A 144,179-nucleotide genomic window follows, 5' to 3' on the forward strand; every position below is an offset into this window, starting at 1 on the left:
GGCCTCCCATTTTTTACCTATGTTTGGTTGGTTTTAGGACTCTGGGCACCTTACCACTTCTAATTAGTGCTAAGGTGCACATGGTCTCCATATAAATTGTGTTTATGGATGTTATGTGATTCCATAATTGGCTTATTTCATTTACTACTAAGACCCTAGTACAGTGCACCTGTGTTCCCAGAGCCTGTAAATCAACTGCTACTACTGGGCCTGCAGCACAGATTGTGCCACCCACACAAGTAGCTTTTCGAAGGTGTCTCAGACCTGCCAATGCAGTGTCTGGGCACAGTTCTCAACTACCATGTCGCCCTGGGAAGCGCACCCACTTGCCAAGCCCTAGGCTTCCCTTTTCCTTAATGTAAGACACCACTCAGGTAGGCCGAAGGTACACCTGTGGACAGGTTGCAGTGTATGTGAATGGTAAGACATGTACTGGTGTGTGTTACTTGTCTTGATAGTGAAATACTGTGCAGTTTGTTTTTCACCATTGAAATTCTTTCTGTCCCATAGGCTAACATGCCTTATAACATCTTACAAGCCTAACGTCTCATTGGGACAGATAAATGGAGTCTAGGCTTCCTGAACTCAGAATTTAAAGATACGTCTTTTAGTAAAGATGATTTTTCTATTTTGTGTTTGAAAATGTCACTTTTAGAAAGTGGCATTTTCTTGCTTAGCCATCCAGTTTGCCTCTACCTTTTGTGTATTCCCTGTATGGGTTTAGAGTGATAGGAAAACTTGAAAGCAGGAGATGTGCATTCATACTAGGCAGACATAGGGGGGGGTGAGGTGTGTCCTGTTCGGTGATTCATATCCAGGCTGAATAGATCTAGCTGCATTTAGAGTAGTGGGAAGAGGTTTTACTTGGACCTGAATGCACTGTGGCTGCTTCTCAGAAAGCTATATCCACCTCCTGTGGTGAACCATGCCTGAGCCAGGCTTAAATGGTTTATGTATGCCACAAGAACTTTGTTTGTACCAACCTTAAAGGAGAATGAGGAAGAAGAGGTGCCAGGAGGAGTCCTGCCCCTTTGCTGTTGTTGCTTTGTTGGGTTGGCCTGCAGTTGCTGGTTCTGTCTTGGGCAGGGAAAGGATTGGACTGTTCTTTCTGCATACTAAGTATCTCTGGGGGCTTGATGTAGAGCTTGCCTCCTGTTGGAAATTTCAGGGAAATCAAAGACTTCAACATCTTCTGGGTATCCACTTCTGGAACGGAATGTTTCAGCTGCCACAGAGGAAAAAGGTAACCTGATGTTGTTAATGATGCCGCTGCATGTAGGCACCGCATAGGGCACCACTGCATTTTATACTGCAACCCTGGTCTCACCAACGACACCGTCTACTGCCACCACTGTGCTGCTGCTTGCACCGTGACCAGTGGGTACTGCACTCTGCACCGCCTTGCTTTACACTGCCACCCTGGTATCCCCGGCGATGATGCAACACCATCAACAATGCCCTTGCCTGCACTGTGACCTGTGGGCACCGCTCATGGAGAACACAGAGTACCATCCCGCTTTGCACCACAGCCCTGGTCTCACCATTGATGTCGCTCTAATCTGACTGATGCTGGTCAACGCCGCTCCTCCGGTGCTCATCGCAAGGTCTGATGCCCTGCATCTCCAAAGGAAGTATTACAGCTCTCCCCAACACAGTAGATGCTGATGCCACAGTCGACCAGAACTGTTGGATTTGTTTGCTCACCATACCATGATAGCCCTGGATGGAGCTATTGACTTCAAGGAACTGAATATAAAGCCTATTTTTGGATTCATTTGTATTTTCATCACTGTATGTTGGATTTTTATTGCTCTGGTCTGGTTTTACACATATAAATATTGGTTATTTTTCTAAAACTGGTGTGGTGTCCTTTTGTAGTGTTTTCATTGTATTACTGTTTGTTATGTACAAATACTTTAAACATTGCCTCTGAGATAAGCCTAACTGCTCGTACCAAGCTACCAAGGAGGTAAGAAGGGGTTATTTTAGACATGTAATCCCCTTATCGTGACTAGATTGGTAGATTTTGCCTGGCTTGGGTGCATACCCTAGACAACCAGAGTACCCATTTCTAACAAAGTCCAAACCCAGCTTTCTTTTCTCTAGATGTCCAATGCTGAGATTGAAGGTTTACATTCCAACACCTGCTGTTTTCTAATTGGAAAATAATTTTGGAGGTTTTTTGCTTTGAATTTAAAAATAAAATGTCATCTGGTGGCAGTGGAAATCAGAAACCACACCCTATGGAAGATAATTCATTAGAGGAGGTACCCCTGCCGAAGCGAAGTGACAATCCAGTGATCCATTGTGCGTGAATTTTTCACCAGCCCTGCTGGAGAAAATAAAATGGGGGCAAAGCATGTGAAGTGCTCTCTCTGTGAGAAGACCCTCTCCAAAGGTGCGTCAAGAAATATTTGTGTGGCTCAACAAATATTCTGACACATCTAAAGACGTACCACTCCAAGCACCTGGCCAGAGCACAGAGGGAGCGCTGTGCAGAAGATGCATCCACATCAATTGTGACACCAATTGCACCAGGGAACTCTATATCAACAGAGGTACAGCAACATGTCCCTGAGAGGTCACCAGAGCTCAGTAGAATTGGGACATTTTGTTTGGTCTGCAATAAAGTCCTCACTGTAGGGGAGAATCTGTTACTGCAGTTCAGGAGGCAGCAGAAGTTCACTTTTGTTTATTCTTCTATCTCCAGTTTTGATTTTTGTGAGTTAAATCATTATCTAGTAGCCATTTTATTTGTAAAGAAAAGCCAAAAAATACAAAATGTTTCAAATTTTTAAAAAAGTTCCAAAAATTCACACAAAAAACAAAGGTTCTTATTAGAATGACCTTTCTTGGTTTGAAAAAAGATAAACTGTATGTACCTTTAAGTATAAGAAAGAGTTTGGGTAAATGAGTTTCTGTGTGAGTGAGTGAATGGGTGTATGAGTCGGTGAGTGGATGTGTAAATGGTTGAGTATGCGGGCATGTGAGTGAGTGAGTGGATACATGATTGGCTGTATTGTGAGAGTGGGTTTGTGAGTGGGTGTATGAGTGTCTGAATAGGTATGTCAGTGGCTTTCAGGGTTCGTGAATAGGTGTGTTATTGTTTGTATGGGTAAGTGAGTGTGTGTGGCTGTAAATGGTGAATGAGATAGTGCATGAGTAGTTGTATGGGTGAGTGAGTGTGTTCATGAGTAGTTATATCAGTGTGTGTCTGGATGTCTCAATGGCTATAAGAGAATCTCCCTTGGTGTACAGCTTCACTATGTAAGTTTCTTGACCACACAGAAAGAAGTATTTTGGAAATGACTTTACTGCACTAGTTGGTGTCATTCATCTTTTTAAAATGATAGTTCCTACAATGCCCAAGTTCATACTATGAACAAAACAGTAGACTTTTTTAAGCTGTAAAAATGTTTCACATTATGGTAAAGCAATTCCTTTTCCCTTTTTTTTACTGTTCTTAGCTTTTGTACTTGTACACCATAAATATTGTGCTGTATAAAAATGTATATTTGAACGGTGGTGAACAAATACAAAGGCCGCAGAAAAACCCAGTTCACATTTCAGCACCTGCTCCTATCTTCTTCTAAATTCATTTTGGTGTTTTTAATTTCCACATAAAATGGTATCTGGTTGCAGTGAGGATTAGCAGCCACACCCTGTTGAACCCAGTTCTTCAGAAGAGGAATCCCTGGCAAAGCAGCAAACAATTGCATGGGAGTTTTCCATCATCCCCTCAAGAGATAAAAAAGTTGTGACAAACCATGTCAAGTGCTCTCTATGTGACAAGACACGCTCCAGGGGTATGTCTAAGAAATACTCATCCCACAGATCCACAAGACCACAGCTGGAAGAAGATCCTTCTCCTACCTCGCCGAGAAGACCTGGAATACCCTGTCTCTGCAGCTTAGGCAATCACTATCGCTGCTGCAATTCAGGAAGAACCTCAAGACCTGGCTCTTCGACTGAACTTCGACTCACCCCCCACCCCCACTCAGCACCTTGAGACCCTCACAAATTTGTAGTTGAGCTTTATAAGAAACCTGATTGATTGATTGATTGATTGACTCTTGAGTGCCTTCACATCATGTATCTCACAAACTCTCATGGAAGGTGTACCACCATCCACTGCCTTGGTTCCACTTGGCTGTGCCTGACATCATGAAGTGCATACCACCACCTGGAGGGCGGTGTCTCAGCCCAGCTACAGTATAAATGAAAACATCGTACTGTGAGCGGGAAATTCATCGGTAGTCTGTATTTCATCATGGATCAGCCTCTACTTCTTATTCATCCCAATGGCTCATAGCTCTGGTGATTAAAGTAAAAATAGCAGCATGGCAACCTTTGGTGAACACTCAACCCCAAATATAAATGAATAGTTTTAGAAGGAGGTTGATTTTATTTGCATTATCTAGGTAATTTTTCAGACAAATTAAATGTTTTGCTTGGAAACATGTCATTCATTATCATCATTTGGCACTATTACATGAGCGTGCCTTTTGCAAATATTGAATTTTAAGCCAGCTACATGTTGCATTCTGTGACTTGTAGCTTAGATTGTAAGACTGCACATTTGTACTATAGAAATAAAAAGGACCCTTGGTTAATGAATCAGAACCAGCTGAAAATTGCAGACATGGCATGGAACCGGACCACTTATCAAACATTGAAGGAAATTGAAAGTAGAAGAGGTAGCATTACCATATTCTGAAAGGTAGTATAAGATAGCAAAATACCCCATACCATACATGAGCAGGAGATTGCATGTTATCCTTCTTTTTTTTAAGTTCAAGTTTATTGAAACCAAGCATAACAAAAAATATGAGAAAACAATGCAGCAAAACAGAATGAGATGATCATAAGCCAGAGAACAGTAAAATAAAAGGCTCATACAAATGGAATCAATAAACACTTATAGCTAAATCTTAAAGGGAAAAAGAGGGGAGGAATAAAACAAGGGTACATTGTAAAAAGGCATAATAAGAGTTATAATAAGAGTTGTAATAAAAGTAAAACATTGTATGCAACAAAAGAGTAACAAAAAGAGAGAATGATAAAATAGAAAATACATTTCAATAACCACATGTGGAAAAATGAAGTAAAAAGACAACTAAGAGTTACTTATGGAGGCTTTCGAACATCATCCGAGGGATTGGCATGAGCAGCAATCGTGGTGGAAGGAGGGGAGGAGAGTGTGGAAAGGTAGGTAGTAAGTGGAATCCATAATAAGTCTCTTTTTATAGCAAGGGAAACAGGGGTGAGGTAATTGGTATCAAGTCTATGATGAAAACAAATACCGTTCCACCAAGCAGAGTAAGTGACCTTTGTGAGGTCCTTCCAGTTAGAGGTGATCAAATAAAAGGCGACTGCAAGAAAGAGGTCAAGAAGTTTAAAAGAGAAGGGGATTGATGTAAGTCTGGGGATAAGGAACCTAAGAGGACATTTGAGGGGGAAAAGGGAAGAGACATGTTAAAAATAATATTAATACGGGACCAGACTAAACCCCAAAAAGCAACAATAGAAGGGCAATGAAATAACATGTGGGAAAGGTCTGCACTCAAACATGGACAGGACCAACATTTGGGAGAAAGGTCAGGGGAGAACGAGGCCAATTTTGCTGGGGTAAACAACAAACGCTGGTAAAGGAAATAAAGAGTTTGGGTAGTATTGGCAGCTCTGGACGTTTTATGGATTTTTTACCATAATTTGTCCCATCAGAGGATCGGCCAGGATGTTGACAGATTACGTTCCCAAGCCAACTCAGTTTTCGATTTAAGACGTTCAGAAGAGGATATAAGACATCGGTAAATACAAGAAGCCGGAGGAGAAGTATGTAGGAGAGGAAAGAGAGTAGAACAGGACGGAGGTAAATCAGAAGAAGCGGGAAGAGATTGCAAATATTGAAGAAGAGAAGGAATGAGAAGATCATATTGTGTCCGAAAAGAAGTGGGAAGATGAAATTGAGTTTGAAGATCCTGAAAGGAGAGAGGAACGTTATCGGACAGAAGCTGAGAAATCCAAATTAAACCTTTGGATTTCCATGATTTCCAGAAGAAAGAACGATTGTTGATGTGAAGTGCTTTATTATGCCAGATAGGTAGTTGAGATAAAGATAAGAGGGAAGGATAGGAGGAGGGTAGAAGTGGAGATAAAAGATGATACGAGTGAGTGATAACAGGGAAGTGTAAGAAAGAGACCTTAGCAGAAAAAGTGAGAGCTTCAGGAAAGTCGAAAGGCAAAATAAGGGATTTTTCCAAAGATAACCAGACTGGAGGGTAAGTGGGAGTGTCCAAAGAAAGCCAACGAGAGGCCTGTTTAAGGATAAAAGAAGAGTGATAAGACTTAAAGTCAGGAAATTTAGGACCACCGACCGACTTATCCTTTTTTAAAGAGGACAATGTGATGCGTGGGGGTTTATTCTTCCAGAGAAATTTCTGTAGAAGAGAATCTAAGCGTTTAAAATAATAAATAGGTATGCGAACTGGTATCATAGAAAGTGAATAAAGAATGACAGGGGCAAGCATCATTTTAATCGAGTCTAGTCTTCCCCACCATGAAAGATAAAGGGGATGCCATCTGGTGACAGAATCAGTGAGTTTTTTAGTGATATATTCAAAATTAGCCTTCAAGGTGTTGGAAAGAGTAGGGGAAAACCATAATCCTAAATACTTAATTTTGAGAGGTTGCCAGGAAAAACCAGTTTGGTGGAAAAAATGAGGGAGACATAGGATATTGAGAGGTAAAACTTTGCATTTATCGCGATTGAGGAGATAACCAGAAACTGAGGAGAAGGCGTCAACCTGACGAAGAAAAGCAGGTAAAGAGGAGTCCGGGTTAGAGCAGTATAAAAGGATATCGTCTGCATATACAGACAGTTTAATTTGATTGGGACCTGGGTTATAGCCAGTGATCTGGGCATCCTGTCGCAGCTTTGTCAGGAACGGCTCCAGGGCTATAATAAACAAAAGAGGGGATAGGGGGCAACCTTGCCGGACACCTCTAGAGAGGGAAAAGTAATCAGAGATCTTCCCGTTAGCGAAAATGGAAGCTCTAGGGCCTGAATATAAAAGGGAGATAAGATAAATCAATTTAGGGGGGAAGCCAATCCAAGTGAGGGCATGGAACATAAAATCCCAACCGATCCTGTCAAAGGCCTTTTCAGCGTCTAAAGTAATGGCTGCAAGCGGATACTGTAACGAAGAGGCTTTACTCAATACATTAAAGAAAACTCTAGAGTTGTCGGAAGCTACACGACCTTTGATAAAGCCGGATTGTTCGGGACCAATGAGTTCAGGGAGGATGGGATCAATACGCAAGGCAAGCAATTTGGCAAATATCTTATAGTCCGTATTTACAAGGGAGAAAGGGCATAGTTCTTACAAAAAGAGGGATCTTTGTTATCCTTAGGGATAAAGCAAATCATGGCTTCTTGAAAGGTACCAAGGGAAGAGCCATTCGCAATAAAAGAATTGAATAGGAGGAGCATGCGTGGAAGAAGGGGTTTGGAAAAATGGGAATAGAATTCAATAGAAAAACCATCGGGCCAGGCGCTTTGCCACGTCTTAAAACAGAGACTGCGTGGGAAAGCTCCGACAGAGTGATATCGGTTTCAAGAGGAGCCAAATCAATGTGGGGAGAAGGAGGAGAGGCAAGAGAGTGAAAGTAGAAGGATAAGTCAGAGGGAAGGGGTTGAGATTCAGGTGTATACAGTTGTTTATAGAAAGTGACGAACTCCCGTAAAATAGCTTCATCTTTAAAATGGGAAGTGCCGCCAGAATCTGTGATGGAGGTAATGCGGGTGCGCTCCTGACGAGTTTTCAGATAAGAGGCTAGCAGCTTCCCCATTTTGTTCTGGCCTCCGTAATAGCGAGCACTACTTTTCAAAAGATAGAAGGCCGCAGCATCAGTGGACATTTTATTGAAAGCAATTTTGGCAGTGATAAGTTCTTTTAAAGAAGGGACTGTAGGGAAGCGGTAATAGGAATATTCTAATTGTTTAATTTTAGAAAGGAGTTGGGAAGATTGTACCTCAAAGTTCTTCTTTTTATGAGAAACATAATTCATTATAAATCCTCTAGCGGTCCCTTTAAAGGAATCCCAAATGATAGATGGTGAGGAGTCAGAAGTAGTGTTGGTACTGAAAAAATCTTCAATAAAAGAACTGAATTGGCCTGAAAACTTAGGATCCGCAAGGAGAGAATTATTAAAACGCCATCTGCCTGAGGAAGGGGAGAAAGGGATGAGGTCAAGGTTAACACTGACTGGAGCATGATCAGATATGAGGATAGAACCTATGTCTGAGGAAAGGGTACATTGGGCAAGGGATTTACTAAGAAAAAGATAATCAATGCGAGATTGAGATTTGTGGGGAGGGGAGAAGAAACTAAATTCTTGGAGGGCAGGGTGGCATAATCTCCAAACGTCAGTAAGAGATTTGCGTCGAATAGCAGTGGTGAATTGATTATGCATTCTAGACTGGACAAATTTGACGGGAGAGTTTCTATCAAGGATAGGGTCAAGGACTTGATTGCAATCGCCACCAAAAATAATATACTCATCATCAAGTGAAACCAATTTGTCAGAAATAAGTGGCCAAAAAGTATTATCAACTGAAACAGGGGCATAAATATTGAAAATAACCAGGGGTATGTTGTCAATTAGCATTTTGATAAGCACCCAACGTCCATGAGAATCAAAATCTTGATGAGTAACAGAAACAGTAAACTTTTTATGGACTAAAATAACAACCCCATTCTTCTTACCCAGGGCCGGGGAAGAAAAAGCATTTCCGACCCAAAGTCTTTTTAGTTTAGAGGATTCAATGTCCGAAAGATGGGTCTCTTGCAACATGGCAATGTCTGTTTTCAATCGAGCCAAATGGGATGAAACACGTTGCCTTTTAATGGGATTATTTAATCCTTTAACATTCCATGAGGTAACTTTGAATGTAACAAATTAAGAGTGTTCATGTGAATAGAACCAGCATACAATGCAATACATAACTGTAAAATTATAATCTGATATAAAGAAAAAAGAATAGATTTGGAAACGTAGAAAAAAGAAGAAGAAGAGTAGAAAAGAGGAGATACAGTTGGAGAGAAGGTGACAGTAAGAGAAGAAGAAAGGAAAAAGTACCATGTGGCGGAGAAAGATTGATGAAAGGAAAGGGGACACCTTTGAACAAAATTGAAATTGGGAAAGAAGCAAGAGAAGGGAGAAAAAGGAGAGAGTAAACATTAAAGGGAGGAAGGAAAACATACTTACGAGGGTTGGAACCAGGGGAGGGCAATCAAGAAGGAGAACAAACGAGAAGAAACTGGGGGGTAGAACCAACTAGAGAAGGCAAGACATCCAGTGCGAGCGGACCGTCAAGCCGGGGGAGACATCGCGCAACGGAATGTAGATTCTGTAAAAACGTGAGGAAAGAGAAACATCAAGAGACGAAACATCAAAAATATAATATCAAACAATGGGGAAAAACGCATGAACTGATTATATAAATAGGAAGGAACAGTAAACAGGGGAATCTGTAGAAAGGAGAAAAAACTAGGATGACAAGCATGACCAAATCAACAGCAACTGAGTAATCCAAGTAAAGAACAAGAGCCACTTAGGAAAGTCATGGAGGAAAAGCGGAGGACGAACTGGAGGAATCCATTTCAGTTGCTTGGCAAGAGTTCAGAAATCTCCGAAGGCGGACAGGATCCTCATAAGTGGTTGTCTTGTTGTTGTGAGTGACTCTGAAAAGGCAAGGATGGAGGAGACCATATCTGGCGCCAATGGAACGAAGTTCTGGTCTCATATCCAAAAAAGCTTTGCGACAATTGGCTGTGGCTCTAGCGTAATCTTGCGCGAAGAACAGGGTGGATCCTGACCATGTGAGGCGAGGAGAAGCTCTGGCTGCTGAGAGGACTTTAAGAAGATCAGTATATTCCAGGAAGACATGATGACGCCCCTTGGTCTGGGGGAGGCAGAAGCAGGTGAAGAGGCACGACCAAGCCTATGTGCCCGTTGGATAGTAAGCACGGTACTTTCTGGTAAGTGAAGGAGTTTGGGAAGGAAGGATTTGAAGAAGGCAATAGGGTCACTCCCCTCACAATTCTCCGCCAGGCCGTAAATGCGCAGGTTGTTGCGCCGATTACGATTTTCAAGCTCCTCAACCTGCTTCTGGAGAGAAGAAATCTGCGACTGCATATGCGTGACCTTGGAGGATGACTCCTGGAGAGAAGAAACACTATGCTCTACTGTCGAGACTCTTGTATCCAACTGCGACCAATTATCAGTTGGGACCTGTAACTTGGTATTAGTTTCTTCCATAAAGGGGCGAAGGGCTCGTATCTCCTCCAGCAACAACTCCATGGATACAGCTGAAGAGGAGCCCGAAGGTGATGGAGGATCTTTTTTGAGTCTTTTCGTTGTGGCCTTCCCCGAGGGTTGTACAGGACGTTCCGCACTGGACTGCGACATTTGGTCAGCAGATGCCTGAGAGGCTTCTAAATGAGCCAACGCAGAAAACACTTTGGAATTTTTAATGAAGATGTGTCTTGGGGCCTGAGGAAGACGACCAGCTACACACCTATCCATAGGATGAATAACACTTTCCAAGAAAAGAGGCTAGCGCCTGGTACACTCCGTCCGTGTAAACACCAACAGCTAGGTGAGGGAACAGCGGATTCTGCAGGAGCACACAGGAATAATGCTAAAGTATTCAGAGGAAAGGCAGCTTAAAATGGCATATGAATATCAAAAACCCGTATAAAGGCGCAGGAAAATGCCAGACTGATCGAGCCAAAAAGCCCTCATATAAGGACAGAGCACAAAATGGCCGCTGATATGAGGAATATTGGATTAACAACAGCAGAGGGAAATATATCCATTGAAGAAAAGAAACAATAGAACAGTCATTGCAGGCATCCTAAAAGAAATATGTGGCCAACCTTGCAGGAGTGAGAAGAGAACATGCCCAACTGTTCGTTATGATGAGGAGAGAAGCGCCATTCGGTAAATGCGTTTGAAGTCATTCAAAATGGCGGCCGCGGCCGTTGTAATGCCTCGAGTGAAGAAATATGCTGCAAAAACATAGGAAAACAGTCACCTAAGCAAGGAAACGTTGCCCCAAGGCATTCCTGGGTCTGTCCGATGACCGATGTCGGTGTTTCCAGAGAGAGAGAAGTCCGCTGACCGCTAGTCCGCCCCGGCGTTGCGGAGCGCTCACATGGAAGCCTCCATCTCCGCCGGGCGCTAAGCCACGCCCCCCTGCATGTTATCCTTCTAATGTGAGGGTGAGGACAATTTATCCTATATGTCCAAGGGCACGCAGAAAAAATAACCACTCATTCATTGTCTACTTTTTACGAGTAGAATTTAGATGTAATCCTTGTATGATTATTAATGTAGCTGAATGTTTATAAATTCTTGTCCTTTTTCTTTTGGCAGTGTTGCTTTTGATCTACTAAATTCATGGAGAAATATGTGCAATTAATTGTAAAATTAAAATGGCGTGGAAGGGGGAATTGCTTTTTCTTCAGGGAATTAGACTTAAAAGGGTCAGATAGAAGATTTTTCCATATTCTCACTCATGCCCATGCACGCTTCATAAAATGTACACCAACTGATGAAAGTGTACCATCGGAACTAATTATAAACGAGGGGATGTCAACAACTTGGTGATTAGATATAAAAATGACAGAAATGTGCTGCATGTGTGCGAATACAGGTGGGCACTGCGATGTTTGCACAGGCACGTGTTGATCATGATGCAACCCTAGGTGATGGAGAGAACTGTTGAAGTCTGCCTCCACACTTTGTGAATTCCTGAACAGTTCTGCTGCTGCAAACAGCGCCCTTTCAGCTTTAACAGCAAATCCTAAACGGCTTGACATCAATTCTTGCACATTCCCGACATTCCAAATGACAGACACCTCCTTTGCTGGACCTCATTTTCACAGGGTCGACTTGACCTTTCAGAAAGGATTTGCATCAGTCTTAAAATATGCACCACGCCTTTCCTCGAAAAATCGAAACAAATTGGAAAATGTGGCAGGTGTGTGTCCCAGAGTAATACACCTCCCATTCTCTGCTCAGATTAAAGTAGAGGGCCCAGGCTATTTATCATTAAAAAAAAAGAAGAAAAAAAAGCTCTTGCTTTCCAGCAGCAACAGATCAAGTGATTTTCAGTCACTTTCTTGAAAGATACTGTATAGTTAATCCCTCGAGGAAATAAAGGGAAAGCCAGCAGGTGACCTTTATTCACAAGCCTGTCCACTAAGATTAGATTTCTTGAGCAAAAGTCTTAATTTTCCTTTCTCGCCAGCCACTAAGAATAGGCTCTTTATGACACTTGGTTCTAACACATGCAGCCATTACCAGGGTGCAATCTAGCCAACGGAACAGCTGAAATCACAGGCTGAATGCTAAAGCAGCTGGAGGCCGCGCGCCAGGAATGTGTGCTCCCAGCCAAGAAAAATGCGTTCGTACATAAACGCAAGGTGTGTGTGGCAATACTGCATTTATTGTCATCGTTTTCACGCCTCGTTTGGAGGTGGAGGAACCAATAAATTACATTCAGTGGAGCCCGAGCAGACCATGGGGCTTTCCAATGCCTATTGTACCTACCACGAGAATTAAAGAAGGCCAGTGTAAGAAAAATAATCAGTTGCCCTCAAGCAGAAATTTGCTCCACTTTTTGGGGATTTATTTGTTGCACAGACAGAATATCGAATTTTAAATGTCGACATACACAAATATCGGTGCATATTCTCAAGGATTTATTGCTGAGTTAACGGCCCCTTACCGCAGACAAAGTGGCGATAAAACTATTGCTCCATTCACAAGCTGGTGATAACAGTCCATATCACCCGTTTACCTGCAATAGGAGCCCCAAAAAACATCGCCACAGATGACCCCAACAACTATCGCTAATAAGATGCAGAGTAGGCGTTCCCGTGCCAAAAGCTGCAACAACACCAATCCAGCAACATTCTCAATGACCAGCCAGATCGACGATGAGAACCCAAAACAGGCGATAAGGCACGTTAGCAGCAGGAAACTAACGCCTGCTCTGACCTGGTGTAAAGTCGGATGACAGCCTACACCAGAAAAGGGACCCCAGCCCAGAGCCACACCCGAAGAACAACAGATGCATGGAGCCACTAATCATGCACCTTGGAGTCCTAACAGGGCCACAACACCCACTGCCACCACATTGCGGATCCCCTCAGGAAAATCTGTAGGTTACAGCATGCAAGACAAAAATCCAGAAAAGAAGGTATGTCATGCGCACATCAAAGGACAGGGAGAGAGCGAAGGAGAGAGAGAGAGAAAGAGAGGGAGAGAGAGAGAAAGATGGAAAGAGGGGGAGAGAGAGAAAAACGGAAAGAGAGGGGGAGAGAGAAAAAGACGGAAAGAGACAGAGGGAGAGAGGAAGACGGAAAGCGAGAGAGGTAGAGAGGAAGTAGGGAAGAGAGGGAGAGAAAGAAGGAAAGAGAGAGGGAGAGAGACATAGAGAAAAGAGAGGGACAGGGAAAGAGAGTGCCGACACTGCCTACCCAGGCCTCACTGCTCACCTGCTGACACTGGTGTGTCTCCAACCCTGTGCCGATATGTAGTGCAGTGCACCAGGTCCCACATCTGAAATAGATCCCTCATCTGAAACAGAGTCCAGATACATGAATGGCAAAATACATACAGTTGCATACACCATCATCGCCTGTCCGCCCCTGCGCACCCAGGCAGCTGCACCACAGCCACTCCCGCCGCCCAGGAGTGCATGCTCACCCCTGCACGCCCAGGCAGCTGCACCCAATCCCCTCCCACTGCCCAGTGTTGCCTGTCCGCACCTACGCACCCAGGCCTCGCTGCTCACCTTCAGCCACCGGCATGTTGCAAAGAGGGCCCACCACGTGCCAGTGCAAGCCCGGGGCCCACAAACAATTCACCCTCCACATCATGCAGCCCCTCTCCGTGGGCCACCAGGTCTCACCTTTGATTCTTGGTCTTGATTTCTCTATGGCAGAGGACATACCAGTGTACAGGGCATCATTGCAGGCTGCACACCCGCTCAGCCCTTGAGATGCCATTAACTCTGTGACCCGCGAGGCCATGCCACGTGGTGGTGGGCACGCACTGGCTCAGTCCTACACTGCTGTCTAGCAGGGCTCGCATCGATCGTCACCAGTCCATACCGCCAGGACGGGGCATCATCGCAGGCTGCACACCCGCTCAGCACTTAAGGTCCCCCTACCTCAGTGCGCCGAAAGTCACTGTCCCATGGTGGTGTGCCTTTGCCGGCTGCAGTTTAACCAGTGCCACCAAGTCTGTGCCCCAAAAGTCATGGACCCTCTATGATTGAGAATAGTGGTGCGGACGACAAAATGTCACCTCTGGTCATGGGAAATGTGATGTTGCAGGGCCCTAGGCCCTTATATCTACATTGACACCAGACGGATGCACCCAGATAGAGAGCGGAAATGGTCCAGTACGTGTGCCCGGCCCTTTTTTTTGGCAGGGTCGCAGAGTTTTATATAGCGCGAACTAGAACCGAACCGAATCAGTTATCAGAGCACTTTACATAGCACCAGTTACGTTACATGAGGACACACTTTCATTTTTTTAGGCACGGGGATATTAAGTGATTTGCCCAGAATCACAGGGGGTTTTTGGCGTCGTTACCGAGACTCGAACCCAGATCCCCAGGTCCAAGGTCGAGCGCCTTAGCCGTTAGGCCAACCCCTCTCCTGTCTTGTGACACGTGTGCTGGATGGGTGCGGTGTGGGTGTAAACGAGTCTTGAGGGAGTGGCAGTGGCATGCTGACAACTAGACCTGTGATCTGCAGATCACTACCGGGAAGACCGTGGACATGTAGGGTTGTCATCCCCCCGTGAGCGTCAGCGGAGTGGGCTTGCCTGGCGTATGCCAGTCCAGCATAAGGGTGTGAACAATGACCCCGGAGCTCTGGGCAAGGTTCCGTACTGGGCTGTACAAGGCAGTAACTAATGTGTGTGTCCCTGTTATTGTGTTGGCGCCACCCGGACCACATTCAGCAATGTGTCACCCTGTGACCCAAGTCCCTCAACATGAGCAACACGGACGTAAGGGGGAATCACTGAGCCTACATTCATCCATAATTCGACCCTTGGAAGATCAGAGACATGACTCATCTGTGTGATTATGTATGTTTAATGCACATTCATTGGGGTGTTGCAGCTGGAGCAGTACAGGGCCATGCAATTCCCACTTTACAATGTTGGCCCATGGAGGGCCAGCCCGCGTCCTTCAGGCAATGATAAGTCCAAAGCAAGAGGAAGAGTTCAGTCCGCAGTCTGATTGCTGTGTCATTGTCGATCAAACAGAATATGGCAGTCCATGTCTATACCTAAACCCCCTACCTGCAAGACACATCAGCACACCCAAATCTAACCATCCCTGTACCCTAAAACCCCCCCACTTCCCTTAAACATTTGCCTTCTATGACCCATAAGAATGCCTCATCACCCTAAACTACTCATCTCTGATCCATAAAACTCAATTTCTACATCTAAACTCCACCCATTCAGAAATCCTTAAAATCCCTTACCACCCTAAAATCCACCCCATTCTGAACCCTAAAATCTTTTCACCACACAGGCTGCTGCCCATAATTGAACCTTAAAAACCCTCATCAGCCCTAAACTCTTCCCATCCATGAACTTTAAAACCCCTCAACACCCTTATTCTCCACGCATCCCTGAAATCTAAAAACACCTCTCATGCCTAAATACCACTCATGCGTAAACCCTAAATAACCTTCACCACCCCTACACTCCATCCATCTCAAATCCCTAAAAACCCCTTTGTATGTCCAAATTGCAGTTATTCCTGACCCCTAAAAACTTCTCAACACCCCAAACATTACTCATTCCTGACCCGCAAAAAACCAACAGTAATCCTAAACGTCCCCCAAGATTAATATAATTTTGGATTGTTCCTTAAAAATATCTTTCCTTTATTTTGTTTCCTTTAATTTCTGAAATTTTTGTATTTCCCAAAAATTGTCCTTGCTGAAAATTGGTTTCCTGTAATGTGTTTTTTTTGGCGTAGGGCAGTGCAGTAAGTCACCTTGCTGCTCTGCCCTATGCCACAGTGAAAAGACAGGAATGCACCATATTTTTTCCAATACTGTACATGCCTGCCCTTTCTGCCTGTGGTGGCGCCGTTTCAGCAGCCTAGTGATAATGAAGGCACCCTGGCAACATAGTGCAAGGGTGCCCCCTTTGCATGCAGGATTGTTTTTGTGTAGAAAGGGGCACCATCCTGCACAGAAACAATCTTGAGAGATGAAAAAGCAAGGAGAAACTCACCTCAGGAGTCATGAGGATGTGGCGGTTCCCCGTGTTTACATGATTTAACAAATCTGGGGCATGGTCAAAATCCATGGGTGTTGGGTGGAAACTCCCAAACAATGCCCATAGAAGACCTCCCAAGCGCAGAGTAAGACAACGCAGTGATTTGTGCAGGTTGCTGTACTCAAGATTCACGAGGCCACTCAAAGCCATGTAGGATGGCTCAGTGTGGCTTTATAATCAGATTTAGAGTTTGGCATCCTGAATGTACCACTTTACGTGGTGCAAAAGTGAAGCAGGGCTCTCATAAATAAGCCCCTCAGAATTCCTTTTCTATTCTTTTTCCATTATTTCCCACACATCACTCTGAAATGAGGTACATTGCCACTGCCTCTCCGCTGTATAGATTGTGCTTATGAATATGAATCACAGTTGCCTTGCTGTGTTGCATGGTCATTGTTAGAAATGGGCGTCTATAGTTGGTAGAGGTATGCACCTTTGTCCAAGTAGGGACCCTTGCTTCCTGTCAGGGTAAGGGGGGGACACACTTTAGATAACCCCTGCTCATCCCCTTGGTAGCTTGTCATGAGCAGACAGGCTTATCCCAAAGGCAATGTGTAAATTATTTGTACGCAAACACACAGTAACACAGTGAAAACACCACAAATGGACACTGCACCAGTTTAGAAAAAATAAAGTATCTTTATCTAAACCAAACAAGACCAAAATGACAAAAATCCAACAAACATATATCAAATAGCACCTTAGAAACAGGTATTGCAAAAATAGACTTGTTGAAACAAAATAGCTCCACCTGGGGCTATTATGACATCGTGACACGCATAAATCTAAAGTATGACGTTGACCGCGATGTGCATGGCGTCGGGCACAGAGTCACAGGGACCCTCAAACAACAGTACATTGAGAAAACAAGGTCTATGGAAGATGCACGGTGTCATAGATATGAAACGTCAGTGCCGAGGATGGTTCTCTGATTGCCACTGGGTCGGCGAGGGGGCATGTCCATGAGGAGGCAATGCGTGGCATCCAGGACAGGGGAAGTTGTTAGCATCTGCGGTGAAGCGTCCGTTCCATTGAGGTGATGCGAAGTCAAAGAGTTTGTGAAGTCACCCTCGTCATTTATTGGCTCCGGGATAATGTGATGCAGGCACTGGTGGTGACAGCATTGGTGTGAGCACTGGCATCAGGAAGGATGATAACTATAGGCATTGGAGCTGTGGTGCAGGCGTGCCAGTGTGTCATGTACTTCACGAGCAGTGCTTGGTGTACTTCACGAGCAGTGCCCCTGGCCTCGGTGCAGGTCAGAGAGTCACTGGTGGCATCGCTGATGATGTCGGAGCTGTTTTTCCCTGCTTTGCAGCACCAACCACACAATTCTCAGGGCGAGGCACCGTTTTCAATGCAGGAGTCCACACAGGAGTCAAGGTGCTGATCAGTGGTTTGCAGATGAAGTCATTGTGTCCCTGAGACTTCAGAACAGGAGGCCAGCACACACAAGCGCTTGGAAATTCTTCTGCAAGCAGGTTCACAGCAAAGTTCCACTTTTTTCCTTCACTTGGCAGAAGTAGCAACTACAGGCCAACCCAGCAAAAACCACAGTAAAGGGACAGTACTCCTCCTCACAGTTCTCCAGCTCTTCTCCTTGGGGCTTGGGGTTGAATGCAGACATTCACCCCCCATTCACAAGGAACTGAGTTTAATCCATCATTATTTTGCTCACCACTCCACCCAGTAGGACCCATCCATATGTAAATCAGTCTTGACCCTGTGCCTCAGGGGAACAGTCCAGTCCGAACTGCCAAGCCAGGTCAATCCTGGACTGGAAAAAAGCATCCTGGAACCAGTTTCGGGCCATCACTCTCATCAGCCAGGCTAACTTGAATCCAGTGGCACTGGGGGTACAGGACCCACGTTTGGGCATATCCTTCCCACTTAGGGGGACAAAACTAAAAAGGAACAAATGATGGAAGGTACGCTGAACAATGCAAACCTTCACCCCCAGTCACAAAGGTCTGGGTTTAATCCACCTTTCCTTTGCTCACCATGCAACCCCAGTTTGGATCCTGCCATACGTTAATCAGACTTGACCCTGTGCCTCATAGGAGCAGTCCAGCACCACCTGCCAAGCCAGGTCCTCCTTGTACCGGAAACAAGCATCCTGGGACTGGTTTCGGGGCATCACCCCTCATTAGCCAGGCTGGGTTGAATCCAGTGGCAAGGTGAGCACAGGACCCACGCTAGGGCATTCACTTACCACTTAGGGAGACAAGAGCTACAGGAACAAATGATGGATAGAATGCTGAAAAATGTAAGAATTCAAACCCCAGTCACAAGAATGTTGGTTTAATCCATTGTTTGTTTGCTCACCACGGCACCCCAGTTTGGACGCAGTCATATGTAAATCAGTCTTGACCCTGTGCCTCATGGGAACAGTCCAGCTTGAACGGCCAAACCAGGTCCTCCCTGGAGCGGAAACAAGCATCTTGGGGCCGGTTTCGGGTCATCACCCCTCATCCGCCAGGCTCTCTTGAATCCAGTGGCACAGGGAGCCCAGGACCCACGTCTGGGCAAACCCTTCGCACTTAGGGTGATAAAAACAAAAGGAACAAATTATGGATGGAATGCTGAACAATGCAAACATTCACCCCAGTCACAAGGATCTGGGTTTGATCTATCGTTCTTTTGCTCAACACGCCACCCCAATTTGGATCCAACCATATGCAAACCAGTCTTGACCCTGTGCCTCATGGGAACAGTCCAGCCCAAACTGCCAAGCCAGGTCCTCCGTCGACCAGAAACAAGCCCAAAACCGGTCCAGTCCAGGGATGTGCATGACATGACATTGTTCAGCATTCTGCCCATCAATTGTTCTTTTTGCTTTCTAAAAGTGGTGTTTTCAAACACACAATTTAAAAATCATCATCCTTGAAAGGCGTGTTATTAAATTCTGAGTTCAGTGAGACTAAACTCAATTTCTCAATCTGATTCCAATGAAAAGTTATACTTGTAAGATTTCACAAACTAACTCACATGTTAGCCTGTGGCAGAGATAGCCTTTCAAGAGTGAAAAATTAAATTGGCAGTATTTCACTATTAGGACATGTAAAACACACCAGCACAGGTCCTACCTTTTAAGTACACTGCGCCCTGCCCATGGGGTACCTTGGGCCTACCTGAAGGGTGCCTTACATGTAAGAAAAGAGAAGGATAGGGCCTGGCAAGTGGGTGCACTTGCCAGGTCGACATGGCAGTTTAAAACTGCACAGACACTGCAGTGGCAACTTGAGATACCTTTGCAGCGCTACTCGTGTGGGTGGCACAAACAGTGCTGCAGGTACACTAGTAACATTTGATTTACAGGCCCTGGCATACTCAGTGCACTTTACTATGGTCTTACTAGTAAATTAAATGTGCCAATCATAGATGATTAATCATAATACAAATTTCACTAGGGAGAACTTTCACTTTGACACCAATCAGCAATGGCACAATGCCCATAGCATCTAAGCCAGCAAAAACAAAATCCAGCATAGAATAAAAAATACAAGAGGTGCTGTCTAAAAGTCAGGGGAAACTGCACCAAGGATGCCAAGTCTAACAGTCATGTTTTTCAGGATAACCTGAAGAAGTAATCATTAGCGGGAACTACACTAACTGAAGCATCACTTTCAGATTCTGGTCTCTGATCCTCTCTCTCATATGCAGGTCTGAGACACTGTTATAAATCCCAATTTGTGAGTCGCAAATTGCTAGTCGCAAGTGCAACACAATTTGCGAGTCGCAAATTGGTAGGTCGTATATCTGGCCCCAAAACAGTTATTTCAGGTTTCTTTTTAAGTCTCATAATTTTCTGGTGTATAAATCTAATTTATTATCTCAATTTTGGTACACATTATTTAGGCTGGAGCTTCTTGTATTGTAAATTGGTCTATTGTCTTGTTTACTAAGCCCCAGTTAATAAGTGAACATATTTTCACCAAATTGACAGGATTTCGCTTGCCCACAGGAGGGGGTTGATTCAGTTTGGAAATCATTGTGGGAGCTTGCTTGGTCTTCCAATCAATGTGCTCTTCTCATAGCCATTGTGACAATTTAAGTCTTTTCCCATTCAGAGTCTCTGGAAACTGTAATAAAACGATGCTGACATCAAGTAACTTCAAGAAGTGCTTTATTTACACCCATCAGACAGTCCACACCAGCAGCGGATGCTCCAGCTGACACTCAACATCTGAGGTCCTACAGGCTCCTGCTGATGTACCCAACATTCTCAAAAAGGAACTAACATTAAAGGGCAAGTTACAACAAACTGTAAATCACTAATTGCGTTCCGCAAGGGCCTGAAAACCTCGTTCTTTTACTCTGATGCACTTAGACTCCCCTCCTTTCTTGCTCTGCGCTAGGAAATACTTCTCGGTAGCTGTGTGCATTATAAATTCTTAAATACATTTTTAATTCGGACATTCCTTCAATTGCGCCAAGTGAGTTATAGGTGGAGATGGCTTTTCGCACCAACTAAATTGGTTACTAGAGACAAAGGGTACACTTTCCTGTAGGCCTTGGTGAAATTTAAATATCTCCTGCATAATAGATTTAATTTTTTTTATTCTTTATTACGCTTGGTACGTCATTAGGCCTTTTCAGGTAATTACGTGGCATTTGATGTAAAAATGTGCAGCGAATGGACAATGTGCCATAAAACATTTATGATGAACGCATAGGACAACAGACCAGGAGTTGATATTGCTCCGAGTGCTTTTGTTTAAATGACTCCTTGCACCAAAAATTCATGCAAGGATGAATTTCGTACTATCAAATAGTGTGAAATGAAGGTTTTGCATTTCACTGAAATGTACTTTAATTTGGCCAAAGCAAATTACCCAAATTGCTCACACCCTTAATTTCCATATGCCCCACTATACTGAAACAATTGAAAATTAAAAGAGTGACATTAGGGGCCTTTACGATGAGACCCAGAAAGCCTCTGACCGCAGGTGGGAGAGTTTCCGTGTCCCATTGCAGGTTTTAGTTTTGGACGCCGCATTGCGATGCAGGGGTTGAAAGTGAAACCAGACAGCCATTCCAGCTGGATTCAAATGGGCTCAAGGAGCCCATTGGCCAGTCAGAGGCCTGCCCGTAATATCTACGGACAATGTTTCCGCTGTGGGTATTACGATGTCAGTTTCCAACAGGCTTTCCATATTGAGCTTTCCTACCTGGAAAGAGACATTGGGTGCCCCTAGCAGGGCCCCCTTCACCCTGAGGCTTCCGGCTGAGGGCAGAGGGGCCACCTATGGTGCCTCCCTCTGCATCTCTGCACCGCGTGGCAGGCACACTGAGGTGCCTGCCTCGCTGTGCAGGGATGAAAAGATCCTCCCATAAACAAATGGGAGTATGCAACTGCACCATGTGTGGTCACATTGTTATGCTGCAGCCCAAGATCGTAATAACAGCCTAAGTGTACTCTCAAGAAGGCACCCATCTTTCCAGTGGCATTTGTGTCTTTTGTTGGTATAGCTGGGATTTTTCTCCAATTTAAATTTATTAATGTTAGGGTGAAAAGTTGTGGACAAAAGTGGGTACTGGTCTTTTTTAATTTCCTTAACCTTGGAGATAATGTCTGGAATTCCTCATGTGTGATTGAGTTCTGTCGTTAGTCTCATTTCTAATGAGGGCCTTGCCAGTACTTTGTTAAAATCCAATCAAATCCCAATTAGGTAATGTGTTTGTTCTTAGGGTTTCATCAACTTGATAAGTGAAACATTTCAAAAGCTTTGTCTGGGTTATCATCCTTTGTAACCTATAAAGGGGAACACATTACTTCAGATTACATTTAGATTTTGTCCCGGGCTCTTGAGTTGAGTGTCTTCGACTTGAATATAGACCCAATCAGTATTATTCTGCATTGCCATGCACTCTAATCTAGTTAAGATAAAGATTGTTAGCTGCCTGAGAGCTAGCCCTGCTATGAAACTTTTATTGCAGATCTTTCCCTGTAAATGCCTCTAAGAACTAGAGAGTGTTCAAACTAATATTTCATCTCCTACATTGTTTGAATCCAATTCATTACTTGTGTACCAGTGTACAATGTTGAACTTGACGCTGATTTAAACACTTGGGGGCAGATTTACAATAACTGGCGCATCCCTGCAGATCAGCAGGGATGCACCAGTTATGTTGTGTGACGTTAGGATGCCCTTGTGCCACCATGGATGCGCCGCATTTACAATGCGGTGCACCGTGGTGCAAGGAGAGACAGATGCGTGATGCATCTGTCAGCATATAGGTGACGCAGTGCTGGAGCAGTGTCGCAAATGCAACCCAACTCCAGCACTGACCAGGGCCAGACTATTTTTGCTGTGCTGTGTCATCTCTTACGCCTGCTACAAGCGGGCATACAGTTTTGACGCAGCGGGGACGTAAAAGTGACTCAGTAAAATCTTTTAGATTTCACTGCGTCACTTTTATGGGGCTTCCTTGCGACAGAACGCCCACTCGGCATACATTATACCTGACGCAGGTATAATATAGCGCAGGGCTTTACAACGTGGCGCATCTCACTAGATGTGTCACGCTTTAAATCTGTCACATAGTGGCACATGGATTACAACGACGCTGCATCACAGAAGTGACTCAACAGTGTAGTAAAAATGTCACAAGGGGCTTATAAATCTGCCACAAGGAATCCAATGATAACAAAGACTCAGAGAGAAAGGTGATAACATCTTTCAGCTTGAATAGCTGTCTTCCAAAGACAGCTTTCATTTTGAAGGTCCAGCACATGCTGGCACCTCAAAGAGGTGTGATACTCTCCAAAGGCGATTCAGCCGCTGATTAGGCTTCAGAATCTGCTGTGCAGGTTCAGGTATGCAAAATAGCATATGTGACTCGGCCTCAAAGTAAGACTGACACAGATATACGTTCAGAAGTTCAGTCATCACACAACAAAATGCTGCCTCCTTACTTCCCAGAGAAGTACAACTGCTTCATTGAAAAGATGAGCTCCCACCAGTCAGTACTCCTAAGGTTGGAGATTGAGGCATAACAAATGAGAATAATCAATGGAACCTAATTACAGCCACACAAGAGGGGGCACACACTGGGCATGCTTGAGGATCTGCTAAGTTACACAGTTTACAAGAGCAATATTATGGCCTTTAATGTCTACACAAATGAAACTGTACATTTTGCTGTGCAATAATGGTCAACAAATAAAGCATTCTACAATTGGAAGACCCCCACAGACAGGGCCGTACTGGGAACAGCAACCAGCCCTGGCAGGTTGCAGTTCGACCGGCCCTGGGAGCAAGGGAGAGAGGCAGGGTACTAGCAAAAAGCAGCACTACCGCTTATCTTACAGGGGGTCGTAATTACAGCACTGTTGCAAAACTGGCCCCCAGTAAGAAAAGTGCCACCGCAGGCACAAAACCGTTCCCCATCCCTCCAGCCTGCTGGGGAAATGCCCGGTGCCGCTATGGCCAGTCCGCCCCTGACCACAGAAAAAAGAGTATATTCCTTCCAAATCGAATACCAGGACCATGTTAAACCATTTTACCCAAAATATCTGATAACCTGAAGAGCAATAGGTGGAGTACACGCTTTTTATTCGGTCCTGGGACCAGGTCTTACTTGTAGGAATATTAGCAGAGGTGCTTTCCTAAATGAGACCAAGGGCCATATGTAATACACATTTTACCATGGCCACAAAATGAGTAAAACCCTTTGAAACATATGACCCTAAGCTACCATCTCTACCACTCCTTTCCATTCATATGAGGTGGTCAAGAGGGTCACATGTATTTTTAAACAAGGTTGTGAGTGTTGTTGATAATGGAATACCGTGGCTGAACCTACATAGTGCAAAGCGAACCTTGAAAACTATGCCAACATGTTTTTTGATGAACCTTCCTACTTATAAAGTGCTGTCTTGAGCTGTAACATGACTTACAGCTCACCAGGGACAGCATAGAGAAATATGTAAGGCCACCTTGGACTTATGTCTGGTTAGGGTTGACACTGATTTCATTCCTGACGTGCCTCATCATAGTGGTATTCCTTGTGAGGATGTTGTTTGGAGAAAACATTCCAAATGTTGAGGATCCATATATAGCAACCTGATTGCTGGACAAACATAAAAAAGCACACAGAGTCACCTTGAGCTTTTTTCAAGGACCTATAGTAGTCACCCAGTTGCAAGATGGTGCCTAGTGGGATTACTTAGAACAACGAATTGTAGAGCCAGCAGACACGTACATGACATCCTGCCTCCAGTTCCTTTTGCCAATGATTGGGATACAATTGCAATGGCATATTTACTTGCAGATCTACAGTAACATGCTCCATATATGATGCTGATCCTCATCTCGCAGTGCAGAATTGCAAAGGATGGTACTGTTATAACAGATATACAGATTTTCATTTGCACATATCGAAGCAACATGGACAAGGACATTCTAGAATTCTGATATTAACTATGGGAACACTGCCGAGTTCTGGCAAAAGGGAGTAAGCCGCAATTTGTAACACAGCTCCTTTAGTTCAAGACCACATAGAAAAGTCAAAATAATCCAGAAACATATTTTACAATCATAATGCAACAAACCTCATTTGTTAATGCAATAATACAAATTAATTTGAATTACGTCTATACATTCCTTTTAATATTAATAAATAGACATTAGCATATTTTTTCTTTAGGTAGATATTTGTTTAAATTGAATCTTCAAAAAAGTATTTTTAACTTCATGTAACATATTTCCATTAATTAATGCAAAATTAATTTAATAGTTCTGTAGTTTTTTTTATTTTGTTCTACATGTTAAGTAAATACACAAAATTAATTTACTATAATATTTAACATAAAACATATTTAATATTTATTTTTAAGATACCTGTTTTTTTTTCAAGTTTCCCTATACTTTATCATAGGGAGACTTGGGAGCCTCAATTGACTTTAAAATTGTGAAATCAATCACAGATGAAAGATATAAACACGAAGAAGAGTAATATAACGCTGTATTTGCATTGCAAGCTTTTTTGCAGGTATGGAAGTAGCACAGCGTTGATTGTTGATGTTGCAATCTTTTACCTTACAACTTTAGTGATCATCAGAGAATGTTCTTTAAAAGATACCACACCTATAGTTTAATGTCAGCATAGGGATTTTAATTGTCTCATGTTACCACTTATACTTATAGTATCACGTAGATTAATCACGATTTTATTCAAATACCAATAAACGATTTACAAGTTGAAGGTTGCCTCTATGGAAATACATGGTATACTGAGGCATGAAGATATTCCAAAAAACAAAAGACTTTTCCAGCTCTTTTGAAACATCACTCATATGGAAACTGATACTTTTATATTATGAATGCAGCACAACAAATGATATTTGCAAACTATGGGTTTCATCAAGATGAGAAATTACTGAAATATTTACGACAGTTAAAAGGGTCTACATATAATTGGATTTGACAAGAAATTACTGTTGCTTAAGGGGAGGTGGCATTTATCTAGTGCCAGTGAGTGAGCTGACTGAGTGTTATTGTTATACATTTTAGCCAGTTATACATGAAGTAGTTCCTTCACTTTTCTTGTTGAAAATTCGAATACATTTTTAAAATTGCGGGTATGATTTAATAATTATTAGGATGAGATTGAGTGTTAGCATCGGCAAGTGATTGTTATGCAAGACAAATTGCACATAATGTAAGTATCAAAGCAGGGAAACAGCCATTACATCGCATGCGATTACAACGTGGTCGTTACAATGAATGCGTTGTTACATCGCAGTACAATACAGCACAAATCGTTACATCGACTTGCCATAGGGGGCGCGCTAACCTAAGGAATAGTAGGATTTACTATTCTAACACCTTCCCTACTGTTGCGCACATTGGAGTTAGAGTAATGAATTATACTATTCCTAAGTCCAGCGCACCCCCTACAGCAAGTCGATGTAACAAATTGTGTTGTAATGTACTGAGAAGTAACAACGCGGTTGTTATAACGACCGCATTGTAATCGCATGCGTTGTAAACACATGCTAAGTAAGGTGCTAAATTCACCAAAGCACAGTTGATAAAAAGCATCTACTTCTTTTATTGAAGGATTAGAAACTATGTTCCATTTTTCTAACAGAACAGAAATAGTAACAAGCGTATAAGCAACAGGAAAGGAAATGTCGAGCTATTTTTTCACAGGATTGACTCCTAATTTAATAATCAATGTGATGGCACTAATCATAATGGCGATACTGAAGAAGTTAATTAACCATAGACCGAGGAAGGAGTTCCAAGTGTGGATCAGTAAGTGCAATCAGCTGACATGCATCTGAGCATTTCTGTGCTGAAAGTAGTTGTCCTATGGAAGATTGGAAGGATATGACTCCGCAGATCGACTGAAGAGTAACACTATAAAGAATTAAGACTCGAAATAGAGAGAATCAATTTAAACCCATTAAGCTTCTCTTTTTAGCTTGTTGAGCATATCAGTTTCATTATATTAGGTTGCAATGCACACGAGTAGGTATGCGTTTAATAGATTGCATTAAAGAAACTACGTACAATTGTTACATGGTATACAAGATGGGGGCAAATAATTCTCAATCTGGTGACAGTCACACAAAAAGGGGGGTTTATATGTGGAAAGGTTTAACTAGACATACTTATAATACATGCAAGTCAGGATTGATTTTATGACAACATAAATTTATTAATTTCTTAGAGCATGCATTTAACAGTCTTACAGCGTATAAAGCTAACTGTGAATAGTAAAAAAAAACAAATGATGAAAGGAATGTGCGCTCAATCTCCAACGTTCGTCCAGAACTACATTTAAACATTATCCGTGAAAACAAATATGAGAAACGGGAAACTGTCCACTCTTTGAAGGCTGCAGAGCCATGTGTAGTGATCACAGAAACACGACCATCCAGGCTTCTATGGATGTGACTTAGCTACATTCCCTTGCCTTCCATGAACAACTGCAAAAGGGACATTATCAGCCTCTCGAAGCAGTAACATTAGTGCTGCTAAACAGTGGCCCCCCCACTCTTCATAGGGAATCACTGGTGAGGAAGATATGAAGGATTCTAGAGTAAGGGAGGTGGGACACACACATGCCAGTTGATGAAAGGGCATGCTGAGCAATGGATTTCTGAATGCAGGCTCAGCCGCACCATAAAGTATGGTAGGATACTGCCGTGATCTAACATAATAGGGCATAGCTAGAAAACTGTTGTTAGAAATTGGGTTGATGGTTGAATGGTGTACACGCCCGGGTTTTGCATAACCACTCCTAGTCCGGGTAACTCACAAACACACTCTAAATTAACCTGTGCTCACTCTATGGTGGCTTGGAACAGAGCAGTCAGGCTTAACTTAAAAGGTACTGTGTGAAGTATTTGTACAACACTTCAAATGGTAAAACAGTGAACACACCACACAAAAAGATTCCGTACGTTACAAAAATAGTTCTTATTGTAAGAAGTAAAATAGGGGGAGGGCCTAGCCACCGACTGTGCTGTCCGCGTAGGCTTGGAGCTCCCCCAGTGACTCCCTTTGTAAAGCACGCTATGGCGGCGTCAATGGCGATCTGGAACTCTGAGACACAGTATGCTGTGTAGGAGATACTGGTGCAGCTCAGGCTAGGGGCCGGATGGCGGATCCCAGCACGGATCGGTGCTGACCTGATGGTGCGGGACGCAGTGAGGCCTAACACCTTGAGGGAAGCCGAGGCCTCGCGTTGCGAGCCGGCCAAAGCAGAGCCATGGGCAGTGATCAGACGGCGGGCTTGACATGGTGAGCGGTTGCAGTGGGGGTTGGAAACTTTTCCCGTCAGTAGCAGGGCACAGGCATTCCCTTGAAGCCCTGCAGCGACAGGGGCTACAGGCAGGCGTGGGGATCGGCCACCCGGCCATGTGCTGTGCCACCTGCTGATGCCCCCCGCGGCACCGATACCTTCTGCCTGGCTCCTGTTCTGCTCCCTCACTGTTATAGCGGGCCCCCGCCCTCTTGCTCATATCAGCACACCATTGAGGGTTGTATGGAGAGGCCTGGGCCCATGTGGTGGCATATTGTGTATGGGGGCCCTTTGTATATGCTGACCGCACCCCAATCTACACCAGTGGTGCCGTCCCAAGCGCCGGACTGCAAATTTGAATTTCCCCAACTGTGGCGATCGTCAAGTTGTGGGTTGTTGATTCGTCCAGGCTCCACTCGACTAGCATGCTGTCTTTCTGACCCTCTGGCCTGCAATTCATGTGGGGCAACTGCTGGGCACCTCCCTATTGTGGATGCACTGGCTGCTGGGACATAACCAATTTATATCTTTGGCGGCCTCACTTACTGGAGTGCATGGGTCGTGGCCCTGTATAGCGCTAGACAGCGGCACAGCTTTCTACCTGTAGGGGATCACCCCTTATTGATCTCTGGGTTATCCACCAAGGGGTCCTGGCATGCCCGAGACCGCAGCAAATCAACAACATGGAGAATGGGGCGTAAGGACCCCCGGCAAAGCACCCTGTCCTCCAAAACACCTGGCGCTAGCATTGCTTCGCAGCACCCAACATGGTGGAGGGAGGTGACACACTTGCAACTGGGGTAGCTGGGCCCCACAGTTTACTTATGGAGCTAAGGGCAGGATTTAAAGCCTTGGGCACCTGATTTGATGCACTCAATAGAAGATTGGACTCAATGGGGGCCACGGTTGGATCTACAGGAAGGGCTTCTGACGGTAGCGGCGGGTAGAATCTCTGACTTGGAGGATGGTGCGGCCCAGACAGCTAAGAAGTGTGAGAGAATGGAGAAGCTCCTTAAGTGTGTCACCTTTAAGAATGAAGACTTAGAAGCTCAGGCGCAGGAACAACATTCACATAATGGGGGTGCCCGAATCCACCAACACGGGGTGCCTGGACCATTTAGTGGAAACTCTTCTGAATTATATGCTTGGCAGTGAGTTATTTACTACCACCTTTGTCGTTGAGCGTGCACACCGCATTTTGGGACCACGACCCAACCCAGGGTGCCCACCAAGACCGATTATAGCCTGTCTCCTGAATTTTAGGGATAGGGACACCGCCCTACGGCTGGCACATGAGAAGGGCCAGCTTGAATGGCAGGGTTTGAACATATCCCTGTACCCGGGCTTCACTGCCATGGTCCAGGACTCCAGTAGAAAATACGCAGGAGTGAAAGCAGACCTGAGGAAGATGGGATTACGATATGGGATGTTGTACCCAGCACGACTGAAGGTTGACGTTGATGGTCGGTCCCAAGTGTTCGACTCCCCTCATGATGCCCAAGAGTTCTGTCAGAAGTATTCTAATGCTGCGAAGAAGAAATGCACGGCATTGCTGCAGCATACACAGAACATACCGGACTCTGCACTTCTAAACCATGCCACACTTGTTTCCAACGTTGCAGGACTGAGATATTGTGTTCGCTGTGTTTGAGCTCACTACTGAGGACTCGTGTCAGTGGCACATTACTACGCTGCCATGGACGCATAATATGCAAGAATACAGGCACCTGGTGCCAATAGTAGGGAAAGTGGCGGGTGTTTCCACCCCCCAGTGCAATTGCACATGTCTCAAGTTAGGCAGGACCATAGTATAGCACTTTTTTCGTTTGTATAATTCTTTAATCATGGTTATAAGGGTTGGGGACTTCCCCCCAGTGTTTGGTGTGGGGGATGGGTGGTGGGAGGAGGGGACACAGGTTTGCAGGCCAATGTTCATCATTTGTTATTATTGCGATTATCATTTACAGTGTTGTGTACGTCGCCCAGATACCAGTGGTGTCAGAAACACAGGATATAGATTATGGTTAATAAAGTTGTAGCAAAGGCCAGTGTGGTACTGATGTCCTGGAATGTTAGGGGTTTAAATAACGCCCGTCAGTGTAAGCAGGTGACCAATTATATCCAACGATGTCAAGTGGACATTGTATTTTTACAAAAGACTCACATTGCAGGAAATGTTAGGACATCAGTGGCATCGGGTTGGGGAGCACATAAATATTTTGCATGATATATTCCCTACGCCAGAGGGGTCGCAGTGTTAATACATAAATGGGTGCTGTTTCAGGAAGAGGAGGTCTATCTGGATCAGGGGGTCGCTATTTATTGTTTAAGGGATCCATGCTTGAACACTCTGTGCTATTTGTCAATATATATGCCCAAATGTTGTTGACCCTGAGTTCTTTGAAGCTATCCACAACCACATAGTTCAAATGTGGGCAGACTGCATCTACATGGGTGGGGATTTCAACCTGTTGTTGGACCCGGGATGTGACAGCACCGAGCACAGCGCACACAATTGCCACGAAACCGAGGGTGAGGCGGGTGGTGCTCGACGCCATTGAACAGCTTGGGTTGGTGGATGCGTGGAGATATCACTGCACGGACAGTGAGGGATATACTCATTTTTCTGCACCCCATAAAACTTGGACACGGTTGAACGACTGGTGCTGGGGTAGTGGTATGGGTCGATGCGTACGCTCATCTACCACGTACACTATCTGACCTCTCTCCTGTGATGGTCAATTGTATATCCCTAGAGCGGGGGGTGGAGCGACCTTGGCGACTCCCAGATATGGCTTTGCGGGACGCTGTCCTTGCTGCAGAGTTTGGGAAAGCGATAACTGAATACTTTACGATCAACGTTGGGTCGTCGTGCTCTAAGGCTACCCGGTGGGAGGCCTGTAAGGCAATTGCTAGGGGGGGTGTATTTCAAAGAGCGCTGGAGTACTTAGGGCCCTGCAGCGCATGCTTGCGCATATCGAGACACAGCTCATGGAGCTTGATCGTGGTGCAGTTAGGAGTGATCCCCCCAACTTGCAGGGGCGTGCGGCACTCCTGGCAGAATTCCGCGAAGCCGCAGATCGGGAGGCATATTATTTCAGCAATGACGCTGTCGTCCGGTGGTAACAAGAGGGTAAAAGACCTGGCAGAACGCTGGCCAGATTGATGCAACAAACCCGCAGGCCCACCTACATAGCAGAATTAAGTGGGGAAGAAGGGGAGAGGATCATGGGTAATATAGGGGTATTGAGAGAGGTACTTAAGTATTACATAACGTTATATACCTCCAAAACAGCGGACCTCCCTTCGGACTATAGTGACTACCTCGATGAGTTCTCACTTGTCTGGATGGACAAGGCGCACCAGGAATTCCTGGCAGAGCCCTTTTCGGAAGAAGGAGGTAACAGAAGCCATCGATGTGTTGGATGGATCTAAAGCGCCTGGGCTGGACGGATTCACAGGTTGTCTCTACAAAAAGTATAAGAGCCTTCTAGTTTCCCATCTTATTGATATGTATCAGGAGGCCATTGAAATCGGAGTGCTACCACCTACTTTGAGAGAAGCGGTTATAATTTTGCTGCCAAAATCCGGACAGGTCGTGCTGAAATGTAGTTCATATTATCCCCTGTCTCTCTTGAACTTTGATAATAACATTTTAGCCAAAATGCTGGCAACCAGACTTGCAATGATTTTGGAGAAACTGATTTCGCCAGCACAATCGGGGTTTATTCCCCACAAATCCATGGCACTGAATACTCGTACGCTGTTCGCCATGCTAAATAGGATCTCGCCGACGGTTCCAGCGGCTGCCTTCCTCCTCTACGCTGAGAAAGCGTTTGATTCTCTTGAGAGGCCTTTTTTATATGCAACTATGGGGAGGCTGGGGGTGCCGGAGCGGTTTTTGGCGGTGGTACAGCTGTTGTACACATTGCCCACGGTGCATGTCCGTCTGAATGGCACATTGACCGAAGCGTTTCCACTCACACGGGAAACGAGACAGGGATGCCACCTATCCCCCCTCCTATTTGTCATTGTGCTCTACCCATTGGTACACCAGTGGTTAGAAAGACATAGTCATAGAGTGTTGCAATTTAAAACAGGGCCCTTGTTACTCACGCTTTACGCTGATGACATTATTCTTTATGTATGGCACCCGGATGATAACTTAACACTGTTGCTCCGGGAGGTGACAAGATATGGCACTAAATCGGGTCTTCATATATTTGGGAGAAGTCGGAGGTGCTCCAACTGACTGAGGCAGCCTGTACTAGATCGGTGGATTATCCACTGACCTGGTGTGACGACTTTGTGAAGTACCTGGGAGTCCACATTCATAGGGATATGGATCGTATCCTACAGTGGAACTGTGGCCCTGTGGTCGAGAACCCGGAACGCAACATAGACCGCTGCTTGCAACTGCCCCTATCAATGGCCAAAAGGATAGCCATAATTAAGATGGTGGTACTGCCACAATCTTTGTATCTCTTTCTAAATATCCCCATACACCTTTATAATAGCGTTTCTGCCAACCTACGCACGTTGTTACCGCAACTGGTGTGGGATGGTAAACACGTGCGCATTGGCTGGGACACTTTAATACTCGCATATGAGAGGGGAGCATTTGGGGTACTGAATCTGCAGATCTATTATTTGGTGGAACAGGCTTTGCATGAAACTGGTATTGGGCGGATAGTCGTATCCCGTACTATAGGCCTGAGGCCGTTTTGGTACTTCCATCTCCGCTCAACACCCTGTTGCCACGGGGGTTCCAGCGGGACCCGCAGGACATCCAGACAGTGTCCACAGCCTGCTGGGCATGGCATAAACTGCAGCGTGTGACAGGCGCTTGTGTATTATATTCCCCCACGCTACCACTTGCAGGCAATGGTTGGATTCCCATCCTACAGGAGAGAGACCCTAGTGAGGCATACCTTGTCCAAAATGCACAACTGTTCATACACAGGTGACCCCCGTCTTAAAACCACGACTATGTTGGACCATTTTGTACTGCTGAGAGTGCAGAGGGCGTTGCGTGCAAGCATGGATAGTTACCGTTTGGAGCCCCCTGATTTCACAATTTTTACTGAGGTTATCAAGGGTGGGAATGGGAGCCATTTAGTGGCCTGGATGTATAAGGAATCACTGGCACTGCTACCGAGTCATGATGCCGGTGTGCGGGCGTTGTAGGGGCGGGATCTTGGTTACCCACTGATGGATGTGCAATGAGGTCAGTGTGGTACCCAAACGTGTTGAGTGTCTCCCAACCACCGGCATAAACCACTGCATTTTTAATTTTTGTGGAGGGCGTACATGACCCCTAGTAAAATGGAATGTATGGACCCCTATTAGAATAGAGGACTCTTGGAAGTCTATTTTTGGGGAACTATCTAAGATGGTAGAGATTGAGATCGTGCCATCGCCTCTGCTGGCGCTGCTTGGATACGTTTTTGATCTTCACAAATCCAAGCACTGCTTTGTTGCCATAGCGCTCCTTCTCGCTAAGTTTGAAATAGCTCTCAAGTGGGTCTGCATACAGGCTCCTTCACTTAACGCATGGCTTCATAGTATGACCTATTGTAATACCACAAGTGGCACATACGGCAGCTGCAGCCACCGGCTCTTCGCCCTGTAGACATTTGGCAACCTTTTCCAACCTACCTATTGGCACTACAGGATAGTAATGGCACCCCCACTCAGGAACAGCCGGTACCCACAGGACCTGTGATTACGTAAAGCTGAAATGTGTGTACTCTTTTTTAAAATCAATGTATAAACTTACTGGTTATTCTGCGGGTAATATTGGTATGCAGATCTATACCTGGTGTTGTATGGGATTAACTCTGTCAACAATTGGATACGCTGTCATGTACGATGTTGTACTATATTTACCCACGTAATGCTAGACTGTACCTTTCTGCTCTTTATAATTTCTTACTTGTTCCTGTAATTTAAATTTTTTTTTAAAAGAAAGTAAAATAGGACCACAATGACAAACATCCATTAAGTAGATTTTGAGGCAAGGGGACTTTATCCTCCAACCAAGACTGCGCCAGGAGGTGTGTTTGCAGAGTGATGGACAAAGGGGGCTTGGCGTGCGTCCACCTATCAGTAATCCCACTACCTCGGGCATACTGGAGGTATCAGGTAGGCTAGTTGGCCCCTAAGGACCCCCAGCAGCGAAGGGGACTTTAATCCCCATCCAAGAGCGTGCCAGGGAGTGAGTTTGCAGAGTAGTGGGGAAAGGGGGCATGGCCTGCTATGACAATTTAGAAATCCCGCTATGTGGAGGGGTAGTTGGCCCCTAGGGTTGTCCCTGGGGGCCAACTACCTCTCCAATTACCTCTACTAATCTCCACAACGTGGGATTGCTAAGAGTTCTTCAGAAGCCACGCCCTCCTTTCTCCACCACACTGCAAGCGCACCTCCTGGCACAGTACTGGTTGGGGATGAAGTCCACTTTACTCCTGAGGGAGTTTGGGGGCCAAGAAGCCCTCCTGGTACCTCCTGTAAGTCCTACGCAGTGGAATTCCTGAGTGCTAGTCAAAGGGCTGCTGGCCTCTAAACTGCCATGCCCTATTATATGCTAGGGACTTAGAGTTAGTTTTAATCGCCCTGCTCTTTTGTGTATTAGGGCCTTATAGGGGAGGTCATCCCAACCCATAGTGCACTCTAGTGTATATAGGTGTTTTCACTGTATTCTAAGTGTCTTTCAGCATAACACTGGCTCCGGGCCTGGTAGTTAGGGTCAGTTACCTGTACCAGTCAGCAAAAAGTTGGGGACACAGGATGACTTTGCAACAAGGCCTCTTTCTGCACCTCTGTTGGTTCTTTCTGCTTATATCTTGCTTCATTTTGCACCTTTCTTCGTCTTCCTGGACTTCTGTTGCCTCTTTCTGCATTTTTCTTGCTTCTTTATTTGCCTTTCTTCCTGTTTCTGCACATGTCCTACCTCTGTAGGCATAGTTACAAATTTTCATTTGGAAAACCTTTGAAATTCACTGAAAAAACATAGGTTTCAGGGACGTTACAGATAGAAATTAGAATTAAAAAAACCTTTGAAATTCACTGAAAAAAACACAGGTTTCAGGGATGTTATAGTTAGTTGGATATTTCACTCATACAAAATCCAGAGAAATTTGGCCTTTATAGTTAGTTGAGCTAACTATAACTCGTGCCCCAGCAATGCACTACTGATGACAGCACATACTATATAATTCATGACATGTTCAGTGACATCACTGATGACATTTCAAATGACATCATCCACGTGATAATGTGAAGCACCTTCTCATACCCTAATATAACCTTTGATACACCCACTCTAGAATACAGACTACCATTTTCAAAACTATTGACCCACCAATACCAGTCACTTCATGCCCACTCACTGATTCCTAGGTCTAAGAAACACATCCACTCATTCATCCATAGTCACTCATCAATACAGAACTATCATATGCTCTCATACACCTATACAGACACTCACACACCGCCACTCATCCATAGAGTTACTCAAACACCTAATCAGTCATGCAGAGAATCAATCGCAATCCCATTTACTCACCTATACAGTTAGACACACACCACCTCACTTATTCATACAGAACATAACACATATTTACTCTCTTGTACAATCACTGATACAAGCACACACTCATCCATAAAGCCACTCTCACAACCACTCACTCTCACATACAGTCATTTATATACTCCAACACTTACATATATTGCCTTTTCCATATGTAATTACTCACACATGTACCACTGAGACATCCATTCACTAACCAACACACCCATACACACACTCACTCACCCACCCATACAGCCCTTCACAGATGCAATCTTGAACCCATACACCCAGTGAATGTATAAGTGAGTGATTGAACGTCTCTTACTGAATGCATGGGTTAGTCACTAACCTGTGTGAAAGTCTTTATTAGTCTCTCAGTTGGTGTGTAGGCAACTGCATGGGTTGCTGAATAGCTACATGACTGTCTATATGGCTTATTGATTTGTTGTCTGAGTATCTGTATGGGTCCCTGAGTGTCTGTGTGATTGTATGAATCTGTGCATAGATGTCTGAGTGGGTGATTCACTGGTTGTATGGATTAAAACGTGCACCTGGGAAGGGCTGTATGGGTGAGTTAGTGTGTGCATGGGTATATTGGTGAGGGAATGAATGTCTCAGTGGTATATCTGTAACTAACTACATATGTTTAAAGCACTATATATGAGTGTTGGAGTATATAAATGAGTATTCCTGAAACTAACTTATTTGAAGAGTGGGGGTATAAATAAGTGTCTACTTCTATCAGTGATTGTATAAGACAGTAAATATGCGTTAGTGTCTGTATAAATAAGTGATGTGGTATGTCTATAAATAACGGAGTTGGTGTTTATAACTGTATAGTAAATAGGTATGTGATTGATTCTTTGCATTACTGACTAGGTGTGTGAGTAACTCTATGGATGAGTAGCAGAGTATGACTGCATGTATAGATGTATGAGTGCATATTATAGTCCTGTATTGGTCAGTAACTACATGCATAAGTGACTGGATGTGTGTGTAGACTTAGGAAATAGTGAGTGGTATGTAGTACATGGCTTTCTTGTGTGTATGGTTTCAAAAATAGTCTGCATTTTAGAATGGGGGTATCAAAGTTTATATTAGGGCATCAGTATGAGCTTCAGATTATCACGTGGATGATGTCATAAGTGATATCATCAGTGATGTCCTTTAATATGTCATCAGTGATGTCATCAGTGATGTCACTAACCATGTCATGAGTGATGTAATATGTGACATCATCAGCAGTGCATTGCGGGCGCATGAGTTATAGTTAGCTCAACTAACTATAACAGGCGATTTTCTCTGGTTTTATATAAGTCAAATGTCCAACTAACTATAACGTCCCTGAAACCTATGTTTTTTAGTGAATTTCAAAGGTTTTTTAAATGCTAATTCCTAACTATAACGTCTGTAAAACCTCTCTGAAGAGCCCTAATTAGAGCGAAACACTGTGTCAGGAGTTGCTTTTACTCATTTCAGGTAGGCTTGGTTGGTATTTTACCAATTCAAGGATGTAATACTGTGCCTGGAGTGGTAAATGGCTTTTGTCATTTTACAGCTCAGCATGGACAGCACTTGATAGTCCTATCCTTAAAGACTTTGCTGTAGAAATGGCAAAAGACTTTGTCCTTTTCTATCTCTGCGTGGATAGCACTGTGCTAATCCTATGCTTCAATACTTTGATCGAAAAACAGACACTTGTGGTGAGCAGATCTAGAGTGTCGCTGGTGTTGAGAGTGCTCTTACAGGAGCTGCTTTCCACCTAAACTTGAGAACTACCCAGAGTTCTCTGCTTCTTTTTTATATGTATATATATATTCACTGAAAAAACCATAGGTTTCAGGCCTTATATAGTTAGGAATTAGCATTTAAAAAAACCTTTGAAATTCACTGAAAAAACCATAGGTTTCAGGAGTTATATAGTTAGGAATTAGCTTTTACAAAACCTTTGAAATTCTCTCAAAAAACTATACGTTTTAGTGGTGTTATAGTTAGCTGGACATTTTACTCATACAAAACCATTGAAATTGCTCCTATATAGTTAGTTGTACTAAGTATATATCGCGCACCCGCAATCCACTGCTGATGATGTCACATATTAGATCATTCATGACATGGTCAGTGACATCACTGATGACATCTCAAATGACATCACTGATGACATCACTGATGACATCATCCAGTGAATGTGGTTTGCTTCATTATTTAAATATGCATTATACATATAGCAATTTGCATTGAAGAATGAGTGGATATATAAATAAATATTTGGATGGAGGATTTAGTAGCATTGTAATTGACTGTTTACTTGACCAATTTATAATGTCTCACTAAATATAGTGGATAGTAACTAAACTGTGTGAATATCTGTATCACTTTGTCAGTTGTTTTGTAAACTGATTCTACAGTTGGTTACTAGCTATGTGAAAGTCTATATTAGTTATTGATTAGTTAACTGAGTATTTGTATGGGAGTGTGAAAGTGTGTGTGGTTCGGTGGAGGGTGTGTGACTGTCCAAAGATGTGTGAATAGTTTATTCAGTAGATATATGAAGTTAAAACTACATGTTCTAACAGTTTGGGTGAGGGAATCTCTTTATGGGTGTGGTGATGAGCAAATATATTTCTCAAAGGTACAGGTCCAACAAACTAGAAAAATAAAAGGCAGTGTATGTGTCAGTTGTTGTATATAAATAAGTATACATAAGACACAATGATTGTGTGAGTGACTGTATGGATAACTGTATACTTGTAATAATGATTTTATAATTCACTAAGTATGACTTACTATCTAAATGAATAGAAGAAGTGGTGTTTGTATAAGTGTTTTGCTAAGTAAATATGTAAGTATGATCCATTGTTTGCATAAGTGAGTAGGATGACTTCATATGTGAATAGAATGAGTGCTGTTGTTTAATGTCGATATAGATGTATAAGTATTTTTGATAGTGTTCTATTGTTCATTGACAGCATGTATGAGTGAATCCACAGGTAAGGGATTAGATGTGTGTATACATGTATGAATCACTGAGTGGATTTTTAGATACTTGTATTGCTGTGACAATGGATTTAAATATGATACTCTGTATTTTACAAAGAGTGATGAAAAATTGTAATAGTGTATGAAAAGGTGTATGTGATTGTCACGTGGATGATGTCATCAGTGATGTCATCAGTGCTGTCATTTGAGATGTCATCAGTGATGTCACTGACCATGTCATGAATGATCTAATATGTGACATCATCAGCAGTGGATTGCGGGTGCGCGATATATACTTAGTACAACTAACTATATAGGAGCAATTTCAATGGTTTTGTATGAGTAAAATGTCCAGCTAACTATAACACCACTAAAACTTATAGTTTTTTGAGTGAATTTCAAAGGTTTTGTAAAAGCTAATTCCTAACTATATAACTCCTGAAACCTATGGTTTTTTCAGTGAATTTGAAAGGTTTTTTTAAATGCTAATTCCTAACTATATAAGGCCTGAAACCTATGGTTTTTTCAGTGAATTTCAAAGGTTTTTTTAAATGCTAATTCCTAACTATATAAGGTCTGAAACCTATGTTTTTTTCAGTGAATTTCAAAGTTTTTTAAAATGCTAATTCCTAACTATATAAGGCCTGAAACCTATGGTTTTTTCAGTGAATTTCAAAGGTTTTTTAAATGCTAATTCTATTAGCGGATAACGTTTAAATATATTAATATCCTAGTGGGACCACCTGAGCAGCCCTAGGTGGTCAGGGTGTTTCTACCCTGCCCACTTTTTGTGTTCTACACGTTTGTTTTTCTGCTTTCTTGTGCCTAATTCCTAACTATATAAGGCCTGAAACCTAGGTTTTTTTCAGTGAATTTGCAAGGTTTTTTAAATGCTAATTCCTAACTATATAAGGCCTGAAACCTATGGTTTTTTCATTGAATTTGCAAGGTTTTTTAAATGCTAATTCCTAACTATATAAGGCCTGAAACCTATTGTTTTTTCAGTGAATTTGCAAGGTTTTTTAAAATGCTAATTCCTAACTATATAAGGCCTGAAACCTATGTTTTTTTCAGTGAATTTCAAAGGTTTTTTAAATGCTAATTCCTAACTATATAAGGCCTGAAACCTATGTTTTTTTCAGTGAATTTCAAAGTTTTTTTTAATGCTAATTCCTAACTATATAAGACCTGAAAGCCCACCAGGAATCTCTAGTATGCACCAGGGGACTGCATTGCAGAGAGGTGTAATTAAGCCACGGCCCTTTTTACACCTCTCTACAACGCAGCCCCCGTGCATGTTTGAAGAGGGGGAACTCATTCCTCCTGCATACTGGGGGCCAACTAGCCCACCTGGAACCTCCATTATGCGCCAGGGGGCTGCATTGCAGAGGTGTAATGAGGCTATGCCCCTTGTTACACCTCTCTGCAACGCAGCCGCCTGGCGCGTTTGCAGAGGGGGAACTAATTCCCCTTGCATAATGGGGGTCCCTGGGGGCCAACTAGCCCACCAGGAGCCTCCAGTATGCGCCAGATGGCTGCATTGCATAGAGGTGTAATGAGGCCACACCCTTTTTTACACCTCTCTGCAACGCAGCCCCCGTGCATGTTTGAAGAGGGGGAACTAATTCCCCTTGCATACTGGGTGTCCCTGGCAGCCATCTTGTGCCTTGTTCGAACCAAGGCACAAGAAAGCACTGAAACAAAGGTGTGAAACTCGCAAAGGGGCCAGAGTAGAAACACCCTGACCCCCTAGGCCTGCTCAGGGGGTCCCACAAGGACCCCCAAGGCAAAAAAAATATATATATTTTTTTTTTAAAGTCGCGGGGTACAAAAAAACAATAAAAAAAATATAAAACAACAATAAGAATAAAAAAACAGTTCTTTTCAGAACTACATCCAATATATATAAAAATGCTACATTTTTTTAAAACTCTGTGTTTCTTTTTTTCTCCAGGGTACGCGTACCGGTACGTGTACCGATACGTGTACCGGGGCGCGCACCCCCTCAAAAAAAAAAAAATATCATGAGTGTGTGTGTGCGTGGTGTGTGTGTGTGGGGGGGTGTGTGTGGGGTGTGTGTGTGGGAGGGTATGTGAGTGGGGTGTGTGTGTGTAGGATGTGTGGGTGTGTGTGTGGGGTGTGTGTGGGTGTGTGTGGGGGTGTGTGTGGGTGTGTGTGGGGGTGAGGAATGTGTGTGTGGGTGTGAGTGTGTGTGTGAGGTGTTTGTGTGGGGTGTGTGTGTGTGTGTGGGGGGGGGTGTCAGAGCTGTGTGTGTGTGGGAGGGGGTGAGGTGTGTGTGGGGGATGTGTGGGGTGTGTCTGTGAGGTGTGTGCGTGTGTGTGTGTGGGATTGAGGTGTGTGTGGGTGGGGGTGTGTGGGGTGTGTGGGTGTAGGTGGGGGTGTGGGGGTGTATGGTGTGTGTGTGGGTGTGTGGGGTGTTTGGGTGTGGTTGGAGGTGTGGGTATGTGAGGTATGTGTGGGGGGTGTGTGTGGGAGGGGTGGGTGTGGGGGGGTGTATGTGGGGGTATGTGTGTGGGGTGTGTGTTTGTATGAGCAAAATGTTCAGCTAACTATAACTGGTGTCAAACCTATGGTTTTCTCAGTGTATTTAATAGGTTTTTTAAATGCTAATTCCTACCTATAACTGGTGTGAAACCTATGGTTTTTTCAGAGAATTTCATAGGTGTTTTAAATGCTAATTCCTAACTATAACTGGTGTGAAACCTATGGTTTTTTCAGTGAATTTTAAAGGTTTTTTAAATGCTAATTCCTAACTATATAAGGCCTGAAACCTTTGTTTTTTTCAGTGAACTCGCAAGGTTTTATAAATGCTAATTCTATTAGCGGATAACATTTATATATGTTAATATCCGTATGGGACCACACCACCTGAACAGCCCTAGGGGGGTCAGAGTGTTTCTACAAGGCCCCCAAATCTTTTTTTTTTCTTGTAAAAAAATGAGGTACGCGTACCGGTACGCTTACCATAAGCGTACCCCGCGATTTTCCGAATTTTTAAAAAAAAAATTGGGGCCTTGGGGGTCCTTGTGGGACCCCCTGACCAGGCCTAGGGGGTCAGGATGCTTCTACCCTGCCCCCTTTTTGAGTTCTACACATTTGTTTTTCTGCTTTCCTGTGCCTCAGTCTACCGAGGCACAAGATGGCTGCCAAAAGTTTCTGTTTTGGAGTGTTGACAGACATTGGCAGCCAATCAGAATGCAGCTCGCGCACTAGAGGTACGCTTACGGTACGCGCACGTACGCGTACCGTAAGCTAATGTTAATTTCCATAGGGCGGTTGGACTCACTTTTAGCCTGAACGGCTGAATGGATTTCCACCAAACTTGGCAAAATTGTAGGGACTTGTAGCCTGATGTGCCTTTGCTATGTCTCAAGATATGTGCTCCAGTGGATTTTGAGTAAATTAGGTTAAAAAAATATATATATCTATAAGCGCGTCCTGGTACGCGCACCGGTGCGCGTACCAGCACGCTACGTGAGTACGCGAGCGGAAAGCTGATTGGCTCTCGGGTGTCTGTCAACATTCCAAACAGTCCGGAGCGGCCGCCATCTTGTGTCTCGGTAGGATCGAGATACAAGAGGTAGCAAAAACAAAGGGGGAAATGACTAAAAGGGGGTAGGGTAGACCCCCCTGACTCCCAGGTTTGATGTGGGGGCCATAAAAGGGCAGGGGGGAGCGCCCGGTACGCGCACCGGGAGCGTATCATGGGGAAAACCCAGTGAAACAGTAAAATAATAATTTAAAGTGTTTAGAGGTAGGGTAGCTCTGAATAGAGTTGTTGTGTTGTGTGGGTGATTTAAGTACCAACATGTAGGTACCAATGCAGAGTCTTAAATTCAAGGTACACCGTCTTTTCTGTAGATAACTTGTATGTTGTTACAGAAGTTATTGTGGTATATGGAATCCATACCATAGTCTGTCAGGAAAGCAGAAACAGATCCTTTAAGCACTCCCTGAGAAGGCCTAGGGGATCATGGGTAGTTTACCATGCTCCCTTATGATGTTTTAAAACTGCACAGTACACTGTAAGTCTCACTTTAAATTATAATCATTTTGGTACTACTTCATGAATTACATATAAAAATGAATAATGTCTCAAACAAGTTTTTAATTATTAAATACAAATTTATTGTTTAGAATTTTCATAGTTTAATAAAACTTCCAGCATCAGATGATCTGGAATCTCCTCAAAATTGCATGATTCAATATTTTGTAAACAGTCAATAAATTGTTGGTCCAGAGACTCATCCATAAAATCCTCGTCAATAAAATCTACTTGAAGAATCTCTTCATCGGTAATTTCGGAAGAAATATTGATGTTTTCTTGTTTACCTTCCATTTTCTTGCTGTAAATTGCATAGAAAATAAATATATCAGTAGAGTTAGGGCACTCTTGGGTTTAAGTTCAGACAGGTACTTCTGAGTTTTTAACAGTGAAGTTATCTTTGGGCAGTGTATGGTATCAGGCAGGAAGTAGAAATATAAAAAAGTGTTTGTGAAGAAGCCTAAGTAAATTCATAATTATACCAGAGAAGCCTAACTCAATCTATAACTATAACAGAGAAGCCTATCTCAATCTATAAGTATAACAGAGGGACAGTAAATAACTATCAGAAAACTTTTTCACAAATTAACTTAAAGTGCCCCTTACAAATTAACAACTTACCTTATAGAAAGGTGATGAAGATAAATGACAAAATCCTTTAAAGATGTACCTCAGGTAGTTGTAGTCAAAATGGCCGTGCTTCCCTCTAATTTTTCATTTATATTCATGTACATAACCAATCAAATGTCAGGAAATAAAAGTAGAAAATGAAAGTAACATTTTAATTGGTTGTAAATTCTAACACTTCATATGTGTTTTTGTCATGTAATTTACCGAAGGATATTTAGACAGGGCTGCAGCCCAAATGGCTCAATGGAATTCCACCAAATTTTGGAAAATGGTAGGGACTGGTATGTAGTAGGGCCTATTCTATATTTGGTGAAAGTCTCTCCAGCGGTTTTTATGTAAATGAACTTTAAAAAAATTTTGGGAGCGCTTGCTGGTGCGCGCCCCGGTACGCGTACCGGCAGCGCTACGGGAGTCCTCCATTTTGTGTTTCGGTAGATGTGAGAGACAAGATGGAGGACAAACAACGTTGAGAATGGGTAAAAGGGGGCACGGTAGACACCCCTTGACTCCCTAGGTTTTCTGAGGGGGGCTTAGGAGGCCCATATAGGCCCCCCAAAAAAAATGTGTTTATTTTTCGCGGGGGGAGCGCCCGGTACGCGTACCGGAGAGCGTACTTTGGTGAAAAACAGTGAAACAAGTTAGAGTAAAGTAATCTTTTTTGAGTGATCAGATGTAGGGTAGCCCTGAAAAGAGCTTTTGGGTTCTGTGGCTGATTTAGGTACCTACAAGTAGGTTCCAATGCACAGTTTTAAATTCAGGAGGAATATTCTATTGCCCTCATCTGAGAAGTGCACACCATCTCCTCTGTTGATATCTTGCATGTTGTAATGCAAGTTATTGTTGTATACTGAACCCATTCCATAGTCTCTCATGTAAGCAGAAACAAATTTATTCACATGTTTCCGTGCTTTCTCAAATTGTGGACAAAATTGGTTGGACCACTTCCATTTCTGTCTTTGGCATATATTGGAATATACCAAGGTAGTTTGTGGAAAAAGTGTCATCAATTGCCCAAAGGTGTCCTTTAAAAGCATCTCCAGACCTACCCCAGTCAAAGTGCCTAGGTCATTTCCACCACAGTGCAAGATTATGAGGTCAGGGCATGGCAGATGATAAAAGGTTTTCACCAATGGTATCAATTGATGACATCTCAATCCTCTTTGGCCAATCCACTTGATGTGCACATTTGGTAAATCAAGGTTGTGAAAATTTCTGATAGCTGCATACCTTTGAGCCTTGTGGGTGTAGCTATGTCCAATAATCCAGACAGAGTACATGGTGAGAGGAGGTTCTGGTGCAGTCAGATGAAGTGTAGGAATGAAAGGGCAGTTGGAACAGTAGGAGTTTGCAAAAAAAAACTGTGGAGTTTCAGTACTCTTGAATCACAAGCAATGAATGGTGGATTCAGATAGTTGAAAACTGAAAGTTAGGGTGCATGGTTCTGTTCTGTGAAAGAAGTCATTTGAATGGTTAAGAAAAAGTCATTTAAAGAAACATTGCACCGGATAATCTGGTGTATTTTTGAGGTCAAAAATCCTTGCTGAGTTCATTTGCAACATTGTAGAATAAACTTTTAAACCTGAGAGGTCAGTGAGGAGGGAGTTGCTATGGTAACAGGTAGAAAGGGCTGATGGGGGGAAGGGTGTTGGTTTGAAAATAGAGAGGGAAGAGTTTTAATTGGTTACCATGAGGGATATGTGTGTAGAATTAGAGGTTTTCTGTGCCATTCATGGTTGCAGTGCCTGGAGTACATACCTTTTGCTCTGCTAAAGAAATATTGGTCTGTATGTCTGACACTGTTCTCAATCTCCCAAAGAATTTGTAAAGGTGAGTAATGATTCATTTAATATAGATAGAGACTTGTATACTCTTTGGAGAAGATTTGGAAGCAAATTGTGGTTTTTTAATGTTGCTTTGTGCCATGTTTTTTGAAAATGCTTGATAAAAAGTTGTTGCTGGAAAGAGGAATTGTATTTTGTAAAATTGTGAAGTTTCAGTAGTGACCTGGAATTCTTGTACATAGGACTTGTGCTCTGTTTCTTAAATGTGATGTGAAAAACGATTTTGGGGAAAATGAATGGCTTTTACATTTTTGAGAAGGAATAAATAGTGTCTGCATGATTAAAAAAAAATATTTGAACCTTTCACAATGATGTCACCTGTGTTACCGCAGATTAGGAAGCACATTGAGCTTCTTTCTTGTTGGTTTGTGTCATGTTTTTTGATAATGCTTGGTATCAACATTTGCAAGATAGAGGATTTGTATTTTGTGAAATAGTGAGGTTTCAGTAGTGAAATTGAATGCTTGTACATAGGACCTGTGCTCTGTTTCTAAAATGTTATTAAAAAAATGATTTGGGGGTAAATCAATGGCTTTTATATTTTTGAGAAGGAATAAATAGTGTCTGCATGATTAAATAAATATATTTGAACCTTTCACAATCATGTCATCTGTGTTACCTCAGATTAGGAAGCAGATTGAGCTTCTTTGTTGTTGGTTTGTGTCATGTTTTTTGATAATGCTTGGTATCAACATTTGCAAGATAGAGAAATTTACTTTTTGTAAAACAGACTCTTTGCACGGAGACTCACTTGAGGAATAATTCACAGAACTACACGGACCATCAGGCCACGGGATGGCCATGCCCACATGGGCGGGGACATTGGATTGATTAAGTAGGCTGTGTTCTTTGTCGTGCATCGTACTGCTTCCGAAACCTGCTATCCATGAATAAGTGCGCTGGCACGAAACGCGTCGGATGGAGGTGATTACTTTCAGCGAAGCCCTTTGTCTGTCAGTGAAGCAGTTTCTGCATTAAATGAGTTGGCAAAAAACAAACTTACCGGTGTGGGCTCCTCATTACAGGCGAACTGTGTGATGGTTTATGTAGCGGTACTGCCTAGCCGCGAGGTAAGCTCAGCTGCACCTGTTGGTACAGTCCTGCTGCCCCGTCAAGCGGCGGAGCGGTGTGAGGCCCAGCAAGCCCGATGCAGAAACGATGATGGGTCTTTGAAGACGGGCGAAGTGTGTAGTTCGCAACCCACGGTGGAAATACTTTTTGTAAAACAGACTCTTTGCACGGAGACTCACTTGAGGAATAATTCACAGAACTACACGGACCATCAGGCCACGGGATGGCCACGCCCACATGGGCGGGGACATTTGATTGATTAAGTAGGCTGTGTTCTCTGCCGTGCTTCGTACTGCTTCCGAAACCTGCTATCCATGAATAAGTGTGCTGGCACGAAACGCGTCGGATGGAGGTGATTACTTTCAGCGAAGCCCTTTGTCTGTCAGTGAAGCAGTTTCTGCATTAAATGAGTTGGTGAAAAACAAACTTACCGGTGTGGGCTCCTCATTACAGGCGAACTGTGTGATGGTTTATGTAGCGGTACTGCCTAGCCGCGAGGTAAGCTCAGCTGCACCTGTTGGTACAGTCCTGCTGCCCCGTCAAGCGGCGGAGCGGTGTGAGGCCCAGCAAGCCCGATGCAGAAACGATGATGGGTCTTTGAAGACGGGCGAAGTGTGTAGTTCGCAACCCACGGTGGAAATACTTTTTGCAAAACAGACTCTTTGCACGGAGACTCACTTGAGGAATAATTCACAGAACTACACGGACCATCAGGCCACGGGATGGCCACGCCCACATGGGCGGGGACATTGGATTGATTAAGTAGGCTGTGTTCTCTGCCGTTCATCGTACTGCTTCAGAAACCTGCTATCCATGAATAAGTGCGCTGGCACGAAACGCGTCGGATGGAGGTGATTACTTTCAGCGAAGCCCTTTGTCTGTCAGTGAAGCAGTTTCTGCATTAAATGAGTTGGCGAAAAACAAACTTACCGGTGTGGGCTCCTCATTACAGGCGAACTGTGTGATGGTTTATGTAGCGGTACTGCCTAGCCGCGAGGTAAGCTCAGCTGCACCTGTTGGTACAGTCGTGTTGCCCCGTCAAGCGGCGGAGCGGTGTGAGGCCCAGCAAGCCCGATGCAGAAACGATGATGGGTCTTTGAAGACGGGCGAAGTGAGTAGTTTGCAACCCACGGTGGAAATACTTTTTGTAAAACAGACTCTTTGCACGGAGACTAACTTGAGGAATAATTCACAGAACTTCACGGACCATCAGGCCACGGGATGTCCACGCCCACATGGGCGGGGACATTGGATTGATTAAGTAGGCTGTGTTCTCTGCCGTGCATCGTACTGCTTCAGAAACCTGCTATCCATGAATAAGTACGCTGGCACGAAACGCGTCGGATGGAGGTGATTACTTTCAGCGAAGCCCTTTGTCTGTCAGTGAAGCAGTTTCTGCATTAAATGAGTTGGCGAAAAACAAACTTACCTGTGTGGGCTCCTCATTACAGGTGAACTGTGTGATGGTTTATGTAGCGGCACTGCCTAGCCGCGAGGTAAGCTCAGCTGCACCTGTTGGTACAGTCCTGCTGCTCCATCAAGCGGCGGAGCGGTGTGAGGCCCAGCAAGCTCGATGCAGAAACGATGATGGGTCTTTGACGACGGGCGAAGTGTGTAGTTTGCAACCCACGGTGGAAATACTTTTTGTAAAACAGACTCTTTGCACGGAGACTCACTTGAGGATTAATTCACAGAACTACACCGACCATCAGGCCACGGGATGGACACGCCCACATGGGCGGGGACATTGGATTGATTAAGTAGGCTGTGTTCTCTGCCGTGCATCGTACTGCTTCAGAAACCTGCTATCCATGAATAAGTGCGCTGGCACGAAACGCGTCGGATGGAGGTGATTACTTTCAGCGAAGCCCTTTGTCTGTCAGTGAAGCAGTTTCTGCATTAAATGAGTTGGCAAAAAACAAACTTACCGGTGTGGGCTCCTCATTACAGGCGAACTGTGTGATGGTTTATGTAGCGGCACTGCCTAGCCGCGAGTAAGCTCAGCTGCACCTGTTGGTACAGTCCTGCTGCCCCGTCAAGCGGCGGAGCGGTGTGAGGCCCGATGCAGAAACGATGATGGGTCTTTGAAGACGGGCGAAGTGTGTAGTTCGCAACCCACGGTTGAAATACTTTTTGTAAAACAGACTCTTTGCACGGAGACTCACTTGAGGAATAAATCACAGAACTACACGGACCATCAGGCCACAGGATGTCCACGCCCACATGGGCGGGGACATTGGATAGATTAGGTAGGTTGTGTTCTCTGCCATGCTTCGTACTGCTTCAGAAACCTGCTATCCATGAATAAGTGCGCTGGCACGAAACGCGTCAGATGGAAGTGATTACTTTCAGCGAAGCCCTTTGTCTGTCAGTGAAGCAGTTTCTGCATTAAATGAGTTGGCAAAAAACAAACTTACCGGTGTGGGCTCCTCATTACAGGCAAACTGTGTGATGGTTTATGTAGCGGCACTGCCTAGCCGCGAGGTAAGCTCAGCTGCACCTATTGGTACAGTCCTGCTGCCCCGTCAAGCGGCGGAGCGGTGTGAGGCCCAGCAAGCCCGATGCAGAAACGATGATGGGTCTTTGAAGACGGGCGAAGTGTGTAGTTCGCAACCCACGGTGGAAATACTTTTTGTAAAACAGACTCTTTGCACGGAGACTCACTTGAGGAATAATTCACAGAACTACACGGACCATCAGGCCACGGGATGGCCACGCCCACATGGGCGGGGACATTGGATTGATTAAGTAGGCTGTGTTCTCTGCCGTTCATCGTACTGCTTCAGAAACCTGCTATCCATGAATAAGTGCGCTGGCACGAAACGCGTCGGATGGAGGTGATTACTTTCAGCGAAGCCCTTTGTCTGTCAGTGAAGCAGTTTCTGCATTAAATGAGTTGGCGAAAAACAAACTTACCGGTGTGGGCTCCTCATTACAGGCAAACTGTGTGATGGTTTATGTAGCGGTACTGCCTAGCCGCGAGGTAAGCTCAGCTGCACCTGTTGGTACAGTCGTGCTGCCCCGTCAAGCGGCGGAGCGGTGTGAGGCCCAGCAAGCCCGATGCAGAAACGATGATGGGTCTTTGAAGACGGGCGAAGTGAGTAGTTTGCAACCCACGGTGGAAATACTTTTTGTAAAACAGACTCTTTGCACGGAGACACACTTGAGTAATAATTCACAGAACTTCACGGACCATCAGGCCACGGGATGTCCACGCCCACATGGGCAGGGACATTGGATTGATTAAGTAGGCTGTGTTCTCTGCCGTGCATCGTACTGCTTCAGAAACCTGCTATCCATGAATAAGTACGCTGGCACGAAACGCGTCGGATGGAGGTGATTACTTTCAGCGAAGCCCTTTGTCTGTCAGTGAAGCAGTTTCTGCATTAAATGAGTTGGCGAAAAACAAACTTACCTGTGTGGGCTCCTCATTACAGGTGAACTATGTGATGGTTTATGTAGCGGCACTGCCTAGCCGCGAGGTAAGCTCAGCTGCACCTGTAGGTACAGTCCTGCTGCTCCATCAAGCGGCGGAGCGGTGTGAGGCCCAGCAAGCTCGATGCAGAAACGATGATGGGTCTTTGACGACGGGCTAAGTGTGTAGTTTGCAACCCACGGTGGAAATACTTTTTGTAAAACAGACTCTTTGCACGGAGACTCACTTGAGGATTAATTCACAGAACTACACCGACCATCAGGCCACGGGATGGACACGCCCACATGGGCGGGGACATTGGATTGATTAAGTAGGCTGTGTTCTCTGCCGTGCATCGTACTGCTTCAGAAACCTGCTATCCATGAATAAGTGCGCTGGCACGAAACGCGTCGGATGGAGGTGATTACTTTCAGCGAAACCCTTTGTCTGTCAGTGAAGCAGTTTCTGCATTAAATGAGTTGGCAAAAAACAAACTTACCGGTGTGGGCTCCTCATTACAGGCGAACTGTGTGATGGTTTATGTAGCGGCACTGCCTAGCCGCGAGTAAGCTCAGCTGCACCTGTTGGTACAGTCCTGCTGCCCCGTCAAGCTGCGGAGCGGTGTGAGGCCCGGCAAGCCCGATGCAGAAACGATGATGGGTCTTTGAAGACGGGCGAAGTGTGTAGTTCGCAACCCACGGTGGAAATACTTTTTGTAAAACAGACTCTTTGCACGGAGACTCACTTGAGGAATAATTCACAGAACTTCACGGACCATCGGGCCACGGGATGTCCACGCCCACATGGGCGGGGACATTGGATTGATTAAGTAGGCTGTGTTCTCTGCCGTGCATCGTACTGCTTCAGAAACCTGCTATCCATGAATAAGTACGCTGGCATGAAACGCGTCGGATGGAGGTGATTACTTTCAGCGAAGCCCTTTGTCTGTCAGTGAAGCAGTTTCTGCATTAAATGAGTTGGCGAAAAACAAACTTACCTGTGTGGGCTCCTCATTACAGGTGAACTGTTTGATGGTTTATGTAGCGGCACTGCCTAGCCGCGAGGTAAGCTCAGCTGCACCTGTTGGTACAGTCCTGCTGCTCCATCAAGCGGCGGAGCGGTGTGAGGCCCAGCAAGCTCGATGCAGAAACGATGATGGGTCTTTGACGACGGGCGAAGTGTGTAGTTTGCAACCCACGGTGGAAATACTTTTTGTAAAACAGACTCTTTGCACGGAGACTCACTTGAGGATTAATTCACAGAACTACACCGACCATCAGGCCACGGGATGGACACGCCCACATGGGCGGGGACATTGGATTGATTAAGTAGGCTGTGTTCTCTGCCGTGCATCGTACTGCTTCAGAAACCTGCTATCCATGAATAAGTGCGCTGGCACGAAACGCGTCGGATGGAGGTGATTACTTTCAGCGAAGCCCTTTGTCTGTCAGTGAAGCAGTTTCTGCATTAAATGAGTTGGCAAAAAACAAACTTACCGGTGTGGGCTCCTCATTACAGGCGAACTGTGTGATGGTTTATGTAGCGGCACTGCCTAGCCGCGAGTAAGCTCAGCTGCACCTGTTGGTACAGTCCTGCTGCCCCGTCAAGCGGCGGAGCGGTGTGAGGCCCGATGCAGAAACGATGATGGGTCTTTGAAGACGGGCGAAGTGTGTAGTTCGCAACCCACGGTGGAAATACTTTTTGTAAAACAGACTCTTTGCACGGAGACTCACTTGAGGAATAAATCACAGAACTACACGGACCATCAGGCCACAGGATGTCCACGCCCACATGGGCGGGGACATTGGATAGATTAGGTAGGTTGTGTTCTCTGCCATGCTTCGTACTGCTTCAGAAACCTGCTATCCATGAATAAGTGCGCTGGCACGAAACGCGTCAGATGGAGGTGATTACTTTCAGCGAAGCCCTTTGTCTGTCAGTGAAGCAGTTTCTGCATTAAATGAGTTGGCAAAAAACAAACTTACCGGTGTGGGCTCCTCATTACAGGCAAACTGTGTGATGGTTTATGTAGCGGCACTGCCTAGCCGCGAGGTAAGCTCAGCTGCACCTATTGGTACAGTCCTGCTGCCCCGTCAAGCGGCGGAGCGGTGTGAGGCCCAGCAAGCCCGATGCAGAAACGATGATGGGTCTTTGAAGACGGGCGAAGTGTGTAGTTCGCAACCCACGGTGGAAATACTTTTTGTAAAACAGACTCTTTGCACGGAGACTCACTTGAGGAATAATTCACAGAACTACACGGACCATCAGGCCACGGGATGGCCACGCCCACATGGGCGGGGACATTGGATTGATTAAGTAGGCTGTGTTCTCTGCCGTTCATCGTACTGCTTCAGAAACCTGCTATCCATGAATAAGTGCACTGGCACGAAACGCGTCGGATGGAGGTGATTACTTTCAGCGAAGCCCTTTGTCTGTCAGTGAAGCAGTTTCTGCATTAAATGAGTTGGCGAAAAACAAACTTACCGGTGTGGGCTCCTCATTACAGGCGAACTGTGTGATGGTTTATGTAGCGGTACTCCCTAGCCGCGAGGTAAGCTCAGCTGCACCTGTTGGTACAGTCGTGCTGCCCCGTCAAGCGGCGGAGCGGTGTGAGGCCCAGCAAGCCCGATGCAGAAACGATGATGGGTCTTTGAAGACGGGCGAAGTGAGTAGTTTGCAACCCACGGTGGAAATACTTTTTGTAAAACAGACTCTTTGCACGGAGACTCACTTGAGTAATAATTCACAGAACTTCACGGACCATCAGGCCATGGGATGTCCACGCCCACATGGGCGGGGACATTGGATTGATTAAGTAGGCTGTGTTCTCTGCCGTGCATCGTACTGCTTCAGAAACCTGCTATCCATGAATAAGTACGCTGGCACGAAACGCGTCGGATGGAGGTGATTACTTTCAGCGAAGCCCTTTGTCTGTCAGTGAAGCAGTTTCTGCATTAAATGAGTTGGCGAAAAACAAACTTACCTGTGTGGGCTCCTCATTACAGGTGAACTATGTGATGGTTTATGTAGCGGCACTGCCTAGCCGCGAGGTAAGCTCAGCTGCACCTGTAGGTACAGTCCTGCTGCTCCATCAAGCGGCGGAGCGGTGTGAGGCCCAGCAAGCTCGATGCAGTAACGATGATGGGTCTTTGACGACGGGCGAAGTGTGTAGTTTGCAACCCACGGTGGAAATACTTTTTGTAAAACAGACTCTTTGCACGGAGACTCACTTGAGGATTAATTCACAGAACTACACCGACCATCAGGCCACGGGATGGACACGCCCACATGGGCGGGGACATTGGATTGATTAAGTAGGCTGTGTTCTCTGCCGTGCATCGTACTGCTTCAGAAACCTGCTATCCATGAATAAGTGCGCTGGCACGAAACGCGTCGGATGGAGGTGATTACTTTCAGCGAAACCCTTTGTCTGTCAATGAAGCAGTTTCTGCATTAAATGAGTTGGCAAAAAACAAACTTACCGGTGTGGGCTCCTCATTACAGGCGAACTGTGTGATGGTTTATGTAGCGGCACTGCCTAGCCGCGAGTAAGCTCAGCTGCACCTGTTGGTACAGTCCTGCTGCCCCGTCAAGCGGCGGAGCGGTGTGAGGCCCGGCAAGCCCGATGCAGAAACGATGATGGGTCTTTGAAGACGGGCGAAGTGTGTAGTTCGCAACCCACGGTGGAAATACTTTTTGTAAAACAGACTCTTTGCACGGAGACTCACTTGAGGAATAAATCACAGAACTACACGGACCATCAGGCCACAGGATGTCCACGCCCACATGGGCGGGGACATTGGATAGATTAAGTAGGTTGTGTTCTCTGCCATGCTTCGTACTGCTTCAGAAACCTGCTATCCATGAATAAGTGCGCTGGCACGAAACGCGTCAGATGGAGGTGATTACTTTCAGCGAAGCCCTTTGTCTGTCAGTGAAGCAGTTTCTGCATTAAATGAGCTGGCGAAAAACAAACTTACCGGTGTGGGCTCCTCATTACAGGCAAACTGTGTGATGGTTTATGTAGCGGCACTGCCTAGCCGCGAGGTAAGCTCAGCTGCACCTATTGGTACAGTCCTGCTGCCCCGTCAAGCGGCGGAGCGGTGTGAGGCCCAGCAAGCCCGATGCAGAAACGATGATGGGTCTTTGAAGACGGGCGAAGTGAGTAGTTTGCAACCCACGGTGGAAATACTTTTTGTAAAACAGACTCTTTGCACGGAGACTCACTTGAGGAATAATTCACAGAACTACACGGACCATCAGGCCACAGTATGGCCACGCCCACATGGGCGGGGACTTTGGATTGATTAAGTAGGCTGTGTTCTCTGCCGTGCATCGTACTACTTCAGAAACCTGCTATCCATGAATAAGTGCGCTGGCACGAAACGCGTCGGATGGAGGCGATTACTTTCAGCGAAGCCCTTTGTCTGTCAGTGAAGCAGTTTCTGCATTAAATGAGTTGGCGAAAAACAAACTTACCTGTGTGGGCTCCTCATTACAGGTGAACTGTGTGATGGTTTATGTAGCGGCACTGCCTAGCCGCGAGGTAAGCTCAGCTGCACCTGTTGGTACAGTCCTGCTGCTCCATCAAGCGGCGGAGCGGTGTGAGGCCCGGCAAGCTCGATGCAGAAACGATGATGGGTCTTTGAAGACGGGCGAAGTGTGTAGTTCGCAACCCACGGTGGAAATACTTTTTGTAAAACAGACTCTTTGCACGGAGACTCACTTGAGGAATAATTCACAGAACTACACGGACCATCAGGCCACGGGATTGCCACGCCACATGGGCGGGGACATTGGATTGATTAAGTAGGCTGTGTTCTCTGCCGTGCATCGTACTGCTTCAGAAACCTGCTATCCATGAATAAGTGCGCTGGCACGAAACGCGTCGGATGGAGGTGATTACTTTCAGCGAAGCCCTTTGTCTGTCAGTGAAGCAGTTTCTGCATTAAATGAGTTGGCAAAAAACAAACTTACCTGTGTGGGCTCCTCATTACAGGCGAACTGTGTGATGGTTTATGTAGCGGCACTGCCTAGCCGCGAGTAAGCTCAGCTGCACCTGTTGGTACAGTCCTGCTGCCCCGTCAAGCGGCGGAGCGGTGTGAGGCCCGGCAAGCCCGATGCAGAAACGATGATGGGTCTTTGAAGACGGGCGAAGTGTGTAGTTCGCAACCCACGGTGGAAATACTTTTTGTAAAACAGACTCTTTGCACGGAGACTCACTTGAGGAATAAATCACAGAACTACACGGACCATCAGGCCACAGGATGTCCACGCCCACATGGGCGGGGACATTGGATAGATTAAGTAGGTTGTTTTCTCTGCCATGCTTCGTACTGCTTCAGAAACCTGCTATCCATGAATAAGTGCGCTGGCACGAAACGCGTCAGATGGAGGTGATTACTTTCAGCGAAGCCCTTTGTCTGTCAGTGAAGCAGTTTCTGCATTAAATGAGTTGGCGAAAAACAAACTTACCTGTGTGGGCTCCTCATTACAGGTGAACTGTGTGATGGTTTATGTAGCGGCACTGCCTAGCCGCGAGGTAAGCTCAGCTGCACCTGTTGGTACAGTCCTGCTGCTCCATCAAGCGGCGGAGCGGTGTGAGGCCCGGCAAGCTGGATGCAGAAACGATGATGGGTCTTTGAAGACGGGCGAAGTGTGTAGTTCGCAACCCACGGTGGAAATACTTTTTGTAAAACAGACTCTTTGCACGGAGACTCACTTGAGGAATAATTCACAGAACTACACGGACCATCAGGCCACGGGATTGCCACGCCACATGGGCGGGGACATTGGATTGATTAAGTAGGCTGTGTTCTCTGCCGTGCATCGTACTGCTTCAGAAACCTGCTATCCATGAATAAGTGCGCTGGCACGAAACGCGTCGGATGGAGGTGATTACTTTCAGCGAAGCCCTTTGTCTGTCAGTGAAGCAGTTTCTGCATTAAATGAGTTGGCAAAAAACAAACTTACCTGTGTGGGCTCCTCATTACAGGCGAACTGTGTGATGGTTTATGTAGCGGCACTGCCTAGCCGCGAGTAAGCTCAGCTGCACCTGTTGGTACAGTCCTGCTGCCCCGTCAAGCGGCGGAGCGGTGTGAGGCCCGGCAAGCCCGATGCAGAAACGATGATGGGTCTTTGAAGACGGGTGAAGTGTGTAGTTAGCAACCCACGGTGGAAATACTTTTTGTAAAACAGACTCTTTGCACGGAGACTCACTTGACGAATAATTCACAGAACTACACGGACCATCAGGCCACGGGATGTCCACGCCCACATGGGCGGGGACATTGGATTGATTAAGTAGGCTGTGTTCTCTGCCGTGCATCGTACTGCTTCAGAAACCTGCTATCCATGAATAAGTGCGCTGGCACGAAACGCGTCGGATGGAGGTGATTACTTTCAGCGAAGCCCTTTGTCTGTCAGTGAAGCAGTTTCTGCATTAAATGAGTTGGCGAAAAACAAACTTACCGGTGTGGGCTCCTCATTATAGGCGAACTGTGTGATGGTTTAAGTAGCGGCACTGCCTAGCCGCGAGGTAATCTCAGCTGCACCTGTTGGTACAGTCCTGCTGCCCCGTCAAGCGGCGAGCGGTGTGAGTCCCCGCAAGCCCGATGCAGAAACGATGATGGGTCTTTGAAGACGGGCGAAGTGTGTAGTTCGCAACCCACGGTGGAAATACTTTTTGTAAAACAGACTCTTTGCACGGAGACTCACTTGAGGAATAATTCACAGAACTACACGGACCATCAGGCCACGGGATGGCCACGCCCACATGGGCGGGGACATTGGATTGATTAAGTAGGCTGTGTTCTCTGCCGTGCATCGTACTGCTTCAGAAACCTGCTATCCATGAATAAGTGCGCTGGCACGAAACGCGTCGGATGGAGGTGATTACTTTCAGCGAAGCCCTTTGTCTGTCAGTGAAGCAGTTTCTGCATTAAATGAGTTGGCGAAAAACAGATTTACCGGTGTGGGCTCCTCATTACAGGCGAACTGTGTGATGGTGTATATATATATATATATATATATATATATATATATATATATATATATATTCACTGAAAAAACCATAGGTTATAGACCATATATAGTTAGGAATTAGCATTTACAAAACCTTATTTTACTCACACAAAACCATTGAAATTCCATATATAGTTAGTTGCACTAACGCGCACCCGCAATCCACTGCTGATGATGTCACATATTACATCATTCATGACATGGTCAGTGACATCACTGATGACATCACTGATGACATCTCAAATGACATCACTGATGACATCACTGATGACATCTCAAATGACATCACTGATGACATCATGACACACCAATACCAGTTACTACATACGCACTCACTGATTCCTACGTCTACACACACATTCACTCATTCACCCATACAATCACTCATACATACAGTCACTCATTATTACAACACTATCATATGCACTCATACACCTATGCAGACACTCACACACTGCCACTCATCCATGGAGTTACTCACACACCTAGTCAGTCCTGAAAAGAATCAATCACACTTCCATTTCCTCATCTATACAGTTAAACACAGAACACCATACTTCAGTGACATCACTGATGACACCTCAAATGACATCACTGATGACATCTCAAATGACATCACTGATGACATCATGACACACCAATACCAGTTACTACATACGCACTCACTGATTCCTACGTCTACACACACATTCACTCATTCACCCATACAATCACTCATACATACAGTCACTCATTATTACAACACTATCATATGCACTCATACACCTAGTCAGTCCTGTGAAGAATCAATCACACTTCGATTTCCTCATCTATACAGTTAAACACAGAACACCATACTTTTTCACACATATACTAACACATACTTACTCTCTTATACAATCACTGATACAAGTACACATTGATATGCACAGAGTCACACACCTCCCAGCCAGCCACACACACACTCAGTCTTCCATACATCCACTCATTCTTCAATATGTAAAACATATTTAAACTTTACAAAAACACACAGACACTAGATGATGTCATTTGAGATGTCATCAGTGATGTCATTTGAGATGTCATCAGTGATGTCATCAGTGATGTCACTGACCATGTCATGAATGATGTAATATGTGACATCATCAGCAGTGGATTGCGGGTGCGCGATATATAGTTAGTGCAACTAACTATATATGGAATTTCAATGGATTTGTGTGAGTAAAATAAGGTTTTGTAAATGCTAATTCCTAACTATATATGGTCTCTAACCTATGGTTTTTTCAGTGAATTTTCAAGGTTTTGTAAATGCTAATTCCTAACTATATATGGTCTATAACCTATGGTTTTTTCAGTGAATATATATATATATATATAACATTTCTATGGCAAAATGAAACCCCTTATTTTGTTCCTTTTCAAATTAAATGTATTAAGTGTTACCACTTTATTCCAATCAAGATGACTTCAGGTGTGCCATACTTTTGTCATAAGTAAGACTGTTAGCGTTCTAGTTGTTCTTTAAAACACTCTGGGACATTCTGTCACTGGGCTATAGTTGGGCTACATCTGGCTGATATTTGGGCTACATTTGTTTTTTTTTGTCTCTGGCGGCCATCTTTGGGCTACATTGGGCTTCATTGGGCTTCATTGGGCTACATTGGGCTACATTTGGGCTCCAACATATATATAGCCCAATGTAGCCCAATATATATTTTTCAAAGTTAATTTTCGTAAAAACCACTGCAGCATATATCTTGAGACATAGCAAAGGCACATCGGGCTACCAGTCCCTACAATTTTGCCAAGTTTCGTGGAAATCCATTCAGCCGTTCGAGCTAAAAGTGAGTCCAACCGCCCTATGGAAAACTCAATGTTAAAAACACGTTTTGGGACCCCCTTTTTTTCTCGGCCCCCGCTTGACGAAACCCCCCCAAATTTTCAGGGGCTGCTCAGAAACAAACTGTTCCATTTTCCAGAAAATTTCAGCCAATTCCGTCCTCAAACGCCAAAGTTATTCAACATAGAAATTTCAAAAATCCCATAGGAAAAAAATCCTAACTATATATACCTACTGGCGACCGCCAGTAGGTAATATATATATATATATATTATATATATATATATATATATATATATATATATAACATTTCTATGGCAAAATGAAACCCCTTACTTTGTTCCTTTTCAAATTAAATGTATTAAGTGTTACCACTTTATTCCAATCAAGATGACTTCAGGTGTGCCATACTTTTGTCATAAGTAAGACTGTTAGCGTTCTAGTTGTTCTTTAAAACACTCTGGGACATTCTGTCACTGGGCTATAGTTGGGCTACATCTGGCTGATATTTGGGCTACATTTGTTTTTTTTTGTCTCTGGCGGCCATCTTTGGGCTACATTGGGCTTCATTGGGCTTCATTGGGCTACATTGGGCTACATTTGGGCTCCAACATATATATAGCCCAATGTAGCCCAATATATATTTTTCAAAGTTAATTTTCGTAAAAACCACTGGAGCATATATCTTGAGACATAGCAAAGGCACATCGGGCTACCAGTCCCTACAATTTTGCCAAGTTTCGTGGAAATCCATTCAGCCGATCGAGCTAAAAGTGAGTCCAACCGCCCTATGGAAAACTCAATGTTAAAAACACGTTTTGGGACCCCCCTTTTTTCTCGGCCCCCGCTTGACGAAACCCCCCCCAAATTTTCAGGGGCTGCTCAGAAACAAAATGTTCCATTTTCCAGAAAATTTCAGCCAATTCCGTCCTCAAACGCCAAAGTTATTCAACATAGAATTTTCAAAAATCCCATAGGAAAAAAATCCTAACTATATATACCTACTGGCGACCGCCAGTAGGTAATATATATATATATATATATATATATATATATATATTTCTGTTTTTTTTCTAATACTCGGTCACCATTTCACAATGAACCGATTTCAATAGAGAGCACTCTGAGCCATTTTATGCTGTCCAAATCGCCATATTTTATTCTCGTGCTGTAGTTTCCAAGTTAACAAACGCGTTTCTGTTTCTGTGTTGCCGCTTTCGTCAGTGTTAACTAATAACGTGAGTAGGTGAATTTAAATAAAGTTGTGCTGTACAAAATTCCATGTGCATAGAAAGTGACAATGTGTTTCATTAGCAGAGAGAAAGGAATCAAAAACCACCTCATTCTTGGTGGCCATTTTGTAAAGGTCAAATTTAACATTGCAGATTTCATCACATTCAAGAACATTAAATTAAACATATCTTCAGATTCACCATATTCATATGAATGTATATATGTACAAACCATTGATTTTAATAAAAATTCAAGAACATTTAATTAAACATATCTTCAGATTCACCATATTCATATGAATGTATATATGTACAAACCATTGATTTTAATAAAAATTTCATGCAATAATTGTAAGTTATATCACTACAAATCAGTGCGCAATACTCGCGTTTAATGCAAATTAATAGGCTTCAAATCTAATCGTGGCCACTGTATGTGTACTGAAATCAGCTATTTTGCCACTAGATTAGTTATCTCACCACTGCATCCTATATACATATATACAATTCATCATAATTCTAGCAGCTAATTGTGTTTGATTGCAACTTGGAAAAAATTATGTATAAAGTAATCCTGCCCTGAATGGGCATGTATTTCCTCATCTGGTAATGCTGGTTACCCAAAAAAAATAACAGAAACAGAATGGAAGAAGGAGGACGGGAATAAAAAAAGTCAATAACATACGACTCCTCTTAATATTTTTTCTTTTTTACGACTCGATTCTCATTCTAGGAACAAAGCAATGTGCATACCATTACTAAAATGGCTAATCTATGTGAACCCACATCTCTTCTTCATTGTATAGCCCTCTTGGTGTTTTAGTTTGGAGTTTGATGATATATTTCGATTCTAGTGTGCAGAGTTTTTTTACCCAATCTCCCCCTCTTTCAGATTTAACAACCTGATCGAGGATTAAGAATGTCAATAATTCGCTGTTGCTTTGGTGTTCTTACTCAAAATGACAAGCAACTGGGTAAATGTGCTCTTTATTATTGGTAACCCTTAGATGTTCGAGAATTCTTTTTTTTGTTGGGTGAATAGTACTCCCCACGTATTGCTTTCCACAGGGACATACAAGACAATAGACTGTATAGTCTGAGTAGCAATTAAGCAATTTAGAGATGGGGGTTTTGATCTTTTTTCCTGGTATCAAGTACTCTTTCTTTGTGGCTGTTTTTGCACACTTTGCATTTCATAGAGGGATAAAATCCTGTAATAGATGACACTTTTTTCTGTTTTTTATTCGTAATGGCTGTTCACTAGATGGTCTTTAAGTGAGTTCCACTTCCTATATGTTACTGAAGGTTTTACTGAAAGAAGTTTCCCAACCACATTATCTGATTGGAGAATCTTCCAATTTCTTTTTAGGATTTGGAAGACTTCTGATGACTTTTCTTTAAAATTGGTAATTAATCTCACTTTCTGATCTTGGATTTTTGATTTGTCTATCAGCAATTGACTTATTTCTATTGTTTTACATTTCATTTCTGCTTGATCTAAGATCCCTTTGCAGTAGCCTCTTTGTTGCAATCTTTTTTTGGATTGTGATATTGCTTTTTCACATTCCTTCTGAGTGGAGCAATTGTGCTTCATCCGGAGGAATTCGCCCAAAGAGATATTGTTAACTACACTCCTCAGATGACAGCTTCCTGCGTGCAGGATAGTATTTCCTGCGGTGGGTTTTCAAAAAAAGCCGGTTTCTAAGTTGTTTTCTTCTACATAGACTCTCAGATCTAGATAGAATACCTCCTTTTTGCTGATACAACTGGTGAAATTGAGATTACAATCATTGACATTCAAAGCTTGAATATATTCTTCAGCTTCGCTCTGTGACCCTCGCCACAGGATGAAAAGATCATCGATGTAGCGGGTCTACAGAGCAATTTTATGCATCCATTTTTCATTGGTACCCGCTCAGGCCACGTGCTTCTCCCACCAGCCCACGAACAAGTTCACGTAACTAGCGGCGAAGCACGTGCCCATTGCGGTACCTTGCTGTTGTATAAAATAAAAAGATGTTATTGTTCAAGCAGAACCTGGTCAATTCTATGAGCATATGATTGTGTGTCCGATATTTTAGTGCTCTTTTTTCTAAGAAAAAGAATCATAGCTTGTAGACCATCTTCATGTCTTATGGAGGTATATAAGCTTGAAATGTCAAGGGTTATTAGTAGCATCTCCTCCTCCCATCTTGTTCCTTCAATAATTCTTAGAAAGTCTTTGGTGTCCCGTAAGTAGGAACTCAGGTCTTTAACAAAGGGGGAAATAAAATGATCAATATATGAAGACGTATTTTCCAGTAGGCTGTTTTTTGACGAGACGATTGGTCGTCCTGGGGGCCATACTTTGCTCTTATGCACCTTGGGTAGCTGATAGAACTTTTCTAGTTCAGGATGGTCACACTTTAAATATTTCCAGTCCTCCTGGTCTAATATCCCTTCATCTCTCCATTTGGTGATTAGGATGGTAAATTCTGAGATGCTCTTGAGATATTGTTGTCTGTTAATTGGAATGTAGAGTCCGTCTTCTTTAATTGGGATAGTGCTTCATCCTCGTTTTGCAATTTGTTGAGAATCAGTACATTTCTACCCTCATCAGAGGGTTTTCTGATTATGGTCCATCGTCTTTTAGTTGTTTAATTATTTCCCATTGATCCTTAGTGAGATTCCTTTTCTCCTTTTCTCCTTTTTCTTTTTTTGTAGATTCCTTAGTTTCTCAATTACCACTTCTTGGTAAGTATCGATGGCATCGTATGCAGTTCTCGGAATGAATTTGGATTTGATCTTCAATTTACTTTTACATCCTTTTTGAAAAATCCCGGTTTCCTCTAACATTTGTGTTGGGTTGATTTCCTGATCTGATTGAAAATCAGATTCTTCATCTAAATCATGTAATGCTTGAATTGCTTGTAATTCAGCACCTGTCAGTTGGTCAAACATGTCTCTATCTTCTGGGGATGGATTCTGTTACTCCTTTCGTAGGGTCTAAAGTATGTATCTTCATTAGCTTGATTTTCCGAATGAATTTATAAAGATCTATACGCATTTGTGTGTAGTCAAAAGCCGGTGTCGGACAGAAGGTGAGACCTAGTTGCAATACTGTAAGTTCAGCGTCCGAAAGGTAAATTGATAAATTGATTCATGTTTTTGTTGTTGTTGATGTTTCATTCAATTCCATCGAGCCCCCCGTTTGCTGCGGGTTACGATTGGGGTTGAACGTTCTGTTTCTGTTTTTTTGGCCCCTCCTTGTCTTCCTCTTCTTGCTTCTGGGGGATGTGTTCTCGGGGCAGGTCTTTGTCTCAGGCCCTGCATGAGCTCATATTCCTGAAAAAAAAGTTGTTGATTGGCTTTCTTCGCCACCTTCTCTGTCACAACATGATTTTTCTTCCTCCGAAATTTCTACCTCTGATTCAGAGGTGCTCAGTTGCACTGAAATTTGTCGTTTTCCAGATTTCAATTCTGACCGAGTGTTAGAAAATAATTACGCACTCCACTGTGCGTCGAGTAAGCACCCGCTACATTGTGGGGCAACGGCTGGTGGTTTGAAGTAAAGAAAAAAATATATATATACATATGGAGGCATGCACCGTTCCACGTATCTATGAGAAAAAAATGAAAAAATAAATCTGATGTTGGCGTATAAACTGAGTCCGTGTTCCTGTTTTAAGTGTCCCGAGGCACTGGGAAGTGGTGGAGTTGATATATATATATATATAGATAGATAGATATATCTGAAAAACTTCAACATCCAGTTTCTGCGTTGAAAAGGAAAGCACACAGGTATCCGGTTTCAAGGTGATTTATTGCAGACCCTATACTCCTCTAACAAACGCGTTTCACCTTACGGCTTCGGCAGTGTTAGCTACTGTGGAAACAACATAACCATTTCATACCGTGAAGATTCACGAGGTCCTGGTAAACAATAACAATGGACTACATTCTTCCTTACAACAATGGCAGCCATCTTAGAACATGTTACCAATCGGACAAAATCCATAGAAATGTTGATTAGAAATAAATTGCAAGTGCATTTTAGTGACATTAAAAACAATTCACTGGGTAAAAAAGGATACACATGTTCAATATTATGTGTGTGACGTCACTGTTTGCTTTTTTCTGAAGCAAAATATATCATGTAATTAATCCTACTTACATACAATACTGAATCAATAGCACAATTTGACATTCTATAATATTGCGTAAATGGCATAGATCATGATTGGCTAGATTTATATGTGCCCAGTGATCTGCACATATCCCTAACTTTACCCATTTTATACATCCTGTCCTGTATGGGCTTTATCACATGTTGATGAATAATATATGAGAACATTTCTCATACCAATATCTATGTATTAGATAGAGCGGCCAAAAAAGGGGGGTCATCATTTCTATACTCTGACTCCCATTTATTTTTCATAGGTGTTATCCCTCTACAAATTAACCCATAGTTCTTCATCATTATTTATCCCTATAGGGGCTTTTGTCTGGAGGTCAATAATGTATTTTCAAAGTGGCACGCCACTGGGTATGTTCAAGGACGCGTTTTTTTGTGGGGTGAATTGTGCTTCCGAGGTAACGTTTGGAGCATGGACACTCCAGCCAGTACACCGTAAAGTCAGAGTTACAGTTAAGGAGTTTTGTTATTTCTCCTGTCAGGCGTGGGTCATCCGGTCTCTATTTAAAACTGTTTCTGTTTGCTATGTTTACAGGCCTTCCAGCGAAGGCAAGGATAAAAACCATTTACATTTCACATAATGGGAGTTTTTGAAGGGTTTTCAAAATGGCTGTGAACGAGATGATCACCTAATGACTGACAACGTGTTTATGTAATAGAGGGGTGTTTTTGAAGGTGAAATATTTAATTTAATTTTTTTTAAAACATAGCAATTCACTGAATAAACCCAAGGTTAAAATAACATTGTAGTTAGAAGTAATAGAAATACAACTGTTCGTAAAAAAAACTAAACATTCACTGAAAAAACAAAGGTTAAAGAAACGTTATAGTTAGGTGAATTTCTCAGTAAAGGTAATGTTTTAAGCAAAATAAAAAACACAGAGATTCAGCAGTTAAAGTTAGTAGCTCTAGCTATAACTAGCACCCTGCCATACACTGCATATGATCTTACATATGACATAACTCATGACAAGTTCTATGACATCATTTATGACATTACTGATGACATCTCAAATGGCATCATTAATTACATCACTGATGAGATCACTGATGGCATTGTCCAAACTTCACTTTCACACATATTGCTCTATAAATTAGTATAGGATAAGAGGCCTGACAGTAAGTACAAAATAAATCAGGAGAAAATAACCCATTACTACAGGCAGCACACAAAAACCTTACTTAAAGATATTGAAAACAAACATTCTTTGGAATATTAGGCCTATAGCATACAATTTACAGGTAGCATAGATCAAATTAACTATCGACCACTCATTTGCTGCAGTGTTCAATATCTATACCAATGTTGACAGAATGCCGAAATAGTGAATGCCAGTTCAAAAGCAAATGCCCTACTATGGACAGCTTTTATCTGTGTACACCCTTGTCACTAACCGAACCCACGTTGAGAAAAAAAGTTGAAACCAAGAAGTAGGTACTGTAGACACTTTTTTTAATCTATGGAGAGAGTTTACTCTGTAACACACTGTTTGGAGACAGTGAAACTCTCATACGAAATACACCACTGTGTATAAAACAATCTACTAAGAACAGTATACACTCTATGCAACAGCTGTCAAAAACATACTATTTGCTAAAAATAACCACAATCTGAAGGTGCTAATAAACATACTAGCTGCTTCAGTCTCACTGTAATGAAAACTTAACAGAGAATTGATCCATTCTAGCAAAACTAAAACACATGCATATATTAGTTCCTCGTGACCCCGCCATGCACAGATTTCTCTACAATAATTTTATTGCAAGTGTTGCAGTGATATTATTAATGATGTCATAGAAGATGTTATGAATAATGTAACATGTGGGGTTATTAGCAGTACATGGTGAGTGCATGAGTTATAGTTACCATAGGGCACGAGTTATAGTTTCTTGAGATAACTATAATTGCTGAATTTCTACGGTTTTATGTGTGTAAAATCTGAATGTAACTATAATGTCCCTGTAACCTTTTGTTTATTACTGGATTTCAAAGGTGTTTTTTAGATTCTTTTTCCTAACTATATCATCCGTGTAACCATTAATTTTTCAGTGCATCACTAAGGTTTTTAATGCTATATCCTAACTATAACATCACTCTAACCTTTTTTTCAGCACATTTATTGTGTTGGTTTCAAAATCAGCCTTGATGCGGGTACTGGTGCATGTAACAGTCAGTCACTAGACTGCCATTATGTGCTAATTTTGAATCTATCAAGTTTGCTAATTGTTACTTCAAGCATGAGTTGATTTTTTCATGGAGAAACTGGTGCTTGCGGGCTTTGAAGGACCATTTGATTGGGTGGATGTATTAAACCCACCCTTTTACTCGTGGTTTGGCTCAATCGACATTCACATTTTTTGAGTGCTTTGCTTTGTATTATTGACAATACATCCAACGTACATTAACAGAAGGTCGGCATGTGTAATATGTTTTTTCTTTTTATGTGATTGTATGTCTATATGTAAACATTGTGGTGACTTCAGCAAGTCAAGTTTGATGTCCATGTCTATGATGATGCTTTGTTTAAATAGCCCACATACACTGTTTGGAACTTATGGCTTATGTCAAAGATCATGAAGGTCAAAACGCATCAACCTTGTGATTAAACTGTTACACCATTAATCCTTGAGAGTGCGAGTCATCTTTCCTGTGTTGCACAAAGGGCACAGGACACTTGGTTCATTCAAAGTGGGTCCTGCTCCCACTATCTCACAACAACTCAGTGAGGTAGATGTGATCAGAGAATGGCAGGAAATCAGCGTGTATATATACAGAGAGGAGAGAGGGGAGAGAGGAGGCAACATGGTGCTGCCTGATAAGGGTACAGACAGAGGTTTGAGCTGGACCAACATATCTGGGAGTTCTGTGTGGCACACAATCTAGCGCCAACAATTTGGGGCATCATTTGATGTTTGGAGTTCCCCATCACTTAATGAGGCAACACGACAGACTGCGATAACCATCATGCAGTTCACACAAAGTCAAAAGTGCTTAATTCATACCTACATTAAGGAGGAGGAGTCGAGAGACTGCTTCATAGGGAGTAGTCTCTGAGTCAAGTCTAGGAGAAATCAACCTGCCTGTGAGACCGGCACTGATGACGGCCATTCCGGCTAGAAATGCGTCTGCCTAAGGGTTTCACGGACTGCAAGCACTGCGCTGTGATGTGATTATGCTCAATAAATCCTGTGTCTGTACCCAGAGATGTGCCCCGCTTGCTTTTATTCGAGGTGAGCGCTTGGTGTGCATTTGTAGTAGGGTTCGCTGAAACCGGCATGGGACACGCCCTCTCGGTCTGGAGCCCTGTGTACATAAGCAAAGTTTGGAGGAGTACGAGGAGTACAAACGCGGCGCCCCCCGAGCAAAGCATTTGCCATCAGGTGTTCATTTCTGCAAAGGGCAAGAGAGGAGGCAGCATGGTGCTGCCTGATAAGGGTACAGACAGAGGTTTGAGCTGGACCAACATATTTGGGAGTTCTGTGTGGCACACAGTCCAGCGCCAACAATTTGGGGCATCATTTCATGTTTGGATTTCCTCATTACTTAATGAGCCACCACAACGAACTGTGATAACCATCATGCAGTTCACCCAGAGTCAAAAGCGCTTAATACACACCTGCATTAAGGAGGAGGAGTCCAGAGACTGCTTCATAGGGATTGGTCTCTGAGTCAAGTCCAGGAGACATCAACCAGCCTGTGAGACCGGCACTGATGACGGCCATTCCGGCTACAAACGCATCTGCCCAAGCATTTCATGGACAGCAAGGACTGCGCTGTGATTATGCTCAATAAATCCTGTGTCTGTACCCGGAGCTGTGTCCCGCTTGCTTTTATTTGAGGTGAGCATGATATGAGATGAGATGATAGGATCAGAGCAGTAAAATATTTTCTCAGCTCTAGGCCATTGACAACATATAAACATACTGAGATGTTATTTAACATGATCCACTGGTGCCTACATAACAACATCTGGGTCAGATCTATATCACCAGCTAAGAGGAACGGCCATGGGCACCTGCGTTCCCATTTTAGTGCAGAGGCAGTCCAGTTTTTAGACCTCACTGTGTATCTTGATCGAGATAAACTGTCACTAAAACTTTTCAGAAGACCACTGCAGGCAATGTACGCCTGCAGTTTTCAGCCTAACAAGTTAAAATATATACCATCCTGCATGCGAGAGTCTCCGCATGCGGAGGGACTGCAGCAGTACCAGACAACTAGATTTAGCCCAGAAAAACTCAGTGATAGGTTTGCTGCACAGCTTTTTAATGAGAAAGTGCTTGAGGGTGCCAGAATCAGAGCCAATTCTAAACCAAGAGAACAATTGCTGTTCTCAGATAAGAATACAGGATTCGATAAGTCAGCAAGACATTCAACTTATCACAAGCTTTAGCATCCAGCACCAGAATGTGAGGAAGATCTTACAGCAATGCAGTGATTCTGTCATTGGTCCAATGATTCATTGCACGCCTCTCATTGCATTCCGTAGAGCAAAATCAATGAGAGATCTTGTAGCTAGTAGTCCTGAAATGTAACAGTGAGGTACGTGGTTAATGGAGAGTGGTGGCTTCAAAAAGTGCCACAAATGCAAGGCCTGTAAACATGGGGTCAACACCTCACAATTGGCCTTACATTTTTCTGATGCAGTTTGGACAACTACGCAAACACTACACTGCAAGAGCGACTTTGTTGTCTATATGTTGAGATGTACTTGCTCCAAGTTGTTATGTCAGCAACAATTTCCCTTTGGGTTGTTTTAAAGCATACCACAAATTCTAACACTTCATTTATACCACTAATCAATCAAAACCACCGGCGAGTTTCATGAACACCATAGCTAATATAAAAGTGTTTTATTCATTAAAAAAATATATATATTTTTTAAATATTTTTATTTGTTTTGCATTGTTAAAGCATAACTTTTGTAAGCATACATAATAGATTATGCACAATATCTTCTCATTAGAAACAGTTTCCAACACAGTGAAGTCACAAATACACAGTATTCTAATAGTTGAGGTCAGACTTTTTACAGCTCGTTGTGCGTTCATGGGCTTATTCTGAATCTGTACTATCCTCCTCATTATCTGATGGTGGATCGCAGATATTGCCTCTGTATGTATTCCACGCCCCCAGATTCTCTTCCAATTTTTGGGGCAACCCCTGCTGCTGAACACCGCCCTTTCCGTGAACATGGCCGCATCCATATCCTCCCTCAATGTCGCCAAGGTGGGTTTCTCTGCTCTTCCCCAACTTTGTGCTATATTTCTTTTAGCCGTCATCATACCCCGTGTCGCCCAATTATGTCCTAAACGGGTAAGAACATTGGGTTCCCATACATTTAGAAGACAGCGTCTGGGTTCCAGCAGCAGTGAGATTCCCTATGATTGAGACATAGTCCTTAATACCTGTGCCCAATATTCAGCTATTTTGGGGCAGTCCTATATGGTGTGATAAAAGATCCCCTCCTCACCACATCCCCTCAGGCAGTAGGGATGATCTATCCATCCTATTTTATGTAGTGTGCTTCTAGTATAATAGGAGCGATGTAGTATGCGTAATTGCACCAAACGGAGATGTGAGGGAATACCGACTTCTTTCGGGGATGCCAGTGCCTCCTGCCACTCCGAGTCATCAAACTCCCCACAGTCATGAGACCATTTTTCCCATAAGGTCCCCGTTGGGCCGGGCAAGTTATTAGGTAGTTTACGGTAAATTAGGGAGGTCGCCTTCTTTGGCATATAGTCAGTCAGTAACCTATCCTCTAGGGGAGACGCTTCTGGGACTTCTGAGTCTGGGGGTAATGCTGTCAGTAAGGCATGTCGAATCTGTATATATCTGAACTGTTCAGTGGGGGATAATCGTATTGTTGTCTTAGTGTAGCAAAGGGAAGTACCCCTCCTTTCTCCCACAGATCCCCAATCGTCGATATCCCTATAGCATCCCAGCAATCGAAACCCTTGGTGTGCCTAAGGTTCCCTAGCCGTTTTGTGTCCTACAGTGGAGTAAGTTGTGTTAGTATCCCCTGCCACCCCAACTTTGCCTGCGCTGTATGCCAGAGTGTAAGCGTGTATCGCAATGGCCCAAGTTTTTCCAGAGATACTTTTTTATCGTAAAGAGGAGCTAGTATACCAGACTCCCCCAAATGCTCTCTGTCCGCTTTTAGCGCCGGTTCTGATTGTGGAAGATGTATCCACTAAATTCAATAAAAATATTTTAGTTAAAAAAGATCATACACCATCAAAAACTGTAACAATTTAACCAAAAATGCACAATTAATATAAGAATTATAAAAATTGCAACACATGGGAGAATGCAATTAATCAAAACATAAAAATAAGAAACAAGAGCACCACACCAAGAAAGATTTTTTTACAACCACAGCGCCCAGTCGGGAGCTGTTGGTAAGTAGGAGTTAAAATTAGGTGCACAGTTGAAGCAATGCGTTTCGGTGGTACAAATTGGCCAAACTACCTTCTTCAGGCTTACGATTACAGAGTCTCCCCACATGTTAATCTATAACACAAATATTGTAAAAACCAAGTTTCAAAATTAGTCATACTGTCACACAGTATAATTACAATGTTGCACATTATTAAAAACCTAGCAAACATGGGGGGCGGAGCTTGCCGGCAGCGTTGATGGCCGCCTAATTCCTTAGCTCGCCGGAACTCACACAAAATCCTTCATTATCCTGATACAGAGCCGCAGTTTTGACCCCCCACCCCCACCATTGCACGCCGGAAGGGACCGTGCCTCTATCGGTCCTGCTGCGGAGCAAATCCGACACCGAGAGAGGTGCGCGCCGCACTGCGGGGATTCGCTTGAAGATAGGCCGCAAGCCGCGGTCTCCAGCAGCCTCTGAATCCGTGCGACGTGATCATACGTGCGGCGACGGGGGGTGCGTCTGCCCCGAGGGCCGAGGATCGGTCCCCACGCTGTCCGGCCCGGAGCGCCCCTAACGAAGTCCAGCACTGAGGGGCCGATGGCGCAGCCCTAACTGAAACAGTCCCGCATCAGTGAGTGCTCTGAAAAGCCCCGGGGTGCGTTGAAGAGGCAACGTTGGAAGGAAGCGCCATTTTGAAGACAGGCCTATCGGTGGAGGAGGCTTCCTCTTGTCGGGGCTGGGGACGGCTCGCCTGTACCGGGGACACACCTGAGGGCCTTTAGACATTGCATAGTACCCTGCTATACTAATAGGGGCGCCAGAGGGTTGTCTGCGGCGTGGGGCACTACCGGACTCGCCCGAAAATCTCATTGGTGACCCGCCCGACCGGAACCCGGTGAACGCTGCAATTAGAGGGTCTGTGGTAACTACCCCGGGGACAGACGCGCTGTCAGTGTGCATCAACGAGTGGAAGGAACGACACTTGGCTCAAACGAGTGGCAGCGCAGAGTGAGTGGGAGAGAGGCTGAAGAACTGCAATCTGCGTTCACGGCGCCAGGACTGGTGTGAAGGGGAGGCACAGCCTAGCACGACTGGACAAACAGGCACGTGTGGGCGCCGGTCCCTGCGGATTGTTAGTGCTACCAAGCCAAGTGGTTGGAGTAGCACGCTGGGCTGAGCACAGAGGAATCCTGCTCCCAGCGGTCACATCTGGACGCTCTGCGGGTGTCCCTGGCAAGGCCTACACCTAAACTCTGGTGTTCTGGAATCGTATGGTCCAGCAAGATGGGGAAGGGGGACAAGACGCAAAGCAGACTCCCCTTTGCACAGAGACGAGTGCAAATACAGAGCCCCCCAACACAACTCAGGGAGAATGAGCACCCGGAAGAGGAGCAAGCAGTGGACTCTGATATCAAGTCCATGCTTCGCTCTATGGAACAGAGCCTGCAATCCAGCATCTCTGCGCTGGGCACCAAAATGGACGCCATGACGTACAGGATGGACCGTATGGCCGAGCGATTGGACAAACATGCAGAGAAACATGACATGGCGGAAAGGAGGATAACAGAAGTCGAAGAGGCGCAGACAGAGCTGGACATGGCCCACAAGCGGGTGGTGAACCTAATGAGATCCCTTCAAGATAAGACGGAAGACCTGGAGGCGCGTTCACGACGCTGTAACTTACGCATAACGGGTCTGCCGGAGTCCACTCAGACCGGAAAGATGGAACTATTCATTGAGAGGCTACTGACTACTCTGCTAGGTGAGGGGGTCTTCTCGACAATGTTTGTGGTGGAGCGTGTGCACCAATCCCTGGCCCCGCAGCCTCGTCCGGGGATGCCCCCCCGTCCAATCATAGCGAAACTGCTCAACTGCAGGGACAGGGACACGGCGCTCAGACTTGCTAGAACCAAAGCGGACCTACAGTTTGAGGCATCGGCGATATCAATCTTCCCAGATTTCACGGCTAGAGTGCAGGAAGCTCGTAAACATTTAGCTCCACACAAGAAGCGCCTCAGGGAACTTGGTCTGGACTATGCGATGTTGTATCCTGCCAAACTGAGAGTCAACAAGCAGGGTCATTCGCACATTTTCACGGACCCTAATGAATTGCATAAGGCGTTGAAGAGTTGGTCAAGAGAGAAGAGGAACAAAGATGCGGAACGTCAAGCTGACGGTGATAATAGCAAATTGGATGAGCAGGAGTGACTGGGGCCTTGGCCATCGGTGGTGGATTGGTCTAGCGGCAGACACTTGCTGGCAGTAGTGACTCCCAGCTGTGCTAACGTGATGGAGATGACTGATTGACTCACTCCGTGAACTGACAGACACCTTGCAGATAAGTAAAGATGAGTCTCAACTTGTACAGGGCACGTATGATGTAGTCTGCACGTGCGTGTCACAGGCAGAAATATATACATAAAGCCTCATCAGGATATCTGAGAATGGGGAACGCAGCTGTGCGGGGTTGGGGGAAGGGGGGAGGGGGAGGGACAGTCTTCCCCTAAATGGCACTCGGTGGAACTATTCAGAGCTCTGATCAACACTCGGGGAGTGCACGGCGGAGGGAGGAAGGGGCCTGATGCAACACTCTGAAATATTGAGGTACACGAAAAGACAGGTGACCTTATGCCCCGTGCGCAATGCTCTGGTGCAGTTCGAATCACAATGTTAGTTGGTAGGAAGCGGGGTTGGGATGGGAGGGTTGGGGACCGGCAAGACCAAGTTGGGGAGGGTCTGCTGTGGCAGGAGGGAGGGGGGCAGAGGACTGTTTCTGGTACACTGCTGTGCGTAATACTTGCTCACACTGCCTGTGCTAAACTTGCACTTCCTGTTGTCATTCATAGATTTGTCTCATTGCTACAATGTCTACTGCAAATAGGGAAACCATGAAGGGGGAGATGGGTGCACTCAAAGCACTGACATGGAATGTGAGGGGTCTGAATGATTACCGCAAGCTCAGGAAGGTAGTTAACTATTTGCAGCGACATGATGTGGACCTGGCACTCATCCAAGAAACACACCTACCACTCTCCAGTAAAATGCTACGCTGTAGAGGGCTTGAGGGTAGCATTACGGCGGCTGGATTCACAACACACTCTACAGGGGTGCTGACGTGGGTGAACCCCAAGGCCAAATTGACCTTGTCATTGTTGAGAGCAGACCCAGATGGCAGATATCTATTATCTAGATGCACGGGGAAGGGATACGATCTCATAGTAGTAAACGTCTATGGTCCTAATTATGACTCCCTGGACTTTTTTGACACTCTGTCTCAACACTGCCGTGCATACACTAATGCTCAGATGCTCTGGGGAGGAGATCTTAATTTAGTACTAAACCCGGAGCTGGATAGGTCATCAGGCCCGCATCGCAAGATCTCAGCGGCAGCTCTAAAGATACAATCGGAGCTCATCGCACTAGACCTGGTAGACGTGTGGAGAAGCAGATATGCTGGGAACGGAGGATTCACACACTATTCCGCCTATCACAACATTCACACTAGAATTGATTACTGGCTTATATCTTCCTCAGTGGCTAGATGTGTCAGCTCCTGCACGGTGCTGGCGCGTACTCTCTCGGACCACTCGCCACTTCTCTTGACCCTAACGACTCCCGCGAGAAGAATACCACCTTTCACCTGGCGATTCCCACCGTACTCGCTATTAGATGAGCAGTTTAGGGGGAAATAGCTGAAGAAATTGAAAGGTACTCTGACACCTACCTGTTTCTTATTTGTGTTGAATTCAGTTAGTTCCCCTTGCTTTTAATTGGGCTACAATCTCCCCCTCACTTGCACCATAATTGTTTGAGCACCGCTGCTTAGCGGGTCCGGTTCTTGGGATGGTGAACTACAGGCGCCATCTTAGGTGTGGTAGTGACACATTGCGGGCGCCATTATCGAGCGGTCTAGCACTCCGGCAGCCACGCGGGACGCTTATTTAAAGCTCCCCACAATGTGCAGCGGTCTCGCGCAGCGGGCACGCCTTCCCTGCGCCTGAGTCGTGCCAGAGTCCTGCCCGTCTGCGCCCGTCTGCGCCCGTCAGCGCTTAGAAGGCACGGGTCGCGGCAGGACTCTGAGCTCTAGTCTCATCATCATGACATCGCCTACTATTATATATCAAAGGGATGAATTGCTGGCCATCAGAGGTGGGGTCATTAATTGTGGCCAGAGCCCTGTTGGCCCGCTATGTGGTCCTCACCTGTGTGCTTGTGGAGGCTGGTCCTTAGACACTCCTGTCCCTATTCGAGCAGTGGAGAAGCCACTCTCGCATAAGCGCACAACAGTATTGCGTGAGCTTAGCATCTGGAACCTAAATGTAAGGTCGCTGGTAAAACATTATCAGGAGATACACGATCTCCTGAAGGATGAGTCTCCTGACTTATTTTTCTTGACAGAAACCTGGTTGCAGGATACGGATACATCCATCCTCAACCTGGCTTTCCCCCCGGAATATTCCATCTTCACGCTTAATCGTGCTACCAGGGGTGGAGGTATTGCGATGGCCATCAAGTCGTGTTATCCGTGTGAATGGAAAGTCTTAAAACTCCCAGGCTGTGAGAGCGCCCTCTTCAAAGTTTCAATTAGTCATCACTTCACCTTCTCTGGCATTTTGATTTATCGCCCTCCTGGCTGTGATTCTACTTTTAGGGCAGCCCTCCCTGATTTAATTAGCACCTTGGCACTAGGATGTGCCAATTTTAGTATTCTCTGAGACCTCAATCTTCATTTTGACTGCCCGACCTCCCCTCCTATCAGTAGTATTCTGGCCGACTTAGAGGCCTTGCAACTTACCCAGTTGGTCACATGTCCTACGCACATTGGAGGGCATATCCTTGATCCTTTTTTCACCAACCTAGCGGGGGCTAGGGCTTTAAGCCCTATTCAGATCTCTTGGACAGACCATATGTTGGTGAAAATGCTATGCCCTTCTCATGAGCACCCCTTTAAACCTCAGGACAGAACAGTACTCAGGCGCCACTGGAACAAACTGAGATTGGAGGATCTCTACCATCTGCTGGAAGAGGCCCCGTTGGGTCCCATAATCAATGCGTAACACGGCTACAATCTCTTCTGTGAGTGGTTTACCCGTGCCCTCGATTCATTGATACCCATGGTTTGGTCTAAGTGTCGCCCAAAAGAACCCAGCCCCTGGTATGATAGCTCTCTAGCGCTTCTTAAAAAAGCCTGTAGACAGGCTGAGAGAGAGTGGCGGAAATTGTTTGACCCTAGGAAAAAGGCATGCTACTTCGCCAAAACAAAAATCTACCATAGGGCGGTGTGTAGAACACGAGCAGCCTTTTATGCCCAAGAATTCCAAAATAGCTCCAATCCGTCAAAACTCATATTTAAGGTGCTAAAGGACCTGATGGCTAAAAGGGCAACGGTGGTGGAAATCTGTTCGGATTCCCACTGCGAGGACCTGGCTTCCTTCTTTCTCGAGAAGGTTCAAGCCATCTATCGAACCTTCCAGAGTGGCACTCACATCTCGGAGCCGGTCAGCTGTAGCCTAGGTGGATGTGAGTCTCTTACTACCCTGCCCTGTCTATCAATTGAGGCCTTTAACACATTGAGCCTTAAAATCAAATCAGGATCCCCTGCGGATCCGCTTAAACCGGCTCAGCTCAGGATCATGTCCCCTTTATGCCGTGCTCTGGTGCTTTCTTTGATTAATTTGTCATTATCTTCAGGTGTGGTTCCCACTAAGTGGAAACAGGCCGTAATCACACCTATTCTGAAGAAGGCTACCCTTTACCCCCTCAAACCCGAGAATTACCGCCCTATTTCCCATCTTCCTTGGGCCGCGAAAGTAGCCGAGGCCCATGTGAATGGTATTCTTTCAGACCATCCGTTCTGGTCACAGTACGGAGACGGCCTTGCTCTCTATGGTTGAACACCTGCGTTCTGTGCATGATTCGGGTCGGACGGCGGCACTATTGCTATTAGATCTCAGTGCCGCGTTCGACACGATCTCGCACAGGATCTTGGTCCAGCGCCTGGAGGAAGCAGGCATCACGGGCTCCGCCCTCCACTGGTTTCGTTCCTTCCTTGCCGATCGGTCTTTCAAGGTTGCGATCCCGCCCTGCCAGTCTAAATCATATCCGTTGGCACTGGGTGTCCCGCAGGGCTCCTCGTTAAGCCCCACTCTGTTCAACTTTTACGTGAGGCCACTAGCTGCGGTCGTCAAGCAGTGGGGCATGACGATGGTCTCATACGCTGCCGATACACAGCTGGCGGTCACGTTGAGTGGGGACTCTGACATGGAGGCTCCCAGGTTCCATGACGGACTTCAGGCAGTGGCCAACTGGATGAATACCAACTGTCTCCAGTTAAATGCCAAAAAGACCAAGGTCATGGTGGTCGGCAAGCAGGCGGTGCTATGGGGTGACATGTGGTGGCCTCCTGAACTGGGTGTGACTCCTACCCCGGCGTCGGAGATAAAAAAATCTAGGGGTATGGCTGGATCCGACCCTTAGTTTCATCTGCCACACCAAGAAGGTGGCGGCTACTTGCTACGGCATTATCCGAGGTCTAAGACCTATCCAGAAATTTATCGACGCGCCCACCAGGCAGCTAGTGGTTCAGGCGTCAGTGTTATCCCGGCTGGATTATGCTAGCTCGCTTTTGGTGGGGATCAATCAAGCGGAAGTCATCCGGCTGCAGCGAGTTCAAAATGATGCAGCCAGAGTGGTGACTGGTCTGCGGAGGCAGTGTTCTGTATCGAACACGCTGCGCTCCCTTCACTGGCTTCCGGTGAACCAGAGGATAAAATTCAAAGTACTATGCCTTGCCTTTAAAATCCTCAAGGGTTCATCTCCTCAAATACTTGAGAATCTGTTGGTGCCATATGTACCCTCGCGAACCCTCAGATCCTTGGGCCAAAATCTGGCAGTTGTTCCGCGCTTTAGGCTGAGCAGAGCCGGTGGCCGCTCTTTCCGGGTGCTGGCGGCGAATATGTGGAACTCTCTCCCCCCCTACATCCGGGCCCTTGATGATCTCTTGCTGTTCAGGCGTGCCATCAAGACTTTTCTATTCGCTTAGCCTGTATTAGTTTGCTCTTTTGTTGTTTCATTTTTCTGGCCTATTGACTGAGTTGTGTTTTGTGTACCTTGCAAAGCGCCGGGACGCCCCTTTGCTGGGGCAGCTGAGCGCGGTATAAGTGCAGATAACATAACATAACATAACATAACATAACTAACATTGGGTCGGTAGATAGCTTCCACACAGTCTGGGAGGCATTCAAGGTATACATTCGGGGCATAGTGATGTCGAAGCACTCGAGTGTCCTCAAGTCCATTCGCCAGAGATTAAAACACTTAGAACAGCAGCTGACAGAGCTGGAAAGGCGACAGCTAGGCGAAGCTGACGCCAATGTGACGGCACATATCAAGTCCCTTATAGCGGAATACAAGGAAGAAGCTGACAGGGAGGTGCGGCATATGGGGAAATAAGCCACGGTCTGGTCATACGGTGAGGGGAACCGTCTTCGTTCCCACCTGGCCCAGATCTTGAAAAATTCTAGACGACCACAGGTAATCTCTGAGCTGGAAACGGCAGATGGAACACTCCTTACGGAGGAGGCCGAAATAGTAGACGAGTTTAAGAACTACTACCTGGGTCTATACACTTCCAAATCCGGGGATATGGAAGACGATATTGATGACTATCTGAGCCATATACAGCTACCCTTTCTGAAGGATTCCGATCGAGAATTCCTGATGCAACCAATACATAAGGATGAAATTGTGGAGGCGCCAGCGGGCATGCGATCAGGCAGTGCTCCAGGGGCTGACGGCCTCACTGTAGGTTTCTACAAAACGTTCCAGGATATTCTGCTCCCACTTCTCTCTGCGTTATTTGAGGAAGTGTGTGTCGAAGGCAATATGCCACGTTCAATGAGGGAAGCACTAATTGTAACCATCCTCAAACCTGGCAAGCCCTCGACCTCATGTAGCTCATATAGGCCATTGTCCTTAATAAATGTAGATGCCAAGATCTACGCGAAAGTGCTGGCGACAAGACTGGCACTACTAGCTCCGGAGTTGATGGCGCCGGAGTAGGCAGTTTTTATACCCGGCAGGAACCTCACCTACAACATCAGGACGGACACTATGCAGCATGTCCGACAGGACACAAAAGAAATAGCCATTTTTCTCGACATGGAGAAGGCCTTCGACTCAGTGGAATGGCCCTTCATGGTACGGGTCTTGCGGAGAATGGGGCTAGGCGAGCCGTTCTTGCAAATGATAGGAGCACTGTACCACCACCCCATGGCTCGCCTCCGCATAGGCAATCGAGTATCTGACTCCTTCTCGATTAGCAGAGGCACCAGGCAAGGCTGTCCCCTATCGCCGCTACTGTACGCACTTGTGGCGGAATCACTGGCCTGCGCCCTCAGGGAGTATCACAGCCACGAGGGGATTAGCTTCCCAACGTACAAAATAACCATATCAACGTACGCGGACGATACACTACTATACGTTCGTAACCCGGATGTGAATCTCCCGTCGGTACTGAGGGAAGTAGTGCGCTTCGGGGCCCTTTCTGGTCTCAAGATAAATTGGGCAAAGTCAGTGGCGTTCCCACTCACTCCGAATACGACGCAATTCGACATGGAATACCCGTTACAATGGACGACCGAGCCAGTCAGATATCTTGGTATTATGCTGCATACTGACTCGGAAACTCTCGTACGTGAAAATTACGGTACCTTGTACAACAAATTGGAAGACGAGGTGGAGGTATGGTGTAAACTGCCGCTATCCCTGATGGGTAGAGTAGCCATCATGAAAATGGTGATACTCCCTAGATTGCTGTTCCTATTTAACACTCTGCCGATAGTGCTCTCGAAGGATTTCTTTACAACCCTGACACAACTGCGGATCAAACTGGCCTGGGGTGGCAAACATCCCAGGGTGAATTGGACAACGCTGATGCTCCCTTACGAAGTAGGGGGACTTGGTGCCCCAGACATGGAACGATACTACAGAGTGGCTCAGGCCGCATACGTACACACGTGGATCCATGGGCAGGAGGCTATACCTCATGTCAGAATGGAACAATTGTTTGCAGACCCCCTACCGCTTCCCGCAGTGGTCTTTCAACCGGCGGAACGCAGAGTTGGCATATTGGACTCGATCACGTCCACCAATCATGCTTGGCATGCACTGCTGCGGGCTCGAGGCGAAGCGTTGCTGTATTCACCCCTAATGCCTATTGAATGGGCGTTGTGGCTGTCCCCCACGGCGGAGAAGGGAGTGATACGGGCACTCCACACGATGGGCATACATACAGCTGGCGCCTTGTTTTCTGAGGGCGTACTGAAAACTTGTGAGCAGGCTGTGTCGGCCATGGATGGGGCCTTGCTCCTACTGCGTTTCCAATATCACAGAGTCCGCAGTGCTTTGTTGGAAGTCTTAGGCCCTGAATTAGCGGAACCTCTGGAGCCCCCGGAGCTTACATATGTCATTAAAACGTCTTCCCCCAGGAGGCTGGTGGCTAATCTATATAGAATGGACAGAATACAAGGGGAGCAGTTGCTCTCAAAGGCAAGAATGGACTGGCAGAGTGACCCACAGGTCACGATAGAGGATGGCATGTGGGCATACTGCTGTTCAAGCACCAGGAAAATATCACTAAACGGCAGACACAGGCTGATTCATTTTAAATATCTACAACAAGTGTATTATACGCCGGAGAGGCTCCATAGGTACGGCCTCAGACAATCGGCCGCTTGCGATAGGTGCCGTGCACCGCTTGCAGACTTTATGCATCTCGCTTGGTGGTGCCCTGGAATCCGCAAATTTTGGGACAGCATGTTTGCCGTAATGAGCTCAATCCTGGCTGCTGATCTGGCACCGGACCCGGCTCTGGCGCTCCTGGGCCACTCTAGGGGCCTACCGAAGGCCCTGCGAAGACTGACAGACATGGGCATGCTGCTGGCCAAACGAGTAATTGCAATGTGCTGGATGAGAGGACCACTCCCCACCATGAACAGATGGACACACGACATGCTATATTGCTGCACTCAAACGGAGTGTTACAGTGAACTTCTCCCCCCTGTGAGCCGCCCACAACATTTTTGGGGTCTTTATCAGGATTATTTGAGATTGCGGGATGTAGAGGGGGAGGCTAATGTTGAGGAGGGGGATACACAGGTGCAACCACAGACCTAGGTCACTTCTACAGAGTAATGGGCATTGTTGAGGACATAGAGACACATGGGTGAGGGTAGCGTAGAGCAGGGGTACCAAGTAGAAGGTGGGATGGGTAGGAGATGGGAGTTGTACTGTTTGGGGTTTAGTTCACAAGACCGTTATAATGGGGCACGCAGAGTTGGCCCTCTTAGTTGTATTGACTTACAGCTCAGGGTGGCGCACACGCACAGAGATATGAACACCCAGGCTCTACATATGAGATGGGGGGAGTATTGTATGACAATCTATTGCTTATGTGTATTTGTAAGGATTATGCGCCGCCGGTCCCCCGGGATGTCGGCTGAAAGGCTGTGTCAACTTGCTCTCTGCACCTAGTCAACAGAGGTGTTCGCTGCCGGCCCCGGGTTGTGGCAACAAGCTGTGTGAAATTGATTTGAACAAATAAAGCTCTGTTTAAACTTTTAAAAAAAAAAGAAAAAAAAAACTAGCAAACATATGCATAAAACATATCTAATAACATAAAAACACCTATATTATGCTAAGGTTCCAAATCCACACTTGGGGCCAGATGTAGGTAAAGTACATTTATCGATTCTAAAATACCGAATTTTACCGATTCTGTATTTTAACAGTGGTAAATGCTATGTAGGAAAAAAATCTGAAAACATTACCGACTAGGTAAGATTCTGTAATTACCGAATCAGTATTTACAGATTCTGTAATTGCCATTCATTCCTATGGGCCAAGAGGCCTATAGGAATGAATGGCAATTACCGAATTGGTAAATACCGATTCGGTAAAATGGGGGACACATTCAAGGGTGCCAGGGTGTCACTTTGACACCCTGTTGCACCCCTGAATCGTGCTTGTGTACAGATGTGGCACAAATACATGCCCTTCTGCCACATGGTACAGTTGAAAATGCACAGATTTGCATTTTCAAAGGTATTCGTTATTTACCACCAACCTATAGTTGGTGGTAAATAACGAATCCTAAAATGGAAAAAGCACTCATTTGAGTGCTCCCTACATTGCAAATTCGGTAATTTACCTATTCGGTATTTTAAGTAATCGGTAATTTACCGATTCCTTAAAATTCCGAATCGGTAAATTACCAAATTTGCAATTTAGGACACCTACAGTAGCCTAATACCGGTCGGTAAAGGCCGAAATTCTGTAATTTCAGCCGTTACCGACCTACATCTGGCCCTTGGTGATGTCTTGAAAAAACTAAACATTCATACTCATACATACCAGCATCTCCATATCATTTGTATTTCTTTTATTAAAAGAAAATTATTTGAAAAGAAAGTATTTTCTTTATTTTTTATTTGTTTTGTATTTTAGGGATGTGTCTTATTATGCTGCCTTGCTAGCTATAAAGGACTACCCACCTAATAATAACTAGAAGCGAATAGCGCAGCCAGGATCTGCCACCTCTAGCTGTTCAATTATTTGTTATTGGTTATTGCTCCTCACATTAGTCAAAGAACCGTGAGCAAGCAAAATCACACTTCACCCTATGTTTAAGGCCCCTATATTCCTTCATATAGTGGTAAAAAGTATTTAAAAGGGTTGATAAAGCATGGATCTGCCACCTCCAGCTCACCAATTCCTCACTTTGGACAGCTTCTCACAGAAACAATCTGGTAGGACTTGTTTTAGGACTTCCCAAAGGTTCCACATTGGAAATATGTGTAAAAGAGATCGGTAATGGGTGCCATAAAAAGTTCTCAGGTTTCGATTCCCTTGGCAAAAACCCTGGGACACAAAGGTCTCCTCGCGTAATTCAACTGACCTTCGTTTGTGGATAGAGCTTGGTCTTGCTCCAAGTTGTACATAGGTAGCACAATTCTCAAAGTCCCTCAGCGTATTTTGCAACATGTCAGAGCTATTAAACATAAGGATCAGACATATCCTGTAGCTCGGCATTTTGAAGCAGTACACAAGAGCAGGGTAGAGGATTTGAGTTATTTTTCATTAGACCAAGTACAGAATTGCATTAGAGGAGGCAACAGAGAGCGTTACCTTAGGCAACTGGAGTCTAAACACATTCTTAGGTGCTCTACAAAAATGGCAGCATTCATCTATTGATCAGAGAGTACTGATTTAGACACAATTGATATATTGTAGCCAAGTTGAGTAACATATTTAATGTGTATATATTTTCTGTCTATGGGTTTGAGGTTTTCATGCACAAGAGCACTTTATGTCAGTTTCAGTTTCATAAAGCTTTATTCGGAGCATAAAAAACATGTCCATAAAAGCACATACAATTTCAAATGCAAACATTTCATTAATTAAAAAGAGCGAAAAAACATAATACATTTGTTATCCAGTGCGGGATGGAATAAATAATTAAAATAATTAAAAACACATACTTTTCCTAACACCAATAGCCTTGAGTAGGAAAGTAGCCGTGAAAAAGCAAATGTCCGGATGGTGCAGATTAAAAAGCAGTTTCATAGAGTCAGTGATTGTTCTTACTCCAAATCTTTTCAAGATGGGCTTTAAGAAGATTTTCCGTAATTCGCTATACAATTGGCAAGATAAAAGAAAGTGCATAGTGCTCTGTTCCGTATTGCTATCACAAGCACAGGGTCCAGTAGGGCGTATTTTTACATTAGGGCACACAACCAGATAATGTACTGTTCCCATCCTCATTCTGGTTAGTACAAACTGGTGTGAAACTCTGGACACCTGTGTCAGATAAGGATGAAATCCAATAAACTCATTCATGCTATTGTACAGCTTACAGGTAGATAGTTTTGATTCTTCCAAAGCACGCCTCTCTATACAAAAGTTCAAAAACGTAATTTTCAGATTTGACTTGGAGATATCTGAGGCACAATACCGATCATTGATCACATTAAATCCAAAGACCTTTTGAAAATTATCGATATTATATTTGATCCAGGGGATCTTTAGATGCTGGTCCAAGGAAAGGCAATCCTCAATAATAGCTCTATTCAGTGAGGTGCCTTCATTCAGCCAGACAGAGCGCCACAATAATAAGGGTCTTAACATGATTAGATCATTCAGAAAATGAGTCCCTGTTTCCTTATGAACCAAGATGTTGGAGATAGATTTGGGTAAGCACAGGAGCCTTTTCAAAAAATTATTCTCCTCCAACTGTAGGCTCCCGGCAGATGTCACACCCCAAACTCCTGCCCCATAAAGGGCCGCAGATAGACATCTTGATTGGAAAATTTTTAACATGTCCATAATGCGTCTATTCCCCTGCTTCTTGGCAAATACAAAAACCCCATTAGCACTCCTAATCATCTTAGTTTTTACTGCTTTATGTTCAATATCCCAGCTACCATTTTTAGAAAAATTGATCCCCAGATAGCAGAAGTTGTCAACTTTTAGAACCTGTTCACCTTCTATAAAATAATGAGAATTAACTTTCGTTTTAGCTCGACCTGGCCCACACTCCATCACATAGGTTTTCGACCTATTAATCACTAGTTTCCTATTTTTGATGAACTGCACAAACCTGTCCATCAAGCGTTGGAGACCCAGGGGGGTCCTGGACAGCAGCACAGCGTCGTCCGCATAGAGTAACACAGGGATGTTAAAGTTGTTAACTCTAGGTACGTCTGCCGTAACTGTCTGCAGGACAGAATCCACCTCATTTATGAAGAGTGTAAAAAGTAGGGGTGCTAAAACACACCCCTGCCTGATTCCCCTCCCGATCCTGAACTTGCTCGTACATTCCCCATTAGGCCCATACCGAACACTAGTACCAAGTTTTTCATACAGGCGGGCCAAAAAATAGACTATACCGTCGGGAGCTCCCATTTCGATCAGTTTAGCCCACAATATGGCGTGGTCTACCATATCGAAAGCACTGCTTAGGTCAGCAAAGCATAAATATAGTGACCCTTTTTTAGCCTGGGTATATTTCCCGACCAAAAGTTCTAAATTCAGGCACTGCTCAATAGTGCCACGTCCTTTTCTGAACCCAAACTGACTATTAGTTAAAATCTCATTTGTCTCTGCCCATTCCTCTAATCTGGCTAAAAGGACCCGGCTCATAACTTTAACAGATGAGTCCAGTAGGGATATTGGTCGATAATTTTTAGCATCGCTCCGGTCTCCTTTCTTATAGATAGGGATAATTATTGATTCTGCCCAAGTAGATGGTATTTCAGAGCTAACAGCTGCATTAAAGATCTTGACTAACAATGGGCCCCAGATCTCCGGAGCGGTCTTATAAACATCTATGGGTACCCCATCGGGTCCTTGGGCTTTCCCTCCCTTACTGGCTCTTAAGCTAACCATAACCTCATCTATGGTGATGTTTAAGGCAGCGATAGGCCAGCCTTTTCCATAGGAGGCTGGTCTATTACCAGAGTCAAATATGATAGAAAAGTGACGAATCCATGACTCCATGCTCACATTTGATGTGAGCACTGGCCCCTTCTCGTCCTTGAGGAATGGGCTATTCACCGTGGACCAGAACAAAGTATAATTCCTTAGTTCTGCTGCTCGACTTAAATTGTCCCACGCTTCCTGCTGTAGTTCAGCCTTTCTGCGTTTAAGGACCAGTTTAAAATCCTGCCTAAGTTGGATCACTAGACTCTTATCTCTTGGTTTGGCTGCTAAGGCTTCTTTAAGATCACTCCGGGCATTAGAACAAGCATGGTCAAACCACCCCCTATTTTGTCTATTCTTGTGCCCTACCTCTTTGGTAAATTTCTTACTGATGGTTGAATTAATTTTATCAAAGTGATCAATACTGGCAACCATAGTTTCATCCTGTTCGAGGATTGCCGAAATTTCCATCAAACAGCTATTAATGATAGAATCAGATGTTACATCGGCTTTTTCTCCTTTCCACCTCAACCTGACACCATTTGTTCTGTGGGGTTCGATATTAACGATAGTACCCGTATCGGGTGTGGTGGCAGGTTTCCAGATCTTAGCTTCAGTAATTAAACAGTTGTGGTCGCTAAGCATTACGTCAACCACCTTGGGCTCAGAGCACCTGGGGATTAGATTGGAAGACATGCATATAAAATCAATTACAGTATTAGCCCCCCTCCCTTTGAAAGTCGGTATGCTTTCTCCCAGATCGTTCTTTACATTTTCCATGATTTCCATGTCATAATCTATCAGAAAGTTATTCAGGGTTTCACCATACAAATGATGAGGAAAATGAACATCAGCAACCCCTGAATGATTATAGACACCACATAACTTCTGAGATGATAAGGGGCAAACTGAGACATTAAAATCCCCCACAAAAATAAATTCATAAACGCCGTTAAAATTTTTCACAAGATTGCACACTGCTTTATCTAAATCATTAATAGCTATGTGCCTAGTGCCGTCAAATATATTATTGTAGAAATTAATCAAAAGTATATTTCTACCTGCTTCTTGTGCTAGCCATAGGATTTGGGAATGAACCCCCACTTTTACATACTTTTTCACTGAAATAGGTAACTTGACTGAAATCAAAACTAGCAGCCCTCCTTTTGATCTGCCATGAGGCGAAGCCAAGGCAGGAAGCTCATAGGATACAAAGCCATCACTGCCCTTAAAGTTTTTACACCATGTTTCCTGTAGGCAAATGATATCAAATAAACCAATAAAATCTTTCCATCCCAGCATATCCTCCTTGGCCATCAGGCCTGCAATATTCCAGCTAGCAATATAGCAAGTTACCCTATCCCTATCATGGCTGACAATAGGCGTTCCGTCAATAGATACGGACATGTTATCAACTAAGTTAAAAAGCTCTATGTTATACATTAAATTCTCCTCTTCTCCCCCAACAGACAAACAATCCACATTCGCATTATTAACCAGTTCAATTACGGGCATGGTTGACCCTCCAGTATCATCTCTCACCTGAACTGAATTAATCTCATGTCAGTCATTTTGATCCAGGAAACTTAGCGACTGGTACCTATTCTGGGTTGGGACTTGATAAAACATCCCATTAACAAGTGACAAAATACTATCACATGCTGATGGGAAATTGGGGGCTTGTGTTATAAATCTATTCACACCATGGGCCGAATTCAGCATATGCATCGGCAGGATAGGTGTGCCATCCTGGGGACCAAAACATAAGGTAGATAACACAGGTCTATTTATAATAGATTGGTAGTTGTTGTTGTTCTTTGGCCCCTCCCAACTATTTACAGAGGGCAACCTATTAAGATGGTTGTAGAAGTATCCCAATGGCCTTGCAATGACATTTGTCTCGGACTGCGTGAGTGAGGCCGCTCTAAGTAGGACCGTTGCAACATGTTGCGGATGTTTAAAGTTGATAATCACGCAGTCGCCCCCACAGGTCTTCCTAGTGTTACCAAACCAATTGACTCTTCTGATAGAAATGATTTGATCAGAGTAGCCAACTGGATAACCACAGTGTCGATTTAGCCAAGAGATTGCTTTATTTTTTAGGGAGTCCGCCAACTTTTGGGTATATGGGGCCTGAGTTAGAGTCGGGACATTAGTTAGGACTACAACATAGGGTACACATTCAGGTGGAAGGTCTACGGGGAGCTTACTTATCTTTACAGGTACCCTATTAGTCCCCCCTGTGGCAGCTGGTATAGCTGGCACAGCTGGCACCGGAGCAGTCTTCTCCCTATTTGAAAATGATGAAGATGATCTTACATCCTGATTAGGGATAGCCGGCACTACACTAGTTGACCCCGCTCTCTGCAGCTGAAAAGGTCGACCCATGTCCTGAGCTAATGGGCATACAGGTAGCTCTTTGGGCAGTTGTTTCCCAATAGTTGCAATAGCAGGGGCACTATTTGTATTTCGTGGTTGAGCCCTTTCCTGTGTTGGTGCTAAAATTGGGCGCGTTGTATCTTTAATAATTGATATGGTTTTATCCAGAGTAACTGAATGCTGGTCCACCACATCCCTTAATCTCAAAACTTCCATGCACAGACCCTCAATTTTAGCTAACAAGGGCTCTACAATCATTTTAAATTTATTATCAATAGTGCTCACTAGCAAGTCTATTTGGTCGGACTTGATAGAAACACAACTGTCTTTAAATAGTGCCCCTATGTCCTCAATGTTCTCCTTGTGAGTAATATCCTTTTTGTTTTTTCTGCCAGAATGATGATTTTCCCGTTTGGGAGCTGTTTTCCTGCATGCTCTCATAAGTCTTGTGGCCCTGATGGACTGTTGAGGAGTACCTACGTCGGTCTCACCCGGATCATCTTCCATTACAGTCACATTATCGGGAGCCTCAATAGATTCTACATTGATACTAGTATTATCAGTCTCAACTGCTGTAACAATGTCATTGGTCGTATTTATAACAACAGTATTGGAATCCAGTGGCATAACCAAAGGGGAATCTTGCAAGGTACTTTTCCCTAGCGATTTCCTTCTATCAGTATTAATTCTGTTAACTACTTTCAGTAAATAGTTATCTGGTAAAGTGGATTGGATAGACATGTTGGGCGGTAGTTCAGAGGACACAAACAGCAAATTAAAAAAAGAAGAATAGGGCTTAATCCTCAGTTTACCACTTGGCCGTACTCACAGGTGGTGCCAAGGGGGGTGGCCCGTCCCGTCCCTGGTCGTCCCCGGACGGCCACAGACGGCCCGCCCTCTGCCCGGGCTCAGCCCGGCGACGCCAGCGTGCGTCCGCGATGCGGAGAGAGCCTCCGCCTTTTACAGCGCCTCCGGGCGCGTGGTGACAGGAAGCAGCTGGGCTGGACTCGCGAAGCCTGCTGGGAGCTGCAGTTCCACCTCGCAGCGTCAGGGACCCAGCGGCTTCAATGGCGGCAGCATCGGTAGCAGCGGTGACCCCCCATCGTCAGGTAGGTGTTCCAGAAAATGCCCCCGCTCTCCAGTGAGAGCCTCCGCCTTTTACAGCGCCTCCGGCGCGTGGTGACAGGAAGCGGCTGGGCTGGACTCGCGAAGCCTGCTGGGAGCTGCAGTTCCACCTCGCAGCGTCAGGGACCCAGCGGCTTCAATGGCGGCAGCAGCGGTAGCAGCGGTGACCCCCCGTCGTCAGGTAGGTGTTCCAGAAAATGCCCCCGCTCTCCAGTGAGAGCCTCCGCCTTTTACAGCGCCTCCGGGTGCGTGGTGACAGGAAGTGGCAGGGCTGGACTCGCGAAGCCTGCTGGGAGCTGCAGTTCCACCTCGCAGCGTCAGGGACCCAGCGGCTTCAATGGCGGCAGCAGCGGTAGCAGCGGTGACCCCCCGTCGTCAGGTAGGTGTTCCAGAAAATGCCCCCGCTCTCCAGTGAGAGCCTCCGCCTTTTACAGCACCTCCGGGCGCGTGGTGACAGGAAGCGGCTGGGCTGGACTCGCGAAGCCTGCTGGGAGCTGCAATTCCACCTCGCAGCGTCAGGGACCCAGCGGCTTCAATGGCGGCAGCAGCGGTAGCAGCGGTGACCCCCCGTTGTCAGGTAGGTGTTCCAGAAAATGCCCCCGCTCTCCAGTGAGAGCCTCCGCCTTTTACAGCGCCTCCGGGCGCGTGGTGACAGGAAGCGGCTGGGCTGGACTCGCGAAGCCTGCTGGGAGCTGCAGTTCCACCTCGCAGCGTCAGGGACCCAGCGGCTTCAATGGCGGCAGCAGCGGTAGCAGCAGTGACCCCCCGTCGTCAGGTAGGTGTTCCAGAAAATGCCCCCCACTTTATGTCATTTTTGATTGATGGTCTTTTAATAAGGAGTCATTTGAACAGACTTTATTAACATGTATGGTTTATGACTGCAGTAGATTAGTATTATAGTATGAGACATTCATTTAGTGTTATATGGTTCTTCTGGCAAATGCATTCGTTCTCTGTGTAGGAGATTTTATAACAGATATTTTTAATCTTTTGCATATAAATGCCAATTTGCACCAGTGCACTTTGCACTTTTGAAAACGGACACTTGCCCTTAATTGTTGATGCGTTAGTGTTGATTGGTTGCTCTCTGGTGAAATGGAGCTCCTTCGTATATAGGATGAGTAATAAGGTACCAAGATAGGAAGAATTCTGCCATTTATGCGTACATTTGTACTTCATTCTGCAGCAGTTTGCACAAAATTTTATTTTAGTATTACATGCACTTTAGAGTAAAAGGTACTTGCCTGTAATGTTTTTTTGTTGATCGAATGTCTGTGATTGAAAGAGGAAATGTTGCCAGACTCTGATCTACAGTGTGAGCAGTTTATTTTAAGGTATCAGACTGGCCTGTGTCAATGGTGTTGTGTGACCAGGACTTTATAACTTTGAAAATGGATCGTCTAAGAGTATGTTATATTTTCTTTTCTTTAGTGTTTTGTTACACTTGTATTGTCACTTGTAACGAGATTGATAAAGTAACAGTACCGTTTAATGAGGTGTACTGTGTCAATGTGCACATCATGTGAGTTCTTAGAGCACTGTGCTGGAGCCTGTTATACATATATAAATAAATACATACATATATATGTATATATATATATATATATATATATATATATATATATATATATATATATATATATATATATATATATATATATATATATATATATATATACATGTAAATATATATATATATATATATATAAATAAAAATCAACTCCTTGCAATTTCACCTTGCGTAGCCACGACAACACGCCACGCCAGCATAGAAGGAGACGGACCAACCAGGTACAGCAAGATGGTAAATTTTATTTCTCACAGAACAACAGCTACGCGTTTCGGGCCGATTTGCCCTTGTTCACACTGTAATTGCACTGAAGAACAATTGCATTTTTTATATCCTAGAAAAGATAAACACACCTCTAGTGATAGTGTCATAAGTCACATGATCATAGACATAGAAAAGAGGAAAGTATGTATATGTGTTTACACTTTCCATCCGTTTGTATACCATAGTATATAGCAACAATAAAGGGATAAATCCCAGATAGCTTCAAAATTCAATTTAACATTTCAAAAGCAAAACAATGTTTCTGTATAAATACATACATGTTATATGCTACAAAACTAGATTTTCAACGAATTTGTTTCCTAATTATGTCCATAAAGTGACTGGTGCAACGTCTGAAAAAGCAGCAATTGAGATAAAGTGCATGTCAAAATGTGCGAAAGATTGTGCAAAGATAGCAAAGAAGTGCAAAAAAGTACATACTGCATAGTCAATAATAGGGATCCTAACTATTGAGTGTCGAGCAGCCATACATGTTATGGATGACAGGGAAGAGAGCGACAAGTTTAGAATATACAGTGAATTTATATGTAATGATGCATCTCTTCCGTAGTATTTAGTCCATTAGGCCTTCTACTATCGAATTCTAGAATCATTTTAGTTTCCAACTGTCTAAGCATCAGATCTCGATCACCTCCTCTTCGTAATATGGGAATGGCACCCACCACAAGGTACTTAAGACATGACACATCTTTATTGTGGACAGTCTTGAAGTGGCGGGCAACCGGGTGGGCCGGATCACTATGGATAATGGCTTTCAAATGCTGCAATATCCTGACGTGCACCTGCAGCCGGGTACTACCAACGTAGTTTAAGCCGCAGGTGCAAGTCAGGACATATACAGCATGGTCCGTTTTACAATTAAAGTTGCCATTGATGGGCCTACCTTCAGGACAGAAAGGGGTCGAGTAGCGAGAGGTATTTATTCCAAATCTGCAGGCTCGGCAGCTAGAGCATTTGTGAAAACCCCTAGCTGGCTGAAGCCATATTTTCTTCTGCTTTAGCTCTGGTGCTGCCTTGTCCAAGGATGATCCCATATTTTGAGCCCTTCTAAAAGTGATTACAGGAGACTGGGGAAGCGTAGGCCCTAAAACATTGTCACTTAATAAGATGGGCCAGTTCTTTTTCATAATCGCTTTAAGTTGTCTATCCTCTTTACTAAAAGTAGTTATCAAGCGTGGACAGTTGGAATTAGAGTTGTGTTTAGCAGGGATGGCTTGAATATCATTGTCCTGTTCATTTTGTTTGAATAAGCTTTCTCTGCTTCTAAGTGTGGACTTATCAATGGCCAATTTCAGCATGTCATCAGTGTATCCTCGTGCCTTAAAACGAACAATCATTTCATCCAGGCAAGATTCAATATACATATATATATATATACATGTCCTCACACGGAGACCTCCTTTCCAAAAGCACACTTTTGTTTATTTGGTGTCAATCCGTTCAGTAGTTTTGGAGAAATATCGAAATTTACAGATATCGATATTTGGGAATTTGCCATCTGATTGTCTGAGGCGTTACGAGCACGAGCTTGCTGCTTAATGGTAGTGAGCGCTGTGAGCGGTTGCAACTGGGAAGTATTGGCTGCCATTTTGTGATTGCGTTGAAGCGAGTAAGGGGAAAAAAGGGCAAAAAAGTATGAGAGGAGGGTAAGAACACTGTATTCTTTGTGGGGGAGTGCGAAGCGAAGTAGTCTCTCTTACCGGTCTGAAAGTGCGGTGTTGCTCAGAGTGGCATGGTGCTGAGATGATATGCTGCTACACTCGGGTATGAAACCGAGAGCCTCAACTGTGAGCTCATTGCTGTAAAGTGATGTGCTCTGGTCTTTGTAATATACGTGTGCAAGTAGTGTTAGTAGGCATTTATACAATACAGGGAGTGGGAAGCGAACTACTCACCCGTACGAGTCTCAAGACTTTTGGATGAAAGCATGAGCTCATTGCTGTAAAGTCATGTGCTCTGTGTAGTATTCCAATGTTAGTCACAGCCTTCGTGTTTTCACATGAAAGCTGTCGAGAATAAGGAGCAGGCCAGGAGACACTAGAGTCCCGGTGATTATTGGTCCACCCGATCTGCGATTACCATTGCTGATGGTGTCTTAAACATAGCTCCTGTGGTTTGAACAAAGCAAACCCTTGCAACAGCGCTATTAAGGAGGAGAAGGTCCCCCATAAATGTTGCCTTAAGCAAGAACAATTTAACTTTAACAGGATTCCCTAACAGCTGGAACCAGTAGAGACGAGGGTGATCAGCTTTGACCCCTTTTGTGGAACATCCATTTGCCAATGTACTTCAAATAGACATCTGGCTGATTCACGTGGAGAGACTGTTTCCTCCCTCTACTTCCCATTATAAGGATTAATCTGAGGAGAAGTGTATTAATTATCTGTTAGCCTGAAGAAGGTGGGACATTATCAGATACCACCAAAATGCGATGCTTCTGTTTAAGAAAAGTCCTTGTGTTTAAAGAAATATCAGAGAAAAAAACCTCTGCCCTCAACAAAGGCTGCCCACTTAGAAAATTAGTAATAAGCCCTTGCGGACAAATTGAACACCTATACATATATTCTATGTGTTATAAGAGCATTGACACGGTATTGTATTGTATGTGTTCATACATGGGGGCCAGGATGTTTATTTAAGATTCAGATATTACAATTTGAATTGTCTCCCTTTCTGTGAAATTGGTTTTAATAAGAACAATTATAATTGTTTTTTTATGTTCTGCAATGAGATCTTTTAAAAGAAGTTTTTAATTAAAAGACTTCAGGTTTTTTAAAATATATAGACCAATAAAGATACGTGATTTTTCTACAGTGCTTTCTTGAGTTCTAATTGGTGCTGTTGGAATGAATGATTATTGGAAGTAGCATGTGTGTGATGTATGCATAAAAACAGAGCCCAAAGGGATCATTGTTTTAAGTATTCACCTTTGGTGTCCTATCCCTTTGGTTAACTTGGAACCCTCTCTTTAATTGTTTGAGTATGTAATTCTACTACAATGTAAGTATGTAATGTTAGAATATAGGGCTGTCATGAGGGGAACCTTTGGGAGTTTGTACACGTTGCTGAAGAAGATGGTTGCCTTGCTTTCGGCTCCTGTTGGTGGCTATTTAAGGTGTCTTGTTTTCCTGCAATAAATAATCGGATCCACTGCTGTCTGCGTTTTCACTACATAACTTTGGCAAAGAGCGGGAGAAGGTAAAAAGAAGGCAGCACTCACCAACATTTCAAAGTTGCTTGCATTGTGCTGAAGACCCATTTTCTGCGTGTAGCTGTTTCTACTCATCCCAGGGTCGTCGGCTCCTTGAACAATGTCATCCGACCTCTGGTAGGATTTATATTTTTAGATTTTGCGCTTCCTCTGCCTCTTCACTACACTCTGGTCGCTGTACTACACGTGTGTAAGTAGTGTTAGTATGCGTTTATACTAACCAATGCATCATGGTCCTAGGGAGCGCGACCTCCCAGGCGCAGCTCATAAAATATCCTGGGGTGGGACATTTATGTTTGCTATTAGAGGGCGGGTGCATGGCTTCCACCCTGTGATAGCAAATCCTCGTTTGACTAGTTGAAGCGAGGGGACAAAAACCTCGTATCGCTTTAATAGGGCAGATCGGGATGGTAAAAATTATAAGAAAAAAAAAAGAGAAGCGGAGTCCCACCCATTCATTTAAATGAGGCCCCTGTTGGGTAATGTTCCGTGGCCAATCCTATTATTATATTGCGGGTCTCTGTAGGACTGGGGATCTTAATGTCGCATGTAAATTAGGCGCGGGATGGTACAGAGATGTTTTGAAGCCTAGGGGATTGAAACCTCCCCGGGTATTGTTTACTAATTGTTCAGGGGCTTCGAGGCCAACTGAAGTCAAGGGATCGCCACCCTCCGGGGCTTTAATTAAATATGCAGGGCAGACCTCGGCAGTCCCTGAAGCCTCGGTGGCCCTAGGCAGTGCCTTATTGGCTCTGTAATCACACGGGCAGTACTCATGGTGTTATAAAGTGATACATGCATAGAACCCTTGCAGTTGTAGAATTGCGCAGGCTTAATTTATGTAATAGTCTGTTGGTTTATATTTGGTAGGTGCACCACAAAATTACAAATGTTTTCCATCATAACCTCCTATCAACAGATGATTTTCACAATAAATTACAGAGTGTCAGAAAAAGAAGACCTAGACATTGACTTATTTATTGGAGAAAAAAAATAACCTTTATTAAAACAACACAAATAAATGGAAACACAAGTTTATTAGAACAAACAACAGCATAACATGAAATACGTGGGTGGGACTGCTCCAGAAGCTCCGTACAAAACCTGCAAGACAAAAATGAAACATAAGTATGTGTGCCATGTGGAAGAGGAGAAGAAAGGTAGTCCGAATGAAAGGAAGATAGTGAGAATGGGAGAGAGAGGGAGAGGGAGTGGGTCGAAGGGAGAAGGGGAGGGAGAGTCAAAAGAACAGAGGGAGGAGGAGACAGCGTCGGCCTACTACACCCAGCCCTCAGTGTTTATCTCCCATCACCCGTTTATCTAGGACGCTGGGGTCCGCAAGAAAAAGTGCGGTCCAGCAAGTCCTTAAAATGAAACATATGAATGAGGCCAGAGATTACATTATTAGCTACGAGAACATCGCTTGCATGAACCTGTGCACCCAGGCTGATGCACCCAAGCACCTTCCCCCGCACTGTGCTCAATTGTAGGTCCTGCGCACCGAGGCTTCAATGCTCACCTGCCACCATCAGAGTGTCCAACAACGTGCCGGTGCAAGCTCCGATTCTGGGGTACTTTTTTAGTGTGGGAGAGCAGGTCTCCGGTCAGGGACGGTGTCTTGATGCCACAATGGAAGGCGTCAGAATGGCCAGGGCATCATTACCGGGTGAGCACCCACTTCACCCATTTTGGGTCAATTAATTCAGTGTCTGAAAAGGGAGAAATAATGTAATGGTGGAAACGTGTGGAGGTAAATGAAGGTTTATTTCAAGCTTAATAGAAAATACCAGTTTGTGCATCCTTTGTATTTGAAGTACGATCTACCAACTGTTAGTGGTAATCGTGGTCCAAAGAGGAGTTGGTGTGCACAAGAATACACCAGGTTAAATAATAATATGTTATACCAACTTTCACAGACAAAGGAATAGAGCGCATGCTAAAAGCATAATGTGCGTGTGTAATGCAGTGGCAGAAGCGTGTGTGCATGTACACTTGGTAATGAGCTCACTACAGTGCCCTAAAAGCTAATGCCACATGTCTGTAGGGCGGCGCTGCCCACTGGCTGAGGCCTACACTACGGATTAACAGGTCCTTAAAATGAGACAGACATGTGACTGAATGAGGTCAGAGATCTTATCATTAAGCACAGCAACATCGCTTGTTGGCACCTGCGCACTCAGTCTCATGACCCCAGCCCTACCGCAGCACTGCGCTCAACACCTGTCTGTAGGGCAGCGCTGCCCACTGGCTCAGGCCTACAGTACAGTAGGGAAAATACCGATTTTGTAATACCCATTCAACCCTATGGGCCTCCAGGCCCATAGGAATGAATGGGAATTACCGAATTGGTATTTACCGATTCGTTATTTACCGAATCGGTAAATACCGAATCAGAAATACAAGATACACCCAATTGAGCCTGTCAACCAATCAGGATCATCTACCACGCCCCTCAACAAAGCAACAGAGGAACCAACCAATCAAATACATCTACCCCACCCCACTACCAGGAAGTGACCACACCCATGCAGGTGCAGAGTAACTGAACATTCAGGAGAGCTGTGAGACACTGAGGAACTGGCTGCCCTGAGCTGAGCTGAGCTGCACAATGGAGTCCCAGGAATCACAGAGGGATGGATCTGAGCGCAAAAGGAAACTGAAATTCAGCACAGCTGAACTGCAGGTGCTGGTGGAGGAAGTTGTGAGACACCAAACCTAGCTTTTTGGTAAGCAGTCTCTGCATGTTGCAGAGTCTGTGAAGAGAAACACCTGGATGTGGATCTAGTCCAAGGTGAATGCCATCGGGGTCACAACAAGAGAAATTGATGACCTGAAAAAATGGTGGCATGATCTGAGGATCATAACCAAAAAAAAGCTGGCAGCACAGAAAAAAGAAGCCAGTGCCACAGGCGGAGGAAGGATCCGGGCACCTGCACTAACAGATCTGGAGCAGCTGGTGGAGTCCACCATGGAGTCAGAGAGTGTCCATGGGATAGGGGATGTTGACAGCTCAGCCAGAGCTGCAAAAAAACAAGGTAAGCTGCATGGACAACAATCCTCACCCCCTTCCCTGTCCCCCTTCCCCAATCTGGTTGTGTGTATCACACTCCAGTACAGGTTTTAGGATTTACCTGCAATGCATCATTGTAGACGTAGTCAGAGAAACATACATCACTACATACATCACAGAAAACAGCAAGGCATGCCACACACTACATTCAGAAGCAGTTGAGGACTATGCAATTGTGTGACAGGAATGTGATTTATTAATGACACACAGGTGTACATCACCACTGACCCAATGTCCATATCTGTCAACAGGAGAGTCATCGCGCAGGACAGCGCAGGAAAGGGAGGAGAGGGTACCGCAAACGGAGAGGAGTGATGACGCAGGCCCAAGTGCAGGGCAAGGCACTGAGCCACCACCCGCACCCACAGCACAGGCAGCAACAACACCAGAGCGACCCACCACAGCACAGCCTTTGTCGCCTCTGCTGTATGACTCACCACAGCAGGACCCACCAGCACTCTCCCTCACACCAACTACAGTTTCATCAGAACTGGTAAGGCCAAGGAGGCATGATTTGCCCCCTCTCAGAATCTTGGAGATGACTGATGAGGATGATGGGGAGGATGACACTCAAACGGATCCACTGGAGGCAGACAACGCTGGGCAGCAGTCTGCATCTGAAGGTGTGCATACCGGTGCCAGATGCCGAAGGGTATGGGACAGAAGCGATGCTCAGGATGGAGAGGGTGTCTTCTGTTGGCTGGAGACCACTTTGGTCAAAGAGCAGCGCCTGCAAGCAAAGGGAATATTAGCAGTGCAGAGACAGGTGTACCACTTAAATACCAAGATGGGCAACATTGACCGAGGGAGTAGCTCCATAGCAGAGAGCATGAAAGACATGGCAGCGGGAATGAGAGACAAGTCGCAGTGCATGATGGCTCTCCATGAGATACTAGATTCTGACCACACTGAGAGGCACCGGGATAGGCAGTGTATGCGGCAACACACCAAGGCCATGAACCGGCTTGCTACAGCCACCTCTCTGCTATGTCAGCGCTCTGTCGCCATGCAAGATGGCATTGTGCACTGCTGCATGGATTTGTCTAGGGGGATGGGTAGAGTAACCTCTGCCATGGAACTACTTCTCAAAAACCAGTCAGCCAACGCTGGGGACACAGGTGTGGGGGACACAGAACACACCACCAGACTGAGCAGCTGTAGCACTCCCATTCCAGACATTCGAAGAAGCAACCGGCGCCAATCTGCTGAGCCTGGCTCCACTGCCAATGTTCCCACCCAGCCTCGGGCATCCCACACTGTTGTGTGTGGGCACAAACAATAATAGTACCCACACTCCACAGGACATGTCAGGGTGAAGTAAGCTGTGACCGCCCTGTGAGGTATTCAGACATTGAAGTAGCATGGGGTGCTATCAGTACATTGCTGTAGTGCCCATTAAACTATGTCATTCACATACAAAGCCTGGCTGTGTCTCCTTACTTACTTAGAAATAGCTGCGTGTGATCTCTGCCTGTCTCAGTCTCCCATCTGTGGCTGACGCTGCTCCTGCTGCATAGGGCTCTGGCTGTTCAGTTCCATCATCAATGTCCTCATGATATGTCATTTCCACTTCTGTGCCTTTCTTGGTTTCAAGGTTGTGCAGCATGGCACAGGTCGCAATTATCTCACAGCAGATGATAGGAGTGTACTGCCGTGCACCTCCGCTCTTGTGGAGGCAGCGGAATCTGCTTTTTAGAAGTCCAGATGTGAGTTCTACGACGCTGCGTGTTGCTCTGTGTGCCACATTGTAACGCCTCTCACTCCTGGTAGATGGATTAAGGTAGGGGGTGAGCACAAAGGACCGCACAGCATAAGCGCAATCGCCTAGGTGGAAAAGAGAGTGCCATTACTTACATACTCAAAATACATTCATCTGCTGTAACTATCAAGGTGTGTCACACTTATTTACCTAGCAGGTATCTTTCTCTAAAATCTCCAGAAGCAAGGCGTATGTAGATCCCACTGTTCTGGAATATGTGGGAGTCGTGGGTGCTCCCAGGAAATTTGGCCACAATGTCTGTTATGATGTTGTCAGCGTTGCATATCACCTTCACATTGATTGAGTGTGTTGACTTCCGGTTCCTGTATTTGTATTCTGTGGCTGCAGGTGGGCAGATTGGGATGTGGGTGCCATCTATACAGCCTATGACGTGAGGGAAGTGTGCCAGTTGATAGAACTCAGTTTTGGTCTTCACAAGCTCCGCATGTGTGTCAGGGAAGCTAATGTAATGATGCATTCTCTGCATCATGGCCTCCTGGAACTTCCTGAAGAAACAAGACAGGCAGCTCTGGGACACCCCACCTACCACAGCAATCACACTCTGGTAACTCCCAGATGCAAGCAGGTGTAGGCTACACAGCACCTGCACAATGGGGTAGGATGGCATGCGCCCTTGGTGTTGGGTGCTCCAGGAGTGGGTGCAGGTTCCTGATCAAGTCCAGGATGGTTTGGGGGTCAAGCCTGTACCTTTGCAATATCTCGGGCTCTGTGAGTTGGAAAAGCATAATCCTCTGCCTATAGACTTGCTCCTCCCTTCTCCAGACCCTCTCTCCTGCTGCCTGTAGCCGTAGCCACTTTGCAATGACGTAGAATGCCGCCATTCTGGTCACACTGTTGCATTTTGGGGCTTTTTTATAGCCTGAAACTGGTTACCACCTGCTTTCACTCCATAGTAAATACTGACTCTTAAATTTAAATTGAAATTAAATTTCACGAAATGCAGTATTTTTGAGGTTTCCTACATCTCAATGGTAATTTTTTACCATTTCTTATTTACCGATTCTGTAAATAAGAATTCGGTAAATAAGAATTCGGTATTTAAGAATTCGGTAACTAAGAATTCGGTAAATTCCGAGTCAGTAAAATACCAACTCGTATTTACCGAATCCGTTTATTTTTGACTCCTACATCTCAAGAAGCCAATTCCGGTCGGAAACGGCCGAAATTCCGTATTTTTGGCCGTTGCCGACCGGTATTTGCCTACCTACATCTGGCCCTAAGTTTTTTAAATTCTGCTTCCTAACTGTAATGTCCCTGTAACCTTTGTGTTTTCATTGAATTTATAAGGATTTTTTAATGTTATTTGCTAACTTTAAAGTCCCTGTATCCATCGTTTTTTGTGTGAATTTCTATGTTTTTAAATGTTATTTCCTAATTATAACCTGCAACATTTGAGAGTGAGTGTGTGAGTGACTGCATGAGTGTCTCAGTTGCTGTGTGAGTGAGTGTGTATGATCTCAATGGATGTGTGAGTGTCAGTGGGCATGGGGTGGCTGTATAAGTGTCTCACTGGGTGTGTGAGTGTCTAAGTGGGTCTGTGAGAAGATGTTTGAGTGTTTGAATGGGTCTTTGAGTGTCTGTGAGAGTGTCTGAATGGTTCTGTGAGTGGGTGCATGAGTGCCTGAGTGAGTTTGTTAGTAGGTGTGAGAGTGTCTGTGTAGGTCTAAGAGTGAATTGCTAAGTGGGTCTGTGTGTCGGTATATCAGTGTCTAAGTGGGTCTGTCAGTGGGTGTGTGAGTGCTTGAGTGTGAGATTGGGTGTCCACGTGTCAGTGTGGGTGTGTCAGTAGCTGTGTCAGTGACTGGGCCACAAAAGAACTGCACCTGACCCTATGTTCAAAAAGAGCACACTGTTTTGCACAAAATATTCACCCAAGTGGAGTACTTTCTACTGGTTAATAGCTAGGTGTTACCTCCTTGGGCAAATGTCCAGTACATATTCTACACTACAACTGCGTAATGGAGCCCAAGGAAATATCACCAGTGACCTTGTGTACATTTTGGCAATGTGATTGTTCCTTGTGTGTTCTTATCCAGAAATTTGTGATAGCATGAATCTTCCTACAGAGAAGACGACGAAAGTACATAGAGGTAAATCTCCACCAAACAAGGGCCCTTCCTATATGAAGTAAGTGCTTCGTTATTTGGAGGAGATGTTTTCATATGACTCAGCATCAAGAACGCATCACCAAAATCAGTGGGAAAGTACTGGGGGCATTTTGATAAGCTTCCCATTATCCTGGAAAAAGGTGAGAAGACCATTGTGCACTACTATGGTGGACGGGATGGGCGGGGCCAAACGTGCTGAGCTCCCGCTGATTTTGCACATTTTTATACTTAAAGGGGCATATTACCAAGGGCCTTATCGCCGCTTTAGCGGGAATTTTTCCCGCTAAAGCGGCAATAAAACTATCGCCCTATGATCAAGCTGCCGCTAACTACTGTTAGCGACTGTTTCCATGCGTTAGCTACAGAAAAAATTATCGCGAAACACGGAAGCGAAAAATATCGCTAATGATATGCAAGGTAGGCGTACCCTCGCTAAATTTCACCAAAAAACTCGCTAAAACGATATCGCACTATTAACAACTAACGCATGGACATGCTTAGCGGGGAAAATTTTCCCGCTAACGCCCCTAAGCTGGAGATAAATAAGAACTGCTAAAACCAGTTCTAAAACAGCAAAACTGGAGATAAAAAAAATCCAATAAAAGGAGACATAGGCCAGCCCAGCCCCACCACAAAGCTGAGGACCTGCAGATGCCATGGAGGCAGTAATCATACAGCTTGGATTCCCACAAAGGCCACAGCCCCCACCGCCACCACCACCGCCACCACCACCGCCTCCTGGACCAACACCAAGGCAGCGGCAAAGACGACGGCGGCCAATGCGCACACGACTTGTCCTTGGAGATCTACAACCGCAGGATTTCATAGCCCACTACAGGCTCAAACGGACATCTATTGAGTATATACTGAACCACATTGCCCACAGGCTCACACCAGCAACCCAGCGGATAACCAATATCCCCCCGCAATCAAAGCTACTGGCTGTGCTGCATTTCCTGGCCTCAGGGACATTTCAACCCACAACATCCAGAGTGGGTGGAGTTTCACAGGCAGCCTTTTCAAGATTCCTCCCAATTGTGTTGGATGGCATAATCAGCCTGATACCTCAGGAACTACACTTCCCCAATACTGTGCGTGAACAGCTCCTGGTCAAGCAGGGTTTCTACGCCATATCTGGATTTCCACAAGTACTGGGTGCAATAGACTGCACACATATCCGATTAGTGCCACCTGCGGACAGTGCACACATATATAGAAACCGAAAGCACACTCACTCAATGAATGTGCATGCAATAGTGGACCACCGTGGAATGTTCACAAATGTCATCGCAAAGTTCCCCGGGAGTGTGCATGATTCGTATATTTTCCAGCAGTCAGTCATCAACCAGCGCTTCCAGGATGGAACATATGGGAATGCAGTTCTAGTTGGTAAGTAGTAATCCAACATACCACTACCATCTACAGCACACAGCCAGTTATTGTGCACCACAGCTCCGACATCATGGATGGGCGCCATTTATAATGCGGTGCACCATGGTGCAAAAACGGCACAGATGTGTGACGCAACGGTGCGTAAAAGTCATGCATAGCTGGAATTGCGTCACAAGCGCCACGCAGCTCCAGCAATGCTCTGGGGGCCCCATCTAGTTAATGCTGCGTCAATCCTAATACCTGCTTCAGCCAGGCGCAGGGTTTTTACGCAGCATGGGCATAAAAGTGACTGAGTGAAATCTTGTAGATTTCACTCCGCCACTTTTAGGAGGTGTCCCAGCGGCGGAATGCCCCCCCTGCACAGGAACGCCTACATGTGGTACAGGGCATTACAATGTTACGCATCTCCCAGATGCCTCACGTTGTAAGTACCCCTGCACAAAAGTGACGCAACAGCGTTGCAAATGAGACGCAAGGGGCGTGTAAATCTTCCCCAAGATGTCCAAAAACAACAGACCACACCAGACACATTGACACCATGAAATGTGGTCACTGTAGCCAGATACATAGACCTAAATCACTGCAAGTTGTACATCCCTGTCCCCCTCCCCAAAGTTGCAAGATGTGTGAAACATGCATGTTTGACGGAGAAACATCACTCACAAGCAAACTTGCAACACAACTCCCACTGTGCATGTCCTGTGCTGGGCAGGCATGATGAATACCACAGGAGAGACTGACATGTTGCCATTTAGTGTGCTAGTGTAGTACTGCTGCATGTCACTTACCGTCATTGACCCTGTAGCACACTACAATGTGTGTATAATTGCTAAGGCTGTATGGAGTACGCCGACACATGTGAGGCAGATGCAGACTACCTGGTACACCTCTAGGTATATGGAGACTGACCCTCAAATATGGAGCTGATACAGGACTGTTTCCTCATTACATTGTTAATGTACTTATTCACAACATAACACAGTAATACTGCAATCTACGGCTGTACATACTTTAAAAACAAGAGACATCAGTGGGTAATACAGCACGGGCATGCACAAAAACATAAGGTTCATACCTCATATTATTTCTTGCTTGATGATATAGGTGTCGCATCAACCACGGTTTACAATTAACTATGGAAAGTATGACTCGTGGAAGAATGAATGGTGACACTTACAGGTGATGGAGGAGAAAGACAACTCAGCAGTTGACCCCAGTTGTACTTGGGTTCAGACGTCCTTGCCAGTTCTACAGCATAAGTTGACAGGGTCCCTACAGTAATCCAAGTCTTCCAGCCAGCACTCCATACCTGCCTACGCCCTACCATTCCATGTAAATAAGATGTGGCGTATATCCAGGCTGAGAGCAAATCTGACCAACCTGGCCACTGTCCCCTTAATGTGCAGAGTATGATTAAGAAGTCAAACAGAGGTGTACACGGAAACTGCTAACCCATCGTGGTGTGTAAGTATCTCAATACTACCTCCCAGCATAGGTGACCAGGAATACAGCCCCAGGACAAAGTATTAAACACTGCCCCGGATTGTTCACAGCACTTGCAATGATCATTTCCCCTGAGAACCAATCTATGGAGCTCCACGGGTGGGTGGCATGTTTTGTGCCCAGTTAGTAAAGTAATGATCAGAAAGTTGACATTGGGGGTGAGGCAGCTCGTCAGATGGCACACTTTGCAGGTGCTAGCGCCTCCGGCCATGTCATTCCCCATGCTGCCACCCATGCCGCACCGCACCCTGGATCCCATTGGCTGTCCTTGCCTCATGCCTCACGCCTCCCAGCTGACCCCTCCTCCCCTCCTCCCCTTATTTCGCAGATGCTGCGCAGTGGAGACAGCGACCCTTGACCCTTGGATAGGTTGGTTACCCACGGCTGCAGCTCCGTCTGCCCTGTCCGCTCTTCCAGCTTTGACCCTTCCTCAGATCGACGCTGATTTACCTGTGTCATTGCTGCATGGCCCCCCTTGAGTGCCTGTGCCCCTTGCCTTCTGGGTCCCTGTGTGCCTTCCCTCATCCCTTTTCATTTTGTAGCCCGTGTGAGTGTTGAGTGGTATTATTTTTATACACTATTGCTCCATTGTTGTTGTGCAGCGGACCCACTGCTGTTGTGCCGAAGGCGCAACAAAGGTAAGCCCGTCTGTGCCCGTCTGCGCATGGACGGTGCCCAGCGCCAGGATCCCTGGACCTCAACAACACCAGTCCACCGGTCTAAACTACGATGCTGCCACCCTCCACACACTCAACGCCAACTTGAACACCACCTGCCACCAAGCCAGCCCAAAATGCACACACGGATCCTTCACCTGCCAACCCTGCTAGTTCACCTGCCTCCGGACCAGCACCGCACCCGCCCGGCCAGGCCCCAGAAACTACTACCTCAAGTGCATCCTGCTCAACACCCGCTCTGTCCTCAGGCACAATGTTGAACTCTGGAACCTCCTCAACACAACATCACCAGATGTTGCCATGCTCACATAAAACTCGATGAATGCCTCCTCTTCCCCCCACATCGCCATAGCCATTCTGGATGGCCCCAACACAACCCTAAGAGGCACTCTCATCTACAGACCCCTGTGACCACGCACACAATTCAGCAAACCCATCGCAGATCAGCTTGCAGGGCCAAACACCCTCAGACTACAACCTCCTTGGGGACCTCAACTTCCACCTGGAGAACAACAATGACAAAAACACCACCACCACTTTGCTGGACAAGCTCGCCAACCTCGGACTCAAGCAACTGGTGAACACCCCCAACCACTATGCCGGCCACACGCTTGACCCCGTCTTCTCCTCCAACAAGCACATCTCCTTCAGCCACTCCAACATACTACACTGGACAGATCTCAGCTGCTTCCACTTCTACTTCAGGAGAACCACGACTCACCACCACCTGCAACAGGTACCCCATAGAAGCTGGAGCAAGATCACTGCTGACCAGCTCACCACCTCCCTTACCTAGAACCCTCTCACCAACACGACGGACCCCAACTAACCTGCCCCAAACCTCACACAGTGGCTCAACAACATTGCAAATGAGCTTGCACTGCTGAAGTATCCTCCCAGCAGACCTGGCAGCAGCAAAACCTCGTTGTACTACAAAATCCAAATCCAACGATAACCTGCAGCACACTCGAGAAAGCCTGGCGCCATGACCAGTCAACAGGAAACATGACAGCCCTCAAGAACGCCGTCCGCAAACAACACCAGCTTATCCCAAACACCAAAAGACAAGAGTCAGAGAACTACTAGTCAACAACAACCACACCAGCAAGGAACTCTTCAGCATCGTCAAAGAGGTCTCATAGCACTACGCCTGCAACAATGACATCACACACTCGCAAGACCTCTGCGCCTCACTTGCCTCGTTCTTCCACCGCAAGATCGCTGACATACACAACAGCATCAGCACACAGACAACACAGCAAACCACCTAACCTGCGCCACCCCCCACCACCCTCTGCACCTGGACCTCGGTCAGCTCAGAAGACACCACCCGCATGATGAACACCATCCACTCCGGCCAGCCAACCAACCCCTGTCCACAACACATCTTCAACAAAGCCTACTCCATCATCGCACCCCAACTCCGGGACATCATTAACAGCTCCCTCGCATCCGCCACCTTCCCGGAGAGCTGGAAACATGCAGAGCTCAGCACCCTCCTGGAGAAAACCATTGATGAGCCACCGCTGGAGGAAGATGCTTCTCCTACCTGGCAGCCAAGACATTGAACTCCCTCCCCAACCACCTACGGCTGGCACAGGACCTTCTCTCCTTCAGGAAACTACTCAAGACTTGGCTCTTGGAGCAGTAGTGGCTCCCCCTCCTCCCAGCGCCTTGAGACCCAAACGGGTGAGTAGTGCGCTCTACAAATTTGTTAGATTGACGTTCACCCACTCCTCCTCAGATACAGGCTGATACAATACGGTATTCCATTTGTGTAAGCCTGCCCATCTCCTCCTGCACCGCCTTCTAAAGGTAGGAAATTAATTACTTCATTGAGGGAAAGACAAGGAGCAACTGCATGGCCTGTAGTGTTGGTGGTTCTGAGGGGGAGTCTGGGTATTGATCATGTATAGTACGCTGTAGGCAAAAGCAGGAATAATTAAAAAGTGGAGAGGGCGTATGGATATAGCCTAAGGCAATGTCTGTCATGTAGTGCCCTTCAGGATATAAGTACACCATCTGCAGAATGCTAACCTCACAGAGAGACCGCAAAGGACCCTACTCCTGTGTAACGGACAGTGCTGCGTGACATGGCAGGGGGAGTGCAGGTGCATATAATGTTACTTTATTCCGCTTAGCTATTGCGTGACACGCTGCTATAGTGGTGTGTATTGTCTTCATACCTGTTTTTTGTGTATGACTGTTCACATGTGTAAGTACGCTCAATAGTGGGGTAGGACCTGCATCCCTGTCTACTACGGCAACATGAGGCAGAAAGGCATGTGGTCATACCCAGTTGTATGCATACTGTGTTTGGCCACGAAGGTAGTAGACATACAAATGTATTGAACTTGAAACCACCCTTCTCACATGGCAATGTCAGTGTTTGCACCATTGGTAGTACCTACTGTGAGTACATGTATTAATTATTTGTTTTGTAGACATCATAGCTGCCCTGGCATTGTCAGTGAACCATGGTGCCAACTCATTGTGTGCCAATGTGAAGCAGGTGTATAGTCGTCTGTAGGCAATGTCAATGTCTGGAACCAACATGCTTTCACAATCATGTAAAACGCCAAAAATTGTGCTTGTCATGATTCATCTCACTGCCTGTGTGCCACTGTTTGATTGGTCATGCATGGTGTTACAAGTAGACATGGCATGGGAAAAGTGTTACTATGTTGGTAGGACCATGGAAATGGGCACAAGCAAAAACAATTCCATGGTAGTCAGGTCAGTGAAGAATGCCACCTGGAAGTGAAGTGCTTGGTGTGTGTGAGCAATATCCAATTTGCTTCACGTGCTGCACCATGAGCACGTCACACAATAATGGTACCCCTGTATTCCCAAATCCTACTAAGTGTATGTACAGATCATCTGGGATGAGGAACTTATTGCTAAGTGTCCCTCAATGTAGATAAATGAATACCAACAGCCAAGTAAGTCATTTGAGATCCTGGCCCACTGCAGTTGCAACTCAGGAAACATGCTGTGTAATTTCAATCAATGATGTTGAGTGTGGATACACATCCTCAACATCTTTGCATTGCACTCTATCACAATTTGCATGTGCAATCAAGTCTCTAAGACATTGCTAAACCACCCCTCCTTGTCACACATGATCAAAACTTGTAAACCCCGAGCCTCCAGGTACAGCATTGAGGATTACAGGGGTGGAATCATCAACAAGCAACGTCTTCGCAATGTGCATCTCACGTCGCCTTGTGTCCCTTGTGTATGGTGTTGCATACAGAATCATGGAAGCTAATGTGTAGATTAATCAGCTTGCGGAAGGACAGGTCTCTAGCCAGTTGTGTGACCGTAATCAAGTGTGTCATGTCATTGTTGCTGTGTCTACCATATAAAGTTTACTTGTCTCCATTTCACCAATGCTGACATACATGTACAAACGTGGCAGCCCTGCTCTGCAGTTCATTTGGTGTGTACCCAATGCTCTGATGGTGTGTATGACTTGTATGTTTCCTAAGAACTGGGCCGGACTGTGCGTAGACAGGTGCCAAGGTGATGGCCGGAGCTGTGCATAATGCCAACTCCAAGGTGTTGCCAGCATTGCGGATCAGTGTGGTGATGGTGGTAGTCAGCCTAATGTCCGAGATGCAATATGTCAACTGGTGCGTGGTGTCTGTGCCGATGGGGAAGGCTGTGTGAGTGCTGACCTCCGCGCCTAATCCCCCATAGTAATCCTAGGATTGATGCCTCCTGACTCCACAACCAGAGCCACAGGAGCGGGTGGCGGCCTGGTGCGGAGGGGCACCGAGACTTGCCCAGAGAGGAGCGAGTGGGGGCTGCACTAACTGCGTGATGGAGCAGGAGTACCAGCTGCCACCCACATTCATATGGCTCCATAATGGCTGTGCCCAGCTGTGACGCCGCTAATATAGGAGTGTGGACCTGTGGCTCTGCTCCCGGCTGCCTGGGGAGCGCTGGCACCCTCACATGACAGGGTGGGGGGGCAGTGTGATGCGGCCGACAGCAGGAACGGCGCCTCCATTGCGAACATTGGAGCACACACACCCTGGGCTATGTGTGCAGCCACTATGGCCTCTGTAAATACAGGTGGGCCCTGATGTTGAACACAGCTTTGCGACTGCTGACTGTGGAGCCTTGATCGCACACCGGTTGTGCAGCCCCAGCAAGGAGGGCAATGAAAGAGGACGGGGGCTCCGAGATATACCCTCCCGCATTGACAGTGACTTGACCCCCGGCACGGCAGAGATACGGGCAGGGCCTGAGGTGACTGGTGCGGCTGGCCACGAGCTGGGGGTGCGCTGGTGAAGGGAGCGGCAGGCGGTTGCCCGAAAGAGCGGAGCAAGCCCACTGTGGACGACACCGCTCGGCCCTCCATGTGATATACCCCGCAAAGTTTGCTGAGCCTCCCTCGGTGAGTGCAGTGGGTCGCATCTGAAGCCTGCTACTGACGGGCCCTACCCTGAAAGTGCAGATCACGAATGTGGAGGCTGAGCAGGTGGGGTTTGGACTTCTTGTAGGGCAAAGCGAGCTGGGCTGTAGACTTGCGCCTGGGTGGGTGCACCCCCTGCTCCAACGTAACTCAGTCAAAGCGGCGCTGTTTGGAGGGTGACGGACCCTCGAGAAGCTGCAGACCCTACCCCCACCTCCAGCAATATTGGAGCTGTGTGAACGCACTGTGGATTGAGGGAGGGATAGGCTGGTGATGGCACTGGACTGCCCTGTTGATTTGTGCGTGGACTGAGTGCAAATTGCAAAGGGGCGCAAAGGATGCAGAGCCAGCGACGGCCACCGATAGAGGTGTGGGAAGTTCCTTGAGGAAGTTAGACCTCCCAGTGGTGGCGGGCTGCTGCAATCTGCACTGCAAAGAGGATGTGTGCACACCAGGAACTGCCCACTGAGCGAGGAATTACCGGTGGTAGAGCTGCGGAGCGGGCCCCACAGCTGTGGACGCAAGTGTAGGGGCCAGTGCAGAGTGACCTTGCTCGTGAGGAGGCCGGGATGGCTCAATAGACGGATGGGAGGTGCAGCTTTACAGGACTGTGCAGTGTGTGTGAGTAGACGGGGGCACAGGATTGGAGTACATCGCCAGCTGCAACCAAGGGCAAGCCCCGAGGTCGGAAGGAGGGGGACCCATCGCCGTCGGACACAGATTCCCTACCGGTGGAAGACTGGATTGAACCGGAATTGCAGCAGAATGCTGGTATTCTGCAGCAATTTGACAATATCCTGATGGCCATCACAGACACAAGCACTGCTCTTCAGCACGACATTGCACAAGTTGCGACTGGATTAGGCCTACTGCGTGCAGACCATTCAAGAATTGCAGACTCACTAAAACAGTTGGAAGCTACACTTCAGGAGGTTGGCACAGCGCAGACGGCACCATCTGCATGAATGGAAGGGCTCTTGGACCGTCTCTCAGTAGTGGAGCGGCAAATTGAGGACGCGGAAGGCTGAAACATGCGCAAAAACATCCGCATGCTGGGCCTGCCTGATTAAATTGATGGGCCGGACATAGAGGTGTATATTGAGACTTGGCTCTGGTCTGTTGTGGCCCCTGAGGGACTTTCAATGTTTACACTCTGGAACGGGAAGCATCATGTCCCGGCCAGACCGCCGGCACAGGGCCCTGCTTCAAGACCGTAGGTGTCGTGTTCGCAGCACTTTTAAGATCGCAACCTGCTACTCCGGAAAGGCCGCTGCCATGGCCCCTTCCAAGTGGACAACAGCAACGTCACTCTCTCTCCAGACTACTCGTTTGCCACACAGCGCCATCGTATGTCCTCCTAAGCTGGGAAGAAAGAACAGCATGCGGAAGGGATTCAATATTCTCAATATTTGCAAGCCAAATAACGCATAGTGTTGGACGGTAAAACCCACTTTCATGATACACCCGAGGAGGCCTGGGAATGGTTGGAGTCCCATTAAGCAGGAAAGGATGGTCAGGAGGGGGAGGCGCATGAGCTGGTCTGCAACTCCCAGCCTTGCGGATCAAAACGACTACAGCGAGGCAGGTGCGGCCAGCGGAAACCATTGGCTTCGCACACTGCCATTGAACGCAAGGCAGCACTGGCTGCGGTGGTGGCGATCTCTGGGAAATAGCAAAACACTGTGTCGGCTGAGTTCTGGCATGGGAGTGGAAAGGAACACTCGGAGGGTGGATCCTCTGTATCGGACAACCAGGCACTGCCATTGTTCACCCCTGGGACAGCTGACGGATTGTTGGATAAGTAGCTATAGGAGGGTCTGTGGAGATGGGACTTTGCTTTTGAGTAATAATGTTGACGTGTTGTTATTAGTCGTTTGAAGATGGCAGAGATGAATCACATGGGGGGCGATGAGTGCCTGTTTCACCAGCAAATGGGGGTGAAGTGCTGGCGTGGAACGGTGATGGGCTCAGGGAGGTCCTGGGAGGCAGGATGATTCGGGGAAATGGGGGGGCAGCATTGGATGTTGTGTTTATTTGATTAGTAGCAGATTGTGACCTAGGCCCTATCCAACCTCCATTGGATGGTAATGGCAGGTTTGCCTTGATTTAGAATGAGGTGTGCATTTGTGCCAGTTCGGATGGAATTCACAGTGTTGGTGCCTGTTCTTGTGGGGCTGGGAGGGTCAGTGGGGGTGTGGGTTGTTTGGGGTTTGTGATTTGGTTGGTTGGGGGACATTGCCTGATGATGCGCCTATTGGTCAAATTGGCATTATTATGTATTGTGTATCGTTTCATTGATGACAATGCTTGCCAGCGGGGGGAGGCTTTATTTGTGTTGCGGGTGGGCGGCGAGTAGCATTGGAGACGCAGAGGAGGCCGCTGGCGGAGGGCAGCCTAGCTACTCCAGACTTCAAGTTATACTAGCTAGCTGCGCAGTAGCAGTCCCTCACTCCGGCGATAGCGCTGGAGGTCAGAGGGCCGGAGAGGGAGACATCGCCTAATGTACTGCAACATGTGTTGTCATTTCTGATACTGCTGCAGAGACTCAGGATCGCTGATTTATCCATGGCGGATATTTGCCTTCGCTACTGTTGTGCACAATTCCATTAGCAGGATTGGAGTGCTGAGGCCTCATGCACCCAAGATACCACTGGGCATGTGCACAGCACTGCAACAGGGGTGTGATTGGTCTGGTCTGGTGGAGTGAGAGGAACTGTGCCTGCAGATGGTGGGTAACTTGTACGCAGACAGAGCACTGCTTCCCTACAGTGTGCAGCAAGAAGCCTTTGGCCTCCCGCAAGGCCACTTACTGATGCACGCAGCCTTGAGTGCCGCTCATAAAAAACATTTGGGTGCTGGTCTTTAGGAACTCCCACTGAGCAGGGTATGCCAAAATGTGGTGATGGCAGCAGGCACATACAAGGCAATTACCAGCCTCTCTAAACGGACATCAGGGGATGTGCTTACCCCGCAACAAAGATTGAGGGAGCAATGGGCGGAGGACCTTGGGAGGGACATCCCGTAGACGGCCTGCTCACCGATCGTTTGAAGGGTGTGGAATGGTACTAGGAATGCTAGCTTCCAGGTGATCAAATTCTCTGTGTCACATAGGACATACCTCACACCAGCTAAAATTCATCAATCTATCCAATTCTAAACGGCGATATGTCCCCGATGGCGAGCTGAGGGAGCAGACCTCAACCACAGGCTCTGGGATTGGCCATGGCTGGGCACGTACTGGGAGGAGGAGACCGGGGTGCTCTGCAAGGTGACTGGACGGAAGATTGATACGGACAAGGGGACGTGCCTGCTGCACTGGTTCCCACACACTATAAACAAATGACATGACTAGTAAGTTGGTGGATTTAGGCATCATTCCCGCCAAGAGTGAAATACGTCACATTGAAGGCAGCGCCTGGCCCCAGCTTTGTTAGGTGGAAGGCAGCGATACTCAAATGGCCGGGGAGTGAGAGCTCCATCTGAATGCAGCTGGCGCATAGGTCCCATCATGAAAAAGTGCTTGAAGCTTCACGTGCATGGGAGGCCCTGGCCGCGGGACTCTGGATAATAGACTGGGAGGAGGTAGGTAGTTCTGTGTCCTCAGTGGGGGTGGGACATGCATGAGTAGCTCCATTCGGATACAGAGGGACTAGCACAGTGAGAGCCACCCGCAACTTAGGAGGTTATAGAGAACAAGACTATAGAGCGTACGATGACTCATTGGTACATGACACACAGCAGTTGTGATTTTGCGAAACATAGATTGTACACTACTTCACCATCGGCCGGGGTGGGGGAATGGGAGTTGATGGTCAATGTGCATGCCCAACGTGAGGCGTTGTATAATAATCATGAACCAGTATTCATGGACAATTGTGGTTCATTGATGGGCTGGGCAGGATGGCATCAAAACTGAGGGGGGTTAATATGCTTTATTACTTATTGCATACTTGTCCAGTCTAAACTTGGAAAGCGGATGGCCTTAATTCATAATGGCCCTTAGTTGTGTTTAGTATGTATTTAAGAATAATAAAAAGTCTTTTTACTGGAATATCTGAAACATAAGAGATGTGATATAGCAACTTTAATTATGTCTGCTGAGCACTCATGTCATTTGGTTTGGAGTCTAGGACAGGAAGGAGCACACAGTACAGGTAGTGGATGGTGTTGCACATGCTAGAGGTGATGTTGTTGTTGAACCTAACAAGGCCACAATGGGCCGTGCATGTAACGGGTAGCTGACTGGTGATTAGTTGCAGACCATGACCGTGAGAAGCATGCATTGTGTTCTGCAGCAGGATTGCTGAATGCTGGCGCACAGTAGGTCAAGTGTGTGTTGTGTTGTGTGTAATCATGACACCCATATAGCTAAGATAAATTACAGTGCAGTAGGTGGTTCACTGTCTGTTCCAGATGGGAAAAGAGCCAAACATGCAACTCATCTGCACACTAAAATGATGTTTGATGGAGTCACAGCAGTGAGCCTTAATCGCATGCTAACATGCACTACAGCATTCAGCTTAAACACATGGGCAACTTGATATACAATTTGACATCCATCCCAACACACACATTCATGCTTATCAACAACACATCCAGCACAAACAATGACTAATTCTGCTTTCCCTTGTATGTCACAGGGGACCAAGGATATGCACTGGGAGCATGGATGATGACAGCAGTACGTAACCCCACCACCCCTGGCCAGAGGTAGTACAATGCGGCACAGATACGCACAAAGTCCATTGTAGAGCGGACATTTGGTGTCTTGAAGTCCAGGTTCCGGTGCTTGGATATCTCAGGTGGCAGCCTGCTGTTCAGTTCTGAAATGGTGAACAAAATTATCATGGCATGTTGTGTGTTGCACAACATATGTGTCCGTACCAAAGCCCCATGGATCCAAGTGCCAGAACCACCTGATGAAGATGAGGAAGAAGAAGAGGCTGGTGCTGTATACACCACACCAAATGCTGCTGGACTTGCACGGAGGAACCGCATCATCACCAATTATTTTGCCTGAGTCAGTCACGTGGTGTCTGTTAAATAAAATTATCAAATAAATAACATGTTTATGTGTTACTGTCTGGCATGGGCACTGTACCCATTAAACAGTTACGTGTCCCAATGAGTGGTCAGATGAGACAATTCGCAATGGAGGTAGGGAATGTGTACGCAGTACACTTATGCCCTGCACTGTGTCACATGTATGACACTCTACTTGTCAAGGTACTACGTAGGCTACACTATGTCAAATGGTTGTGTGACATGCTCCAAATACTAGCAAACTAGGGTTCTGTTTGTGATGAGGATGACATTCCTCTTCTGATTCCATTTCCCCAATCCATGTATAATGGCTTGGGTATGTTGTGTGAATCACACAAATTTGGAGTGTGTGAAATGGTGTACATGATGCCAATAGTCATTGCAACATCCCAATATACAATGGTGCCAATCATCAAGACACTTGTCCAAACCATGTCCGTCGTAGCAGCGGTAAACTGACCCTTAAGATGTGAACAATGTTCCGGATTACCAGCCAATTATTTTTCTCATGGAAGCACGCACAAGATGTGCTGTATAAATAACCAGGGCCCGTATAAGTTACATATCCTGAATATTACCAAGCTCATTGTTGATGTATAATGTCAAGTACATATCTGCACAAATGGCCATAGCGTCAATGAGGTACCTGAACATATGCCTCAAAGATGCAGGTGTGGAATGTGATAAGAGCTGCAAATATGTCATGCAATGGCCAGTAATGTTGCTATGGCCGGTGAAAAGTGGCGCCACATGAACAGGGGAAAGGGCCTATGAATTAGAACACTGTAAAAGTCATGGGACGCATTTGAGTTACAAGTTGATGTTGTGTCTAATGTGGGTACAACATTAGTTTGTCTGTCACAAGACCTCAGCCCGGAAACAACTACCAGCTACAGGTCCACAAGGCCAACACTTCACTATGCTGACCAGATACTTTGCAGTATCCAGGGACCATAACCATCACCATGACATGCATAACTGCAACATCTAAATCATTTTACATGGCTGGGTGAAGACACCTTCTACAGCTGGACAGACAAGTATATGTGGATACACACTGACCCCTGGGTCATTCATAGATACCAGTTCGACACTTCTGCAATTGCATTTCAACCACTACGTGACATCGTAACATCAACATCTGACATTACACATGCAGGTGCACACACCGCGAAGTTTACTGGTAGAGATGGCCCACTGTCACGTGTCCACCATGGGGGAGTAGCACATGTAAGACGAGGCTATCATCACTCATGGACCACTTGTAAGCAATGGCAACATGACGTGGCATGTGTGGGGGCTAAGTGTACAAATAGTACAGATGTGCTTGGGGCTGCCTGGAGCTACCTTCCTACTTGTGCCTACACATGTAGGAAGCTGAGCTGCTGCCCTTGTTGGTAAGTTGTGGCCGAACTACACACCTGCTGCAGCCCCTCCACAAATTTGATGCTGATGAAAGGCATGCTCATTGCACCTCAGGGCCACAGACTCAGGAATCACAGTCTACACACATAACAGTGTGACGGCAGGGAATACTCAGTGTATGCAGGAGTGGAACTAATATTCATTCAGACAGTGTGTTCCTTTACTAATGTATGATGCCAATATGGAGGTCAACCAGTGGTATGTAGCAGTGCATGGCATACTAGACATGAGGACATTAGTACTTGCCTTGCTGCATCCAAACATGGGCCAGGGGGCGTTCTCCTATCACATTTAGCACATTAATGCTCACTGGCATGTCCCAACAGATGACCTTACCTAATGGCCCATTTACATTGTGACAATGTCATAGCATAGCATTGGTGCAATGGTGGATCCACATGTCTACACATCTATACATTAGTTTCCACCATCTCAGGATCTGTATCAACATGTACACTGCTCGTATTGACATTATTGTACATTCCTAAGGTATCAGTCTCTGGACCCTAAAAAGCAAGTTAGTACTTTAGCAACATATGACCAAAACACATATTAAACTTACAGTATATACATGTGGTAAGCATATAGGGCTAGTGCAGAGGGTCCCCGTTGGATGGCCAGACAGAGACTATTGATGTTATCAGGTCCAAGGGAAGAGGCATAGTTCACTCCACAGGCTGGTTGAAGTGGCAAGGAATGGGTTCATATGGCAGTCATGGGGGTGTCCAAGGATGTTCCGGGGGACAGTGAAAGTGAGTGCAAGAAGTTCATGGGTGGCACGATTCAGAGAGCTGCAAAACCAAAGAAACTGGGGCTTTGGCACAGAGGGATACTACCGCTTCCTCCTCAGCAGAATTCCGCTGTCATCCTCATCTCCATCATCATCGGTGTCATGTGCCTCACAGGTGTCAGTGGGTGTTGTGGCAGCAGCCATGTGAGGCACTGACACACCTGGTGTTGGAGCTGAGGATGTGGAGGCTGCAGCAGCATCCATCTGCGCCAAACCCTGTGGCAGTAAGGAGGCAACAAGAAGGTGCAGGGCAGTGTAAATCCCAGTAACCTGGCGCATGTGTTCAGCCTTGGCAGCCAGATGTTAGGCCTGCTTCCGCTCCATGCTCTCCAGGATCTTCCTGATGTTGTCAAGATCCTTGCTGACATTGCTGGAACCACCCTGAGCAGACAAAGCATGTTGCCTCTGGATCATGACTCCAGCAATGTCAGCCATGGACTGGTGGAGACCATGGAAGGGGCTGTGGGTGTCAGTAAGACACCCACGTAGGGCTGCAATTTCGGATGCCATTAGCTCAACCCTATCCACCACCCGTTCCTGGAGCTCTATGATCCGCTATTGGAATGCACGTGTCGTTGGATCTGGCCCCAGGGAAGTGGCTGGGGTGGTGGATGCCTGCTGCTCGTTGGTGTGAGCAGGGTGTGGGCTGTGCCGAGGGCTACTGGGTTGCCCTGCACCGGAGGCTGGGGAGGCAATTTCATTGAGCAGGAGTTGCAGGTCGTCGATGTCGATGGTAGCATAGACGTCCGTGTCATCAGTGGGTGCCAGGCCAGGTTCCTCTTCAGGAGGTGCAGTCTCGCCCTCTGCAATGTGACATGGGAGATGAATTACATCACTGTTTGTCACAAACAATCATGCATTTGTTCATTACACCTTGATACAGCATGACATTGTCTGATCATACTTGTTTAGAGGAAAGGACTTGTGTTTGACAAATGGTGAATGATCTGAGGAGATTTCACATGAGAAGTAGTAGTGGTACATGGTGGTCTCACAGTGCCCTATTTTCAATGGGACATACCAAAATGGCTCTGCCTTAGGACTAGGAAATAGCCTAATGAGTGTGGAGTGTATCTTAACACAATGCTTGATAATTTGGACTGTGATGCATATTTACACTGGCTATCTGGCAGCCCTTGTGGGACTTCATCTCACATGCTCATCATTCCACACAATACTGTCACTGACATCACCTCCCCCTTAGTGGGTGGGCCATCTTAGTTCGGCTTTTGGCTCATGCTGTATGGCATTTGGATAAAATATACCTATCTCCACGCACCAGCCACATCCTTAGTGTGGACTGAGTAATGGAAGGCTGATACATGTCCTGGTGTAATAATGGCTTACTGCAAACCTACCACCCATTCTAAAATCAGTATTCCAATAGGGGAGTTGCTATGTGTCCAGCTAGCCACAATGGCCATGCCATGGTTGGCTGCATTACGTAATGGCGTACTACATGTCTCCTATGGCCCACAGTGTCCGACAATAAGGTGCAGAATTCCAATACCTGTTGGCTCCCTGCATGTCTGCAGGGATGCCACAGTAATTGTGTAGAACGCCACAGCCAGCATGGATGTGATGTGTATTAAATGTTGTGCAGCCTGGCCCGTAAAATAACAGTATGTGTGAGCCATCTATGCCGTAAATGTGTGCCATTGCTGGAGTGTGTTAGCAAGTGCAAGTCAGCCAAGTGCCGGTGCAAGTGGTAGTACGTGCTGGGTGTTGACATATGCAGGTTGGGGAGTAGTATTCTCGGGTGACTCTATGCAAATGAACATCACTCGGAGTCATAGCCCTCCACGTACCAGTCCTTACAATTGTGCAGATAGCTAAAGAAGATTTGGATTCACACAGTAGCAAAACAGACAGAAGCAGCACAAGCAGCAAGTTACCCAAGCATTAAACAACACTGCGTACCCAAAGCCAGGAAACACAGTCCCACACATCACCCTATGTCCACATGACATTAGAGTGTGCTGAGAACACCCAATGGCATCCATGCACAACATGGCCAGGGATTTCCTCCAGAAGCAAGCACAATGATCTGCCACACCTGACGCAAGCAACCTCCAAACGGCCCATGTGCCAACACACCACAAGCCCAAACACAGGCCCCACAGCCAACACAGCCACTGATGGAGAGTAGGCACAGAAGACCACAGATAATGACCAGCCATGCCAAAGGGAACCAAAAGGGATAACCACTCTACAACAAAGGCACAGCATGAAGGAGGCACACCTCCAGAGGGTGCACAAACGCCAAACTGAGCAACTGCACATATACATCAGTAAGAGGTACACAACAGACCAATATTAGAACCATATACTGTGACAATGTGCAAAGGAACAAAATACCTGCCCCAGGAGGATTTTACTCAAGGTCCATCTGGACAACAAGGGGCTCACACGCTAAACACACACGCCGCCAAAGGGCCATCCGGCCACACACAGAGCTTGCAGGGAGGACAGAGTCAGACCCTAGTTGAAGCCAAACACCACGTAATCCTAAACACATTCCGGATTCAAATGCGGACACACCCTGTGTTGGACAGCACGCAAGGTAAAATGACCACATGACTGGCATGGGACTCGAGGGGCCAAGGGCTACCAAACCCAGGTCCAAACTCACCCATAGTAGGAGGACAGGCACCCCACAAGCAGAGCAGACACCCCGAGACAGATGTGAAACAACAAGGGACCTCCGGCAAGCCGCAGCAAGCAGGGCCAGACTGGGAACCAAAACTGGCCCAGGCAAAGTGCTCGGCTGCCCCCCCTGGGGAGGTTGGGGGTGCAACAGAGCTCCTTGCCGGGGCCGGTTTTCGTCCAATTTCGTTACAGGGACGAGTTTGCAGCTATGCTGCATCAACGGCCCTGTAGCTAAAACGGACCCCACGGGCCCAAAACCGGCCCCTACCCTTGCGGCGCACCAGGGGATTGCACAGTGCCCGCAACGGTCAGTCCGGGCATGGCAGCAAGGCCCCACTGCCAAACACAATGTAGTGAGTCAGACCCACCCCGAACAAACTCGATGCCTCCCCACATAGGAGTCTCGAGCCAGTCCAACCTGCAGCAGGATCCACAAAACATGTGCAATTGGTGGGAACGCACACATATGGCATTACACACCACCATCACACAGTGTGACCGGAACATCAACATCCTCAGGAGGTATAAAGGCAGTAAGAGCCCAGAGCAAATGAAGCAACCATGGGATATACATGAGGCATAGGCTGCAATCACACACTAGACCAGTGCGAGCCTGCGCCACCAGAGGCCCAAGACATGTACATTAGCACACGGATATCAATGAAAGCACCATGTGACCCCACAACCGCCCTGCATGGAGCATCACGCATGCTGAAAGCAAGTGCAGGGATAGGACGCAGCATTGGTCCAAGAGTGAGTGGCTGGTATCATTCTAAATTACATGAGCCAATGGAATGACGCATAGCAACGCCAGTACACTACCTCCTGTGCATTTGTGCCACCCCCGGTGGCAGCCCTTAGTGACGGTACATCTCAATGAGGCAAGACCTTGAGGATTTGCCACAGCATTGGGCATCCTTTGCACCACATATGCTGCACATGGATTGCGCCACAGCAGCCGCACAAAATGTAACGCTGATGCTGATTTTCAGGGGTGCAAGGAACTTGTAAATCTGCACCATGATGTATGGTTTGTGGTTCTGATCTCCCCTATTGTGTGTTGCCTTTCTACGTCTGCATGATGGTATTTCACTTATCACGCAATGCATGACATGTAGAGGCAAAACAAAGATTTGGACCAGTAACGTCTATTTAAATGCTTTTTTAAGTGAATCATTGAACGTCCTGCCATACTTTTCAACAGAACCATAATGATACAGCATTGTAGCATTATTTGTGAATATTTTCCCTGTAGGAAATCTGTGCATGATCACGTTCCCTGACCCCTATCTCTTGTGTAGATTTATTTCTAATAAAATAAATATTGTCATTTGTGGTTACACCTATTAATCATAAACATTTTTTGGGTGGGATTAAAAATATTGTAAATATTTTTCCAATGTTTTCTGGTATTTATTTATATTTTTAGCTGGAAATCCATGATTTTATTCATTCAGAATTCCAATATATTTATTTTGTCGCTTAGCGAAATTTAGCGAGTATATTTTCGTCACTAATCCTAAAAACGGGTCGCATTTCGATCGATTTTGTATATAACTACCATAGCGACATTTTATGTCACGATTTTCGTCGCTAACGTGAATAATTTTGTCGCTAAGTCGGAATTTTTTGCAGCAAACACAGGAAGTGGTGTATTACTGCTTCCTGTCACATGGGTGTGGTTTTGACTTTCACTTTCTCTTTTCAGCACATTGCTGGTGCATGGGCTGAGTGGAGGAGGTGTATGGTGGTTGCTGTGTTGGAAGTTGGTTTTGGAGAGTGGTGCTGCGTGCTGTGTCCTGTCTGAAGTGTCTTTTAGTACTTTTTGTTGTATTTTCCACAGTTTGTGTGTCTAGTGTCCTCTGTTTTGTAGAGTTCATTTAGGGGTTAGTTTGTATTTTTATATAGTTAGTTAGTTAATTGGGTTTTTATTTAATAGTTTTAAGTGGATTGCAGGGCTCAGGGAGATGCCTGCTGTTGGGAGGTCAGGGAGGATGAGTGAGGAGGCATTGGGGGGGTTTTTGTGGCTGATTAAGTTTTATCTGCCAAATATGTTGGAGGCAGGGGGGCGGATCCTGCAGGGGTATGCTGTGGGGGCACGGAATGTGCGCTGGGAGCGTGTGAGGCTCCAAATGGAGCACTACTTTAAGATTGCACGCTCCGTGCACCAGTGGAAGCACCTCTGGCAGGACATGACTGCGCGGGAGGCCGACCTCCTGGATTACACCGGAGTGATGCCAGGCATACAGGGTGGTAAGTCTAAAAGCCTTTATTTCACTTTAATATTCAAATGTAATGTAAGTGAGTTACGTGTGTGACATGTGTGTATGGCATGTACATGCTGATTAGTTACTGTGATACTGTAACTAAGTGTTGATGACAATGTCATTTCCCTATGGGCCATTTGTAATAAGCCAAAATTTGTTTGCTAACGCAGAAATTCGCTGATTAGCGGCGTCAGCGAATCCTTTTTCGCTAAATGGTATTTATGAGACATTTTTGGTGCAAAGTAAGGATTCGCTACATTTTCCTTTCCTTATTTAGCGATTGCATTTGAGGAATAGCTACTTTAGCTATTCCTTACATGCAATGTATCAAGGCTAATAACATTCCTAATTGCCATTAAGGATTCACAAATTACCACCTACTTCTAGTTGGTGGTAAGTATCAAAATATTTGAAAGTAGCTTTTTTTTAAACATCAAAAGGTGCCATGTGACGCTCATACATGCCCTTAGGGCATGTATGTGCGCCATATACGCACAAATGTCATTTTCACGGGTGCAGCAGGGTGTTCTTGTGACACCCCTGCACCCTAGCAAATATTCACAATTTGCAATTAGCAAATTGCAATTTGCAAATTTCCCATTATTTCCTATGGGCCTCCTGGCACATCGAAATGAATGGTAAGTTTGAGAATAGCAATTTGCAAATCGCAATTTAGGAAAATTAATGGATCGCTAACAAGAAGCATTTTCCTACATACTTACCATTTTGCGATTTCAAATTAGCAAATCCTTCTAAATCGCTATTTAGTAATCGCTAAACGGAATGTTGATACATATGTCCCTATGTGATTTGCACATGATTCGCTTCAGTTAAGATTAATTTGGACTCCCACTTCCAGGCACATTTTAGCAGATTTACAAGCCACTTGGGGTTCTTTAGCGGCGCAGTTGCATTACTTATGTGACAAAGAGTCAGCGCAAAATTAGCGCCATGGTGCAGGCTATGTACAATATCACAATTCTGGGAGAATTGTCACATTCTAAAGCTATGCTCCTTTAGGGTGCGTTCTGGCGCAGGGGAGGGCATTCATACACAGGTACACCTCTGTAATGTGACAGAGTGAAATATATCAAGTTTCTGTCAGTCACTTTCATGGCAATGCTGCACTTAACTCTTGCCCTGCCTGGAGCAGGCATGAGGATTGACGCAACATTGGCAAGAGCATTGCTGGAGCTGCGCCGCACATGCGTCACAACTCCTGCAATGCACTGCATTTACAGCACAGATGCCTGATGCATATGTGCCATTTTAGCAGCATGGTGCGCAGCATGGGAAATGCAGCTCACCATGTGAGTTGGGCCATGGTGCACATTTACTCTTGCCTCCATGCTGATTTGGTGGGATGCACCATTACCTGTAATACTGTCCCTTGGTGTGCTACAGTAGAGTAGGTGTGTGAGTAGTCAATGCTAATGTCCCTATTTGTATAGCTCTATGATTTGACAGTTGGAGTGAGTAGTCACGTTATCATTGAGGTGTGAACACATATTTGCAGTATGCAGACCAGATGTGGGACTGAGGTTTTCTGTGTGTCACTTGCATTCACATTACTATGTGATGGTGAATGACCACATGCCAGTAAGGGTGGCAAGGCACAGAGGATGTTAGCATTTATGAGCCCATCACGGCTGTAGTCAGTCAAAGAGATGTGAGCAGTGACTGTGTGCAGGATGATGTGTGTGTGTCCAGTATGTGTAACTGTACATATCTGAGCAGTGCCAGTGTGTGTATGTGACCTATGTGCAGGACAGTACACAGTGTGACAGATGCTCACATCCATGAGCAGCAGGACTGTATCTACAAGGCCCCTGTACATGGGTCATGTGTAGATATATCCTTGCCAGGTGATTATGCAATGTGTGAGTTTGACAGCTCCAGAGTGTTTTACATCCCAAAGGACTGTGTATCAGCCTCTTACTAAATGCATAGTTACCATCATACGCAGTACAACTTACACATGATGCCTGTGTGGACATGGTTCTTAGAAATGGCATAACCCAAATGTTATATGCATGTATGACTGTGGTAATGTTATGTTTGGCCACCACTGCATTAGCAAGCCCATGTGTGCATGCCAATCAAAGTGCACAGAGTCATTAGTACAATGTGTGAATCCCCTACAAAGTGATGTAGCATTTCCTGTGACAGAAAAGTTGTTCATCATGTTTATGTAACGTTTCTGGATGCCATGCAATGACACATATTTTATTTGGTTCAGCCCCAGATGGTCGGCGACCCATCACATAGGGTGACGTGGATCGTTTCAGGGACCCAAGAGCCACTGGTGAGTAATTGTAATGTAAATTGCCATGTGTGATGTAATGGATGTCATTAACTTATGCAACACACGGTAGATTTGCAATGCTGGTGTGTTCCGCATGTCACGGGGCCACAAGGTGCAGAGTATTGGTATGTTATTATTCAGACAATATGTATAAGAGTGTGGTTAGACGCATATCTATCTAAGTTATGACTTTGTCCATGAAGGGACAATGCAACAGCTCTGATTTCCTGTGCATGACATCCAGCACAGATTATAGCTAAGTAGCCAATGATCCAGGGATAATGCAGGCATTACACTACAGGATTTTTACACATGGCTACATATTATCAAGACCAGCCAGAAGAGGTATCCACGCTTCATCTGCAGTACACTGCCACTGAAGCGGACATTGAGGTTTACTAATATGCCCTGGGACATTCCCATATCATGCCAGCTTACGGTCATGTCATGTGTAAGGTATGAATCGATCACATATCATCCACACAAGGTTTGAAGGTCCTTTTGCAGTGTAAATCAGATGACACTGTGCCATAGAGGCTCCAGGCAATGTTGCACCACATATTGGGAACAGTCAAGTTTACCAACTTTCATAGGAGAGTTTGTGTTGATAGATGGATAATGGGTGAGGGGGCAGTTAATTACACCGCCAATTGGCAAGAGCAGTTACCTAGCGTTGCCATGTTGAGAGGGACTAACACATGACTGGGTCATGAATGTTTTATACCAGGATCTAAGGGGTCTATTTTGCCCATCCCAGTTCTTCTCTTTTGTGAGGTCTTTAGGTCCAGGGTTAGACAGGATGTCATGCATGCAACTCTGATTGTTAAACTGCCTTTTCTGCCGCATGATGAGCCTGTGGTGTATTTTCTTTGTAGGTGTGGAAGGGGTTATAGGTGACAGGTTGTGAGTCAGTGTGGCTGCCAGATTCTGCAGGGTCTGCTGTTTGACACAAATTTTTTAATGTAGTAATGAAATCTGAGGATTGCTGTAATCGGTGTGGCTGATGGGCAGGCCCTGCAGCAAAGGGTTCCTTGCTTCAATAGGATGGCATTTGAAGTAATTCCATATTTTACACATGAACCCGTAGCAGGTGACAATTACCTGGCTGACGAGCTTTTTCCAGGACAGGGCATGTAGTTTTGTTATTCGTAGGCCTAAGATCACATGTTTGCAAGGGGGACAGGAGCACAGTTCCAGCTGCCACCTTTCATGTGACCAAGATGCCTCAGGGCTGCCAAACTGAATAATGTCTGTTTTACTGCTGTTTAGTTTGAGTTTGTTGATGCTCTTCTATTACTCATGTGAAACATGCTGTTTGTACAACAGAGTCGTGTGTCAGTGTAGTTTGTCCCACACGTACTCAGTTACTGGTTATTGTCAGCATACAATACGCTTAGATGAGCCGTACATTTTCCCGACTTTGCCCAACAGGCTCAAGTATAGATTGAACAGCATTGGACTTAGGATAGATCCATAACCCCATGACCAGGACAGCTATGTGATTTCTCAGGTGCATATTGTCAAGGCCTTTATAGCGGATTTTGCATCTGTTTCCTGCCGATGTACCCAGAAATATTGTGGAGATCTTTCTTGATATTCTTGACACCTGTTGTTGGTAGGGGTGTCCCGGTCTTCTTCCCATGCATGTAGGCTGAGCTTACATTGAGTTTCCGTTGACATATACATACAGCCACACTGGCAACCATGTAAAAGAGTGGCTGTCTTGTCAGTGACTACATGACCTGTACACATTTTCAGATAGACACACATGTCTGCACATGTGCATAGTACAGCAGTAGCAGCAGTGTGTCACAGGGTCAGATGAGGGTGGTGCTGCCCATGGAGGGGTAGTGCCACACTACTACCGTTAATTGGACTACTTGCACACTCTCAGGATGCACAATGGTGACATGTTATCACTGTCTCATTTGTCGTCTAATTTGTCAGTACATCACACCTGCCAAGTACTGTCATGTCACGTTCCAGGGCCTGTATTGTGGAAAGTAGGGCTTGTCAATTATGTGGTCAGGTCACTTTGAGACGTTACAGGATGTCACATGTGTGTTGCCTCCCATGTGGTATGTGATTAGTGCCAAATAATATGATGATAGGGAAATGACGCAGTGTCCTTGTTTTGGGATTGACATTTCCATTTATTTTCAGACAACATGAATGCAGAGGAGACACATGCATTCAATGTGGCTAAGGAACGGTGGGTTCACATCCGCAGGGTTAAGAAGGGGTACCGAGCCATGGAACGAACATACACGGCTGCTCGGAAGGATGGGACCTGGCCCTCGATGCCAGAGGCTGTAGGACACACAGAGAGCTCCAAGGCTGCTGGCAAGGCTGGCTGAGTCAAGAAAAGTAAGACAGTGGCCTCACCTGTTGTTCTGATACCAACCACAGCAGCAATTCCAAGTACCAGCAGCCAGGGGCCGGGTCAAGCTGCATCCAGCCAGGGACCAGCCCAGACCACAACAACCCAGGATCTGGGGGCACCCACTACAACGCCGCCAATGGCTGACACCCTAAACAAGATACTCCATGAGCTGGCCAGGAACAATAACTTGCTCCTCGATCTGAAAAATGAAATGCTTACCCTGAACCGGCGGGTGAATGACATTGGAGTTAAACTTGGGATTCCGTAAACCTGGACTTCTTCTGCCCCACACCCCTCTTCTGCCTTCCCTCCTTGTTATTACATATTTTGTGGTAGATAGTTGTATAATAGGATTTAGATGTAGATTAGTTTTAGAATATGTATAGTTAGTGTAGTGAGATGTTGTTAGGTTAAGATAGTGTTGGGGCTAAGTTTCTTTTCTCTTTGGGTGGGGGGTTGATGTCGTTTTTTAGTTTGTGTAGTAGGGTTTAGTTAGTATTACATGTGTAGTTTAGTTTTATATGTGTGTAGGGATTTTAGATATATAAGCTCCAAGTTTCCCCTCCGGAATAAGAATCACTCTAACCAAGGCGTGCTGAAAGCATATTTATTGGTATGGTCACAGGTCCGCTTCTCGATACTCTTATGAGACAGCCACTCCGTTATTGCCTGACGCGTTTCATCTTTTGACTTCTTCAGAGGCTGACGGAGATGGTGCGTAATCCGAGCTGCCTCCCTTTGAACTGCTTTTGCGCGCTCTGAATAGGGCGGTTACCTCAAGGCAAAGCATTGTGGGAGATGCAGTCTCGGTAATTAGTTCTCCTGTATGGATGCGCAAAATGTAACTGTCAAAGTTCATTTCAAAACCCTGGATGGGCCTCAATCAGCAGACTGTCGCCTAAATCCATCGACTTGGCTCCACAATAAAGCTCCGTAGTTACCGAGCCTCGTGGCCCCTCTCCAACTTTGGGTCGGGTGGTGCATTCTTCGACAGCAGGGCTGCTGCCGTGATATGTAAGCTCCAAGTTTCCCCTCCGGAATAAGAATCACTCTAACCAAGGCGTGCTGAAAGCATATTTATTGGTATGGTCACAGGTCCGCTTCTCGATACTCTTATGAGACAGCCACTCCGTTATTGCCTGACGCGTTTCATCTTTCGACTTCTTCAGAGGCTGACGGAGATGGTGCGTAATCCGAGCTGCCTCCCTTTGAACTGCTTTTGCGCGCTCTGAATAGGGCGGTTACCTCAAGGCAAAGCATTGTGGGAGATGCAGTCTCGGTAATTAGTTCTCCTGTATGGATGCGCAAAATTTAACTGTCAAAGTTCATTTCAAAACCCTGGATGGGCCTCAATCAGCAGACTGTCGCCTAAATCCATCGACTTGGCTCCACAATAAAGCTCCGTAGTTACCGAGCCTCGTGGCCCCTCTCCAACTTTGGGTCGGGTGGTGCATTCTTCGACAGCAGGGCTGCTGCCGTGATATGTAAGCTCCAAGTTTCCCCTCCGGAATAAGAATCACTCTAACCAAGGCGTGCTGAAAGCATATTTATTGGTATGGTCACAGGTCCGCTTCTCGATACTCTTATGAGACAGCCACTCCGTTATTGCCTGACGCGTTTCATCTTTCGACTTCTTCAGAGGCTGACGGAGATGGTGCGTAATCCGAGCTGCCTCCCTTTGAACTGCTTTTGCGCGCTCTGAATAGGGCGGTTACCTCAAGGCAAAGCATTGTGGGAGATGCAGTCTCGGTAATTAGTTCTCCTGTATGGATGCGCAAAATTTAACTGTCAAAGTTCATTTCAAAACCCTGGATGGGCCTCAATCAGCAGACTGTCGCCTAAATCCATCGACTTGGCTCCACAATAAAGCTCCGTAGTTACCGAGCCTCGTGGCCCCTCTCCAACTTTGGGTCGGGTGGTGCATTCTTCGACAGCAGGGCTGCTGCCGTGATATGTAAGCTCCAAGTTTCCCCTCCGGAATAAGAATCACTCTAACCAAGGCGTGCTGAAAGCATATTTATTGGTATGGTCACAGGTCCGCTTCTCGATACTCTTATGAGACAGCCACTCCGTTATTGCCTGACGCGTTTCATCTTTCGACTTCTTCAGAGGCTGACGGAGATGGTGCGTAATCCGAGCTGCCTCCCTTTGAACTGCTTTTGCGCGCTCTGAATAGGGCGGTTACCTCAAGGCAAAGCATTGTGGGAGATGCAGTCTCGGTAATTAGTTCTCCTGTATGGATGCGCAAAATTTAACTGTTAAAGTTCATTTCAAAACCCTGGATGTGCCTCAATCAGCAGACTGTCGCCTAAATCCATCGACTTGGCTCCACAATAAAGCTCCGTAGTTACCGAGCCTCGTGGCCCCTCTCCAACTTTGGGTCGGGTGGTGCATTCTTCGACAGCAGGGCTGCTGCCGTGATATGTAAGCTCCAAGTTTCCCCTCCGGAATAAGAATCACTCTAACCAAGGCGTGCTGAAAGCATATTTATTGGTATGGTCACAGGTCCGCTTCTCGATACTCTTATGAGACAGCCACTCCGTTATTGCCTGACGCGTTTCATCTTTCGACTTCTTCAGAGGCTGACGGAGATGGTGCGTAATCCGAGCTGCCTCCCTTTGAACTGCTTTTGCGCGCTCTGAATAGGGCGGTTACCTCAAGGCAAAGCATTGTGGGAGATGCAGTCTCGGTAATTAGTTCTCCTGTATGGATGCGCAAAATTTAACTGTTAAAGTTCATTTAAAAAAACTGGATGGGCCTCAATCAGCAGACTGTCGCCTAAATCCATCGACTTGGCTCCACAATAAAGCTCCGTAGTTACCGAGCCTCGTGGCCCCTCTCCAACTTTGGGTCGGGTGGTGCATTCTTCGACAGCAGGGCTGCTGCCGTGATATGTAAGCTCCAAGTTTCCCCTCCGGAATAAGAATCACTCTAACCAAGGCGTGCTGGAAGCATATTTATTGGTATGGTCACAGGTCCGCTTCTCGATACTCTTATGAGACAGCCACTCCGTTATTGCCTGACGCGTTTCATCTTTCGACTTCTTCAGAGGCTGACGGAGATGGTGCGTAATCCGAGCTGCCTCCCTTTGAACTGCTTTTGCGCGCTCTGAATAGGGCGGTTACCTCAAGGCAAAGCATTGTGGGAGATGCAGTCTCGGTAATTAGTTCTCCTGTATGGATGCGCAAAATTTAACTGTCAAAGTTCATTTCAAAACCCTGGATGGGCCTCAATCAGCAGACTGTCGCCTAAATCCATCGACTTGGCTCCACAATAAAGCTCCGTAGTTACCGAGCCTCGTGGCCCCTCTCCAACTTTGGGTCGGGTGGTGCATTCTAGATTTTAGATATAGTGTTAGTTTTAGTGTAGTTTTAGATAGGTTATTTTTCATACAATAAATACTTTTGAATTTGTTTCATTGGTGTCAGGTAGGTTGCAGAGTGTGTGTCTTCACACATTGTATGCTTCTCAGGTCATCAGTGGTGTGATCCCTGTATGTGTGACTTTGGATGCAACCTGTTACTGGGATGCATGTATAGTGTTAAGTAAACCTTAGCTGTGGTAGGGGCGCTAGGTGGCGCACTGGTGTATGGACGCCTCTTCGTAAGGCTCTCACAGCCTGGCGCAATTAATCCTATAATCGATCCTCGAACCGATATGTGATTGGGCTGAAGCTGCCACCATCTGCTGAGGAGGCTGCCCGGGTGCTCCGGTGAAATGTTCAGGCTGATCACTCATACCCCAAGGCTGGTGGAGGCTCCGTTGTGCCCAGCGACCTGGACTGCTGGAGGGCTTGATGCAGCCGGCCGGCCTGTCGCACAACGCGAGGCCGAGGATCCAGTAACAGCTGCTGGGCCCTGGAAGGCGCGAAACTAACGGAGCATCGGTGGCGAGACGCGCTGTCCGAGCTCCACTCCTCATAGCGGCGCCTTGAAGATAGCGGTGCTGTTGCTCGGCCCATCTACCCCTGCAGGTACTCGCTATAATTTCCTAGATCCCCTGGGCAAACTGTTTATTGCTGAGTGCGACCAGCGGTCTGCTGACGGCTGTCGGGGGTGGAGGCCATCTTAGGAACGGCCCCTCAGCCTATCCACGAGACATTCAGAGGATCGCTGATCACATACCCCCAGGCGTGGAAGATATCGCGGTGCACGCAGCGCCGGCTGCATATGCCGTTAGCTCTTGGGAGCCACCCGGGAATCGGATGATCTCAGCGGTCCATCTTCTGGCTGCCCCTTGACAGCGGGGTGAGTGGAGTGAGCGGCGCTGTGCAGGGGCCGAGGCTGCGGCCATTATTGGGGATCTACAACTACTTTCCAGCTACTGGCAATAACTGGGTCCTAAAGTGAAAGTGTACGACGGTGTGCAAGAGGCAGGAGACGCAGGTGGTACCGGCCACTTGGAGACGGCGGTGGCTTGACATGCACTAAAACCTTTGGCACTTACTAATCCTTATTGACTGCGACCACCGCCCCTCACCGGCTAATTACCATCCTGGGAGAGGAGGCTACTCCATGCGACTGACTGTGCTGCGGGCCTACTTCACGAGTACTGCCAATGGTGCGCGACCGTCCTACCACCCTGAGGGCAATTGACGCCGGGTGAGACAGCGGTGGGGTGGTCTCACTGGGAGACCCCTAAGTCGGAGTTGAAGAAGAGATTGGAGGACGAAGGAGACGACAGATACTGGCATTAACATTGATTTAAACCCCACCCGAGTGCTGATATTTACTGGCGCTCGTTGCGACGGTACAGACACTGCGTTGATAGTGCTCACCGAGCCTGCATACCAGTGGTGAACTAGCTGCTCACTTTACTGCGCACTGTGCTGCTTGTGTGTGATTGGTGGTAAGATGGGCCGACCTGACGCGCGTCAGCCGAAGCTTAAATTTGATGCCGCGAAGAAGTCAACCCGTACCAATCCGGAGCAACTGCCGCAGACGGAAACTAGTAATCCTACTAGTAGTCAGACGACCAACTCCACTGATATCCAGGAAATCCTACGTGAGATGCGACAGGGATTCGCAACTATTGCTGATAAGGTGGACAGAATATCGCCCAGGATGGATGCTGTCGTGCACAAGCTGGATGTCCATGAGGGGAGACTGAAGGAAGCGGAACAGCGGATCTCAGACGTTGAAGATACCTCAGGACAACATACGTCACGACTTACGCGGATGGATGACCTGCTACGCACAATAGCGGCGAAGAACGAGGATTTGGAGGCGAGGTGTCGCCGTAATAACATACGCGTAGTGGGTATTCCGGAGTCCACCAATGTGGGCAGAATGGAGGACTATGTGGAAAAACTCCTGTTGGCTTCGGTGGGCTCGGACGCATTCTCCCCCCAGTTCATTGTAGAGAGGGCGCACAAATCCCTTGGACCGGTACCCAAGCCGGGCATGAAACCGAGGCCTATCATAGCCCGCTTGCTGAACTATAGGGATAGAGACACAGCACTACGGGCGGCTCGGACCGCCAAAGCACTTAACTATGATGGAAACAGCTTCATGATATACCCTGACTTCACTCCTATGGTACAGGACGAACGGCGCAAGTTTCTGGACGTCAAGGCGAAGCTTCGCACTCTTCAGGTGGATTACGCAGTACTCTATCCGGCTAGACTTCGAATCACGTACCAGGGCCGCCAAAATTTTTTTACGAAACCGCAGCAAGTTGAGGAATTTATAAAACATTTTAAACGCACAACGCTCCAGAACAGGGACGGGATGGCTGCGCCTGACCGCGGAGAAGACCGCATGGAGGATGAGGAACAGTGATCTCCTGACTCTTGATCTTCAGATATCGCCCTGAATCCTGTCTGTGAGTACTACGGTGTGGACTACTACACGGCAATAGACATGATCATTGATTTCTATACTCCTTGAATTTTTGCGGTGGGTGGGGGTTTTGGCCTGACACAATTTGGTCTTGATCCTCATCGCCAGGCACCCCCCTTTCCCCCCGATGGCTAAGGGTGTTCCGCTGCTGGGAACTTGTGGAGGGGGGGGGGTGCTGTGTTGCCACCTAGAATGCTACCCAACGGGTATTACCCATATTGTTACTGTTGTTACAGGGTGTTTTATCGCCCTCGATTGTTGAAGGCATTGGGGAGGGGAGGGGTGGAAGATTGCACTGGCGAGTTGGGGAAGCCTCTGTGGGTGGTGGGTGGTGAATGGGGGAAAATGTGGGAATTTTATGAGTTGGTTGAATGCGAATTACACGGGCAAGACAACACAGTGATATGCTGGAGGGATGCGAGTGGACTTGTTGAGTATGTTGCATTGTGGTTATGGGTGCTCCATTGTACGATCCTCAAACAGATTGAAATAGGTCACACTAGGCGCAGGAACTGTTAACAAATGCACCTTTATATCCTGGAATGTGCGTGGACTGAAGGATGCACGGAAACGTAGGCAACTGTTAGCATATTGGGACAGACACAGTGTACAGGTGGTTATGCTGCAAGAAACTCACGAACCCCCAGCGGCTGCCTCCACATTCGGCACGAGATGGGCGGGTGTAAGGGCTTTCTCGAACTACTCCTCCTATTCCAGGGGCACTGCTATACTTATACACCGAGCCCTCCCCTTCACACTGCAAGGTCAACTGATTGATAAGGAGGGGAGATATGTGATTGTATGGGGGAGGTTGGGTGGAGAAACGATCACCATTGCCAACTGCTATGTGCCTAATGTTGATGATCCTCACTTTTTTGCGCAACTCTGGGGGGGTATATTGGATGTGGGTTCCAGGCACCTGATCTGGGTTGGAGACTTCAATGTGGCCCTGCATCCGAGATTAGATAGAGCGGATGGATGTTCAACATACCATACTAGGGCGAGGGATTCCCTTAGAGGGATAGTTGAAGAGGAAGGATTGATTGATAGTTGGAGACGAGTGCATCCTGATACTCTAGATGGAACGCACTTTACCCCACACACTGGAACATGGGCCAGAATTGATTACATTTTTGTATCCATAAATCTAGCACCACATATTCTGCACTCTAAACATCTGCCCAGGACACATTCCGACCATTGCCCGGTCTTGACGGCTCTAGACATGCCCGGATTTAATAAACCACGCCCACCTTGGCGCTTACACCCTAGTGTACTGATAGATACTGTCTTCCGCGAAGAACTTAGAACAGACATAGAATAATTTTTTCCCCGGAATAAAGATACTGTAGACTCTGTAGAGACAGTCTGGGAGGCTTTCAAAGTTACGGTGAGGGGATGGTGCATTGCTAAGAGCTCTGGGGTGCTGAGGGACATTCAACGTGCTCTTCGTAGGTTAGAGGAGGACCTCAAAACTCTGGAGGATGGCATGGTTCGAGGGGCTACTGGAGACATGCGGTGCAAGTTCCGGGCTAAACTGTCGGAATACGAGGCAGAAGCGCAAAGGGAGGTATCATTCAAGGGAAAGCACTGGCGGGCCCGCGCTTATAACGAGGGAGGGAGACCGGGAAGAGCGCTTTCCATGGCAGTGCGGGTGGCACGGGGTTCAAACACTATCCTAGAACTGACCACAACGGACGGGGAGATACACAGGGATTCTGTTGGGATTCTGAATACACTCCAAACACACTATGAACAACTCTATACCTCACGGGCGTTCGGTGAAGTGGACCTGGATGACTATCTGGGGGACATTGCACTCTGCTGGATAAGCGATGTCCACAGACAGTTTCTAGGGGCGCCCTTCGAGTTGGACGAGGTGCGGGATGCCATTCAGGGCCGGACTGGTACTGTCGGGCACCGGGCAATCCCCCGGTAGGCTGGATGGGGTGGGGGCCGGTTTTGAGACTGGGGGCCGGTTTGGACCCTGAGGGTGGCGTGACAGTCCGAGCAAAAAAAGCACAACAACCATATCTGCACATAAAATGCAGCTGCTGCTTGTCCGTGATGTTAGTTAGCCTTTTTATTATTTATTAAAAATCCACCGGCACTTAATGCGCATCATACGCAGCGCGCAGTGATATCTACTCCCTCTTTGCTCTCTCTGTCTCCGCCGCCGCATCTGCGCGCAGCGCGCCGTGGTACATACCCTCAAGGTGGGGTCTGGCCCGGAGTCTGGTGGTGATCATGCGCAAGCTCATTGGGGGTCGCGCTCGCGCAATAAGCGCACGTGACTTTGAGGCAGAGGAGGGAGGCCACCACGCAGAGGCTGGAGCGGATTCTGGAGCCCTCATAATGAAATTATTTCTTGCAGGCGGCGCCCGCAGGTGACTGATCGTTAAGTTTTGATTCGTCCATTTGCATTTGTAATGCATGCCACCCTCATTGAATCCCTGATCAATTCATGGCCACAGGCACTGTCTGAGACTGGGGGCATTGCGCTGTCCCCGGGATGGAGTTAAAAGTAAAAAAGCCTGGTTGGTTAGGCCCCGGCCCAGCCCGGTTCCGTGATCGCAGCGTATTGTATTTCCTGAGCAGTGCTCACAAAATAAATCCACTGCTCTCTTTGCAGGCAGACGGGTTTCATCGGATACTTCTAGATGTTTTTGTGTTTTGATATTATTTCATATTCACAAATGATGATGTTGGTCATTAAATAGTAGTGAAAAGCGCCCCCAGTACTGTGTGAGGAAAAACCAAAATGTTTCCTGTGATACTTTGAGCGGCTCTTTGGCAAGGAGTGTTCGCCCACTGTCGTTGCTTAGGTTGAAGAGTGCAGAATTACAAAGTTTGTAATTCAATACTTACAAACAGAAGTATAATACTTTACACTCTGCTTCGTCAGCCAGAGAACGGAGTCCCTATGTACATTGTACTGCATGGCTTCTGTTGGCATTGCAAACCACTTGCGAGGCCTACATGTCTTTTTTGTTGTTTGTTGCTCGTCCTTGTGTATTTGTGAGCTACAATGCTCTGTGCTGTGGGGGTGGGATACAGGAGTAGGTGGTTGTAGGGAGGGATAACAGGAAGGGAGATGGGATTGTGGAGGGAGACATGGCATAAAGCCTAGGAGGTGTCCTTTCATGGACACTTCTGACTGGGGAGGACATTGCACAGGGTGGGGAGGTTAGCAGTGAGGTATTGCCAAATGCTTGTGTGTCAGGTGACCAGGAGGTTACAAACTGACCAGAACTTGCTCGAAGACCAGGGGCTTGAGGTTTTTCCTGAAATGGAAGGCAGGCACGGCTTACCAGTTAATGACTGCAACGGAGATCCACATGCCCGTCTGCAGCTGGGAAGTGCCTGGCGCCTGAGAGATGTGAAACGCTTGCAGGCATTATGACCTTTCATTGTAATGCTAACCTTCCGGTCGCAGAACTGGGCTGGGGCCTAACTAAGTAACCCGGCTTAGGGCTTATGGCGGATCGGAGAGAGGTGATGGTGGTGGCTGCACTGGCTGGGCTGTGGCGTTGAGAAATGTCCTGGAAGGTGGTGTGTCAAACCAGGCGCTGAGACAATTGCTGCTCAGCCTACTAATACTTGTGCTGCCCCACTTCCAAGTCCCAACCATGACATGATGACACATGAACTAATAAAATATAAGCTACAGTAAGAAGAGCGAATGTTACAATTGCACATCAATGACTTCCTTGCAGACATTTGGGGTCGGAATGAGGCAGAGCGAGGCTCATGCTATTAAAAGTTTGCGTTTGTGTCCTGAGGCTGTCTTCAGTTCTGCTCTGTCTGACTGTCCCGCAGGCCGCAGCCAGTGAGTGTCTCTGTCGCGTGAGCAGACGTCAGTAATGACGTCTCGTCCATTTTTCCCACATATCTCTGTCATGAGCCCTCCTTCACCAACCCATGGCTCCCCATAAAGAGAAATGTCTTTAATGGGCAACTTGTTTTATTCTTGCTAGCAAAAATCACGAGGCGAGAGGATTTGCATTCCAACACAAAACTACTATGTGTATCATTCTCAACAGGAAGGGCTGAAGTATGTATTATGCCACCCATGAGAGACCACTCAAATTGTGACATCGGGTCTGCCATTGCAGCCTGTGTAAGCTTGTGCTAGCGCCATTTACGATAGATATAGGTTTCCCTATATCTGAGGTCACTACACTTAAAACCTAGCAGTCGCCTCTAAGGCCTTTAAATCCGGAATGCGGGGTCCTGGGTCCTAAGTTTGAGGGTGCCCCTGCATGAGTGGGGCACCCCTACCCTGCTCCCCCTAGTAGTAGTTGCTCACAGTGCTTGCTGGCTACACACCATATGGGGGCTGGTTTCACTTTTACTTTGTTCTCTCAGATTCACTACTCATGTCTATTTTTCGTGCTCTCTGAAAGACTGTCTATGGGTACACATATGACTGGGTGGGTAACCTGGTTCTCTTTAAGGTCATCATCTACTATTTACTGTGCTTTGAAAGTTGATACAATTAAATATGTAATGAAAAATGTGCTGGGAAATGCACAATTTTGGTCTGTCTTTTTCCAAACTTTTCTTGGGGGGAGAACCCCACCACAACCCTCCTAGTAGTGGTCGGCCTCGCTCGCGATGCGCCACACGGGGGCTGGTCTGGCTACATTTGCCAGGGCTGCTTTCAGTTCCCAGTCCGGCCCTGATGCCATTATGTCCTTGAGCAATGGGAAGGCGCCGGGTTACGATGGCTTACCCGCAGAATTTTATAAATGTTATATAGAGGTCCTTGCACCTGTTCTGCGGGAGGTATTTGAAGATGCCTTAGAAGTGGGTGTACTTCCGAGGTCTATGCGTGAGGTGATTATCACGTCACTCCTCAAACCGGGGAAAAATGCTGCATACTGTGACTCGTACCGCCCACTGTCGCTCTTGAATTGTGACGCCAAAATTCTGACCAAGGTGCTGGCGACGAGATTATCTTTACTTATGACTACACTCATATTGCCTGATCATTCGGGCTTTGTCCCAACGAGATCGACCTCACACAACCTTCGCACGGTTTTCTCCCTGATCCAAACGTTACATCCTGAGATCCCTCTAGCCGCAGTTTTTCTGGATGCGTCAAAGGCGTTCGATTCGGTGGAATGGGGGTTCCTATTCACAGTCTTGCGAAGGATGGGGTTCCCCCCGATATTCGTAACCTGGGTACGGTTGTTATACACGGCTCCAACGGCGAGAGTACTCGCGAATGGCCAACTATCTGGCGCCTTTGCAATAACAAGAGGAACCCGCCAGGGATGTCCTCTCTCCCCCTTACTGTTTGCCGTGGCGATAGAGCCATTGGCCTGTCGAATCCGGCAACTTCATAAGGCTAGCGCCTTCAATTACCACCAGCGTCAGCTTTCTATCTCGTTATATGCTGACGATGTTACCCTATACGTCAAAGATCCCAGCTCTAACTTGAATGTGTTACTGCGGGAATTTGTACCCTTCGGAGGCCTCTCTGGCGTTTCTATTAACTGGGGTAAGTCCCAACTCTTCCCTCTAACACCAGCAATATCGGAATTCCCGCTGGAATACCCACTTGAGTGGTGCACCTCTGAACTGCGTTACCTGGGCATACATATATCGAGAGATAGGGGGGATACCTTACGTACGAACTACGGAGTAGCTATTACTAAACTAGCGGATTCAGTGACCAGATGGATTAAATTGCCCTTGTCGATGGCGGCGAGAATCTCCCTCATAAAAATGGTGGTTCTACCGCGCTTCTTATACTTGTTCCTCAACGTTCCTTACTACCCAGGCGCATTCTTCTGCAAAACCCTACGCTCTGAGCTTATACGTCTTGTATGGGGGGGCAAGCAGGCACGCCTCCGCTGGGCAGTTATGACACAACCGTACCGTATGGGCGGATTTGACGTGCCTGATTTCGAGGCATATTACTTGAGTGCTCAGGCACACTACCTGTATTATTGGCTGAAACCGTCACCCAACATGCCGCAGGTGGCGGCGGAGGGTTGGATAGCCCATCCGCTACCGCTGGCAGGCGTGGTTCATGCCCCTACACCTGAATTGGATATGCATTCTAATACAGTGACCTGTACGATGGATGCATGGCATCGAATAGGGAGGAAGCTGCAGGCCCCATTACTATACACGGCTCGGATGCCACTGTCTTATCACCCGCGGATAGCACTCCTTCAAGAGGTGGGATTCCAAAGGCTGTGTCGTCGGCTACACATTCATAACTGGGGTGATCTTTTCTGCGAAGGGCTATTTCGGTCTCGAGAGGATTTCTTTCAGGAAAATGAACCCACCCCATTGGAGTTGTTTTATTATATACGGTTAAGGGAAGGCCTGAGGGTCTTGTTGCCGGAATACCCTCGTGAACCCCCCAGTGTGACCCCACTCACGGTAGTGGTGAATAGCGTTGATGGTGCGCATTTAGTGTCTAATATTTATAGAAGCCTATGAGAGGAAATGCCTGTTGTGGAGAGTACGGCTAGGGCGCATTGGTCATCAGATCTTGGCAGGGAGATAGCGGACGAGCAATGGGAGTATAGTTGTGACCTTTCAGGAGCGGTGATGTCCAGCTGTTGTTTTAAAATAATACATTATAAGTTCCTTCATAGGTTATACTATACGCCGGCTAGGAAATTTAGATTTGGTCTGATTGACTCGGACAGATGTGAGAGGTGTGGTCAGGAGGGGGCGGACTTCTTTCATTTAGCGTGGACTTGCCCGCAAGTGCAGGAATACTGGTCACAGGTGTGTGAAGGACTTTCCCTTATGATAGGAGATGCCCTAACTTTAGATCCACAACTGTTCCTACTAGGATACACGGCTAAGATTGCACGAACAGTTAGGAAATATACTGATGTGGCAATATTACTGGCCAGAAGACACGTGGCGTGTAGGTGGGGTCGGGGCAGAGCTCCTAAATTCAAGGTTTGGCTGCATGACATGTTATACTGCCAAGAACAGTACGGTATATTTTCAGAATTGCTGCCTCTCAACTCTAGGCCAGCTGACATATGGGGTCCTCTGCAGACTTATCTTCTTGCAACTGCCACACAAGGAGAGGAGGACGTTGCCACTGAGGATAATACGCTAACGGCTGAATCAGTTTGAACTTGCATGCCTTGTCTTGATCAGGGATGGATGGGGGAAACTGTGATATGTCTATGCTGTTTTCAGATTTCTGTCATACGAGAATTGATTATGCAAGCAATGATGTCGGATATGTGGATTTATGCCTGATAAATACAGTCTACTGTAAGGACCCTCTGCCCGGCCCCTCGATCTGCCGGCTGCATACCCTGTTTAACAGTATTTCAAGTGCATTGAGAGCTGGATAAGTGCTTTCCCCCCCTGGCCTACTGAAGGGATGACCTGATCGTTGGCTTTGTTGCCCTCAACCCCATATAGCAATTGCCAAGCTTGATATCGCAGCTGCCCAAGTGCCTGGATCTGTTTTGTTAGGTCCTGCCTTTGGTTATGACTCTGGTTTATACCCATATGAGATCCTTCCTATATATGTTCATGCTTGACAACAGTTCCACTGTGTTACTATATGTGTATCGCTGCCGGCCCTGTATGGTTGTAGGCACACTGCTGTGTAACTGTATCTGTATGTCAATAAAAGTTTATAATCCAAAAAAAAAAAAAAAAAACCTTAGCTGTGGTATCTGTTGACTTGCATGGTTGACAGATTACATAGGATTTATTGTGTATGGGCAAAATCTGCTACTTAGCATTCTGCTATTTAGCACTAGATGGCAAGACAGTCCACATGTTTGCTAATTTGCTGGCGTACTTGTGTAGCAATTTGAACAAATATGTGCCCACATGTGCCTGTCACTTTGCCAGCACACCATAATGCAACGAGGTCCCTTGAGTGAACTGGACGTTATAGTGGGGACGGCCGAGAAGATGATTCATACTGCTAGTGTGTGGTGGAGTTTGCCAAACAGGGAGAGCTTCTATGGGAGTTCACATGCATCTTTTTTAGGAGGGGTCAGAGACCAAGCAGAGCAGCAGGTGCGGAGATTGCAGGCACCTTGTCACAGGAGCTTCACAGGGATGGTGCTTGGGAAAGTTATGGATGCTAATATACGTTTGGGTCTGGACCCCAGAATCCTTCAGATGTCCAAGATTGCTCTGCTGCGCGTGTTGGTACATAGCCATTCAGATCCTGCTCAGTGTGTTCATGCAGCTGCTGCTGATGGACAATATCCCATCTCATACTTAAATGCCCCATACAGGACTATGCTGGCGCTGGGCAGTAGGGTGTAGTGGCATGCAGGTGCTGCACGCATGGTACATGCACATACCTGTGCCAAGGGGGACAGATGTTTATTGTTGCTGTGTAGGTAGTTATGACTTTACATTTTGACTGCACTGATGGTGGTACCACCTACACAGATATTGAGTATCCAGGCACAAGACTTCATGGTGCAAGAGCATGATCGTGCTGTGCGTTATGGGTATATATGTACTGGGGGCAGGGGGTAACTTGGCACAATATGTGCTCACACCCTGAGGGCCTACAGGCAATTGTGCTAAATAATATAATCACACTGGGAGGGCTCAGGGGCAGTTCTGCTGCACGGGGCTCAGACACACAGGTCTCCCAGGCAGTTTAGCTGCGCCACCCTCTGGTTCCTCACAGCACCCTTTGGTTCACACCTGACACCATTTTGTTCTTCACACTACCCTCTGGTTCAACTGTGCCACACTCTAGTTCACCACTGCCACCCTCAGGGTCACCACTGCCACCCTCAAGCTCACCACCCACGCAGATTAATTCCTCAACACTGCCAGACATCTCCACTTCCAGATCCACACCGACCCCAACACCACCCTCAGAGGTACACTCATCTCCAGCCCCCCAGACCACATTGTCAATTCAGCAAATCCCTCACCTACCTTGCCTGCAACCATGCACTCACCTCCACAGACTACATCCTCCTCGTGGAGCTGACATTCCAGCTCAGGAACAAGAACAACACCAACTCCAGAACCCTGTCGGCACACTAGCCAACCTTAGCCTCAGCCAACTCGTCACCAGACCCACCCACCCTTCCACCCACGCCACTGGTCACACGTTGGACACCACCTTCTACACAGGCACCCACGTTACTTCAGTACACACCACCTGTTTCCACAGGACTGTACCGTGCTGCATCCATTCCCCCTTCAATGTACAGTCCACAGACCACCGCACACAATGGGTAACTCACCACTGCTGGAGGAGAGTGACTGTAGACCAGCTAATCACAAACCTTACCCACAGGCCACACAACAACTCCACCAACTCCAACGATGCAGGCCGCCACCTCAGGCAGTGTATGTACAACTGTGACAACACACTTGTGCCACTCAAGGAACCCTGTAAAACCCACACCAGCAGGCCAGCCGCCACGTTCACCAATGTGCTGGTGTGTATCCAGAGTTGGATGCCGGAAACAGGAGTGGATATTGGTCACAATATGCACTCCAGACAACCACGCAGACCACAAGGATGCCATACACATACATTTCCACCTCTTGTGATTGTCCAAGGGTTGCTCCTTCAAAGCCTAACTGGATGACAACACACATGAGAGCAAGAGTCTCTTCTGCATCGTAAGGGAACTCTCGGACTCCAGCACCAACACCAACAACATGACTCCCTGAGTAGAACAGTGCAACTCACTAGCCATCTTCTTCCACTGCTAGCTTGCTGATATCCATGACAGCTTCAACACGACACCCACCCAAACTATGCCATGGCCCACCTCCCTTGTGTACACCAGCAGCGCATGCCACCTGACCTCCCGGTCCAATGTCAACAGCAACAAGATACACAAGGTTATGTACTCCATCCACTCATGCTCCCTGTCACACCTATTCCCACACCACGTATATAACATGGCAGATGGTGCTATCTGAGCTGACTACAGTACAGCAACATTTCCATGGTGCTTGGAACACATCTAAATCTACACCCTCCTCAACTAGCCGCAGCCAGGCCACAAGGACCTCAAGTGCTTCCAGCATTTCTCCCTGCTCCTGTTTCCAGGGCCGATCACTGGGAATTGCTCAACATGCAACTGGCCCAACACCTGGTAGACAACAACATCCTGTTCCCATCCCAGGCCTGAATCATACAAGGCCACAGCACCCTGCCAGAACTCATGGCCGCCACTGACGACATCATGAGCCAACTGTGCAACAGCGAAACTTCTGCCCTCATCCTCCTGGCGATGTGTCCCCATGCCAGCATAACCAGGGCTCTCCAGGACTTGTTGTACAGTACATGAGGGTATGCAATGTAATGACTTGCATGGTACATGAGTGCCACTGTGCCCATCCACCCACTTCCACCTGTTCCTGTTTGACACTCACCCTGGTGTTGTTGTGTGGCTTCCAGTACAGCAGAATCCTGGCCTGTGACTCCTACAACAGTCTCCTCACTGATGACGTTCGCCACCTGCTCCTCCAGCTCATCCAGCTCCTCCTGTGGAGCTGGTCCACCGCCTCCCATCGCACTTGCTGCCCTTAGGTTTGCTCCCAGTTTCTTTTTTGTTTTGCTCTTCGTATCGTGCCACCGCTTCTTACACTCGTCCACTGTCCTCTTGTGGTCCCCCACGGCATTGACCTTGGTCATGATGTCCTACCATATATCCCTTTTCCTCGCCATGGTGACGGTGGAACTCACAAAGAGTTCTTCCTGCTGGTGTCGCGTCACCTCTTCAACCAGTACCTGGTTCTCATCCGGAGTGAACTTTGGGTTCCTCTTCCTCTTGGCCTTTCCCTGGGTCTCAGCCTGGCCTTCCTGGCTGTTGTTTCTGCCCTCTGCACTTGTCCCTGGCAGCTCACCATCATTTTCTGTATTTTCCATAGTTAGCAACGATTTTCGGTTTAGCAGGCATTTTTTCGTCCCGCTAACGCGTTATATGGTAGCCTTGGGCCTATTGGTTTAGCGATAATCATCGCTGATAGGCCCAACGTGCTTTTTTCACATTAGCGTGCGACGGGTTAGCGTCGTCACGCTACCTCTATCGCATGCTTTTATCGCATTTTCGGGGAATTATCGCCGCCTAGCGGAGTATTGATAATACCTCGCTATGGCGGCGATATTCCCTTGCGATGTTAGGCGATAAAAATGTTCCCGCTAAGTTTTGAATGCGATATTTTTCGCATGTCATTGGTAATATGCCCCAAAGTCATTTAAAGGCAGAATCATGGACTCTGCTCTCACCATGTAAGGACAGTAATGGACCCACTCATCACATTCACTAAACATTGCACTCCAATAGATCAATGATGCATTCACCGCCACAAACCATTTCAGATCATCTTTCAATGTGGGATTGCCAAGAAAACACAATTGTTTTGCCTTTGACAAATCCCAGTAGGTCAGAATCACTTGTACTTTACAGAAGTGGAGCTTCAATTGGGGCAACTGCTATGTTTAGGCATGTAAATGTTTCCCTTTAAGGTTCAATTTCTGTTAAAATTTAACCATGTCCCCATGCCAGCTCCCCCTGTGACAGTTCTCCTGCCCAGCTTGCATGCAGTCCACTACCCTCTGCTGCCTGCCTACCTGCTGCCCTCTGTTTATGCCTCCTCTGCTCATTTTTCTGCCCTCTGTTTTCATTTCACTGCTCGTTTTTCTGCCCTATGGTTTTTCTTCTTCTGTTCTGTTCTGCCTTTTCTCCTCATTTTTCTGCCCTCTATTTGGCTCTGTTTTGCCTTTTGTGCTCTTTTTTCTGTCCACTTTTTTGCCCTCTTCTGTTTTGCCTTTTATGCTCATTTTTTGCTCTCTGCTTTGCTTCTTCTGTTCACTTTCTACCCCGTTTTGTCCTCTACTGCTCTGTTTTGCCATTTCTACTAGTTTTTCTGCCCTTGTTTTGCCTGTCTTCTAATTTTTCTGCCCTCTCTTTTGCCCTTTTCTGTTCTGCCTTTTTTGCTCATTTTTCTGCCCTCTGTTTTGCCTCTTCTGCTTGTTTTACTACCCTGTGTTTTGGCCTTTTCTGCTCTGGTTTTTCCTCCTCTGTTCTGTTTTGTCTTGTCTCCTCATTTTTCTGTCCTCTATTTTGCCTCCATTTTTCCTTTTGTGCTCATTATTCTGCCCTCTTTTTTTGCCCTTCTCTGTTTTGCCTTTTATGCTCATGTTCTGCTCTCTGCTTTGCTTCTTCTGCTCCTTTTCTACCCCGTTTTGCCCTCTTCTGCTCTGTTTTGCCATTTCTACTAGTTTTTCTGCCCTCATTTTGACTTTTTCTTCTCTTTTTTCTGCCCTCTCTATTGCCCTTTTCTGTTTTGCCTTTTTTGCTCATTTTTCTGACCTCTGTTTTGCCTCTTCTGCTTGTTTTATTCCCCTGTGTTTTGGCCTTTTCTGCTCTGTTTTTTCCTATTCTGTTCTGTTTTGGCTTTTCTCCTCATTTTTCTGCCCTCTATTTTGCCTCCGTTTTGCCTTTTGTGCTCATTATTCTGCCCTCTTTTTTGCCCTCCTCTGTTTTGCCTTTTATGCTCATTGTCTGCTCTCTGCTTTGCTTCTTCTACTCCTTTTCTACCCCGTTTTGCCCTCTTCTGCTCTGTTTTGCCATTTCTACTAGTTTTTCTGCCCCTGATTTGCCTTTTCTTCTCGTGTTCTCTGCCCTCTTTTTTGCCTCTTCTGCTTGTTTTACTACCCTGTGTTTTGCCCTTTCCTGCTCTGTTTTGCCTTTCTGCTCGTTTTTCTGCCCTCTATTTTTCCTTTGCTGCTCGTTTTCCTGCCCTCTGTTTTGTCTTTCCTGCTCATTTTTTTTACCCTCCATTTTGCCTTTTTACTCATTTTTCGGCCCTCTGTTTTGCCCCCGTGGGTTTTTTGCATTTTCAGTTGGTTTTCTGCCCTCTCTTCTACCTCTTCTTCAATGGGGGCCCCCTCAGGGCTGATTTTGGCTCAGGGACACCATCCCCTAGGGCCCAGCAACATCTACCTGGGTGCCCCGACCCCACCCAGGGTGCCCAGTGTGCTTCAATGGGGACCGCATGGGGAGCCTTAATGCCCCACTGTCCAGATGGCTCCCCGCCTCCTGTGGGAGCCGGCATTCCTCCGACGAAATCAGACACAAAGCAATAGGGTAGGATGAAACACCTACACA

Source organism: Lissotriton helveticus, chromosome 6, assembly GCF_964261635.1.
Source record: "Lissotriton helveticus chromosome 6, aLisHel1.1, whole genome shotgun sequence".
Classification (NCBI taxonomy): Eukaryota; Metazoa; Chordata; class Amphibia; order Caudata; family Salamandridae; genus Lissotriton; species Lissotriton helveticus.